This window comes from Chaetodon trifascialis, chromosome 6 (assembly GCF_039877785.1).
Source record: "Chaetodon trifascialis isolate fChaTrf1 chromosome 6, fChaTrf1.hap1, whole genome shotgun sequence".
NCBI classification, from domain to species: Eukaryota; Metazoa; Chordata; class Actinopteri; order Chaetodontiformes; family Chaetodontidae; genus Chaetodon; species Chaetodon trifascialis.
In genome coordinates, this window is record NC_092061.1 from 10,349,074 (window position 1) to 10,490,963 (window position 141,890).

The window sequence follows — 141,890 nt, forward strand, 5'->3', positions numbered from 1 at the left end:
GTATTTGAGAGAGAGAGAGAGCTCAGCCAAATCACTTTATAGGCACTTTTCTTATCAAGGAGAACTGGAGAGAACAATGAACAGAAGGTACCAGGCACTATTAACATGATGAAGTACATTTTCCAGCCATTGCGTGTTGTGCACAAATCAGCGTCAAACAGTGATGTAGCCTGTAAATTACCTCAAACTTTTCCTCTGGAGAAACACATTTTTAACTTTTCCCCCCAAGAATTATATTAAATTATTATACTGGAGTTACAGTGGAAGAAAAATCAAACCAGCAGCCAGAAACTAGGCTGATTTGTTAAGCCATTTTCATTTCCACTCTGCTGGTCATCTACTTAGAGTTCATTTCCTGAGCCAGACATATTCTACCATCATACAAAACGAGAATGTAAAATCAAGCCATCAATTTGCTCAGAATAATTTGAAAATCCTTTTATCTAATTCTGATCCAACATTTCTGCCCTGACCCGCAGCTACAGAGAGTAGAAATACAAAACAGATATTTAGGGTCTGTGTTCTAATAGTAAAAGGCTGCATTTATACAGTGCTTCACAATTAGCCTCTCTCTCTCTCTCTCTCTCTCTCTCTCTCTCTCTCTCTCTCTCTCTCTCTCTCTCTCTCTCTCTCTCTCTCTCTCTCTCTCTCTCTCTCTCTCTCTCTCTCTCTCTCTCTCTCTCTCTCACACTCTCACACACTCACACACTCACACACTCACACACACACACACACACACACACACACACACACACACCTCATTTACTCATTGTCTTTACCTGTTTTCTGGTGTTGTCCTGCTTCACGTTATGCAGCTAAAAAAAAATCACATCATGCCACTAACAATCAAAGACCTTCAGAACAAAAGCAACATTAAATCAATCTTATTAATTTCTTCATTTCTAGTCTGCTTGCCTCCATCTTCCTCCATGTGCCACTTATGTTAATGATATACTCTCTGGGTCACAGAGGCAAAATGTGATCTGATTATTCCAGTTTGTTCATCTGCTATTATCCAGCAATCAGAAAATATGACACAAATACCCAGAGCAGCACACCTCTGCAGAGGTCAGAGTGAAAGAGTGAGATATCATCTCATTCAAGAGACACTTGACATCCTCCGTGTGGACAAGAGGAAGCTGATTTTATGCAAAGGTAACCCTTCATTTTTCACACAGGCTTTGCAACACTTTCTGTTGTTGGTAATGAAATATTTCCAACAGGATGCAGACAATGTCAGTGTTCAGTGAGGTGGGAATAACAGAGATCAAATGTTTCATCTTACCCTGACTGTTTTGATCACTGATATGCAATATTTCTATGCTATTATCATGATGTTTATTATTGTTATTTTTTTTATTATTCAAACTTGTCCCAAGTTGGCAGATGGAGCTTCTGAGAGAAATCCAACAATAACATCTTCAATGGGATGTCATAGGGTCACATTATCATATGTTAAATCTAAATTGAGCTTCTAGTTCTCCTCTGCTCTGACAAAAGCGAAATTTTAGGTTGTAAAATTCCAAAAATATATAACAAAAAGAATAGATTGCAGCTACTGACAGTCAATATCAGCATCAACTTCAGCCTAAAAGAGACTGATAAACCAAAATGAGCTGTATGCCTCATACATACGTGAACAACATAACAGATGCTCATCTTTGGATCTCACTTTTAAAAACTCAGTCAGAGCAGCAGCGTGGACTGACCACACCCTGAGCAGCAAACTGAGAACTCTCAGAGAACTTGATAATCCAGCAGTCGAGGATGATTACGACCAAAGACTAACACTCAAAAGTTTAATGAGCAGAGTCTGAGATGATGGTCGCTGTGTTGCATGAAAGGGGAACTCACTGGTTCCATCTCCTGGACAAACGCAAACACACAGGACACGCTGAAGAGACTGAGGGGAAACAAAGAGAAACTGATGCACTAGCAGGTGCAGCTATAGTCCAACCAAAACCAAATCTTTTCACTTGACTGTCATACAAATTACCAACCTATTCTTATATAGGAACAATAACCTAATGTTATTGCTTCAGGGAACCAAGAGGGAAATGCAAAGTAGCTCTAAAACCATCCTCATCCATGTAAGGAAATTATTTCTCACTTTTCAGTTCAATCAAACACAAGCAAATAAAGCAGACTGGTGGTTTAGAAAATTGTTTCCTGGCATGAGCACTAAAAACAGCAGCCTGTAGTCAGAAGCATGTGGCATGATTTGTTGGTGGAGAACTAATTTGTTCTTTGTCACCACCCTGCAAATATCTTTAAAAACATCATCGCAGCAAATTGATTTTAGTCTTAATTTGCATCAGTTGTCCTTTCAAACCACAAAACTATTTTTTTAGCACTTTAACATGCTTACATCCTGAAGATATATTTAACAATGAATTACATTTTTTCTGATTACTTCATCCATCACAGGTCAAGCAAGATATTGTATTAAAACAAGAGATAAAGGAAGAAAGAACAGAGAAGGTGGCGTCATTGCCTCAGTCATGCTCTTTAATGCTAGAAACATGTAGCACAGATAACGTCAGTGGTAAACAGTGTCCACTAGTGGCAGCATTTAAGTCCTACATGCACATGTGCATGAGCAGCCAGCACATCTGGAGGCTCAATGTTTCCAGCCCAGTTTCTCATCTGCATTAGAAAATATTGAATATAATTTTCTCCACCTGTAATTCCTCACATGAAATCAGACGTTTTGGTTTGTCACAGCCACGCAGTTTGCAAAAATGTTACACCAATTACAAAACTGGAGACCAACAGGGAGTAAACGGTCTATTTGCTTAAACATCCTAACAGTTAGACACCATGTTAACATTTCTGAGCCAAGTCCCAGCGGTTCAGCTCAGCAGACGGCATCCACTCTCACAGCTCCTGTAGCCTGATCACCCTCACCCCGAGGCTCCAGCAGCACCACAGTACATATGGTGTGGATTATTTTCTAAGCGCCACTGCGGCTCCCAAAGGACGGGATTTTTACCAAGTATACAATGATCCGTCCAACACTCACATCTATGAATAGCAATAAAGTCATCAGCGAGGGAACTTCTTACTTTTGCACTCCAAACCATGTTAAGAGCAACATTAATGTATATTACATATTTGTGGAATAAGTGTTTGTCCTACTCCTACAAGTACTATTACAAAGGAAATCAAGGTTATAGACCAGATGATTGGGAAGACATCTTTGGTTATTTCTTTTCTTTAGGTAACTTCCCATTCTAAATGCTAACTTGATGCAGGTCCACATCCTGGATTAAATGAATCCAAAGTGAACTGTGCTTAAAGGTGCCTTCGAGGGCTTAAAGGCGATCAGTTCCCCTGCCCCTGAGCCATAGCCCTGGCAGTTGCTTGAGGCAATTCACATGCTGGCTGTTAGTGGAAATAAACTGGAAATAAAATGAGACTATAAGTCGTGCTCTGTGAGGCTACACTTGGGCACAGCAGTGCTTTGAGCTAAATACTAACATCATGCTAACATAGTAGCAATAGGTTTACCATCTTAGTTTAGTGTGTTGACAGGCTAACATTAGCAACAAATAGCATTACACAAAAAAAGCTGAGGCTGATGGAATGTCATTGTTTGAATGTAACCAAAGTGTTGGACACGTTTAGATTTAGATCTGATGACGGTGCTAAATGAAAAGTTAAAGCATCACCAAAGTTATTACAATTCATCCTGAGGGGGACATGAATGTGTGTCCCAAATTTCAATCCATGGCAATCTGTCCAATAGTTTTTGAGACATTTCATCCAAAAAGGCAAATGTCAAACATCATCAAAGTCATTAGGATTCATCCTGATGATGTCTGCACCAAATTTCATGGCGATTTATCCAGTAGACTTTCAGATATTTCAGTCTAGACCGAGGCGAGAGACCGACAGACACTGCCATCCCAAGAACCTTGAGTTCAGCTTATAACAAGTGCAGATTCTCCTCTCCTCTATGCATAAGATCAGAACACGTGTAAATGTAGAAAACAGGACTACACAACCCATTATCACTGATCTCCTCGCTCTCTCCTGCTTAGTGTGGAGAGTCAGGATATTCTTTTTTTCTGCTAATTACTACACCGGCAGCCGTGTCCCAAATCAGACGTCCATTCCAGCTGTCAGCGGCTCCCTCCCATCAGCCATTCTAGGGCTGCAGTTTCATGCTGGCCGATAATGACGGGTGAAATGACCTGTGCAATTAGCCCATTACATATGAGTCAAACTGAGCCCCAAAAATGGCTGACAGATTCAATTGCCGATCAGTCCCTGATTAACCCTCATGTCTTGCAAGAGGGGAAATGGACATCTGTTTGGTGTATTTGCCGTAATTGCTTGAGGATGATGTATTTCCATACAGTTAAGTGAGCAAGTCAGTGGGAAGGGAAGCCTCTTCTGAGTGATTAGTAGGCTAACTTCTAAAAACACAAGCGGAAGACAACTGGTTTTCTGTATGATATATATTTGGAGCAGATTTGGATGCTCAAGTGGATTTGCACAGTAAAATGATTACAATACAATATGGCTAACATGTGTGCGTGCACTGACACAAACATGATTCATCATGAAACACTACACTTCAAGGGTGCGTGGATGTTTATACGGATATATGTATTTCCACCTTGTAAAGACGGGGAATGAACTACCTTAGAGGAAGCAGCTTTATTCAGGAGAGCAAACAGCAACATTTTTCTCCTTCCTGGAAACATTTTTCTGGGGAAAAAAGTTTGCATGCACCAGAACCGTGGTACATTTTATCCACAATGATCACTGCAGGAGAACAGAGAAAATGAAGGATATGGCTGCTTCTTAAGAACAAATGGGTCTTCTTCTTGTTAAAAATAATGAACAGCACAAAGCAGAGAGATTCAGTGTGTGTCTTTGATGGACAAAACAAAACAAACAAAGAAAAACAAACAAACTTGAACTGTCCTTTTACAGCACTTCTTGATTTATAGAAGACTAAATCTGAGGAAGTGAATTTGCTCACTGAACCACTCAGATGCATAAACAACTGCAGTGACGGCAGTCTCTGCTTTGGTCATCTCCATATAACTGAACTGGACTTTGTTCCATCTGGACTCTGAATCATGTGGTATACGTTGGCATACATGTATACTATTTGTTCAGCTTACCCTGGACAAAGTCTCTTAAAACATTTCAGCGCGTCAGTTTGTTTTACTGTGGTGCACACAAAAGTGAAATAAACAACTTTTAATAACCACTTTTGGAAGGAAAGCACTTGACACGCAGGCACATAAACTCCTTAGATCACTTTCACTCATCTTTGTGCTGGTTTCAATCACTAAACATAATTTCTCCCACATCTCTGTCTTGTAATCCCCTATAATAAAAATTACCAGCAGGACAGAAATAAATAAGAACATATGATTATGTAAGAAGATGGAATTTACTTTACAGCATCATCGACAGTTGAGGTGAAGCAAGAAGAGAATCTGCACCTTAATTCACAGTTCAGTTCTCAGCTTCTTATTGACATTCGCTATGGCTGCTTTACAGCCGACACACATGCAGCCGTTGGTCCACATAGTTTGTTGTGTGTCTCAGCAAGATTGGAGCCTTTAATACAGTAACAGATGTTTTGCCACATCTCAAACATGCAATTACTCTGCAACAATCAGACCATCTTGACATGATGCTTTATACCTTTTGCAAAACTCAAAATAATTTTCTTCTGGCAGAACTTCTCAAGTTCATCATCCAGTTTCTGTAATGGATATCAGCTCTGATCCCCTTGATGTTAAAAGGCATCTGCTCATTAACTGCACAACTGCTTGATTTCAAGCACACTGTGGTCCAAAGCAGCAACACAATCTATTGGGTCTGTTTTGACTGGCTGATTAGAAACACGTTTCCCATCCAGTATCAACCAAACATGAAAAAACAGGGTGAGGAGTCTGGAGGATTGTTAGCGGAAAGTGTGAAACTTCTCCCTCCCTCTCGCCATCTGAGTACACAGACTGAGCCTCTTTCATAACAGAACTCCTCCACCCGCACCGACTCTGGACCTCGAGTTCAGTCGCGAAGTTGTCCTCCATCCCTGTGTGTAGTCTGCATGGGTGGAGACAGGAAGAAACAGAGGATGGTCCATCAGACGTCACCAGCAGACCTCTCCCTCTCCTCACGGCTCAGTCAAGATTGATGGTGAGTGGGGATGAGCAGGAGTCACTGCAGTGTGATCCAGGGTGAAGGACGAAAACTGGGACTAAATTTTGTCTTCCAAGCGTCGTTGGATCCGTTGGTGTCTAAGCAACTTCAGAGTGGAGTCTTGGCTTTGCATTTTGCGCGTCTGCGTTTGGTTTCGTGTCTCCTTGGATGTTGCGCTGCGCTGCTGCCAGCTGGCATGTGAGTGATAGCGTGCAGCTCACAGTCCGCAGGCATTAACACGTTGATCCGCAGCATTTTCAGCGACAGGAAACCGAGCTGATGAGCGCGCCGCACCTCTTCCTCTCCAACTATTAAACGTCCTCAGTATGCTCTTAATCGCGTTCGCCAGATGATACCTGTTGATTTTGCATCGCGCCATGTCCTTCTGTCGGTCTGAAGTGGACCATGAAGTTATGGGATAGCCTGACCACTTGTTTGATACTGCTGAGCGCCGTGCACGCCAGCCCGCTGCTCCGGAGCCCACGGGAGTCCACGTCCACCAAGAGACGAGGGCGCGCCGCCGAGAGTCCCCTGGAGCTCCCGCCGGTTCAGATCCGCCTGTCCGTCACTTCCCCGGGCATCTACCGCGCCGAGGCGGACACAGCGGAGTGGGAAGAGGCGCTCGCTGGAGCGGAAAAATGTAAGAGCCTGAGGTTCAGTGTAGAGCGTGAAAGTGCCAATAAAACATCCGAAGTAGTCATTTGCACTCAGCTGGCTTGCTGACTCATGAATTCTTTTTATTTCTTAAACAAATAATGGCATTGTAATGCGTCCAGTGGAAAGAAAAAAACTTCAAATTGAAAACACGTGGAACTGGCCACTCTATTGGAATATTTTCACTCCAGAAAAAAGACATTTAATACTAAACAATTTGTTCATATGGATATATTTTAGAGTGCATGATTAGGTTATTAAAACATTTGCATTGATGAGGCCTGCCTCATTCAGAGCTGGTGGCTTGTGGTGTTTTTACTTTCTTCATACCTTTCCCACAGTGTTCAACACCCACATGAAACGTGCTTATTAGTCTTTGACTGAATTAAATTATGGTATGTACATTGGCGGCGAACAATTATTTTAAATTTTGACTAATATGATGATAATTTACCTCATTATTTAGTTAGTGAAATGTATTGGAAACGTAAAAATACCAAATTTTCGTTAAGGCCAAGATGACGTGTTCACATTGCTAGTTTACTGTCACAAAGGACGAAAAAAGCAGGAAGGCCTCACAGCTAAGAAGCTATAACAAATCATTAATTAATCCACTAATGGATTAATTCATTTAGCCCTAGTGGTATATGGCAGGAGGCCACATACAAATAGTTGCTGCCGTGTCTTTAATGCAACCAGTCCACTCAGACATACAACTGCGTGGTACATAAATAAGACCGGGATCCATTTGTAACTGGGATGAATCAGTTCAGATGGAATTCTCTGCAGAAACAAAACAATGTGTACCGTTTCTGCGTCTGCATGTGTGGCTCTGATGACACAACGCTGCATCTGTCCAATAGCTGGAGTGATGAGTTCAAGTGAAACAATATGTGCTGCCCAGAATGATGCCTCCCTGTAAGAGTGCCATTTCTCTTAATGTGTTTCAGACACCATGGAGGAGCCCCCCCTAAAAGAGTTTGAAGACATGGTGGACTTCATCAAAGTGACCATCAGTAGAATACGGCGCTCCTCCTCGTCCACTGTGTCCTCATCTACCTCCTCCTCCACCACCTCCTCCCCATCCAAAGCAAACTTGAGCAGCAGGACTCGACAAAGGCCAGAGAGGAAGAAGGGGGCAAGCCAGCAGAGTGGTAAAGGAGGAAGAGGAGGAGCTAGAGGAGGGAAGACAGGGAGGAAGGTTAGGGGAGGAGGAGGTAATGGACGAGGACAGGGCTGCGTGCTCAAACAGATCCACCTCAATGTGTCGGACCTTGGCCTGGGCTACCGCTCCAGCGAGGAAATGATATTCAAGTACTGCTCCGGACCCTGCAGGAAGTCCGAGACCAACTACGACAAAATCCTTTACAACCTCGCTCACAACAGGAGGCTCCCTTCCAAAGACACACCTCCGCAGGCTTGCTGTCGGCCAACAGCGTTTGACGATGACCTCTCGTTTCTGGACGACAACCTTGTCTACCACACCGTGAGGAAGCACTCTGCGAGGAAATGTGGTTGTGTGTAGGGAGTGTGAGCTGCTGTCAGGGTTTGTGGAATATTACATTCACGCCCACTTAAAAATATGACGTTGAGTGTTTCATCTTCAGATTTTTCTCACTGTGAGGAAACTTTCTGGCATTGTGTGGCTGTGCATGACCTTAGTCCATCAGTAAATAAGGAGAGGAGGTGGCATCACTACATTTTTACATGATTCCCAACAATCCTCTTCCTTAGCTCAATCACAATATCCACAATTTCCTTAACACCTGAGATCGCTAATGTGTTCAGTGTGATTTTAAATGTTTCCATGGATACACAACCTAAAGGACTGATATCAACCACACACAGCGGATGATTCAGCAGACTCATTCTGTCTACTGTATGGCACATATGTTACATGTAAAAACACATATGAAATGTATTTAAGAAATCTTGAATTTATTAACTTATTGATATTTATTTTGTTTTTCATAATATTATTTATTACTGTCAGAGTGTGCCAAAGGTTTAAATCAAATAAGTTTATGATTTATTTCCATATGAAAGTAGTAAAAGACTGGGTTTACATTGCAAAATGATCTTTTACACATCAGGAACTTATGCTGATGGAGCTCTGTGGAGTTGCCTCATAAAGTTATGTGTGCATTCAGTGTTTCTCACCAAAACTTACTGTGTGTATTCTAATCCTGACAAAAGCGTTGAATGCATTTCCTTCGCTATGAAGCATTTGCAAAGCTTGACTTTTAAAAAAAATATATTTTAAATCTCCAGAAATATGTTTCTCAACATGCGCATGTGCATCCTCAAACAACATGGGGACCGACTTTTCAAAACGTGGCTCCATGGTCAAAAACTCCACAGGATAAGGAAATTCTTCCAAAGTTGCATTGAGTGTTTCTCACCAAACACACCGTGCGTTCTAACAAAGGAGTTGAACGCATTTTCTTCCTCATAAAACATCTGCAAAGCTGTTCCTTTTTTTCTTTTTTTTTTCGGATTTTGTTTGTTTTCATGCATGTTCTCTAGCTTGCAGTGTTCTTCTTTGCCTTTATTGTCACATTGCTACCCTTCATTGCTTGTTACCACCACACTATCAGAATATGTGGAACTGGAGGCAGGAAGGTGCATCGAGTCATCCGTGTGCCTGAGTCTGTGCACGATACAAACACAACCACTCTTCTAAACATTGCTCTATAGCGCTACTGGTGGTCAAAAACATACCAGGGCATCTTTAAAATTTTTCTTCAAAAGAAAACTTTTCTCACTATCTTAACGTTTTCAATGTCTTGCAACTTCAGTGTCATTTGACTGCATTGTTTCCTGTTTTTTTCACCGATGACATGAGAAAAGCTAAAACACTTTGTTCTCATGATTAGAAGAATTGTGACTATTTACTGCTAATTTCATGTCCTCCTCAGATGAATTGCTGTTAGTGAAACAAGATGTCCTCACCTTAAAAACATAACTACAGCTTTATTTTTATACAGTATTCACTTTTAAACTGTCTCATTTAATTGTTAATAAACGCATTCTACACAGTGCAGTGTATTCTGTAATTACTAACAAACAAGATTTTGTGTTTCCAACATTCATACAATCATGAAATAAACATGACAATGATCAAGAATGAGTTGAGGGGAAAACTGAACCTTGAAACTAAATGGCAGCAGAAATTAATCATTGTATTTGTCAGATTTCGTGTAAAAGAGGGAGAGGAACAATGGAGCAGGGGTGCATTAGGGAGGGGATTGTCCATTGAGTCCTGTGTACTATTTAAAAGGATGAATAGAACCTGATGTTATCAAATGACAGAAACAGGCATTAAACACAAAGAGAATGGAGTATCCATACCTACAGCACAATACCTATAAGCATAAAAGGAAGGCGAGTCGGACAGCAAAAGATAGATGAATGAAAGATGAGTTCTCCGCATAAAGACAACAACATGCAAGAATTGAGCCATGCAGTTAAGAGCTAATGTTGGAAGAGAGAGGGAGGACCACGAAAAGACAGTGTGATTAAACTGTGGCAAATATCCAGAGACGACAATGATGTAGGAGTTGGAGAACATGAGAAGAAAAGATGTGCCTTGCTTAACTAATGTGTGTGGTCGATATCTGATCCATCCCCTGCTCTCTCACATTTCACAGCCCTTCCTCTGCCTGTCTCCTGAGCCGTGAGTCACTGCGGCCTGGTTCAACAACTACAGGGCAAAACTGCGCTAGCCAAGTCTCTCTTATTTTCTTATGCATCTCATTATCTCTGTAAACAACATTGTTATACTCTGTGAGACGTTTTGCAAGCAGAGATGATACACCGGTCACGCTCAGAGTCGCTGATTAATCCAGTTTGACAGCTGGGGTTTCACTGTTAGGCATGTTTAGCTCTACAGTTCTGGGCACTACTAAGAAAGCATGAAGATGCTTAAACGTTGAACATATCACCATGGTAACCTTATGGTAGTGAAAAATCTGCAGCCAGTAACTTTAGTACAAAACTGATTTCTCAAAGTAGTAAAAATTTCATGAAACAAAAGGATCAAAATGAAAATGAGCGCTAAGTTCATTTCGACCTTCCTCCTTTTTTGTCAGTTTACACTGAGTCAACACTTTCCACAGCCATAACTACTACTTCTTCACATTAGTTTCCAAGCCACAGATGATGCAGTTGTACTAAAGAATTAGAGTCAAAAATATGCACGAGTTCATCAGCTCTGGCTGGAAACCATTAGAGCCCACTGACAGTCAGAGGATAGCATCATTAGTCAGATGAGTCTCCTACTCTTTTGTTCATGGTGTGAGAGGAGCTTGTAATGAAGGATTATGTTCCACCGGAGTGTAATACAACACAAGCGTTAGCAGTTAAGGGGATGGTGTTCCAAACAGGTGCTAAATACTGGCAGAACTGTACACGCTGACAGGTTAATGTTACATTAACTTCAGTTCAAGGGTTGGTTTGTAAAAAGTACAAAATAATCCTCTTATGTGTTGTGGTGTCTAGACATGCAGATACATTTGGATTTATTTGCCAAGGTTTCCAGATCTGAGATTCAATCTCAATACCGTGGAGGTGAATAGAATTTCACTTGTGGTGCGCAGTTCATGGAAAAACTGCAAGACACTCAACAGCAAAATACATTTCCAGAAGCAATGTAGTGGTCCTCTGGAAAATCCACAAACCTCAGTGTTTAGTTTTTAAAAAAAGGTAGCTTGAATAAAAACTGTTTTTTCGGTTATCCAGACTTGCCAGGGCACTAGTTTTACTAGGAGTCTCAAAGCTCTCTCTCAAAACCTGGGCCAATAAAACCATTTTAGAATTTGTAAAATCTGTTTCATAGTTTGTGTGAACTGACCCTTTAAAAGCAAAGCTTGAACCATCCCATCAACTCTGGGTTAAGCATTAAAAAAGCTAAACATGTGAATTAATGAACGTAACAAATAACAAGATGAAAGCTTTATATAGATATTTATTAGATGATATGAATATTTTGAGTAACTGCTGGAGCAGCTGAGCAGTCAAAGGCCTTTTTCTAATAGTTATTTAGGGTACGGAGGGCAAGTGAAGTTCAGTTCTCCCATGATTTTTAGAGCAATCTGATGACTCTGCTGTTAAAAACTCTTTCAGGATAAAAGCAAGCGTTCTTTTCGTGTTAGCCTCTGGGTTCACGATGGTTTCTCCATCAGTTCTCCATGGTAGCTCAAATTCTCATCATTCAATTCAAATCAGTGACCAGCTTGTTTACAAGAGGAAGCAATTGTGGGCAGAGCCTTGTCGACCACCATTGTACCAGCTGGCGTGAGAAAAGATACAAACGATAACCGAAATGTAATCACAGTTAGGCCCTATAAGAGACATGTCGTGGGTCTTCATGAGGTATCTGTCAAACCACAAGAAGCTCTTTGTGCCACTGCTCTGGAATCTGTCAGTATGACTCAGGCTATATGACGAGTCAATTCAACAACCACAGAAGGAGAAAGGGGACGCATTGCTGATGAAAACAAAGCAGACACCAATTCGAGACGTGTGACGACAGCACAATACTGACGCTGTCTCACCCTGTTTTCAAGATCAAAAGAAGCTCCGAGATGTGTTATCTTCTTATATTCACATTGATAAAAGTGGTTTGCTCTCCTGACTCTTTTAATCAGAAATTCTCAAAAACTTGAAAAGCCTGAAGGTCATGGAGGTAAACATAAAAGGAGGAGAGAGGTTTGATGCCAAAGTTTTGCTATTTTATTATAAACAGTACAAAAAAAAACAATGTAAAGCTACATTTTTGTGATTCATACAAGAAACGGGCCTCTGCTCTGAGCCGTACTTTAAGAAACACTGCTTTACTCTCATTGGACTGGCTGCAACACAGAGCAGAGGCAGAGGGATTAACATGAAGCTGTAACCGCACTCAACTGATCGTAGTCAACTGGACTATCGCCAAACCTCCAGTCTGGACCACCATCCTCAGGCTCCCCACTCATCACTATTACCACACACACACTGTACAGACACGTGTTATCAGTCATCACGACAGTAAACTGCAGACGGAATACACACTGATTTATCCAATGGCCAGCAAGACGGAAAGAGAGAACAATCAACACCATCGTAAAACACCACGACATCAGGGGTCTGATTTTCCAAATCCCTACTATTTTTAAAATGTCAGCTTCTCTGGTAAATGTTTTGAACTTTGCAGGGGTTTTATTTTTCATGTGGGCTTGCAAGAGACAGTGATAGGAGTGAAATATAACAAAAGGAGATCAAAAGAACAGGGGCACATCTTGAGATGTTTCTGCAGCTCGTAGGTATGATGCAATCATTTGATACATGTTTTAATATGTGACTTGGACTTCAATTAAGTCAGCATATTGTATTTCAGCAGACGCAATATTTTGACACGACTTTTAGTACCGCAAATGACAGGAGGTACAAATGTAATACTATCCCCTGCGTGTTGGTGGTGAGAGGCGTTACCTCGGATGATTAAATATTCAAGTGTAACCTGAGCTTCACACCTGTGCTGCTTGTGTACATCCACACAAGCAAGTGTAAATCTCAGTGTTGTGGCAGATAAGACGACCATTTACTTTAGCTTTAATATGTCTGAATTAGCTATTTTAACGCCATTTAAAAACAACATGTTGCATATGACGCTGCAGAATGCGCGTGTGTTGTTAGTGCCCTGAAGCCCAACTAATGTAAAAATAGAAGTTGTTTCAAATCCTTCACAACTTTTAACCTCTGCTGTTCTATTTTCCCTGAAGTGCTCGTGGGAGTTCATGTGCGTAAACCCTTTTCTGATTGAATGCCCTCGCACCGAACAGGAAAAGCTGAAGATGTGTAGACAGAGTGGAAGTCACGCTGGTTGATGACGTGATTTTCTGTCCACTTCTGTCTGTGTTGTCAGAGCGTAACGATAAGAAACAGCTCACAGACAGTCCGGACAGTCACCCCACTGGAGTGGAAACTGTCCGCTCCAATGTGACACACTACATCAAGCAAAGAGGGAACTGCTGAGATGATGTGACGGCCTGCGTGAAAGGGCCGTGATCCTCAATGACATCACCAAAGACGCACAAGAACACAGACTTTATATTTGACCAGCTAGGATTTACGTCAGTGAAACATATATGCAAACTCTCATTTCTTTCAATATCAAGGCTTAAATAAGAGGCGACATGCTTGTGCTTAGACTGACAGACAGCATGTACAGCTCAGGGACATTTCAGCTCATCAGATAAACTTTTAACTGTTGTGACGAGCTTCCAGTTGTTATCTATTTATATTCACATTCTCAATCAAAACAACTTTATTGTCCTCCACAATGTGGTGGCAAGTGTTTTTTGGCATAGGCGGTATCTCAGAGCAGATTGGCTATTAACTATAGCTTGAGCAAGGTACTAACCCAAACTGCTGTAGCCTATGTTAGTTAGCTAGCTGAACTGTTAGCTAACCCAAACCAAGCTGTTTAAACTGCTCAACTTTTACTGCTAAACTAAATTATTAGCCAGCATGAAAGAAATTGTTGAAGATGTTCAACTGAACTGTTAGCTAGCCTGAACCAAACTGTTTAAGCTGTTCAACTGAAGCGTTGGCTAACATTAAAGAAATAGTTTTAGCTGCTAACTAAGCTGTTGGCTAACCCAAACCAACCTGTTTAAGGTGGACAACTGAACTGTTAGCTAAACTATAAGCAAACCGTTTCATTGCTAAACTAAACTGTTTGCTAACCTGAAATTGTTTTAGCTGCTAACTGAACTGCTAACCGAACTGTTAGCTAACTAATCTGAAATAAAATAGAAAGTTGTAAGTATGAATAGGTTATTTTTGTCAATTGCTGTTTCCAAGGTCATTAATGAACACTTAATCTCAATGTAGCTGCGTTTTAGATGAGTGTTTCTCCTGAACATGAAGAAAAATGGGGCAAGAAAAACAAATGTCTGCACAAATGGTTTGTATATGTGCTGCTATGATTGGGTCAAAACCTGCAGTAAATCCCTAAAAGCGGAAATTACTATAAACATCAAACACAAACTTTAAACAGATGGAACATCCACTTCTTTTTAATAATTACAATTTCAGGTCTTTAATCATGTTATTTGCTCTCTCCCTAAAGGACCCTGGTCACTTAACATAAAAAATGAAACAGCATAAAACTGAATTTGGGAGTAACGTGACAGCAAATTACAGCTGCTCCCTCAGAGGTTATAATGTTATAAATATGGAGCCTACACTGTCAATACATCAGTGCACATTCCTCTCATCGTTTCCACACATGGCTCTGCTACTCTGAGGTACAGAGTGGAACTGCCGTAATCTCCTTTGTAAACACGTGTGTGTGTGTGTGTGTGTGTGTGTGTGTGTGTGTGTGTGTGTGTGTGTGTGTGTGTGTGTGTGTGTCTAAGACCCCAGGAGGCAAGCCAGACCACTAATTCACCATTCATTCTGCCCTCATGAGGAAACAGCAGACCTCCCTTTTCTTGCTCCTCACTATGCCTCCATCCTCTTTTTATCTGTCACTACCTTACATCTCCACATATCCTCCCACCTCTTCCCTCGTCCTCATGTCCCCCCTGCGTTTTGATGTCCCTTAGCTTCAACCGTTAATGTTTCCAGGCCTCCGTTCTTCCATTTTTTCTTCTCTGTTACCCCTTGTGAATACCGCAGGTCTTGGCTTGCTATCTGCAGCCTTCTGCGTTTGTGCGTGTACATCTGTGTGTAATGTCTGTGTCTGTATATTCCCTGGTGTTAAAGGGAGGAACCACTTACTTCCTCCATAAACACCTCAGCGGTATGCAATGGATCTGTAGCGAGGGTGTCTGACTCTTTCACCCTATGTAACTGCAGTTATGCCTCATAAATAAGATGCATCAAAAGTTTTTGAAATGTCTTAAATTGGTACTCTGGAAAAAAAACAAAACAAAACAAAACAAACAAAAAAAAAAGGGCCCAGCATGAAAAGAAAGAAATTAAAAGAAAAGATTTAATTCATTCAAAGATTAAAGAAAATTCTTTGGGCTTTAGTGGACTGGTCTACCTTGAGTGGGTGACAGAGCGAGTCACTGCTTAGACTGGTCAAGCTGGGCTCCACCCCTGGGAAAGCAAACATCCACCGTGCTGAATTGTCCTTAATCAATGTCCTATGAAGAATTCCATGTAAATTTCACAAGATTTTGAGATGTACTGGTTTCACTCAATACATGAGAGTTAAAAACAAATTTCCGTTAACCTTCAAACTGTGATGTTAACATAATGTAAATGATCTTCATGGTTCACCAAACAGCATGTGGTGCAACAGAAACAGAGCCAAAATTTGCCTTTTCCAAGTTTTTCAAAAACAACCCTGTAAAATGATGTCTTAATTAGGGGCACCATGTTTGTATTAAAACAGAACCTAAAAACCGTCAGTATGACCACCTTAGAGTGCTTCTTGAACGCGTCTAGAGTGCAGGTTTTTGCACTTTGTCTTCTGCTCTGTTCTCCGTTCATTCTGTGTATATATCGGACATCAAGATGTTGTTTTATGTAAATATGTATTATAAACTGTAATTGTGTCCTTGTCCTATGTTTTCATGGATTTAATTAAATATTGTAATTCATCAGCAACTAAGTAAAAGTTTCACTAAACCTCACTCTTTGTTCTTTATCTGAGAAGGAGATGCAGCACTGTGCATGTGTGTTTGCATGAAAATGTCATAAATATGATGAACATAGCTGATTACACAGGTTGCCTTTCGTATCTAACTGACAATATAACATAAACACAGACAAACACACAACTACAGTTAGAAAGTAATTTCTCTGTATGATAACACAAACCGTAAACATACTCTAAACTCGAGCCAAATGGAAACAACAACCAAAACAGACATACCACCTAACCATGTGTGTATACATAAATCTACCACTCATCAGGATGCTAGAATAATATGGGCCTCTGAACATGTATGCAACGTTTTCTCCATAATAGCTGTACCATTGCATGAGTGTTTCCACATCTCTGTTCTTTAAGGGAAAATTCACCGCATGAAAACAAAAAGATAGGGACTGTTTTAAGTTCGAATACAGATTTACACCTCAGTGAAATCTAAATATTTGAGCAAAGTTTCACTGGTTATGACATATATTGTTTTTGCTATCCTCGACAGTATGCAGAGGAGAGATGTTGCAGAGGAGGAGGGCTTCAAAGTGAGCATGAGCCTCGTTCAGACTCACGACATTGTGATTACACAGCCGGGAAAAATTGCCACCAAATATTTCAGTTATTAGCTCCTGACCAAATGCAAACATTAGTGTGTTAAGATCCCAAAAATACCTACACAAGTATTTAGAGGCCTGTGATCCTCTAACAGACATCTGTTTCCCCCCTGAGGTGAATGGACCCTGAAATGGATCCTACTAAGCCAGAAAATGACTCACAGAGCAAAAGCAGGGAGCAAACAGTTCAAACCTCTGACTCATAGCCCCTTTATAACCCCTCTATAACCTCTCATAGTCGAGAATGACCTTCTTATGACCCCATCGTAGTGCCTTAATAACCACCATCCAGGCCTGAGTGAGCACAGACAGAACTGATGGAAATTTGATATCTCATGCTGTTGCCCTGTAATTCACTCACACACATTGTTTCGCTCTGACAAAAATCCACTTGCAAGAGTAATATGTTTACAAGCATGCAGAAGCTTAACACGGACATATCATATACATATGAACACACACAGCGACTGTTGACTAATTGTTGTAGGCTGGAAGGCTACTTTTGACTGTGATCTAACAAAATGTGGAAAGAAGGCGGCAGATAATGACATGCCATGTTTATTTGCCCTTTGATTCATCTAAGTCATGCCATATGGTGGAAAGTGCCCTACAACACTGTGAAGTGGACACATTTTTAACAGAGATTACCAGAAAGGAAATAAAACATTGACCTCTGTAATGTTTCTGCCATGCTCTAACCTTTGAGGTACACAGAACAACAGCAACAGTCTGAAAAAACAAGTCCTCTCCACTCTGGAGGGAAAAACAAAATCCCTACCACAGGCTACTCTGGGTGCACGATGCACCCTTTTTTCATTCTCCTGCACTCTCCAAAAGACATCTAACCGCAGAGCACTTCATTTTTAAGACATGCAAGATTTCAGCAGTTACAAAAAAGTGTCTCAAATCCGAAACATGAATATCACATATTGTAAAGCAACAGTGGGAAATGTAGCAATTCACTCTCTTCCTGAGAGTTAGATGAGAAAATAGACGTGTGCACAGTAATTCTGAAGCTTCAGCCAGCAGCCAGTTAACCTCCCTTAGCAAAAAGACCAGAAATAGGGGAAAACAGTTAGCTGCCTTCTATCCAAAGGTAACAAAATCCACCAACCAGCTGCTCTAAACCTTTCTGACTCATTGTAGATCAACTGTCTAATCGATAATTTAATGTTGTTGGCACCAGGCATTCAGTGGAAAGTCTCACCATGCACATCATGCACTGAGTTGCATTATGGGAAGTGTAGGATCCAGCATTTTTGGAGCTTGACTCATACAAGGGACAGAAAGTCAGGATATCTCAAGTCTCAGCTTTGATTTTCAGTTCTATTTTAATCTGTCCACCAACTTTGTACAACTGTTCATACTGAAGCGCTGGACTACACCTTCAAAAAAACTGTAGCCTGTTTTGTGTTTTAAAGTCTTCCAAATGCCTGTTAGCCTGTTATGTTTTAACATTTTGCTAATATCCACTACATCAGTGCAAATATCCTTTGCAATATTACATACTTTGTACCATACTTACATTTTATTTCTACTTTTATAGTTTCTACATTGCAACAGTACAAAACACCATATTTTACTATGCATATCCTACTATGTGCAATTCAAACGTTTTCCATTGATAAACAGAGAAAGCAGGTTTCCACTCTTCAGTTTAAGGGTTGCTACAATGGACAACAATGAAAAGGAGAGTTGAATGTCTTTGTATATGTCCTACATATGTTTACCATATGTTTTATCATTTTATTATGTTTTATGCAGTGTTCAAGCATGTGTGCATTCATTCAAGTTTCACCTGACTGCGACATAAATTTTAATTTGAAGACAATAAAGTTGAAGTTGAATTTGTCTTTATATCAAAATGATCTTTTGAGCAATGATCCACATATTCTCTGATCCCAAGAAAATCATCATGTGTAAAGCTCAAGTAGGTTACCAGCTGTTTTTTCTTCATTTTTTGTGGAGCTCTACGTGACTGTGGTGTCACTGTGGGACACGCTTTCTCTGTTGTTTTCTGGCTGTGGTGGATCTTCCATCCTGTGGATAAATTGTGCTGACACAAAAGAATAACATTTGAGAAACTGTTATGTTTCATGCCTTTGCTGAATTATGAGTGAGCCGAAATGGAAAAACCTGCTGTGTGTAAGGCGGTCACTCATTGAATCTATTATTCAACAAAAGATACCCTGATTAGAGCACTTCACACTGAGGCTGAACACACAGGAAACTGTCAACATACGCTGAGGTCACACAGGAAGCCGCCATAATGTCAACACAACACACTGTCATCAAAGGAACCATAACAAGGAGGAACCACTGGCCTCATGCATCCATCGGGAGCAGTGGGAGACCATGTGGAAAAACAAGACACAAACACACACTCACGATGACGGAAATAGACACTTTGCACTACCACAGTTACACTTGGCTTTTCTAGGCTTTATTCAGGAGCTTTTTTGTGATACCAACACTGATGAGCTGAGGACTGTTAGACTATTAATTTTTTTTTAAAGATGTATTTCAGTGATTTAGTTCATAAAGTCGGTGCAAAATCAAAGCTGCAGCGACTGAAATGACCTGATTTTTAGTCCCTAGTATGGGTCAACCTCCAAAAATTCTGGATCCCACAGCGTAACCCGACTGACCGATCGATTCCAGCTTGATTCCACCAGGTACACAAATGTCGTCTTCCAGCCACCAGAGGTGATAGTGGCCATTCCACACAATGCTTGTGATTCTCTCCACTCTCTGCTGAAACTATGCACCTAGTTGGTTTTTGGCAGAAGCGGCAGATCAACAATAAACACAATTAAAACAGAGCCCATTTACTATGTAGCCTACTTTGATGGTAGACACATAGACCCTCAAGGAAAAATGGCCAAACCAACAAAATCAAGCAGGCAAAACACTCTGGGTGGGATATGAAGCCATGCAGAGGATGGAAGAAAAGCCAGAAAATGATGCAGCCGTGCCCAGTGGAATCACATTGTGAGGCCCTCTCTGCCTGGTAAGCACCCACATCTTTCAAACTCTGCACCCCACTTAGCAATTCAGGCTTTCTACTCAAGCCGAGATAACCCCAATGACATGGCTATGACATCACCAGGGTTATTTTCCCTTAATTCAATAAGGCTCCTCCACAGCAAGAAAGTACATGCAACTGATTTTGCGGGCTGAGTAATGATGAGTAAACCGATCTCCATGTGTAAAATCAGTGGCATCTGGCCCCTTTAATGGATGAATGAGCAGTTGTGATTGTAGTAAGAAGAGTACAGCAACCTTGGGGAGGCTCCACAGAGACTTTGTGGTATCACTACATGTGGTTTGTTGGTGAGAAAGTCCAGAATCCAGTTGCAAGTGGATGAGAACAGATGGTCTTGTAACTTGCTTAGTGGGCCTGATTGTGTTAAAAGCTGAGCAATAGTCCAACAAGAAGAGCATGTACATGGAAGTGAAAATGGGAAACACTGAGCCACATTGGTGTAACAAACCACAAAACAGTGACAGTAATGCAACTGCCTTAATGCACAATTTCAATTTCCAAAGGCGAGAAACAGAACGTGACGGACAGGAAACATACCTGTCCATCCAACCAACCGCAGCTCATGGCACAATAGCCACGTGATCAGTATAAGAAAGAAAAATGTTCCCTTAAATATGCAAACTCTCTGCTGTGACAAGACTTGAGGCGACATGATCTTGCATATCTTGTGTGTACAAACCTCGCTGACTTACAATATTTCTACATCTTTCTATATTCTCATCTTTAAAACATTTCAAATATCTGAAGACAAGCACATGCTGCCCATTCTCCAGCACACACAAAAAAACTATCCTTAACAAAGACCTCGCTGCTGTGAATCCTGCACAACATTCAATTCAACATCGGCAACCCAATTCACTTCAGCTCAAACAAGCAATTTACTTAGAACAAATGTTGCACCAGAAACTTGACAGCCACAAAAGGATTCATGATTATTTCTGAAATTGTTGTGTTATTGTTATTAATGACCGCGCTGAAGTCAAAACGTCAACAATTATCTCCCCTGGGCTACAAGATAGACAGCAAGGTTTCTCAAATCTGAATCTTATTACAGTAGTTGCGTCATTTCTGTGCTATAGCACAAGTTCATTTGTCTTCTAAATCTGGAGACAATTAGACGCTGGAGCAGAAATCAAAATGCCAGAGCTGGTCATAATGTAGGTCTAAGGAAGACAGATTTCAACTACACAATGGTGTTTTGACAGGGAGCTGAGAGAAAGAAAATAGTAGAGCATTGCACTGTAAGACAGAGCTCGCCTTCTCTCTTTATCTCCCCCGTCTCTCTGCCCCCTTTTCCCACATCTGTAGAACAGATTATTCTAGTGGCGGATGAGCGAGATTAACCCCTAATAAGACTCCACATTAACACCTCGCTGCTCTACTGTGTCTGCCTGTCTCTGGTATGACAGATTGGCTGCTGAAAGCCTTGTGGTACACGGTAAAGTAACAACACACATTCTGCAGGTCACGGAGCAGGGAGGAAGATAACCTCCGCTTTGTTTTTACATCTTGGGTTTTTCCTTGGCACCTGAGTCTGTGCACACCACACATCCACACCATCGCATACCCTCCCCTCCTTAGGCCCCCATGAGAGTTAGACACACACAATCCCTGGAAGAGTTCGGTTTTTGCCCTCGGCGAGGTCACGCTGACATCCCCTATGTGAGAGCAGGAACATACAGCGTATTAAGAATTCATGGTGCATGTCTTTGAATGCAGTGATCCATGAAAAAAAAAAAGGTCCACACAGGCTGAGGGGGTCACAAACAACAGGAGAACATGCACAAACACTTGCTTGAGAAAGAACCGCATAACATGTAAAGAAGCATGGAAACAGGCAAAAAACACAAACACAAACAGAGGTTTATGCAGAAACACGCACGCAAATTCCTGCACGAGGAGTCACACACATAGACATTTAGGCCACCATGTACATGCCTCTGGGGGTTCAACGATACACAAATCATGACATTCATTTTCTCACACATGCAAAGACACATACACACAGTCTGAAGTCTTGTAAAATGGCTTTTATGGATGCCACCTGTCCATATGGGATCTGATAAACACACCCAGGTCTGTTCTGTTTAGTTGAATTAAGTCTCTGTAGCTGTTAACACATGGTACGAGCTTTTCTCCTCCTTTAACTTCCTGCACAGCCCCTCCTCTGCTCTAAACCCACCACCCCATCCAACACACACAGGGGTTGCCTCTGCTAGTGGTGGAAGTTATCCATCACATTTTTCATTCCCTCTCTCCACAGAGCCCCTCACAATCACCTCATCTCTCCTCATCACATCTGCCAAAACATTTCTCTCACGCTTGCAGCACTGACGGTTTTCATACGTTCCCCTTGTAAAAACTTCTTTGACTTGACTGTATTGACACGATGTGAGTTTTAGGGTCGAGCCATTGCCCCAAATTCCAGGATGACACTTCAGCCTTGTTTGCAGCTCTTTCTAACAGAAACTACTCAATTGGTAGATAACATCTATGATGATGAATTCTTGTGAAAAAAGTATTGCAAGTAATGATTTTTTTGTTTATCGATTTATCTGTTTTTATCTTCGATCTACCTTTATCATTTTCTTAAATGATTAGTCAATGAAATGTCAAAATACATCAGACAGTCCAAAACCCAATGATATAAAACAAAGAAAAGAAATAAATTTTCATATTCAATAGGCTGGAACAAGTGAATGTTTGGCATTTTTGGTTGAAAAATGACAACTATGGATTATCTGATTAGTTATTTTCTTTCAACTGACAAATCAATTCATTGCCACTGTTTCGCTCTAAAGTGTTGTATCTTACAGTTCTGTTGTTTAAACTAGCCATTATTCTAATTTGGACAGAAACTTAAAACTATATTTCCCACAATGCTTTTCAACAAGTGGACAGAGCAACAATTTGCCAGGTAGAAATTATTAGAAACTATGTGCATGAAGAAAAACTACAGCTCTTAAGTGACAAATATAAGCAATGTAGTGCCACTCGCAGGTTCAAATCAAGAGTGTACTTGTAAGATCTGAATTATATATGTATTATATAATATTGCTGCAAAAACATATCTCCCCATATTGATGCATCAAGTCATGTCCACTGACATTTTTCATTAAGAACTAGAAAAATATTCAATAAAAAAAGAGGAACTTTAGGTACTTCGGTGAAAGTTACTGTACAACTTTAACAGTGTTAGGAGTTCAGGGCGGATTCTCTCGCTAAAGTGGAACAACACAAGTGAATTGGAAAAAGGTGCACCTCTGTGAAACCATAAATCAACACCACCATGTCCAACAAAAGCAGCTGCATCAGAAAACAGACATCTTCATTTGAAAAAGATCCTCTGGGTCTGTGAATCCTGAAGTTTCATAAGACAGTCTGAGAAACGCTGGCCTGCGGCCGATATCAGAGAACACAAAGATTTAAAGCTTCTCAGAAGATTTTTTTAAAACCTGAAGTCGACCATACTGGTTTGAATTGTATACAGATTGCCACAGGATATCTGGATGGAGCCTTTGGACTGAATATAAATGCAAAAAAATACTAAGACTGAAGGCCAAGCATGCAGAGTTCATTTGACACACGTACAGTGAGTGGTGGTGATCAAGAAATGGAGAAAAACCCTTGTCGAGTTGCCTCGGCCAAATGATTTGCAATAAATGCTCCGATCAGAGGTGCAGAAAACATTCACTCCTAAAATAAACGTTTCATTTTTAATGAGCCAGTCAGTTTTATGGGTTTTGGCTGATATGTGGAACTTAAATGCTCTAATGTGCTCGGTAAAAATAGAATAAATGAGACTGACAAATGGAAACTATGCCTGTCATTTCCTTGCTAACCAGTGTTTGCCTGAAACAATATCGAACTGAAGTCAAATGAATAAATTCACAGGAAGTTAGTTTTCTTACTCTTATGAAGAAAGTTGTTGCAAAGCTTTTGTTAATGTTTGAATACTTTATTGCAAAAAACATATTATGCAACAATAACAAAACATACAAACTGGTAGAAACAAACGAAAAACACAAATGACACATTCAGTTTCTTGAATTATCTCTTGGAAGATTTCAAAGTCCCAGAAAAACCGGAGGAATTCCGGTCAATTTCTATCTGATCATGGACCCTATTTTCCCATGTTTTTGTGTCCTGGTGATTAATGGAGACAACATTTCTTTAGGTTTTCCACTATTTAGCAAGAGTGCTGCAGCCATGAAATTGGCTGCAATGTAATCCCTTTGGCCATTTGCATAGTGTACGTCAATGTACGTACACTAAAAGTGTTTGTTTTTACTACTGACTGCCGTTGTTCTCAGTGTCTTACATTATAGAAAGGACTGTTTAACCAGAAACAGTCATTATATCGCTCTTGCCAAAGCCACCAGACTCCATTCACAGAAATAGTCATTTTATCATCGGAAAATACATTTCATTCACAACAGTAACAAAACAAACCTTGGTTCGTCTTTCACTGTTCCAACAATCATCACCAACTCTAGGTTTGTTGAAATAAACTCACAATAATTGAATGTGGAGAATGCGGGGAAAACAGCGTGCAGTCAACATATTTTCACATCTGACTTGGGAATTATTGTCACCAGACATTATGATAGGAAGGATTTTAACGTGCCGGACTTCAACAGTTTTGTCTTTCAAAATTTGAATATATATTTGAATTTAGAATATTTCTTGATGGCCCTAAACAGAACAAGTACATCGAATACCAAAATCTATCATCACACACACAAATAAGAACTATTTTCCAATGGCCTACAATGAGTTAACTTTTAAAGATAAAAGATGCATGTCTAAAGCTACAAATGACTGCACATGGAAATAACTAAACAATGTTATAACAATGAATATGTTTTCAGTGAAGTGTTGTTACCTCATGCAGCTCTTGATACACTGCTGCACATTGGATGTATCATGCAGGGGTCGGCCATCTTTGATCTGCTCAACCCTGACATGGAGATGTTGCAAGGCATGTTGGCTCCACTGGTCCTGCGGTCAAAAATATTAACATACACACAACATTCAGCAAAGTGTCAAAGTAGATGACTGACAAGGAAAAATACGTTTCTTTAATTTGCATCTAAATAACTGCACTGTGGGAAAAAATCTAAATACACACAATGCACACTGATTGGGCTTGCAATTTACAACAAATCTGACTTATTTTACATTGAGTAGGAAAATCAGCCCTTCTTTATTCACCCATCTCAGTGCCACATCTATTCTGCTAATTTGTTACAGTTTGTGACACTGGCTTAAATCGAGTCAGTAGCTTAAGGTTCAGTCAGAGGTTTTACTCTTCGGGGTCAAATTCACAGGATATTTATGTACAGAAGTATCTTTCTACACTGCGTTTTGGTTTGGTTTTCTTGATGTTTATACAGTGGCGGAAATAAATATTCAACAAATCAAAATGTTTGGCATTAAACATATTTCCAATGTAGCTAGTCACATGAAATTTACACCAGACATTGGTATTCTTATTTAACGCCACAGATAAAGAAACAGTAACATTCAGATCAATAAAAAAACAGTAACCTGCAAGAAAGTGGAGTGACAGAAAAAAAGGCATTGAACTTAGTAAGAAAAAGCAATAACAGCTTAATCAGCTGAGTCTGTCCTGAACACAATGAGAGATTAAAAAAAAAATTAGTTGGCATTTTTAATACTTTTTTTTTTTTCTTCCTGTCATTCCACTTGACTGCACGGTTTATGTCCTAGTTTGATATTACCCAAATAAGAAATTCCTTGAAACTAGATCAACATCGTACTCGGTCTACAGCGTAGTTCAAAGCTGGAAAATTGCTGTGTGGGTGTGGATAACATGAGGTTATAACTTAAAACAATGTCTGAATTTGTTAATTTATTTAACACCAACCTCTGGGGCGTTGTATACACCACCCTCATCCTGTTGCTTTCTTGGACTCACATAGGCAGCTCCGATTGTCCGCCTGCTGCTCGACTCGTAATACGATAATGTTGGCTACATTTTGATAACTGCCAGTAGATGTAGCTAACTAATGTAATTGTAAATTGTGGCAGACGCTTGGCTAACTTAGTTCACTAGTGCTGTAGCTAACGTTACTCATCCTGACATAATATAACTACACAGAACTCAACACGCTGAATTTGTCGTATTCTCAGTAAATCTAACATTTCTTGTTAGCTAGCAACGTTAACTTTGCAGTTGACGTAAAGTAGATTGATTAACAGTCGCTTTGCTAACTCATTAGCTCATTGCTAGCGTTAAGCCAAGAGTCTACATAAGTTTAAGTGTTTTTTCTGGTAAGTTTCAGAAGTACCGCGTCATGTTTCATTGTAGACCGCTGATGTTTACAGTATGGACTGAGAAGAAACATTTATCAGGTGAACCGAATGTTTATAATGCCCGCCAAAACTGGCTGTGACATCATCAGAGTACGGCGAGCCACTAGGTCCAAGAAGGTTTCGTAACGCTCTGTAAAAATAATACGGCTGTCCACGGCGTCTCTCTCTCTCACGCACACACACACACACACGCACACACACACACACACACACACACACACACACACACACACACACACACACACACGGTACAACAAATTTAGATTAAATCTTTTAACTCATATTTGTAAATTTGAATATAAACCAAAAAGCTAAGAGTGAAAATAGAGTAATAGCTTCACCCACTGAGTTCCACAAATATTGAAATGCTGCATAAGTCCTCTGGCAAAGTTTGGACTGTCACAGTCATTTCTTGGAAGCTCTTTTAATTTCCTATAGTTTTGCTAATGTCTATTTAAATAGTGTGGCAGCACCTAGTGGTAGTTTCTTGTGCTACAACAAGCACAACATCACCTGTCCTCAGTACAGGAAACTTCAAATGGGGGCAGAGGCAAAGCAGGTCATAGCCTGACTCATTGTATCAATATACCATTCAAACATCCATTTCCCCCTAGAAATACTACCTATGACTGTATAATAATAATCATCATCATTATCATCATCCTGAATGTGTCTGATTTGTCACAAATGATCTTTTTTTAAAGGCGGATTACAGTAAGTCTAAAAATATCAAATGAAACAACAGCACCAGTGGTGTCTAAACTTCTCACTGGAGTTTGGTTTTCCCACATAGATCCTAATGACACACTGACAATGCAGGCTGACATTTACCTAAACAGTCAAATCAACAAATTAATCATGGTTTAAAATCATGATTACTCTTCTTGGTTCAGTTGTGAAAAGTCAGTATGAACTGGAACTGGATCAGAACTGAAATGCACCAATGCATCATTTTGTCCCCTTGGTACAGACCAAATGAATCAAACTCCAGGAGGGAACGTGTGTGTTAGCAGTGACCAGGCCTTGTACTGGTCTTCATTTGCCAAATGAAAAAATCCGATTGATACTTTGAGCAGACAAGTGACAAAAAGATAAAAGCATATTTTTCTGCAAACATCAGCAAACAAGAGCTAAAGCCAAAAAGAATCACGGTGTTGTCTGATAGACTCCAAAAAACACTTTAATAAGAACATCAAAAAGACAAATTTACAAGATTCACTTCAGATTTTTTTTGTTTTTAAACATCTTTTGTTATCTTCAGAGACAGTGAAGGAGCTCCTACAACAATGTTAACATTTCCCTCCAGGTCTCTTTTCTGATAGCCTTCTTCAGAGATAATTTGGGTGAATTATTCCTTGAATGCCTTCTGAATTCTATTCACTGCACTTGTACACAAACAAAACATGAGCAGTCCCTCTAATATAATAAGCCTTACATTTTGTGTCATTTTCATTTTTGCAAGAATAACTCATGTAAAAGTATGTGGTGTCAAATATTCTTGCTCTCGTGTTTTCTTAGAGAAATGAGAAAGGAGAGGAGGGTATGAACTCTGAAGTTTGGCTGTTGTTGGAGTTCCAGTCTCTGACCCCCTCCAGACTGATCCTTTCTTCCATCTCTTTACAAACTGTTGGCCTTCGACACAAAGCTCTTGAAAGTTTCCCGCATCTTCTGCACAGCTGCCTTGTCCTCTTCTATGGTCTTAGAGCGGAGATGCTGCACTTTGCTGTGCAGATTCTCCAGGCACTTCTGTTGTAACAGAGCACATGGGTTATATCACACATATATTTTATATTAGAATAAAATTAATGCAGGTACAGATACAATATGAGTAATGCTGCTATCAGAGCAGGCATAGAGAATTGGCACGAACAATATGTTAACTATGCTTTGTTTAGTCAAACAGCCATTTTGCTCTGAATTCTTTTGCGTATTTCATACAATGAAATCTCTTCTTCATGGAAAGCCTGCAGACATTGAGTCAATGATGGTCACAGTCACATCTCAACCACAGTGAGACAAGTCAGATTATATGAATCATAAGCTTTGATGTTTGCAGTGGGGAAAAAAACTGCAGATGCCTACACCCTGCAATTCAAGTATATTTTCTTCTTGAATGCATGCCTGATAGAGATTTTTATCTGTATGAGGAACAGATGCAGAGTTGTGAGAAAGTTACCTCTGTAATTGACAAGTGGTTGGCAGCAGTGGTAAATACAGATGCAAGGTTGTTGGCTACTGTTCGTCTCTCCTCGTTGGTCTCCTGCAACACCAGGTGGTACCTGAGGAAGAGGTGAACATCATCCTTTACGCTGATAGAAACAGAAACCTTGAAGACGTTAAATCTCACATATCAAGCCCCATTTCATGAATATGCGAATAAATGAGGGAGAACTATCAAGCTGAAACCATTTCCTGTGCCATTTGATTTTGCCAGTTAACAATGATTTGTTTTGTAGTGACTGTGAGCTCCAGCAGGATGAAGTAATCCCTCAGATATAGATACTGTCGATGAATCAGTCACTCACTGTTGCTGCGCTGCCTTCAGTTGTTGCACAGCCTCGTCATAACCACAATTGACTTTCTTCTGAAGAAGCTTATGATGGTTCTCCACTGACTCCATCTCTTGTGCCCAGTTTTCCTCCTCTCGGGCCAGCTCCTACACAGACAAACACACAGAGAACTGTTGTTAGTACATGCATGATGTAACTGTGCATTCTCTTTATGTGGTCAACTGGTTTAACATTAACTCATTCGTTTTTCAGCTTAGAAGACCAATAGTTCAGTGCTGAACTGAAACTGCTTAAATAAAACAAATCTCCTCTAAATGTGGTTAGGTCTGCTCCATGTGCACCATTTGGTGGATGCCAACTGTTGCATGTAATAATCTGGTATTTCTACCAACATAAAGTAGACTGAACTATAAGGACTGTACCTGCATGTCACAATCCAACAGTTCATCCAGCTTGCGAATCTGCTCTCTCAGCTGCTTAATGTCATTGGACTTGTCCAAGAGGTTCGAATTCACCTTGAGAAGACACAGAAAAATCACTGGAATAAAAGATGATTTGAAAAAAGATGCACTTTGATGCAATATTGTGTATCAGTACAGAAAAAAGTTAAAAGTTCAAAATAATAACGATTCTGTTACCTGTTCACAAGACTCCTCCAAACTGAGTTTCATATCTGCTAATCGACTGTTCTCTTCCTCCACATCACTGATAAGCTTTCTGAGAAGCATCTGCAACACAAAACATGGATCAGAACAAGTACATAGAAGCCCAAAATCTATCATCACACAATAACAAAATCTAATTTCCAACAGCCTACAATGGAGTTCACATTAAATATAAAAAAGAAGCATATCCAAAGCTATAAATGACTGCATGTGGAAATAACTAAACACTGGGACAGTAAGCTAGTCTTGTTTATACTGAAATATACAGAATGTGGAAGTCTGTCCTTGTACCAATCCAAATGGTTGCATAAACAGGATTATTGGCTGGAAGTACCTGTATCTGTGTTTTATGCTGAATCATGCTGCCAGGTCCAAACTCAAACGGCCTGATCTCAAAATCGTGACCACAGGCGTTCTCTGCAGACAGTGGTATCAGCTTCAGTTTCCGTGCCAGTTTGTGATACTCTGCCAGCTTCAGCTCCGCCTGAGATTGAGGGAAATAACAGCACAGGACAGACACAGGAGGGAAAAGGAAACAAGTCAAAATGTGTGCCAGATGAAAACATCTGCTGTTATCAACTACTGACTACAACTGGGCAGCAAAAAAGCAGACAATATCACAATTTAATCCAAACCATTTAGAAGAAACTGATATCTTAATACACATATCAAGCTCAAATCATGTCATGATTTGTCTTATACACCATTATCAAATGGGACTCTGCAAACATACTAAATGCGCATACAGTACCTTCTCTTTCACTTTGGCCAGAGCAATCTCCTCGTTCCACTTGTGCTGTTCAGCATCTTCAAGAGACTTGCTGAGACTGGAGATGGTCTGCTGGAGTTCCCTCTTCTCTCTGTTGATCCTCTCTACATCAGCTGGAGTAAACTTCTGGTTCTGCAGCAGGTGTTGCAGCTCATCTCGTTCATGTTTTAGAGACTCCAGATGACTGGCTGCAGAAAGATGAAGGAAAAACATGACGAAAAGACAAAGAACTGACACGGTTACACTGAACATGTCATTGCTGGTATTTACCAATATTCTCCAGCTCATCGTTCAGTTCTGAAGCTTTGCTCTCCAGGCTCGCCTCAAACGACTCCAGGGTAGTTCGATAACTCTGGAGTTTGTTGAGGTTTGCCTGCAGCTTCACCCTTTCCATCTTCCTGGTCATTAGACGGTCCTGTCCAGGAGAAGAGAGAAAAAGAATGATCCCTCTGACTTTGCACCTCCAATTGTCATAAATACATTCATCTCCTTTCCTTTTGTTTATTTTCTTTTTCTTCAATGATATCAGATTTTCCCCCTATAAACTTGGAATTAATGGAGGACAACTGCCCTCACTGTAATGAGGGCAAGATTTTAAAATCATACTCTAATCTGTACACATGGGGAGTGTCAATATAAAAATCTTCTGACCGTCTGGCTCTCCTTCTCCAGTCGGTCAACCTCATCACTAAGTATCCTGTACTTCTCCTCCATCGTAGACAGCAGGGCCTCATCAATGTTGTAGAGCTTCTCTGTGAGAACAAACACACACCACATCAAAAATCTTGAGAGGACTCAATTTTTCATTAAAAACTGAAATCTAAATCTAAACAACTGAATTAACATTAAGCTTGAATATAAATAGAAAAACATTCATTATCAAAAAACTGATGTCATAAAGGGATGCTGTGCTTACTTAGTTTCATGAGGAATGCTTCATCCTCATCCTCAAATGTGTCTTGACCCTGCATGAACTTTGAGTATGTCTCAGCTGTGTAGTCCAAGAAGAGCTGCACAGGAACAGAGTGAAAGAGATGATTAAAAAAAAATTAAAACACAAGATTTAGACAGACAAAATAAGGGTAACCATGTCATGTATTTGAGGACATTGTCTTAAATACAGAGGGAGAACACCTGTGTGGCCTTTAAGCCTCATGATGCAGTTTTAAAAAAGTCAGAGTACCCTGTTATACTCAGCCCCTTCCTCGATATTGTCACCGTCTTCACAGAAGTCACTGAACAGCAGCTCCTGCTTACTCAAACTCCAGCTGATCTGACACACAGAATAAGCACAAACTCTGGTTTTAGCTCATTTAATTAAACAAAATTCACATTTATTTAGTTTTTGTCCGTTTTTTGTTGCATCCTATGCAAATGAATCTCATTTTAGCAAACACTTCATCGTAATTCATATTGAAAAGTGCTGTTTGCGTCTCACCTTGACATTATCAATTAGCCACATGAGAGCACCGAGGGCCTGAGGCCAGGTATGAGGAGCCCCAACAGAATACATTGAAGACTTGGAGAGAACAAACGGATACCTTAAACCAGAAACGACGAGACAAATAGAGACAGAGACAGTCAGCATCAGCACTTTCTAAAACTACGGAAGCAGATGATGGCTAACAACAAATGTACCTCAGGGCTTTAAGGATAGCTGGAACCTCCTCCTCAACTTTTGAGTTTGGCATCTCAAAGGTTGGGTCCAGCTGGCAGTAGATGAACTCAAATATCTTCACAAACTCCTTGGTTGAGGGAGACTGGAGGGTCTTGGCTGACAAAGTGCCTGGGTAACCCTGCTCAGTCAAGAACTAAAAAAATATAACAGACAATATCAGACTGGATAATACTATAGATTCCCACTCATACTGACCAACACCACATTTGTGGTCAACCTTCAATTAAATTCAACACTTAGTCAGATATCGGCAGCAATAAAAATATTTAATCAGTCACATTAAATGCATAAAACAATCCAACTTCAAATGCCATAAAGTTTATTTAATGTACTGAACATAAAGGGTGTAGCAATGTTAAAACAGACAAACACTTTGTGTGTATATAAACTGAAGATTCAGTGAAGTGTTGTTACCTCATGCAGCTGTCTGATACACTGCTGCACATAGGATTTATCATGAAGGGGTCGGCCATCTTTGATCTTCTCAGTTCCTCCAAACCCTGACATGGTGCTGTTGCGAGGCATGTTGGCTCCACTAGTCCTGCAGTCAAAAATATCAACATATCATCAATTAATCATTGTAGCTCTAATCAAATTTGCTAGCTGACAAGGAGAAATAACAGTTTAATTTCATTTGCATTTAAAGTAATTGCACTGTGGAAACGTAGTAACGGAAAAGCAAAATACACACTCATTAGGTTTGAAACTTCTAACAAATCTGAGGATAATCAATTCTGGTCTAATTTACTCATTTCAGCATCTTTTAAAGTACCAGTGTGTAAAATTGCTGCGTTTCTGTAACCTTAGATTGAGCTCTTTATATATACAGAGGAAGTGGATCCTTTTCCACAGAGTCTGGCATGTTTCTACAGGAGCCCAGAGCAGACAAACCAAACACTGGTTCAAGAGGGCGGCCTTTGTGTTTTTCACGTGTTACACTGCCACTGTAGGGTTTTCAACACACTTGGAAAGGGAGGAGTGAGGCAAGGGGTGTTCATTTCATTGCAATCTGCCACTTGATGCCACTAAATCCCTGTATGTACAGAAGTTTCCTTGTACACTACATAAGGTAAAGACTATATAATGTCATTTCTTACTTTATTTCATCTTACTACTACTGTAATAGTGCTGGTTCAATCTGTGTTTGGTTTTATTGATGTTTATACAGTGGGGGAAATAAACATTGAATATTCCAACATTGTTTTCATTAAACATATTTCCAATGCAGCTATTCACGTGAGATTTAGACCAGGTGTTGGTATCCTCAATTAACACTATAGATAAAGAAATAATAACATTCAAATCAATAAAAAAAAGTAACCTGCAATTAAGTGAAATGAACACAATAAGAAAAAACAAGTATCAAATACATTTCAGTTGGCACGTTCAATACGTTTTCCTGCGTCATTCCAATTTATTTGCACATTAAGTTTTTTTTTTTTTATTGATCGGAATATTGCTGTGTATTTATCTGTATAGCCTTAGTTTAACACCAATGCCTGGTCTAAATTTCTTGCAAACAGCTGCAATGGAAACGTATTTAATTGAAAAAAGAAAGTGTTGAATACAAACATTATTCACATACCGGGGACCAAAGAAGCTGGTCCGCCTTTCCGAGGTCACAGACTGCGGTTTGGGAATGTTGAGCTTTCCAAATGAAGGCTGTTTACTGTAAAGAAACAAAATATATATATATATATATATATATATATATATATATATATATATATATTCTTCATTGAGTAATCGCAAGTTCACAAACGTTTATACATGCACAAAATACATAGACGTCTAAACTACTGAGCTTCTGATTAAATGCTGCTCTGATGTTTGTGTCCCAGTTTATCACACAAATAGGAAACTGCCATACAATTATAACCAGTATCTTACTCTGTCTACAGTGTAAATCAAATTCAGACAGCTCGGTATAATGTTTTTGGACACAACCTTTTATCAGAGGCAGTTCATGGTATACGAAAGCAGTACCTTTACTGACTCACTACAATGTCTGAATTCATTAACTTCCTTTAATTTAACACCAACCTCTGGGGCGTTGTATACACCATGCTCATCCTGTTGCTGTCTTGGACTCGCATAGGCAGCTCCGATTGTCTGCCTGTTGCTCGACTCATCCTTCCACTGGACACAACGTATAACGAAATAAAAACAGATACCGTTTAAAAGTATTATTCGACTATTTCACAAGATCCCCCAAAATAAATAACACTGTATATTAATGCGGTAATGTTGGCTACCTTTTGAAATTAGCTAGTTTCAATAGATATGGCACTGCTAGCCAATGTTAATGTTACCGTAAAGTGTAACAAGCTTAGCCAAGTTAGCGGTGTAGTTAGTTGATCCAGTATCCTGATTTACAAAACTAGACAGAACTCAAGACACTGTATTGATTGTATTATAGCTAAAAGAGTTGTTAGTAAGAACAGCTGACGTAAAGTAGTGCGGTTGGTGACGTTTAAATTAAAAGTAGCTAGCGTTAGCTAACTGCGGCTAACGTTAAACCACAATACAGACGACTCTATGGCAGCGTCTCAGTGAAGTTAAAAGAAAGCACTGCATTTTGTCACTATATCATTTGCTGATTATTTTCAATGATACAAAATAAGTGGTTTTCTATCGAGTTTTAGACGTACCGCTCCATTTTTCGTAGGTACAAAGTTATCGCTTGCAAAGTAAAACGGACATCCAAACGAACGAAGTTGTGTACGCCCCGCCAAAACAATACAAAATAACGGATGGCTGTGACATCACGAGAGTACGGAAAGCTGTTTGGTCCAAAAAGGCTTCAAACGCTCGGTACAGCGCGACTTGTCAACGGCCGCACACAAACTTTACCCACTCAGTTCCACAAACAATATTTAAAATGCTGCATAAGTCCTTGCATTACCTGTGACTGTTAAAATCATCAGTATGTCTGACATATTTCGCAAAAGTGATCTTTTTTATGGACTTAATATAGCCGGTATAAACAATACCCAATGAAAAATCATAGTAATAAACAGTTACTGATGGTTGTTGGTGATTTAGCGGTGTAGCCTGATTCTCATTAAATTTGCTCAAAATAAATACATATACATGTACATACATACACTATTGAAACAAAACCACAAATTATGACCATTCTTCTGTTTTTTGTTTCTTTTAAAGTCTATGCCTAGAGATGCTAATAAAGCGGTCGTCTGGCATGATTTTGTAGGATCTCTCCCTAAATGATCAACCCTTCATCCTGTCATGTCTGTCTGTGCTTTAGCAGCATCCAGGTCCTGCACTGGTCTTCATTTGCAAAATGAAAAGATCAGATTAACACTTTGAGCAGACAAGTGACAAAGAGAAGTAGAAAATTTATTGCAGTATTTGTTCCACCGAAAGGGTATGAATCCCCTTTCCTCTTATTACTAGGGTGACCTAATACAACAAAATCTACATTTACAAAATATCCTCCTGCAATAGGCCACATATACTGCATGCGTAGTTCGAAATAGAATAAATTATATTCAGAGGACTCTGCCATTGTACAGCATGGACAAATAAAAGTGAACAAAAATAAAAATAATTCTTTTTTTCTTTTTTCTTCAAATATCTAAAAGCTAAAAGGAAAAACCATCAGGGTGCTAGTAGTATAATAAACTCCAAAAACACTTTAATAAGAACATCAAAAAGACTAATTTCCAACATTCACTTAAGGTTTTATTCTTTTTTTACAGCTTTTTTGTCTTCAGAGATATAAACATTTTAGTTTTTTGTTGTGTTAAACTATGATACAGTGGGAGTAGAAATGAGCGACTAGAATCTGCTGCACAACAGCGAAGGAGCTCCCACAACAATGTTGACAAACATTTCCCTCCAGGTCTCTTTTCTGATAGCCTTTTTAAGGGATAATTTGGGCGAATTATTCCTTTAATGCCTTCTGGATTCTATCCTCTGCACTTGTACACAAACAAAACATGAGCAGTCCCTCTAATATAATAAGTCTTATGTTTTGTGTCATTTTCATTTTTGCAAGAATAACTCATGTAAAAGTATGTAGTGTCAAATATTCTTGCTCTCTTGTGTTTTCTTACAAAAATGAGGAAGGAGAAGAGGAGGGTAGGAATCCAGTGAAGTTTGGCTGTGTTGTTGGAGGTGGCAGGTTGAGGAGGAGGAGCAGGAGCAGGAAAGAGGAGGATTTGATAAAGTAGAAATGGAGCAGGGGGATCAAAAAAAAAAGAAAAAGAAAAGAAACAAAAGAAAAAAAACACCATACGGGGGCCATTAGCTAGCCCCTCCTTCCCGCGCTGCATACAGTGAGCGTAAAGTCTGTACTACTTTGTTGCTCAGTTTGTGGTTGCTGGTCAAGGCAATCTTCTTGTAAATGATGTCCGACTCCTTAATAGTGTCCACCCAAGGCACCAGTTTGCGGCCATCGCGTTTCTTGGCCTCTGCCCAGGGCCCCGAGTAGGAGCCGGCCATCCAGTGGATGCTGTATCCATTGGAGCTCTTCTGGATGACACGAGCTATTTGCGGCCGGTCCTTGTATTTGGGGCAGCAGAGGGCAATCACATCCATAGCCTCCACTGTCTCACTCATACGGCCGGGGTCCGAGGAGTCACCTGCTCGCCTTGACCTTCGAGAGGACTGCAGAGAGGACAGAAGAAAAAAAGGTTGTCCTATCGTACCCACATTTTTATACTGCCGTTTATAAATAGTGCGGGCATCCATGTATCTCACCCCTGGGGTCCTTTCGTCGCCCTCACTATCATCGTCATCTGTCTCTGGTCCTGTCTGATTGCGCGGACTGGGTCCTGACAAGGGGCCGGAGCCTCCCAGTAGGGCGTTTATGGCTTTGTTTCTGATGTTAGCGCTGGCAGAAGCTTCTCCCTCCTCATCCTCCTCGTCTGGGTCAAGATGTTCCATCAGAACCTTGAACTGTGTGGAGTGAAAAACAAGAACTTTTGAGACACAACTTTCACTCTCCACATCGTTTAAACATCAACCCCTGAGAACCAAATGTGACCAAATAAAGAAAGAGGGAGAGAAAAGATTAACTGGCAATTGGTGATGTACATAAAACACTGACAATGAACAAAATTCTGATGCAGCTTCATTACTTACATCTAGGTACTGCCTGACTATCCGCCTCTTGACATCATTTGTCAGCGTGGCGTGAGCCATGTTGTTGGAGATGAAGTCGATGGTTTGTCGTGGGTGGAAGTGAATGTTGTTTTTTCTGTTCACTGCCTTATCGTAAACCTTGGCTGACTCTGTTGGAGAGTACTTCTGAATTTTACTGTTGGAAGACAAAAAATGTTTTGAGTTACACAGGTCATGGAATTGGTCACACTAATCCCCGCTGAAAAACATAGATTCATTTTGGTTATGTAGATCTTACCTGTCAGAGAATCCATATTGGTTCTTCAGATGCTGTTTGAGCACCAGCAGCAACAGGATGCCTTGAACAGCATTGGCAAAGTCCAAGAGACCTGTGGGATTGTCTGGGAGGAGCCTCATTACTTTGTCCACATCCTCCAAATCCAAATCATCCAGATCAGATTCCGACTCTGAGCTGTCTGCAACAGGTTTTCTGGCCTTTTTAGGCCGCCGTACCACATCATCATTCTCGTCATCACTGTTGCTGTGTCCTTCCTGATCACTCCTGGGAGAATCGCAGTTCATCTTTTCATCCTCATCCTCTCCATCTGATGTGTGCTTCCACTCCTTCTTCACCTTCTTCTCCTTACGCCTCGGCTCCTTGAGCAGAAGCTGGACGGGAGAAATTGATAAGAAAATTCATAAAAATCCATACAAAAGAATTCTGTGGTTTGCTTTTCAGGGTTTTTCCAACCCCAGAGAGGAGAAACACACCCCCACTGTACATGCAAGCTACTTTCAAAAACACTATCCTACCTCTTTGAAGGTTTGCAACAAGTTGCTGCCAGAGACAGACAGGGTGATGTCTATGTGGTGCATGATGAAGAGAGGCTCCTCCTGGCTCTGGTATGGGAAGCAGGCGAGGTTGTCTGCTATGAACAGCAGCATGTTTACTTCCGTCTTCTGCAGAGAGAAAGAAAAGAGGGGAAGAGCATGAGTGAGAGTCAGTGCCTGGTACGAACTCACACTGCAGTTTCAGCTTATTAGAATTTTAACTATTCATACGTGGTAAAAAAAAAAAAAAAAAAAAGAGCCTGCAAGTCAGTACAATAATGGGATTTATCATCTTTCAACTCCACAGCATTTGTCGTCTCTTTATTCTTGAGAAAAGGAGATTCTGCACACTGCGCTTCTCTGCTCGCTCGGCAATTCATTGATCCTATTAACTTTTCTTAAGACTGAAGTGATTCTTTCCAGTGTGCCTGTATTTGAAATTGTTGAATTTGCGAATGTCTCCTTTGAAAAAATTGTCCTCTTTATAAAAAGCATTGCTTGCTTGCAAAATCACAGGTCTTGTCTGTATCCCTTAGAGTCGTATAAAACACTTTTTATTACACTTGTCGCTGAGACTCATTGCTTGCAAATGTGAAAAAAAAACGAAGGAGATGTTCTCTTGGTGTGCGAATAATGAGGAGTGCCATGACGTGTTGAGATGAGTGCAGGTTTGCTCACAGCGCTGTCATCGAAGAGGTTCAGCAGTGAGATGAGGAAAGCTCGCCGGTGCTGTCGGTTCCCCCGGATCATAGTGAAGAGGTGCGAGCAGAGTGCAGAGTGGGTCTCGTCCTGTCTGAAACCTCTAATGATGGTCCCACGAGACAAATCGATGGCCTGCTGCAAATTGTACGACATCTTCATCCCGGCAACTGCCTTCATCTGTGAGAGAATATGTTGAAAGAGAAGTGTTACAAACTTAGCGTATCAGACAAATGTCGGCACAGCTGCTGCCATGGGAATGTGCCAATAAAATAATGAGACTCAAATTCAGTATTGCTGTATTTCTCCAGCACTCCATAAGGGTACATTCTGAAAAAGGCTGTGATGCACTGAATATGTGTAAGCCTGGTGTTGGTCTAATGGCCATCACTGGAGCAGTAAAGTCAAGTTAAATCCATTTGACTTCAATGGACAAATAAAATTCAACCACAAACCAGTGCATGCAGTAAAGCAGCTATGGAACATAAATGAAGTGATCTGAAACTGGTTTTTGCCTTCATTACATGATAGGATACTTAACTGTAATACATATTAAAATCACATCAATATAGGGGTCATCACGCACATTTGTTTTAATCACAGGTTTTAAAACCAAGAGGAAAGACTATGACGAACTGATAGATCCCCCTAAATCCTAAACATTCGACCTTAAAGATGTTGCTGGATGACTGAAGATAAACAAGTTGGAATTCCTTCTCCGGGTACAAATGGCCGAAATAGCTTAATTCATCGAGTAACAACACGAACAACAATTCTGAAACTTGACAACATCAACTCACATGGATGAATCCTGTGTACTTCTTGTCGATCTCCACCAGCTGCTGGTCAGCTTTGTTCCTCATGCTGGGCTCTGGGTCTGTTCCCATTGCAATGAGGTAGGGTACACACTGCACAGATGGATACAAATGATGTTACGTTTGTATGCATGTGTTTACATTTCTGTTTATCAAACAAATAGAAGTTTAAATACAAGTAAAGGAGGGTTTAACTTGACTGCTTATATGATGGCAAGAAAGAAAAATTCATTGTTTGATATTGAATTCGAATGCCTAAATTCTATGCCAGAGATGTGTAATTAAAATGGGACTATCATCTATCAGTTACTGGGGGTGGGGTGATTCTCCAACTTACCTGTACAGGATGAATGAGACCCTGGTTGAGTGTGAGAGCTATGACGTTGAGAGCAAAGTGCCGTACACTGGACTGGGTGTGGAAGAAAGCCTCCAACACCTGTTTTAGATAAAGCTGCATAATGGAGCTGCTCATCCCTGAAGAGATGTCTCCCATCTCCTTCAGATCCTCCTGTTTGGACAGTTTCTTCCCTGCAGGGACACAAAATATAACATGTTGATCATCCATTATATTACTGTCACTATCACTGTGCCTTCTTGAAGGTGCCGCCAACAAAATCTGTGTGCCATCAGAGGATGTAACACTGGAGTGCTGAACCCAAACGCTCTCTACCTAGAGCAACAACCACAGCTTTACTTACATTCTCTGTCTGCTTCCTGCATCCGCGTGTCCTCCTCCTGAAGGTATGTCTGGAGGTTCTTGAGGATCTGGATTTTGAGGTTGATGGAGGAGGTGTTGTCAGCCAGGATGCCGTTATACAAGGACTTAACTTCCGGCACAAACATCTGGCTGGGATGCATGATCACAAGGAAGCCTGAATAACAAAAGCAAAGACGTGTAAGAACAAGTAAACGTAAGTCTCCATCTACATCGTGTCCACCTGCTGGGGAAAGAAATCTGTTGGAGATCAGCTTCTCTGGCCTTACTACTGCTGTTCTGACACTGAAGGTCAGTGATTCAGCAACACAACATGACCAACGGTCACGTCTTTGGAAACACTCAGGCGAACATCACTTTCACATAATATATGTAGTGACCTTTATATTTGTCAAACATAATAATATTTAAAAATGCAGTTCTTGCCTAAGCCGATGATGGCTTTGGTCTTGACTTCCTCATCCTCATGTTTGGTGAAGTATAGCAGCAGCTCAAGAACTTTCTCCTTGATAACAACCTGTACACAACACACATACACACACAGTTTTAAGACTTTGGTTTCACATCCAAGCTCTAACTTTAAGTTATCTGAGCCTTAAAGTTGCAATCCACTGCTTTCCACAGCTTTCATTTAAAAATGTAAATATTACTACACATCAACTGCAATCCTACCTTGTTGGTACCCTTGAACTCCTCCAGATCAAAATCAAAATGTCGGGCCAGGGCACCCACTGTGAAGAGCGACCGCAGCAGGAAAGGCTTGTTTGCTACCAACGTCGTGCTGTTTGGATCTTCTTGATGCTGAATCTTCAGCTTGTTAAGTGCACCTGTAAAGAAAAGAGGAAGAATTTAAAGTTATTTTTAAGACCTCCATTACTGGTGGCTAAGTCAAACTATACAGCCACTCTTTGAAAGGAATATCGGGATTACACTAGATTTAAGGAGCCGTTTTGAAAGATGAAAAACAAGTTATCTTCCCTTGTCTTGGACTGTGATAAAGGTGACATTCAAAGCTCAACCCTGCAGACTTGTGTTATCCCTGTAAAAACAAGTTGCTAACTGGATATCTCACCATAGAATCTGTTGAAGCAAGCCCAGACAAACTTGTAGTTGTGCGTGACTTTGTTGACAACAGCTCCAAGACAGCTCACACAGTGCTGGACCACCTAGAGACAGGAAGGAGGACCACCATGTCATCTCTGCAACAACAATGAGTGCACTCTGCATTCCAGAGACATTCCTAAAAAGCCACTGCCACGCACCGTCATGCCGTATTTGATGATGAGCTTCATGAGGTCTTCTTCAATGGTGGCGAGGAAAGTTTCACTGGGGTGCTCCATCAGAGGTACCACAAGCTCCAAGATCTTTGCCACGTTACAGATGACCATGAAGTCATTGGCAGTCTGCAGGGCAAACAAAATGACAGTAATTACAGAGGAGGCGCTGATAGATCAGGTGCCAACAGCGATGACTGATGGTGCGTGAAATCCTCAAATGAGCCGTCTGTGTTCCAACTGCTCAAACTAATCTGTAGATTGGGCATTGAAATCTTTATTATGTTCATTTCTCCATGCTGGTGTGAAAGGAGCATTAATTACATAATAAGAATAATCATTTTCTTTATACTTACGCAATAACAAAAGGGACTTAATGAATGCAACTTACGTTACACTTTGTGGTCAGGTAGGGTTGCATGGTCATGGCGTGTTTGACCATGAGCTGGGCCCTGATCTTGCTGAACAAGTACAAGGTGGTGATACACGCCACTAGCCGTGTTGAGTTTACACCCTTGTTCTCTGCAGAGGAGAGAGAAAATCAAAGTTAAACCAAGTGCTGTTGATAAATACACATTTATATGTCTATTGTCTGTTTAAAATAAGGAGGACTGATTAACTCAACAAAAATTATAGACAGTGGTTTAAAAGAAAATCTAAAAAGTTGGTGTCAAATGATAAAGTACCTGCAAGAGACTCCTCGTATTTGAGGATATGCTCAACGAGATTGTCCACTAGCTGAACGCAGGCCTTTTTGGCTGGCTTATACGATGCATCCTCTTCAGACTTCAGAAGCTAGAACAAGAGGGGGAAAAGCTCGTTTTAAAAAGGTATTGAACACTGACATATTCTCTGCCATCTGAAGCCTCGAAACAAAATCAAACACTTACATTCTGAAGAAGCTGCTCAAACCAGTCATAGCCGGTGTCTCGACACGCTGCAACCTGGAGAAGAAATTAGGCAAAACAGTCAAAACACACAAAAATGATACAGGGTGAAGGTTAATGAGAGATTTTGTCGTTTGTAGAGGATATCACTCTCCAACAAAAAGGTAAGTAGGTTAAACTGACCACATCAGTGATGTTGAGGATCTTTCTGGTCATGGTCTCTTTGTCATGGGCTGGTGTTGGAGTAAACCACAACTTCTGGAATGTCTCATTCACCAATTTCTATTAAAAACACAAGATTGTGAGTTACTGGTTTCAATCTAAGCTTTGTCCAAATCTTTCAAACTCTTAGTTTTGTGATCAATATATTACAGTACAGAGATATTTGTGTCTCAAAGTGTAAAGAGACAAAGGTGCGGTTAATCCATACCTTGATACCTTCCTCATCATTGACCCTGCGGATCATCCTCACACACATCTCAGTAATCTTACTGAAGGTTGGCTGTTCCAGACAGATGTCTCTGAGGATCTTGATCACCCGTTTTCTTACGCTGATCCCAGTGTCCTGTATATCAAACCAATTCAATTCATAAAGGATCTGCAATGTTCTGCAAGCATTACATCAAAAACATGGTTTGTGTTCTCATTTACAAAAGAAACCGCTGTATGGGGTGCAATTACATTTATCTGCCAAAAGGGGGCAGTATAACACTGTAATCAAGAGTGAACTTCTCATGAACCCTCCTGAACATTTCCATGACAACAGGCACAACAATTTCAATGTGTCCAATTCTCAGACGTTGAGTACAACGGAGAAGTACAAAGCTTGCACGTTGGACTTCATTTAAACATCAATATTTTATATTAAAAAGGCCATCAAATCATCAGTTAATCCAGGACGGCATGCTGCTGTTAAACTGGCTCCTTAATTAATTATTTCAATCAAATAAATGCCAACTTGAAACATCACAGAAAATAACCATTTTGAGCACTTTTGTTCAAACTCAAACCCTGCAGTGCTTTTCCATGTGAACACAGTGATTAATACAAACAGCATTCCTGCCCCCAGAAAAGTGGCTCCTCTCATACTATTTGCATATGTGTTTAACAGGTGCATGCAGTAGCAGCTCCATTTCCACACTAGTTTTGAATGTGAACAGTTACAAAGAGGGCATTAAAGGGTTTTGAAGAGTAAACTCAATCATCAACTGCCAATCCACAGGATGATGGTTAAGATGACTACACAAGAGTGGACTGCAAAGACAATTTCAACGCAATATTCCAAATTATTGCTGGTTTGGAAAAAAAGCAAGGTATGTCTATCACAATGGCAGACTTCTGGCTTGGCTTAAATAGAGACAATGAACCCTACATGCATACAACTGGTTGGTGTGGGGATGCTCATGGACCATTGAAGTGATACATGTAGATTGTGTAGACACATAAGGCTCAATTGCATGCCAGTAATCAATAACCACATACATAATTATGTGTACAATTCATATGGGGATTGGAAGACGGCACCACACAATAATGTGTCAGCAATGCGATCGGCAGCTTACCAGTATCCTCTCGATGAGCATGTCATAGTACTGCTCAGTGAGTTGAGGTCTGCTGAGCACAAATCTGCCCAGCAGCTCGACAGCCGCCTCTCTCACACTGGTGGAGTTGTCCATCAAGCGACCATGGACGCCACGCTGCATGTCAGACTGCAGAGGTGGACAACAGAGTCAGTATAAAGCATGGGGGGGGGAAGACTACAAGAAAACTTGAATAAGCAACAGCACACATAATAAAACAACAGAGGACAGAAAAAGACATATTTTAAGACAGGCACAAACTGTCTTTGTAAACACTCGACATACCCTTGCCAGTATGCTGGGGTCCACCGCCACAACCTCAGACAGACATTTCATGGCTTTAGTCCTTACAGCGATGGCACTTTCCCCAAGAACTCGCAAGATCTATTAAAAAAAACACAAACACCAGCCTATGATTACACAAACGAGCCAGTGCACCCTGATATCACCTGTATTATATTGTGTGAACGATTTATAGAGAACTGTATTTATCTGGCGTGACTCAAAAGCAAAGATACTTATGGTAAGAATATTCAAATCCTACCTGTGTTAAATAAATATCAAAGCTCTGGGCGAACGGCCTCATGGAGGCCAAATAACGCACGATCAGACAGGAGTCATCATAGTCCACAGTGTCAGAGTTCATTCTGGAGGGAAGGGCAAAGAGGAAGAGGGTAATTGGGTGATACAGTCATACAACTGGCAGTGAGACTGTAACTGACAGGCAGCTGGACAACAAAAAAGACACAGAGACAAGAGACAATCACGAAAGGCAAGAATAATCCATTATGTTCATGTTTAGGACATCCTTACTTCAGTGTGGCGAAATGAGCCGGCATGGTCTTAATGATGTTGCGCAGGAACTTCTTGCGCTTCTCAGCACGTTGCATAATTTCACCGGTGGTCTCCATCTCCTTGGCATGTTGTGGTCCGTCCGATGAGTCCTCATCCTTCGGATTCTGGTTGCGCATGGACTTCTCAGCCTCTGTGGTGGCGTCCCGGAACCACTGGGCAATGTAGAACTTTCTAGCAAACTATGGGACAGAGAGGGACATTTAGTTGATTGAAAAAAATGCCATTTCTTTCAGATTTCAAGCCCAAAGGTCCCAGTGTTTAGTTAAATGCAAACCCACCACCAGTGAGGCATCCGTCTCAGCATTCACTTCCAAGTAGTCCAGTAGAGCCTTCTGCAGCTGCTGAGTCTCATCGTTCCCTGGAGACTATAGAATCAGAGACAAAGATCACAGAACATGTCACACACACAACATTCAGCATAAAAAGGTTGGGATGCAAATCTTCAAGCAAAAGAGGAGGTAAATTGTAACACACATCGAAGAGACAGTGATGTCATCAGAAAGTTGTTTCTCTACCTCTTGTAAAATACGATCGATAGATCTCTGGTCCATCTTGCTCGTGACCGCGTCCTTCCTCAGACGAGCAGCCACTGTGCCCAGGTAGTCTAGAGATGCTACTCTCAGAGCCATCTCTGTCTGCTTATTACTGAACTGGTGTACCTGATGGGAGCGGAGAGAGAGGTATGTCAGCAAGAAATCCAATGTTGTGACATTATGATCATATTACACTGTAAGCCAAGACTGGCTTTCGCTTGCATTAAAGGAAAAAAATGAACCCATCCCATCAGTGCATTTAAGATGAGTTATCTTCTACTGTAGTGCATCTGAGTGTTTCCCACACTTTTCTGGAGATCGTTTCCAGTGATGATCTTGCTGGTATGACAGACGGGGATCACACCACACACTAATGTGTCCGCCTCTGTGGAAGTCTGATTTAAAAAGTATATGGTCATAACTTTTAGACGTTATAATGTCACTACTTTCACTACCTACTCTTGGTGTTATTTATTAAGGCTATCCTTGTTAATACTTTTTACTCTTTTAGTATTCTGTCTTTGTATTTTAATTGGAAAGCCCTTTGTGCTCTATGCTTTGCAAGTACCACGTAAATCAAATCTATCTATTACCCTAACATACAGTTGGGCAGTTGTATCATGTGATATAACTTGGGTTCACAGCCTATTCAAAATGCTCTCATCTCCAAACCACTACTTGAACATTAATATGATCCTGAAAATAACTTGGCCCTTTCAGATGGCAGTGTATTCATTTTGAGAAGCTCTGATACAGAGCCTAGTAGTTTGTTCCCAGCTAAAGGAAAATAGGAGAACGTTGAATTAAGTTTCCATGACTTCACAAGATTTCCCAGGACATTTTACTTTTTCTCTCATTTTCTATGTCACGACTAGAAAACTGTTCAACTCTTTTCCAGGACACATGGGACCCTGTTTCATACTTCAATGAATGAGAATCAAAAAGCAGTTCTTTTGATGGCAGATATCTGAACAAGTACAAAACTAGCATAGAAATGTCTTAAGGAACTACAAAATCGATGCTTAAAATGCAAAGAGAGAGGATGTTTTTCCAAATAATGAGCTGCAACCTCTTCAGTCATGTGTTAGTGTTAAAATAGTTCCCTTTTGTCAGAGTATGGTAAAGCTGCCTCATGCTATTCATCTGGATTACCTATTCTTGGAAACCCTTCAACACACATAGTTGCATATCCAGTTTAAAGAGAGAGTCACACTAACCAACAGTCGACCAAGCAGACTGAGGAGAAGCTCTGCAGCAGGCCACTCTGGTTTGTTTACTGTCGAGAGCAGGTCCTGGACGAAGTTCTCAAACAGTGGCCGGTAATCTTCTTCTCCCTGCTTACTGCCACACCTGAGGGAGGGGAGAGATGCAGAGGAGGAAAAGTGGTAAAAATAGGGACAAAGGGAAAGCATAATGAGAAATAATTAATGGTAGCAATAACAATCAGGGAAAGAAAATTAAGAAAAAGGAAATCAAAAGACTTAACAAGTCAGCAGGCTAAATCCATCAAACCCAGGAAAGTGTCTGACTACTTGAGAGGCTTAAAGCAATGTTTTGATAAGTAGGTGCCTCAATCATCTATATCTCAAGCAGTACCAGCAAGCATATGAGGAAAACAAGCACACCATGACGATGGTGGTGGTTTGATACGGATTTCTGCTGACAACAGAGGTCATATTCAAAGGTGGCAGTAATACACATCACAGGTAGCTCTAAGAGAGTTTTCAGCCTTTTTCTTCAACCTTAGTCTGCACAGTACATGTTATTAAATACTTAACGTGACAGAGTACAACGCAACTGTGGAATCAAAAAGTACTTCATATTTCAAGGCAGTATAAAATATAACAATAATTACTTCTTGAGGAAGACTGAGAGGAAGTTTTGTGCTGTTCTCATGGCCGTCTCATACGAGTTGGTTATCAACACATCTTGATCCACCTAAAAAAAGAAAAAGAAGAAGAAAAAGGATTTGTGTGTTAAGTCAAGTCCGAGTCAGCATGGTGATTTTGTGTGTCAGCTCGGTCTCTTACTTTGTCGCACTCTTCGAAAGTGTCCTTGTCATTGGGGAGATGGACCACACACTGGATCAGCTGCAGCACTAGAGCTGTCACCATCTGGATGTACATCGGCTCTCCATCGTTGTCTGAGCTGTTCAGCCTGAGAACAAAAGAGGTCAGGTCACATGACAAGTGACAACCATGATTCCAAATAAGTTGGGACTGCGTAAAACATAAGAAAAACAGAACACACAGGACGCATTTTCAATGGGAAACAGGTCTGGGTAGACTTCTTAGCTTAAGATAACTCCTAATAGATTTTACAAGTTAAACAGACATTTGCAAAATATTGATGGCCAGCTAGTGTTACGTAACATATTGGTAGCTTATTAGCATATTGGTCAACTACATGATGTGTGGTGGCGTCAGTCACACACACACACACACACACACACACACACACACACACACACACACACACACACACACACACACACACACACACACACACACACACACACACACACACACACACACACACATTCATCCTTTAAAAAGCAATTTTCAACTGGCCATTCAATAAATAGGTTGTAAAAGTAAAATCTGCAGTCAAGTATCATTTGTTTACACCCTGAGAGCCTACCCCCGCTGCTGAAAAAAATCCTAGAGGAAACACTGCTGAATGTTGTTTGCATGTGGCCTTTTGCATGGTAGTCTTAAAACTTGCACTCGCTCCATCCTTGCTTGTGAACGACTGAGCCTTTCCAGGATGCCCCTCTCATACCCAATCATGATACTATCACCTGTTACCAATGAACCTGTTTACCTGTGGAATGTTCCACACAGGTGTTTTTAGATTTTGTTGCTCCTGACCCAACTTGTTTGAAATGTGCTGCTGCATCAAATTCAGAATAACTGAATATTTACAAAAACAATTATGTTTATCAGTTTGAACATTAAACATGTTGTTTTTGTACTGTACTTGACTGAATAGAAGTCAAAAAGGATTTGCAAATGACTGAATTCTGTTTCTGATGTTTTTCCGTTTTACACAGCGCCCCAGCAATTCTAGAATGACGGTTCTATACAATTATGGGTGTTACCCAGGGAAATAATGGACTTGGTTGAATAGGGACATTGCTACATTGATGGCTAGACAGTAATCAAGGCTCTCATTTGATGCCTCATCCCTGCAACTCAATTTGAATTCATAGAAAACAAATTACCTGAAATTCCTGAGGGAGCGTTTGCTGGTGGGTAGTCTGGCCAAAGACGTAAAGATCTCTTCCAAGATCAGCTGCCGATGCTTCTCATAACGTGAGAACACCTGGAGACAGTAAATAAGGCAGTTAGTCTCTACCTTCAGAGTTCTGCAGAACACTAAAAACACTGTGCAGTTGTACTGCAGTGTAGTATATTAGATAAAGTGAGAGAAAAAACAAATACTTACTGCTGTAACTAGTTTAATGGCACACAGCTGCAGCTCACTGACATTCTCCACAAAGAATGGGGTGATTCCCATTGAAGAAACCTGGGAAAAAAAAGAGTGGCATGAATCATCATCTGGTAGAAAACTTTGACGAGACAAACTCCTAACTGCAGTCTAACGTTGTTTTTAAGTAGTTTTGGTTTTTACCTGGAGGATGGTGGTGTCTGTAAGCAGCTGGATCTCCAGGAGCTCAGAGATGTTGCTGACAATGTCGCACACTTTGTTGTACAACATGATAATCACACGTTGCTTATGTGTGGAGCATTTTGCACGCTTTGCCTTGGAGCTCAACAGGCCACCTAAATGGACAAGATGTTTTTGATCATGAACCATGATTTTACATATATTCACTCTTTCAGTTTAAAAAAAAGGCACTTGAATTTAACTCCCCTTCAACTGCAGGGAGTTTGTGGTACATCATAACAAAGCTAACAGCTTTATGAACTCATTTGCAAATTGATGAATAAAAACGAGACTAAATGTGGTTTACAAAATAAAAACTCTGCTAAAATGTCTTCATTTTCGTTGACTAAAACGAAACGAGAGCAAATGGTCTAGCGTTATTTCATCTCGTTTGGTCGCACTGTTATTATTATTTTACAGTATTTCTGTTTCCCGTGTCTCACTTCAGGGGCTGCATCAGGTCGCACTGCGCAGTCGCAGCAACGTCACGGCAGTGACTGTTTGCCACGAGTTCCCACTCGCGGCAGACAGCTGACACAGAGAACGGGACCGATGGCCGGCCAGCCGGCTTTGGTTGGTAAAATAAATATGTTGTGAATTCAAATCAGAGTGTCTTCGTGTCTGGAATGGATGTGTTCTTGAGTCTATAAGGTAACAATATAATAATAATAAGACAACCTTGTTTGAATTGTGAAATGGGTTTGACTAAAAGAAAATTTTGGTTTCATCTAAACTACTACATACTATATTGACTGGGTTAAATAGAATTGCATTACTAAAAAGAAACTAAAATACAATTTTCATTGACTAAAACTAGACTAAAATGTCATCAGTTTTGGTCGACTAAAACAGTCAGGGATAATTCTGACTAAAATAAGACTAAAATGCTCAGACTTTTAGTCGACTGAAACTTGACTAGACTAAAAAGAGTATGAACGTGACTAAAACTAATAAAAACTAAAATGACAGCTTGACACAAAGACTAGACTAAGACTAAAATTAAAACAGGCCGCCAAAAACAACACTAGCTACAGCTCAAAGCTTTTGTGCCTTAGGCACACCCTTTCATGCAGGAAGAGTCTATGAAGTCAAACAAAAAAGAGAAAATTGTACTTTCCAGCAATAACCCAGTAATTTCAGACATTAGAGATCAATTGCTGACAAGTTTGTCCATGTATCAGTTTAGTTCTTGGAAAGTTTCATTGACACTCGTTTCACTCCAATCACAGCAGTCAAAGGCCCAAGCTCCTTTAAAAATCAAAGTATCACAATAAATAAAGCTTCTTTTTTTCATCCTCACCTCCATGTGGGTCCACCCTGTACACTGGGTCATACTGTGGGTACAGAGTGTTCTGAAGATGAAACTTGGTGTATTGTAGCACCCGCTCTATGACGTCTTCAATGTAGACAGCCTTTGGCATGTGCGTTGAGGTCATGATGTTAAGAGCGGTCAGACAGGCGTCTGCTGACTTTGTGACCCTCTCCATTATCAGGTCTCTCCAGAGTTTCTCCTCATCTTCAGCATCATGGTCCTGAGGTTAGAAAGGAAAGGTTGCAAAAAAGCATTTTACAGAAATGAACCACTATCTGCAGGCAAAAGGTTTTCATTCATTCTAACAATTAATAGTCTACTTTTGCAGCCAGTAACATTATCTGTTGATTTCTACACTTGGATACTGCATGGATCAGGTTAGTTAAATACCAATACAAACAAATATTTAACACAGAAATTGGGAGGAAGGGCGCTTACGTGGTTCATCAGGGTGGAGAGCTTGGCCCCATCCTGGATATTCTTTTCCAGTATGTTCAGCAGCTTCACCAGCTTGTCTGATGGGATCTATAACAAGAACACAGACCATTACTTAGATGTATATTCAAAGCACAATCACACATCCACAACAGTCCAATCCAGTCTTCATATCAATATACTATACAGTTACCCTGCTGGAGATGCCCATGGCCTTGATCTTGGCGGACTCGCTGCCCAGCTCACTCAACTGGTGTTTGCCAAGCAACAATTCCTGAGGTATCTCATCATCATCTGCTGTTGGAAAACACAAAACAAAAAATTACACAAAATCAGAATAAAATACCGCAAGGTTGCTGCATAGGTTTTCAAAACGGACCACAGGGGCAGTCTGAAAGCCAGTCAGCACTGATATTTACCCATGGTAGTGAAATCCACATCCTCCAGATTCTCCAGTATGTTGTCAATGCTTGCCAAGAATCTCTTGAATGTGGAAGAGTCCATCAGCTCCTCTTGGGTCAGCTTGGGTTCATATGCTTTCCGTTTCTTCTGCTTTTCCTTCATCTTCATTTTTCTGGCAACTGAGTGAGAGAAATGTCATCTTAATTCTTAATGTTCTGTTTGGTATCCGGCATACAGATTGAAAACAAAACAAACGCTGTTTTGGTTTCGCTTTGTCTTAATAATCTGGCAATGACAAGTAAAATAATGGATTGACTTCCTTTAATGCTTTCTAGTTTGTGATATCATGTCACTTATCTATTTATTTTTCTGTATATGTACATAACAACATTACTTCCAAATCTAATGTGGCAACACATTTACAACCCAACAAATGCTCCTGTCCCAACTTGTTTGAAACATGTTGCTGGCATCACATTAAGCAGAAGTATATATTTACAAAAATCAATGAAGCCGATGAGGTAAAACATTATAAATATACTGTCTACGCGCTACTTATGTCTTCCACTTTACTGGAGTTGGAATTGTAACTGTGAAGACAAAACAAAGACACTCTGCAGCTCTATCAAACTTTTCAAAAGAAAGACATATAGAATTTGAAATGACGGTAGAGCTCATTAGTTGCAGCCATAAATGCTGGGGCACATGACTTGCGTACGAACCTTCAACCATGCTGGGTGGTGGTGATTCGTCCTCGGAGGAGTCTCGGTAGCGGCTCCCTGAACCTCGCCGGCTGTCCCGGTTCCCGCTTTTCCGATGTTCCCCTGAGCCACGGCGCTCCCTTTCTTCATAGTCCCAGGCCCTGTCTTTGTCTCGACGATGGCGCTTCCTTGCAGCTGCAGAGATTAAACATGAAAAATTAGGCCATAAAGTCTAAAAAAAATGTTACGCTAGAATAACACAAATCTGTTACATCTGCAAACTGGTATTCAAAAACACAATTTAAATATACAAATCTTTCTGTGTAGGAACAGAATATTTCTCAAATCAAATGACCAAATCGTGTGCAAAGATTTGTAGCACGAACTGACAAGAATCCAAGAATTTGACTCACACTCTCCATTTGCATCAAAGTCTTCATCCGAGCTGACCTCAGCATATTTGGGCTTCTCATTTACAGTGCTTCGTTTCCTCTTGTTCATCTTTACCCTTTCACACAGGGGCATAGTTGACTCAATCTCTGCCAGCAGCTCTGGAGGCAGCTCCTTCAGAACTGCCGGGTCCATACCACCTGAAAATATGACAATAACATTTTCAAGGTATTAACAAAAAATGTAATTGCCTTTGTTCTGTCAGTACCTGGAAAACAGCAGAGAGAGAGTGGGAAAACTCTGTACTACTTGCACTTTCATTGCTTATTGTTCTTACTTTTGCCAGACTTTCCTGAAGAGAGCCTGTTCTTTCCAGACTTGCTGTGTCGGATGATCCTCTGAATCTGATCAACGGAGAGCTTTTTCAGAAGCACGACAGGCTTGGGCCTCTTCTCAAAGTCCTGCACCAATCCCAGCCTCTCCAGTTTAACCTTGGGTTGGCCCCACAGTTGACTCTCAGTTGGACCGCTGCCATCCTTATCACGTTTGATCTGTGGGAGGATAAAAAAAAATGTCAGCATATCCTTCTGAGACCAGCAAGTTAAGACTTTGAAACGCCAAAAAAACAGTTTAGAGCTTTGTTTACAGATAAGAAAAATTAATTGAGATAAAAATGTAAACAATGGATCAAACTGATTGACATGAGATTAGTGATTTTGATGTTAGTCTCCTGTAAAGTTCTGTAAACAAAGACTTAAAGGAATACTCCACCATTTTTCTAAGTTTTTAAAGTTACGGTCAATCCATGGTGCTTTGTCAACACTGCAGTGCCAGTACAAAGCAACTCCCCACAGCCACTGGGGTGACGGGTTGTACTGGACATTTCCACTCATTAACTAAAAGACTTCAACTGCTGCCAATATATTAGCAACGAACTAACTAACCAGCAAGGAAATGTTGGCGAAATAATTTTTTCTTCATAAATAAAGTGAGCCATTTCATTTACTGACTAGTCAATTAATCAAGTCATCACTTCAGTTCTAATCATAAACGTACTGCTCGAGAGTCTCAGTAGCTTTTCATTCATATGCTTAAAATCTTACATTTGTAGATAAAATTGAGCGCGACTCAATCCCATCCCATCGACTGCTCAGCTGCTGCTAGCGCAACATATGCTACCACGCTATAGTATTGGCTCAGCACACCTTACGGTAGTGTGTAAAGTGGCACCTCTGAACACTGTTGATAATAGATATTGTATTAAAGGATGAAACAAATAGAAGCGTGTTGGGTTTTTTTGGGCTTACAGCAGATATGTAGCTATGTGGAACATCTGAGAAACAGCAGTGGAGCATTTCTTTAAGGTATTTCCTTTTGATTACACACAGGACTGAAAACATAACAAACAAAACAATTTCTTCTACTCTTAACAGATGGTTAGGTGTGTGTTAATGTGTTAACAGAATTTTTAAGACAAATCCCAGGAATAAACAAAATGCTTACAAATGGGAAAACAAAAACGTAAACAAGAGTGAGCAGTGGTGTGATTTGGTTTTGTGAGATTGCAGGCAGTGACAGCTGAATGACTGGTACATATTTGGTTTGGGTCAGCCCAGATCACCTTAGGGATCTGGAAGTTCTTCAGTGCGCCACTATGGCCCCCCAGGAGATGAGCAGGGAAAGAATCTGGAAGTTTAGCACCAGAAGCAGATGACGCCGGTTTGGAACCATCTTGCCTATTGCTGCTCCGACCAGGCTCTCCAGTAGAAGAAGCCCGGTAGCCAGACCTATCTCGGTCGCTTCGGCAGCGAGATTCAGGGGAGCGTCGGTCTCGACCACCGGTCTCACTCCGATGCCTCCTATCTCTATCAGATTCTCGGTCCCTGTCTCGTCCGTGTTCCCCACGGTTTGATGATTTGGGCATGTCTCCCCGTCTGTCCGAGGACTTCTCATCATGTCGGTGCTTTGATGACTCCCGACCCTCTCGCCTGCTGTCATGTTTATCGACCCTGTTCTTGATCACTTCCGGTCGACCATCTGGTTTCAACCGCAATGCCGTGTCAGAACCCTCCACCGCAGCCGGCCCACTAACTGGTTCTTCAGGCCAGCGCTGGGCCTCAAGGGCTGGAATAGGGGCAGCCAGACACGGGTCGAGCTGGCCATCAGCTCGGCCTGTCTGCTGGAGGTCGATGCTCACCATGAGGGGAGGGCGGCTGGCACCGTTCCCAGCTGCAGTGGCCTCTTGTGGGGTCAGTTTGCCAGCATTGCCACCTCCGGTTGATCCGCTGCCTGGGGCACCCGTGGGGCCACCTGGTCCCCCTGCACCTGGCTCCAAAGGAAAGGAGTCCTGTTTTCTCTTCTTCAGAGGCTTGTCTGTTAAGAGAGAGACATGAAGATAAATCAAAGCACTCATAAAACCTATAAAGTTGTACATTTACAACTAATCTATGTCAGTTTTTATTCAAATCGTCATATATAGAGATATCTTACTCACCTTTATCTTGCACCTCCTTCGAGCACTTCTCACTAGCCGCTTCTCGTTCTATCCTTTCCATTTCGGCGAGGGGATCCAGCTCTGCCTCGTCATAAGGGGAACTGGGAGGCTGGAGACCACTGGCACCACCTGCTTGCTGGGAGAGTTGCTGCTGTTGCAGCCTGGCTCCTAGATTTTGCTGGAGAACAGGCACCTGCTGAAAGCCCAGTTCTGCCTCCATATTATCAGAGTTCTGGTCCATTCCAGGTACAACATCACCTGAAATATTAACAAGACACAGTTTTACAGGGTTGAATTTAAAAGGGCTGATGGTTTCCAATGCTTCAGCGGTTCTGACTGATTTATTTTTCATTCTTAAAACTTGAGGGCAGCACAACTCTGTAGTGAAGTAAAAGTGACTGTGTTTGAAACTGGAGGTGTAGGAAACAAAAACCAATGGGATCCAGTTAGGACAGATATAGGACCTTCACTTACCTGGGTTATCGGACTCATTTGGCTTGATCTTGAACAGCTTAAGGGTGAGTTTCGTAGAGTCCTTGTTTGGAGAGCTTACAATGTCGTACATATCCTTCTCTTCTTTCACCACTGGGGCTTTCTTCCTTTGCTGAAGCTGCTGTTTCTGGTCGGGTCCTCCTTCCCTTGGTGAGGGTGCATAGGGAGGTGGTGACTGCAGAATCAGCGGGGGACGAGAGCCCGCTGTGAGGAAGTGACACAGAACAGGAGAAATTTATCCTTCAAAGGCATGCAAAAAGAAAGTGCACCAAACCAGACACAGCTCAGGGATGACAGCTGACAATACGAGAGGTATTCCACTCTAATGAGGTACAACACCATTTGGGAAGACTAAGACTGAAAAGAAAATCACAGGTGGGGGAAAATACACTGTAATGGCTCCTTTTCTCTTCCAATGTCCTTACGTTTGGGCGTTCCTTCACTCCCTGCTGGGGAGCAGCCAGACTGTGGAGACCTCAGAGGGAAAGAAGGATTCCTCATGCTGGAGTCACCCTCCTGGACGACACAGACAGAACAGATGTAAGCTACCAGATATGAGCTTTACACTGGACTTTCAACCAACACTTTGCTGTAAAAGTTCAAACGAAGGCCAAAAAAGTCCCCCAAAAAATGGAGACACCTAATGGGGAGGACAATTTGACATACGTGCTTTGCCACAATTAAGATCCATAATGTGATTTAATTCTGTACCAAACACCACAGCAGAGCCTTGTGCAGCATGTCTTATGTGGTTAAACCAGCGTTTTCTTGAACAGCTTTCAATTTCTCCTGGGCATCCTTGCTCAATGAAAACAAAAATGAAAAATGAAAACTAGTGAGATTCCACCTCAAAACCAGTGTTAATTAAGAAAATTAGTTATCATTACATAACTACCCCTAAGAACTTAGGAATTACTTCTTCTCTTTAGCTGCAGGCAGTGTGTAAAATCTTGTCTTCTTCCTAATCTCGTTGTGCAGTCTATTGCACAACATATATTTCTCATTTTAACAGTGTTTTCACCATCTGAATGCTCACTAGCAGATACTGACTGTTTGGTGTCTGCGACGTGGGAAACTTTGAAGCACACTGAGGTCTACAGTGCTGCTTGGAGAAAACATCTCACATTCGAAATCTTCCAAACCTTATGCAAAGAAATTACACCTGTTTATATCATTCTAGACTTAGTCACTGTAGTCAGTCGTACCTCATTGCTCAGTCGGTGTACAATGTTCAGGTAGTCTTCAGTGCCGTGTCTGTCTGAGTGGTGGTTGGCAGCGTTGGCCATCTGCCCTGATACTTTGCCCTCGTGGATATTTCGTATGCCACCTGGAACCATGGGACTGGTCACTGACACTGCCAGACACACAATTAGAATTATTCATTAGCGAGGTAATTATAACACTGCTGATGACAGAAGAAAATAACATAATCTCTTATAACTGTAGATGTTCCCAGAAACTGTTTAAAAAAAAAAAAAGCGTTTAGTGAACCAAGGATTCTATTAGACATGCTTCAGGTTTAACTACTTAAATGTGGTTTCATGAGACCCAGCAAACAAGTAAGTGAATCACTAAAATTTCAACCACCACACATTCAAACTGCAAACTTATTTTGGCCATCAACTACGTATTCAAGAAGTGGATGCCTGAAATCACAACATGGTTACAATAAACTGGTTCCTCCTGTTGTTGGTCAGATATTTTACCACAGAAATTGGAGCATAATAATTATAATAAATCTAACGTACCACAGCAGGCACTCTAAAGCAAAACATCGACATTTCCACCAATTACATTTAATTGTACCAGCCATAATTGTCACAGTTGTTGTCAATTCCAGAGGGTATGAATTTTATTACATAAACCCATAAGATAGGATCCTTTCAAATTTGGATTATTTGAGATGACGGTAACCGTGAAGAGTGTACAGTGAAATTCACTGGAGTTCAAAAATCCATAATAAGCTGACATGAATATCGTTTTTAATATCTGCCATCGCATGCAGCAATAACAAGAAGCCAATGTCGACTAATACTATCAACCCTACTTAACACCTGTTTATTTAAAATTAAACAAGTGTATTTCATTGTACTATATTTTATCCATTTCTCACTTGAAGAGATTTTTTTTATGTTTTCAAGTATGAAACACAGGTTTTATGTTTGAATTCAGAAATAGGCCTTCCGCAAAAAACAAAAGAAAAGAAAATGAGTTACTGTCAACTGTGTTACTTTCATAAAACATTCAGGAAATCACTGGTTAAACATCTGAAACAAATAGGACAAAAAAAAGGCTAAAAAATCTACTGAAGCAATAAAGCAATGGGGCGACACAGGAGGGATATGACTGTGAATCAACTAAAGGAAGTGCTAAGATCGCATAACCGCAGCTTAACGAGGAGGGGACCGAATTTTGTCCACACACTTCTCCATAAAACCACAGCTGCTAATCGCATGCAACAAACTGTGCAACACCAGCAAGCAGAGCTCATTTAGAAGAGATAAGTCAAGAACACAGTTTTACAACATTGCCACCTGACAGGTTAAATGTTCTTTCCTTTACAATTAATGTATAGCTGATAAAATCTAGGTGTTGTTACATGAGAAAGCAAAACTTGAGCCCATCAGTTTCATACATGAGCACCTGAAATCATTTCAAAGCACAGACCTCTTCTGATAAAACCGTACGAAACTTCTAAGGCACACTTCATTCTAATTTTCTAATGCTATTCATGAGAGCAGGCATACATCACTTTCCTGTCATCAGAACCACCACCCCCCCCTTCTGGTTGAAAACAAGAGCTGTAAAAGTGCCTGTGACAAGTTGAAAGAAAAAAAAACAGTGGCAGCATTCCTAAAAGCTGCTGTGTCACATTTTGTACATCAAACAGTAATAAAAAACCTACTTTTCTTTACTTCCCAAAAGAGCAAAGGGCCATAAAAGAAGAGATCTGTGGCTTCAGGCCATCAGCAAAGAGGATCAAAGTGGCAAACTGTGGGACCACGCCAATCAATGTGTGTACGTCTGTGGCAAACTCTTCATCACAAGTTAATTAGTGATGTTACTCAATGAATGACATTGTGCTGATTGTGCCTGTTGATCGAAGCAAATCAAACAAGACTTTTAGTGATGGTGGAACTAAAGTTTTCACTGTGAAAAATATCCCAACCATAAAAATCTGCTTTTGGAATAGAGACTGGTTTAAAAGCATGTCCACCCAAAAGACCACCAGGAACAGAGGGTATTTTAACGTTAATAAATCACATAAATTGAGGTGTCCAACCTCCTAATAATGAACCTTGTAAACAGCATAAAGTAATGCAGGAAGTGAGGCTACAACCGACCTGTTTTTTTTACTTCTCTCGGCTCACAGTGAACGGTCACGTAATGAGCACAAATAGCTATCAGAATAGAGACAGAGGCTCTGCTTCACCACATCAATGTAATTAATTCACAGTAACACCACATTGGACAGACGACCAAAACAGCAAAACAAAGTGTCTAAACCAAAGAAAAAAATTACAGATGTTGGGATTACATTACCTGGAGATTCACTAAAGCAGCTGTATACTGTACGTCTTTTCGTCCATTTTGATGGAGGCAGAATGAAACAACACTCATAAACCCCTATTTTTATGATTTTTTTTTTTCTAAATAACAACGCTTATCATTGACCTGCAAAGACATAACTCTTTGCTTGACTGGCCACAGCATGAGGCTCCTAAGAGCTAAAAAGGAATACGGTATTCTTAAAGACCTCCAAATTTGCTTTTACTACTATTAGCAGGGCTGCTTTATCAAAAAAAAAAAAAAAAAAAAAAAGGTGGCATGACACAAGGCACAAAGTTACCCGTATGTGCTTCTCTCATCTATGCTGCTGGTTAACCTCACACGTAAGTCTGAACAATGTTGATGTCTTTCAATGAATCATATAGATCATGTACATCAGACACGTACACATACACACACCCCAGGAATGAAGCACCAATCAATATTTCAGCGCAGACTGTGTCCCGTCATGCAGGCACATGAACAAGCAGCACACACATACACCACTCTCACCTTGTTGTATCTGTTGGTGTTGGTTATAGTTGGGTGGCTGTTGGTGGGGATAGGGCTGTATGTAGCCAGTGGCAGGGCTCTGCGGAGTGTAAGGGCTAGGTACTGGACTGTTCTGCTGGCCCATATACCTACTACTGGAACCAGTCTGGGGCGACACAAACCGGCTGGACAAAGTGGAAGAAAGAGAAAGGAGAAAGAAAGTAAGTGAGCAAGCAAGGTGAAGGAAGTGCTATGATGCTATGATGAACAGTAAACTAAATGACACTTAACTTAAAGAGTTAGTTATTACCAAAGTTATTAACAAATATTGTGATGCAACTGTGACATACAAATAAATTGGACTCTGTTTTGCAGCCCAGCTCACCTTGGTGGATTGGGAGAAATTGCAGCCGGCTGGAAGTTTGCAGACTGGGCAGGACTATGCATGGAATTTTGGGTGATCTTGTACGGTGGTACCATTGGCTGCTGCATTACATCTGTTCAGAAATGAAAATACAGTATTGTTTAGAAATACTAACACATAGCTCATCTTTACGATTGCATGCTTTCACGACATATCGTGCAACAGGTATGCATCTCCATACTTTTCTCCCTGAAGATGCCAGGGTTCCTGGCCAACATGGTCTGCAGCAGCACCGGTGCATCTCCCTCTGGCTCATCGCTACCCAGGTTATCCTTCAGCTCTCTGAAAGCACACATAAAGAAGAAGTACAGTCACATTATAAAATGCTGAGATGAGGATAAGAGGGTAAAACGTAGAATTAGTCAATATTGAATCATGTTTAAAATCTAAGCGTGCATGAATGTAAACAAGCCTTGATTGCATTTATTTAAATATACCGAATATATGAGTAATTTCATAAATATGTAGCCTATAATGCATAGTTGGGAGATTTATCAGTTTTGCAAATGCATTTGTTGGTTGCACATTGTTTGGTTGGACTAGAATGTAAACAGGATTTTTGCATCAATGTATTGACTTACACTGATTTGTCAGGTATTTATTTAGAAGAGAAGAAGATTCCTTTATTGCCGTACAACATAGTAAAATCTTTTCTCAGTATTTTAGCCCAACCACTCTGCAGTATCCGGGGACCAACTCCTGCTCTAAGCCAGTGCTTTGGTCAAGGGCACTGACAGGAGAATTGACCTAAGATACATGTGATGGTGGGGGAAACTGGAGCCCCCTGGGGAAACCCACGCAAGCACTGGGGGAACATGCAAACTCTACACAGACAGGCTACTGTGGAGCAGTGGATTTATATAATAATAATAAACACGAGACCATAATATAAAATGATATAGAAGATAAAAATGTTCGTCTCAATGCACACCCCTACTACAAATACACCAAACTGGATTTTATCTAATTTTGTGATTAGATTATTTTTATCTTAGCTAATTTGCCCACCGGTAAAGCACTAACAATTATTCTCACATGTTCAGTCTTCTATGTCTTTGTCTCAAAATATTCTTTTTTAATTTCAACTGGTGGATAAAAAGAGGGGCAACAGTGGCATCCCTTATGTAATTAGTGTTTTTTACTGATTAATTTTTAGTTACTATTAGTGAGTTATATTGGAAACTACACTGACAGCCCAGCCATTTTCAGGCAAAGGTGTTGCCTGGTGACCCTTCTCTCTGTTATGAAGACACAATTCTTGCCATATAGACACGTTTACATATACACTCACATGTGCTCTGTGGAGACCTGGTTGAGGCCATGGGCTAGCTGGGAAGCCAGATTCTCATCCCGACAGCCCAGTAGGCAAGTAACTTCCTCTGCGATCCTCCCATTGTACAGGAGGCTCTTAGTGGTGGTGGCCGGGAGAGGGGAAGGGAGGGGCAGCTGGTTCAACACTGAGACGAAAGGGGGAGACGATGGAAAAGACAGGGGTGAGGAGGTTAAGAAATAAAGATGAGAAAGAGAGACAGACAGGGTGAGAAACAAGTGTGAGCAACACAGGACACATGGTAGAAAAGTAGCGGAAAGAAGATAAGGCAAGAGACAGAATATGCAATCACAATTACAAATTTACATCTGTTCAGACAGAATATTTCAGCTTGGCATTTTAGACTGGAAGAGGAGACAGAACTGTGACAATGTGTTTGGAACACGTCTGTGTGTCACTCACAGTCTGTTAGGCTAGCGATCCCAGCAAGAGTGGTGATGGGAACATGAGGCATATCCCCATTCATGCTGAAGGTGAGGGTGGGGGAGTGTGTTGATACACAGGTAGATCAGGGGGTCGTTGGACGACACCCGTCCTCACATCTCCTGACACCTAGGATAGAGGAAGGTTGGTCCGAGAGAGAGAGAGAGAGAGAGAGAGAGAGAGAGAGAGAGAGAGAGAGAGAGAGAGAGAGAGAGAGAGAGAGACAAAAAACTGCATGATTGATGGAAAGACAGAATGAGTATAACACAGCATAGATTTGAGTAAAAGAGGGGATAAAAACAAATGAACAACAATAAAAATAATACACTGATCAACATCTCAGGCATGTTGATTCAAATGCACAGTGAATTAATAAGCATTTGCTGTGTATACTACTATGTCTGCCCTAATGTTGTTTTGTGAAGGAGAAATGGTGCCCGCTGAATCATCTGTAAACCACAAATGAATGTGTCTTATTAGATCTTGTCAGTAAAGATAAACTGACAAGATCTTTATTGTATATTCAAACAGGATCTCACCCTTTTCTCTCGTATATATTATCTATATATGTTACTTATCCATAAGGATGCACCCTGCTTGGGATACAGGGACACAGCTTCAGGAATGTCACGTTCTTACTCAAGAAATGCTCAACAGATACAAATGCATGGAGGACTGAATCCAGGTCGTACGATTATAGAGAACAAGGTCACCAACTATTAGACTATCCTGCTGCTAAATCATGCTGTGTTATGATCCTGGTACATACTGCAAGTAGCAACGAATCAACAAGGAATTAGCTGAGTCCAATATATTCATGAATACAATCTTTAAATGCTTGTGATTTCTGACACACATCGAGTTCAGCCTCAGTATACTGACTGATGTATGTTATGAGTCATTTAAATGTCACGTCACATTACTTGATTTCCCTAACAGGAGATATGCAGTATACACATCTGGTGGCTGCAAATAAAGTGGAAACCAATGCAATCTCTGTGTAAGATATCTACCCAAAAACTGCTGTAAATATAATAACCCAGTATAAGCATTTCTGCATTTTAAAAGTTTAGCCTATAAGGTTAAAAGAAAGAAGGGGGCTTGCTGGCAAAATGTATGCCTGTACACATGCATCATACTGCCGCCAGTACGTACATATTTTGAATAATAAACAACCCCAGTGATAATGTACTCAAGCGGATAAGCCTGATTGGCCCTGGTAATACAGTAGATGTTATACCATGTGTGAGTATATACAAACATTCCTCTATTTTCTCTCAAATTCTTGTCTAACTTCATTTTACTTATTATACAAAGTTAACTGCTAGTACTACAAAACTGAATGAGTAGTCAACTGATGTAAATCTTTTTGTTACTACCATAGAAGTCTATTCCCTTTCATTCATTTCAAAGCACAGGGATCTGTGCTCGCAGCTTATTATGATAGATCTGCACAAATTAGGCCCCTATGTAGCACTCAATTTGCCTTAAATCCCTTTGCTTATTAGATGTCCTTGACCCCTCAAACTGCACAAGAGGTCAAAGAATAGCAGAGGGAAAAGTCAGCTGCAGTTTTCAGAATATTTAAATGCAACTCACACTTCATGGATAACCGTGATCGCTACAACAAGCCGAATGAAGGCCAGCACAGGGCTCTCTTATTTTCTTTACTCCCCATGACACATTATTAGGAATATGTTTATATACCCATCAAAATCAAAGAGATTACATGCACTAGCCTCAAATGCATTAACATGTTATTAACAGCTGCTTCAATTAAGAATAGACAATGTTATCATTAATAATGACAAGACAGCATAATGACAAATGACTGAAACCAGTATAATAATACCTTTTTGAAGAATTCTGTGCAGTCTCGGGTGGACTCACTGACATTTCAGATAAAAAGTCCTACTCCTTATATCTGTTGAAAGAGAACATGGCTCTGCATCACATCTGCGTTTATTCTTCTTCAGAAAATGAAAGAAGAAGTTGTGTCTGCAAGAGTTAAACTAAAAAAAAAAAAAAAACTAACCCAAAACAGTGCCAGATAGCATCACAACAGTCACTGTCACACATGCATTTCATGTTTGCAATGACCAAGTCATTACTGGTACACAGTCTTCAAACCAAGAATGCAAAAGTGCACTGCACTGTTGCCCTTATGTGAAATCGTTTTTAAATGACTTCTAAAGAAATGTAATATTTGTTCAGCAACTTCTGCCGGACATGCAAATCTGTAAACACAAGGTTGCAACCAGACCTCAGCGCAAGCCGATCACTGAGGTCAAATAATAAATACGTGAAACAGTTCTTCGCGACACAACTGTACGATACGACCAACAGATGGATATTGTAAACATTACATTAGGGAGCTGTAACGTTAACATGCTCGGTTTATGTGCTCTTCCTCAGTACGCACTGGGGCTTGGCTGACAGCTGTGAGACTGACAGGCAGGAGGCAGCACAAAGGAACAGATGCACTGTGATGGTGGCGGCAGTAGTGGGGGGCTGCATCCTCCAGTAGCCAACAGCCACCGTACGCTGTATGCAAACTGCAGAAAGCAACCAAACTGCATTTGTTGTGGTCAAGAAGCAGAAAATCTACTATTCCACTAACAACACCGACCTGTCCAGTAAACTCCTAGAGTAAAGTAACTACAGCCGAGGCAGCGTAGCTTGTGCTCAGGCAGTCGTCAGTCAAAACATTTCAAAACACGGCAGCAACCAACATTAGCCCTGCCAAAGGCTCCAGCAAACTAAAGCACAGCGTTAGGAGTCAAATTGCATAAAACAATTACAACCCAACATTTTGCTAACGTGCAGCTGATATTAGCATCAATTTAAATGTTTATCTCAGTTAGCTGAATTCCAGGCTGCAGCCCGCTGCCCGCTAACAAAACCAACAACGTTTCACTGCCAAGAAGTTGACTGCCTGGATCTTTCGAGCTAACCGCGAAGCTAGTCTTACCACTCACGATAGCAGCTAGGATTACTAACGCTATCTACCTCACATTCGCTAACAACAATAGTCGTGTTTTAATAGCTAGCTAGTTATGCTAACTAGCTCTAAGTGTTGTTAGTTAGCTTCTAACGCTGTCCCCCGTTCAAATAAAGGGACGGCAATTCAAATAATACAAGGAAGCGCAACTCGGGGTTAATTAATGTTAGTGAAATTCCCCTGAGCTCGAGGAAAATGCGATGGGTTAATGTGAGTAGATGTAAGGGCAACGACAGAGACTCCAATACCGTGGCAACGGCCCAATCCTCGGGCTCGCGAAATGACATCCAGTTGAGGCCGTGCGCCTTGGTGGAGCAAAAACACACCTAGCTAGCTTGGCTGGCTAGTTCGCTAGCTTCCGTTACCTCCCGGTCAACGATTAACGACGCCGTAGGTGGTCGTGCAGCAGAACATTTATTAATGTTATTGTTAATAATCGTGATTTAAAAAGTTTGGTTAATAAAGATAGATGGGTGATTATATTTACCTTCGGATGTTGCGTTCAAAGGGAGGGGAATGTTTTAGCTTGGTTTGTGTCCGTGTCCGTATCTCTAGCTCCCCCTTTCTTCTCTCTCGCAGCTCCTCCAGAAGGAACTCGATTGGCTTGCCAGCTAGCTGGTGAGCTAGCTTGCTAGCTATCAACAATAATCCGGGTCGGACTGATTCGTTCTTCTTCCGTCACTCAAGGGTGAATGTTTCAACGTACATTCATGGGGAAACATTCGTTCTTCGGAGTTTCAGTCGGTCTGCACCGACGTAAACAATGAGTGCAGCCAATTTCGACAATAAATGAGAAATATGACGATTGTTGCGATCATCAAGAGGCTCTCCTCTCGTAGAACAAAATGCCGACCGGAAGTTCTGCCGTCTGACTGACCAAAGATCTCAGGAGTGACTCCCTCCATCGGCGCCAAACAAAATGCCATGCAACATTTCGTGTTCGGGCCACAAGGCGGCGCTGTAAGACATGTTTACCTTCTCTGGTCCTTTGCTATAGCAGCCTACAACTGTACGGCTAAAGAAACACGTTATATGGCCACACATACAAACAAATCATCATTCTGGAGATTAATCAGGCCATGAAATTACCACAAATATCTATAAAAACACTACACGAAATACTAATGTTTTAATGATCAACACGCATTTTTAAAACAATTATGCAGTTCACATGCATATTACAGTATGTCTGTTATGTCAGGTCTATGTGAGCTGTGGTGGAAGAAGTAAAGCACTCATCCTGCTTTTTAAAAGATATTAATTTGCAAGTGAAAGTCCTGTTTCATGAGCAACATATATTTAAATCCTGAAAAGCACTCATGCAGAATGACCCCTTTCAGAGTGTGACTGTATTATTGGGTTATTATTGATGCATTAACATAACAAGCAGCATTTTGATGTATTGGCAGGTTATGTTGAAGGTAATTACTGCCATTTCAGTTTATGTAAATACATGCTAGGCTATTTCAAAAGCTCATCATATATTTTGTCCATAAAATCTAAATAAACTGCAGTCTTACTAGTAACTAGCAGTCATAGAAATCTTCATAAAAAGTATCATAAATAGAAATAAGTAAATGTAAAGAAAGTAGAAGTACCTCTAAACTGTACTTTTCTTGAGTAAAGGCGCTTACACACTTTCCACCACTGTGTGTATGTGTGTCTACATGGGCTCATGGTCTGCAGCATTAATACCTATGGTTTCTTTTTGTATGTCAGGACAATTTTGAGATCTTGTCTGGATGACTTATATATTTTAAGCTTAAAGTTTAAAATTAAATCAAAAGATTCAACGAGACAAGTAGCTGTCAGAACAAGCATGTAAGATGATACAATATCTCAAATTGTGTGATAAATCGTATGAAATATGACACATGTGCTTCATCTGCTCAGCATAAAAGACAGACCAGGATCATTGCATGTTAGGTGCATTTGCCTTTCAGATGGTGCAAAGCAAAATGTTTTGAAGGAGATGAAGTCAATGTTTGACCTCAAGGTGTCAGCATCGGCATTTGTTAAATAATGTGGCCAATCTGAGAGAAAATTGCTGTGTTTGATTGCGAGACAATAGCGTGAAGGAGGCTGGACTGAGGGGGCCCTGTTTTGAAGCACCAATTCCAGAAAGGAAAGTCAGGGTTAGTGGAGGAAAATGAGAACTGCTCTCCCCTCAAGCACCAACAACCACTAATGTTACCTTCAGCAAGATACTGCCTCCACCTACACTCACTAAGCTGCTCAGTATCTGTACACTTCATCCCTCAGGGCAGCCCTTTGGTATGAATATGGCTAATTCCCAGGCAGCTACTCCCTAATGCCCCTTCCTCCTTCTAAGGTCCTCCTCCTTATATCTTAATGGGCTAGGACCAAGCAACATTGCAAACTCCCTTGTTTAGTATTTGCCTTGAAGAACATTGTAACGATCTGCTGCTGGTTTATTGGAGGTTTCTAGCAACAGCCAAAAGAAAGTGGTTGGTGCTCTGGAACACATTACATAGAAATCAGGGAAGCCAGCTCACGAAATTTTTTGAAAAGAAAGCTAAAAATGTATCCTTTGACCAGCTATGACTTTGCCTCACACTTATGCAGTGTTGTATTTTCTTGAAGTTATGCATTTTTGTACTCTATTTTTTGTACTTCTTAGTACTACTATTCAGTGTTGTTTATTTTCTCTCTTATTTGATCTTATTTTGATCCTTATTTGTATTTTGTGTTTATTATGAAATGGGTTTTATTCTCCATTTTATTTTACATTAATGTTCAATCCCTGTTTTTAATGTTCATTCTCGCTCTTGTCTCTTGTAAGTTAATCAAACTGCCTGCAAACAAGTATGCGGAAACAGTTAAATGAGGATTTAAAACATTCAAAGACACTCATTAACACGTATCTGTCCTCGAGCCTTATTTTAGAATTCACAGATCACATATTTTGTCTCTCCGATGTGCACGATAAAATGATCAATACCCAAACAGTGATTTCATTTTTTATTAAAAAAACCCATGCAAGATAAAAGTACAACTATTGTTCAGTTCAGTTCAGTGTGTGTGTGTGTGTGTGTGTGTGTGTGTGTGTGTGTGTGTGTGTGTGTGTGTGTGTGTGTGTGTGTGTGTGCGTGCGCGCGCACACACACACTCACATGTGAATTCATTAGAGGAACATTAGAAGAACAGGCATATCAAGATAGACACCAGCAACTGTAAACAAAGGACAAAGGATCTATTCCATTTCCTCAAGGGTATAAAGGAAAACATTTGGTCCTTTCAATCAGCCAGTTTTGCATTTGCCAAAGCAGCTAGAGGGATTGTTAGTTTGGTCGCTAGATTTGATAAGAGTTACAGCATCTTTACACACAATATCCTCAAGTAACCCTTTACAATTAGATTCTACAATTAATGTACAGATTTATCTACATTTCTCTATACAGGAACAGTATATTCTGAAAAATCTTCTATACAAAGTAACTTCTATGTAAATGCTACATTTGTTATATATACTGAATTAGCTCCAACGCAAAACAAATACAGATTCAAGCTAGATAAAATGAAAGATGGTGAAATCCATGACTTTATAACGTGCATCCGTATTAAATCAAAGGACATTCATATTAGAATTTAACATCTGATGAAAGCTCAACTGAGAATTTACAAGACTTGAGTATCGTCAAGCGAAATTTGAAAATGAGACATCCCTGACTACCATTTTACTAAAACAAATATTTCATACTGATGCTTCAACATTTCAACCAAATAATGTTCAGTTGTATGCAAATGTTAGACAGCCTGTGTCAGGGATTGACCCACAATTACCTTTACAATTAATCAGAAATAAAGTCATGATCTTCCTTTTTGAAACAGTGCTGTATTATTGTCCAGATTGGCAATTCGCTTGGGCATGGGTAGGTATGGTTTAATTAAATTCTACAGTAATTTGAACATATTTTGGTCCTTTTTTGGTTGAAATATAATGGCTTGAAAATTTGGTTTGTCAGTTTTAATAATAATAATAGTTGCCGAGATGAGCTTTGTTTACATAACAATGGCACTTCCTGGTTTAGACATTTAGGGGACCAAAGTATGTGTGTCTCACGGTAAATGACATCATTCATCCGTTCAGTTGAATCTGTACATCAAATCATAGAAAATAAAGCCACTGATCTCTGTACAGAAGTCTGTAAATAGACAGCCCTTTTCCCCCAAAGTAGTTAGCCTGTATCCAACACTTTTTACATCAGTGTCTGGACAGATTTTTTACTACCATTTCACTTAGACTGTCCTTATACAACACCACCCAAACAAGACAAAAGCAACTATTTTAAAGCCAGAAAAGTCTGTACCAGTATGGACTGTAATAAGCTGCGGTGTTACGACTCACAGCAATACTGACCTCTAGTGGGTGAGATTAGTCACCACAGTTCTGAGAGAAGTTTGATATGGCATGCCGGCCCCGGACCACCAGGCTCTAGAGTAGTTCATTCTTAATAGTAAACAGCTGCCATCCTATGGCAGATAAATATAGTACTCTTAGGAAGAAAACAATGCAACAGTGAACCATTTCAAGTGAGCAGTGTGTCAAGAAAGTCCACACCTCACACTCATTAGAGGAAGTCATCTTGGCTGAAATATATTCTAGCTGTAGATAAATTTAATTTGATCCCTCCAATCTTGTGTGAGGAAGGCTTTCAAATTAAGAGGAGCTTAGTTGAGAATGTGGTTCAATGCAGCACAATGGTTTGACTAGGAATGTACACGAGGTCTCACAAAACTTTTGTCCCTACATCTTCGTCTCGCTGTCAGGAGGCCTCTCGTTCTCATACTCATTTTCCTGGCAGATGAGCTGGTACGGCTTCTTGTCTGCCTCCTCCACCACTGAGTTGCCGACCTCAGGGTCTTTTTTCTGCAACTCATGGCGAGACAGATGTTCTACTATACCTGCACCAATGGAGTCTCCAAGGACGTTGGTGGTGGTGCGCAGTCGGTCCCTGAGGAAAGACAGAGAACAGGTGAGGACAGGAGGGAAAAGAGAAGACAGGACACGACAAAAACAGACAAGATACAACAAGACAAGGCAAGAAGAAACAAGAAACAACAAATAAAAACCAAAAAAAGACAAGACAGAGGAGACAAAAAGACTAAAGAAACAAGAATATGAAATAATCAATGCCACTGATGAAACTGCTAATTCAATCCACCTGGAGTGTTTGTAAATGTGTGTACATAAAAGAATATTCATTAAGAAACTGAAGGCATGGTTTCAGTCTCTGCAGGCAGTCGTCAAACCACATGAAACACAGCCAGTAGATTGGAGGAAGTGGAGTGTTGTACTGGGATTGGCTGCCAACTGAATGAAAACCAGATGGATTGAGGGACGTGGAATGTGAGGGGAGTGTCTCTGGAAGCTGTCCAGTAATCCAGCCAGGGGAGTACGGCACACCGGCTCGATCATTTTTCAAGCCCATAAAATCCTCCTGGCTGGAACTTGACTGAATTTAAATTAAGCCTTCTTCACTCCTATTTGTTGATTTTAAAGGAATTGTTTTCTAAGATGTCACAGAGCCAATACTTACAGAAACCAATCAACTGCAATGATAAGACTGATGTCATCAGTGGGCAGGCCTACGGACGTTAGCACAATGACCATGGTGACCAGTCCAGCCTGAGGGATTCCAGCTGCTCCGATACTGGCTGCTGTGGCTGTGATACTGATGGGAAAAAACAGCAAACAGAGAGAGATTTGAATTGTCCAGAAATGCTTCCTTGAAGTGGAACAGTGACAGACACGTCCCAGTGTTGACCTCTCAATCGTTCTTTGGTAGTAGCATTGAGGAGGTCCACTTAAGTTCATTCCCTTGGCTGTACTATTCCCCATCTGTCCCTAGTCAAACAGTCAGCCTGTTGGTTGGAAAGTCATTAAAGCTGTCACTTGTGGTTTTGAGGTTTGGACATGCGTAGGTTAAGCATTTCTTGCCATAATGAAAGACAAATGTAATAGAAATATTCTCTTGTATCTCCAAAGACTGATTTGATTCTCAGAGAAGCCGAGGTTTACAGTACTGAATCCAATCCTTTTGGTTGCATTTAAAGTATACAAAAATGTATTGAATTAGATTTGCTATAATTTGAGGTACATGTACTTCACATGAGTACTTCCAGCAACTTTATACTTCTACCCCACCCCACTACAGCTCAGAGGCAAATATAGCACTTTTTACTCTTAGTTTTCAGATTACAATTTTCCATATCCATCTGTCCAGTGAAAACCACGTTTCTCCAAATGTGGTGATTTTGCGTTGCATTTTTTATGATAAACTTGAAGGATTAAATGATCTTTTATTGGCTGAGGAAATTCTCGTCCTTCTTAAGCAAAAAAAACTATTGGATAAACTGGGAAATGTATTGTCACCAAGCTGAAAACAGGGCTGAGCTGCTGAAAAGTGGACTTTTTAGAGATACGTGGTTCTCACGGGACAGCAATGCTATGAGCTATAGTAAGACATTACAGTAAAATACTGACAGGAATCATTTTTCTGCATAATGAGCATGTTTACTTTTTATACTTTAGGTACATTTTGCTGATTACTTTACTTAAAGTATCTATTACTTTAAGTAAGGTTGGGAATGTAGGACTTTTCACAGTATTGTTTTGGTATTAGTACTTTTACTTAACTAAATGATCTGAATACATCTTCAGTCACTGATGGCATCATTAATGGATCTGCAAAACGTGGAAAGGCAGGTGCACTGTACATGGCATACCTGATGGTGAGGATTTGTCCAAAGTTGAGGTCATAATCATTGACCTGAGCGATAAAGATGGCTGCCAGGGCTTCATATAAAGCAGTGCCGTCCATGTTTATGGTGGCGCCAACAGGGAGCACGAAGCGTGTCACGCGCTTGTCCACCTTGTTGTTTTCCTCCAGGCATTTAAAAGTGATGGGCAATGTGGCAGAACTGAGTGAGGATAGAAGGGGACAGGATGAGAAGGAGTGGGAAAACTGTACTTTATGTAATAAGCATGAACTGGAATCTTGCATTTGGGTTACTATTACTCCTGAATATATGAAACTGTATTTCATGGTCTTTTGTACATGTTTCTCTTCTAACTGTTTCCCAGGCAGTGAAGCAAAGCAATGTAATTCCCCTGCACACAAGTTACCTTGACCTTGAATTTTCTTGTCATTTTGTGAGGTTTTGAACCCAATTGCATACCTAGAGGATGTTCCCAGAGCAGTGATGAGTGCCTGCAGCAGCCCACCGATGAAAACAAAGGGGTTCTTCCTGGTGATTACGAAGTAGAGTGTTGGCAGGACAACGATGGCATGGACGAGCAGCCCACAAATTACCGTAACTGTGTACATTCCCAGCTGGCCACCCATGACTGAAATGTCCTCCATCTCCACAATCTTACCAGCAATTAGGAACAGGATACCAATCGGGGCATACCTGAGGATCAATGAGTGATATTGTGAATTTCCAATTGAAAGGTCCAACACTTCATCCATCCATCCATCTCTTCTGGTACTTACCACATGATTATGGCGACCAGCCTCATAATGGCTTCATTGAGACAGTCAAAGAAGTCCTTGAGGGGTTGTCCCTGCTCCCTCATGCTCCCGATGATCAGACCGAAGCATATGGAGAACACCACCAGGCCGAGAGCATTGATTCCATCAACCTTCCCCGGCACTGGGATCATCTCCTCGCGGGTTATCTCCTGGCTGTCATTGAGTGTGAATACCGTGTCGTTCACTGTCATCGTCACATGGACCACTCTCTTGCCGTACTGCGTCTTGAACTGGGTTTTAAAAAGAAAGAGGATGGGTTAAATAGTGATTGATCCCTGAGGCAATAAGATTTTATAAATACCTTTATTCCAGAAAAACATTAGAGATTCATGGCCATTAAAGATTCTATTACATGCTAAATGTCAGTACCTTAAAATAAAATGCACATTCAGAATTTCAGAATGCAGTTATTTATCTGTGCTTTCAAGTTCCTGCATTACCATCTGCCATGCAAAATGTCACAGTGCTGCCAGGGCACCTCCATCTGCCGAAAATGTGGCGGAATGAGGAAGTGAAAGTCACACTGAGAAAGGCCCTCAACGACTCAGCTGTGTCACATGTAAGCACAGACAGTCAATGATTGGATCATTCGATCCCTGTCTGAAATGATACCGTAAAACCTCTTATGGCAATATTAACATTGGATCTATAAGCAGAGATTGAGATGACTAGTTTATAGACATTAAATCTGATGTGTTTTCATATAGATGGCAAATTTAATTTTAATTGCTGGTAGTATAAAGTTCATTTCCAGTGTAACAGAGATCTCTAGTGAGCAGCCGAGAGTCCACATGAATGACAATGTCAATGTGAGCATATAAACAAAAACCCATGTAATAGAAACCCTGTCCTGGAAAGGCTTTAAACAATACTAAATGTGCACTCAAGCACTGATGATAATATGCAAAAATGAGATAATTAAGGAATAAAACATTTCATGTAACTACAGGATGAGGAAAGAGAGAGGATGTGGTTGGAGAGTTACCTGTTTGGTGCAAGCCTCCACAATGTTAGGAGGAAACATGTTTCTAGAGAACACAACAAAGCGGTATGTGTTAGCACATTGTTTAAAATTATAAATGCTTATTGCTTAAAAACTGACAAACTACATGCTGTGGTTGAAATATTTGCTCCTCTATCTGAATGTAAGGGCCAATAAAGGGAAGCAAACAGGGCAATAAATGAGGGATTATAAATTCAAATTTTTGTGGACAGAATCATTGTACTGGAGTGCCTGTGTGAGTGTATTTGGTTGTTCAAGGCGCTTAAATGTGCGTAGGTACCTGATAAGGTCCAGGAAGGCATCAGCAGGGCTGATCTGCTCTATCTTCTGTGGCTTCTGGAACTCATCCTTGGATCCTTTTCCAGGGTGGATAATGACCACCATGATGATACCGATGATCACAGCGATGACAGTGGTGGTGGTGTAGTAGACCACTGCCCTCATACCCATTTTACCAGAAGCACGGCCGTCCAGAGCAGCCATACCTGAAAAGGACATATGATGATCTGTTAATGCATATCGGCGTCACAGGGTTTATTCTCCAAAGAGTTTCTCAAATAACTATTGATCCCCTGGTGCCTGCAATCTTACTGTTACTGTTACTGATATGTTATCAGAAGCATGGATGGTCTTTCATGCTGTAGGCGTTGTGAACAGGGGCTCCCTGTGGAAGGTGCAGCAGTGCTGTAAGCATGTAGTGCAGCAGCTCCATGGCATCATGTAAATTAGCCCAATTACTGAGCAGTCACTGAGCAGTAAATGCAACACACAAAATGTTGCTCAGCACAGTAACAAAAAGTCAAATGGTGCAGACATATAGTCGCATCAAGATCAGGAGAGTGAGGGAAAATTAACATATAATGCAATCATGTCAGAATTGGGTCTATAAAGTCTTTGTTGTTGTTTCTGCAGGTGGAAAAAAAGCATCATCTTCAGTCATGCTGCTCCATGACTTTGCATAGATGTGTCATTAACCTTTGTCCCTTACAGTTAGCCTGGGAAAGTGTGCCGTAATTACAGGTGGAATACACCCAGCTGAATTATCTACCTAACTATCTGTGACAACAAAGAGCAGCGAGAAACATAATCTGACTCTGACCTTTACTCATGGAAAAACAACACCTGCTATACAGCACCCAGGGGCTCATCTGCTGTTCAAACGCTCTTCAGAAGTTGTATATTCATATAGAGATAAAATATTCTAAATTCTAGCTGCAGGGGCCAAAAGGTTTCACCCCAAAGCAGAGTTGGCATCATGCAAATCGCTGACTTTTATTTGATCACATAACAGTGCTGCATGTCCTCAAGTGTGACGTTGGTTTGTTGTGAACACAAAGAGCAGACAGACATGTCAGTTGCAGATTAACAGCCTGACCTCAACCGAATATTGGTCTAGAAATATAAGCAACAACGATGTATCTGTGCTCTGTGACAAAAGCTGTATGCGCTACGGGGCATGTAAAGCTCAGGCCGATGCACAGAAAGCAGCTGTGAAAACACAGGACAGCCTGACGTTATACAGAACAAATGTGATGCAGCATGATGCAGAACAGATAATGATCGAGTGACAAAGAAATACTTTGCTCCCTGCTATGTGGGGTGAAGTCTGAATTTCTACAAAGAGGGCTGGATACAATTTAATTATAATTAACTGCACTATGTGAGGAGTTTCATTTTGCATCGATTGCAGGTTGGAAGAGAAATAGTTTTAAGAATTGACAAACCCGTTGCTGAAGAAAAAAAACCCTGTTGCCCGAGAGCTAAACCATCCGCCACAGCTTTAATAGCATTAAACAGACTTTGCGGGGATAATGGTTGTAAAAAGAAATGCAGCCACTGGAAACAGACAGGCTGCCTCAAAAGGCATGACGGTGGCGCTGTATTTTCAAAGTGTCAGCTCCTATTATGGCCATTATCTTCATTCAGAGCTGGACAAGGCGAAGCAGGCTTTGTGTGATGGGAGATATGTGTGTTCCTTTCATAAGTGACACCCTGACACTGTGTATGCCAAAGTGCGTGTGCGTGCGTGTGTGTGTGCGTGTGTGTGTGTGTGTGTGTGTGTGTGTGTGTGTGTGTGTGTGTGTGTGTGCGTGTGCGTGTGCATGGGCGTACCTACTGCCCCTGCTTTGGCCCTCTCTGTCCCTCTTGTCTCAACATGCCCAGGACTTAGGCTTTTATCCAGTTCTTTTTGATCCTCTTCCTCCCCTCCTCATCCTTTCCTCCCTGATTCTCCTCTCCTGAATTCTTCACCTCCTTCTCTCTACCACCCCTCCTGGCCTCCCTCTTCTTTTTTCTTGCACGCTGATCTTATTGCTGCAATCCTCTTTCATTGCCACCCTTTCCCCCCCCAACCACCTCCCCCGCTTCTCCCGCTCTCCTCCTATTCCTTTTCTGACAGCCCTGGGAAAACTTGTTGACTTAGTCAGCCCCGCACGCACACAATGATCCCCAGCTTGTTGTCCAGGCAACAACGGACACAGCCTCACCAATTCCATCCTTTCAAAAGAACCAAGATTGAAGGAGAGCAGGAAGAATGACTTTCTTTCTCATGTGGGGAATGTTCGTCAAACACAAAAGCAGACGTACTTTGGGGGGCGCAGGATACAGCAACTGCAAGAGGTCTGTCCAGAGGGCAATTAACATCCACTGATGCTGGGCAAAGACTGACTCCACAGTTCTAAAAGACTTTACCTGAAGCTCTGCAGTCAGTTAATATCTCCACATGTCTGTCTGAATACATTTTACTTAAAATTAATATGATTACATGATGCCATCCTGAATATCTCTGGATTCTGGAGTGCCGGTGACCAAAGAAGACATCTGAACATCTGACTCTAGGATGCTCTAGGATGTTGTGACCTGCACTTCTTTTCACATTTTATCGACAAAAAAAATGAATGGATTAATCAAGAATTGGCAGAAATGAAAATAGTTACAGGATAGCGCACAGATTAACACTTTAGATTAGATCTTTTAGCACAGAAACTGCTAATTATTTTGTTTTGTTTTTGGACTTGCAGGTTCCCAGAACGAGTATTTCATGATTAGATGAGCATCATTAAAACTAGAAGTCAGTTGCAGTGCTGCTACACCTTTTTATACTTTTTCTCTCTTTTAGGGTTTGGATATTCTGCAGTCCCAGTGAAAACGTGCACTTTACTGGACCCATGAAGAGGATTTTTGTGCCATTCTTTGTGACTTTATATTTCTACTCCACTGCATCTCTGCCCTGGATGCAATGCTTTCTCTGTGAAGCTAGATGTGATTTTAGATCCTGACACATTTGAATAAGGTATTACATGCACATGTGGTAAGATCATAGTATATGATAGAACGAGCTCCACCTGGACCACGTCCAATAACATGTCACTACGTAGTGATTTAATGCTGCAAGGGCTGATTTTACTGAGGGCGGACGTTTACTTTACATTTTACTAACAGTGACTTACATATGTTTACATCTTATCTGTAAATTTAAAACCCTTGAGTTGACATTTATTGAACATTTATTTTATAATTTCTTCATATTTTATTTCTACCTTTATGTTGCTGCCTTCATTTAACTCACAAATAATCTTAACCTAATTATTTACTGTCAGTTTTCATCCTCCTTGACATTCTTTTTCTGTCTTTACTCCTTATACTGATCTTCCCCTCAACTCCCTCCCCCTCCTACATTCAAGTTCCCCTTCCAGCGACCTCCCCCGTAATCATCCTCCTTTTCCTCTTTTTACTGCCCACATCCCCTCTCCCTGTCCAGCGCTTCTCGGCTCTATAAATACTCCATGGTGGACTCTCAGCTCTCTTAATGAAATGCCTGAAGACAATGTGGGTTTTGCAGCAAACACACATTGAATGGGTAATCTGAAGTGTGTTTGCATGAGTGAGAGAAAAAATGTAATGTGGTTATGGATGAAGATCAATGAAGGGTTGCAGTTTTCCTCTTCTCCCTCTCTCTTTGTCAAACTCTCACTAAAACACATATTTCTTATAATCCTGGATCCTTGGTTTTCCTAGTTGTGCTTTCTTTCATTTCCTACCTTTCAGGGTCCCTCAGGACTCTGCTCAGACTTTATCCCCCATTTAACCTCACTTTTAGACAGCGTCAAATTTCAGAGGGAAGTCCCTTTCAACAGGGATAGCCCATTTCACATAAAAGCACAGTTCATCCTTGGGAGCATGACAGTTTGCTCAGGGGTCACGTGTTTACAGGAAAGAAGCCATAGGAGCTCTGATGCTCTCATCCTCTGAAATAGCTCAAAGCAGTGCTCCAAGTCATGTGTGTAAAGCAATCACTGCTGAAGAAATAGTGCTTACAGCAAGTACATTTAGGCCGCAGGACATCAGTTCTTATAGGAAAGGTGGTGAGTCCGGCCTGCAGTATGCTGTGGGAATAAAAACACAGATAAACATACAGCTAAAGTCTGTTAAAATGCTCTTCATGTTGTCCTCTAAAGTAAAATAAGGCCTCTTGAATCACTTTCCAACTGAGCTCATAGTTTCATCAGAAATCAGACAAACTGGAAACAGAAAGTGACTTCCAATAACATACAATACATACACAGTTTTCAAAATGTTGACGTCTACAGCTGTGTTGCAGATGTTCAGAATGTTGTTGTGTGACATACTGGCCAAAATGTTGGATTCAGTGAAGCGAATCTAATAATCTAATAAACTCTTGATTCTCCTGTTTGTTTTGAAAGTTAAAGTTCCTCAAAGACTCTGAGTTGTAGCATGGCAGCACGTGCAGGTGTGTGTATGTGCTTTGGTGAAACAGTTATGTTTCGCAGCCACTGTAATTACTGTGACCTCTACGCTTCTTAATCTCTGACAGACTGCTGATCACAGCTCCAAAGAAATTTTGTACATGTCCTTGTTGCAATAAGAGAAGATAAAATAATAATAACAATAATAATATAATTTTAATAATTTAAAGATTAATTTAATCAAATGTGCATCCTTTCTTGTCAGTAAGGAAGTCCAATCAACTTTGCTATGAGGAGAACAATGATGGGTGGGACCTCCTCACTTATGACATACTGTGACACACAGGTTTCACAGTAAAGAGGAGGCAGCAGTGGATGATCAACTGTTCATCAGAGGACAAACGAGTTTCAGTTCTACACAGACGATCTGATTTGATTTTGAAGCTGGTTATGGATCTGGAATGACAATATACTATTAGTATTATAAGAATCATTTGTGCCATTCAAAGCTTGAGTGAATGGATAGCCAGTAGCTGTGGGAGATTACAGTAATCACATACGTCTTCTCTGTATTTCAGAACTGAAATCTGCACCTTATATTTTACAATATTTTTGTCATCTGTCATTTTGGAGCTTTGCTAAATATGAAGTACATTTGGTACATTTACTGTGCTTGAATGTGTTTTCTTTCTGCTGCTATTGACTTTATTCTTGGCAGTGGCACGCTACCTTTGAGGCTGATGCAGATAAAGTTGGTTCAAACCAGCACTGCTGCACAAAAAAATACATAAATGCACAACAAAAGTATGTTATTATTGTGTCATAATGTAATGTTGTGTCCACATCAAGCTGCACAATCAAACTACTCAAACAGAAAATAATCATATCAAGATGGTACAAACAAGTGGCAGCAGTAGTAATATAGTAATTGACATGTTCTAGTCTAATGACACATATCATTATGTCTGATGACTTTGATAGGGGCACATACACACACACACACACACGAGAAAGGCGCTGTGTGACAGATGACTAGGCTGCAGAACAGCACTCTTTGTTGGTTTCCACATGTTGTAGCTGCGGTCATGTGACATGATGTCAGAGGATGCTGATGTTACGCCTCGCTGCAGCACAAAGCAGGTTATTATGGGACAACGTGTCCCTCTCATCTCATCAGGAGACTGGCTTCTTGCCCCGTCAATCACTGCTCAGACACTGGACGTTTGGTCTCAGCATGTCCCGCCTATGTTTCCCAGTCACCTCTGCTGACCAGTGTTTTTGGAAATTCACATTTTCCACTTTTCTATCTATACTTGCTCTACTCTATACGTCCATGACGAGCAGAGGCTCTGCTAAGTAACAGACAGGCCACAGGCCTTTGGGAGAAAACATCCCTGCGTGTCTGACTCGATTTCTGAACCATATCAACAGTGACGAATCAACTCACTACATCCCTGGACTTGAAGAGAAAACCTTGGTGTCATATGTTTGCGTTTTTCAGAAATTCAGATCCAAATAGATTTGAGCCACAGAAAGTACAAGATATTCTAACTGCAAACGAATCCAGTTCACAAATTCTGAATCGCTTTTTTAATTAAAACATTATAAAGCTGGGACTTCTTTGCTTGTGTTGTATCAACATCAAGACCATTACAACATGGGTCAAGCATGTGACTGAGAGCAGCACTGTAAGTCCAGAGCATATCTGTCTCTCTGTTGCTCATGAGATCATCCTAACCTCGTCTGCCACTAGGCCCAAAGCTAACAAACAGCGTCGGCTGAACAAACCGATGTCTCACTCTGCTGCTCATGATGTACGTGTTGATCCATGGAGTCACAAAACAACAACCAGCACCGTCACTGCTATGAACATTTTACAAAGAAATCACAAGCTACCTAGGAGAGAGCTCCTACTTTTTCCATAACTGATGCTGTGCACTACCTACTCCTCAGGCTGAATGACATACAGTTTTAAGGGGCATAGCAGTGGAAAGTGGATGGGTCGAGCTTAACATGGAGACAGCTGTGGAGGCATGTTGAGCACTCAGACATACAGACGTGCTGCAAATGAGCACGCAAGGAAAAATGTTTGGGTTTCTTGTGATATTAAGAGATGCAGTAGTGCTGTGTGTGGTGACTAAGTTGTTTGATATAAATTTAGAACAAGACAATGTCACACAGAGGGGAACTGTCAGTGTCAGCTGGCTGTGCTTATTTTAGATACTGAGGTACATTTGAACTAAAAATAACTGATGACAACTGAACAGTTAATTTACGGTGGCTTACAACCATGTGGGAGTGCTGTGTGTAAACATTAGGTGTGTACCGCTCACACCTATTTGTTCAGATTATTAATGCAATAAGTAAATCATTTCCAAAAAGAAAAGAACTTTTGTGAAAAAAAATGGAAGCTAAGAATACCATCGTGTCAAAATCTGTATCTGAGTAAGAGGTGAATTAACTGAGTTATTGCATCTGCAGCCTTTTGTGTCCTGATGGCCTGATGTTCATACCTGTGATGAGACTGGAAACCAGCAGGGGAAGCACGAGCATCTGAAGCATTCTCATCAGCAGTTCTCCGGGGAAAGAGAAGAACTTCACGTCACGGTAAGACATGTTATAAGGCCGCAGGGAAAATCCCAGGATTATGCCTGCAGTGAGGAGCAGATGTGGAAGATAGGGTTAACATGACGACACCTTGAGAGAGTCCCAGATTTGACACCTGTAGGCAGATATAATCATAGCTCTGCAAAATGTGGTACATTTAAGAATGGATATCACCATACTGATACTGGCAAGTTTCAGGGTCCCAAAATAACACCTGAAAGCTGAAACATCTTTTTATCACTTCACTGCTTTGCGGCCTCCTGAGAAAACGAGCCTTGAGTTCACAAATAAAACACGGAGGACTCATACTTAGCTGGGAATGATGCATAAGAGGTGGAGCTTTACAGTTAAAGGTTAAAGCATGTGAATACATGATCATTGCCGGGAATGCTCGTATTGATGATGAAAGAAGCAAACATTTGCATTTCCTGCTGCTTTGACAGGAGGTCAGGGGAACAGCTTCACTTTGTGCAAAGACTGTCACTCCTGCTGAAAATTTTGTGCAGAAATGTTTCTTTTTTCAGCGTCAGTGAATCTATTCTCTTGGCGAGCTGTTTGTCCACCGTAGCACTAATCCCGGAAAAGACCCAGGTGGCTGACCCAGCAGCTTGAAGAACAGGCCGAATTTAACAACCAGTCAAATGTTTGTCATGGCATGGTGTAATTCTAGCGGCGCTGCAGATGTTCAGGAGGTGGGTGGGCCTGGCTCACTTCCAGCCGGGTCGGATTCAGAGGTTAATGGCCACGAGTCAAGGGTCAGTTACAGGGTCAGATAAAGGCCAGCCTGCTAGGTTCATCTGAGTTCCCTCTATTCTCTGCTCCAGTGACTTTGTTTCAATTCTTTTCCTGCTTCCGTCCAGCTACAGGGGTCTTAGTCACACCAGATTGATGGATTGTTGGGGTGATGCAGAAAATCTGGTGCCCTCTTCTTTACAAGTTTGAATAGAGGGGTGGAAAGCGGTGATAGATGGAGAGGAGAGGAACAAACGAAGCCCCTTCTTGTGATCTCCAGTTTTAAATCAACTAAATGACCAATAGAGTTCAGTGTGTTTTCTCACTTACCAATAATGACAGCAGCGACGGTAAAGAGCACAAAGGCATTTCTTATGAAGAATCCTTTCACGTCATCCTTCGTGATGTTCTCCACTCTCTTCTTGGCCAGCAGCGATCGGGACTGGATCCCGGCTCGGATCTGGTGCAGACCGCTCCGGGTCCTCTGTGGGTTCTCCCTGTTGCTCTGAGTCATAGCTGATGCTGGAATCTTCAGTTCTTCCGTTATAAACGTGCAGAAACTTGAACTCCTCTCAACAGTGGCGGGAAGATCATAAAGGTGCTGCTGATTCACTTGTTACCTGTTGCTCCTCTTCCTCTGTGTCACACCTTTCCTTTGGTTACAAGTGTCCTAGTTGACAGCGAAGGACATATTGTAATAGCATTAGATATTTGAGCAAAAACAAATGACAGGCTCTTGGTTCTGTCAGATAATAAAGCTTCATAACTTTACCATTGCTGTACGATATATAGCACATACAAAGTGGCTTTATTATTGTCTTACTCTAACTTCTTTGACAGATACTGACCCTCATGTAGAAAGTGTACTGTAGTCACAGACATGCAACCCCCCAAAAGTGCATTAAAAAAACCGAAGTACTTCTGTCAATGCTGTCGAATGTTTCACTCAATGAGTGAAAAAGCACGCGTGTTGCAACCAGAACTGTGAAGGCATGCACACTTCCTCCTACGTACACTCCAGTAACTACAACACACGTGTACAGTTAGAGTCTAATAGTTAAACTGATACTGATTCACAGATATCACGCTCACACACATGTAGATGCACAGTCGCAGACATATTAAATGGTAAAGTACTACAATAGAAGTTGTTTCTGTACCTTCAGACTTGAGCAATAACTTCCTTTGGAGTAATGTCTCAGTTTTTCGGGGGAAAAGTCTGGTTTAAAGCTCGGCCAGTGTGAGAGGGACAGAGGAGCTCTTTGGCTGTGAGCTGGTTGGTGTGAGCAACCAGCAAAAAGAGGAGAGGAAAGAGGAGAGGGGAGGAGAAAGGAAAGGAGGGAGCCGCGGCGGTGGCGGGGATGAGGGAATAAAAGAGCCAGTGAGAGAATGGAGGCGGTGCTATGGTAGAAAAAAAGCTTGGGTTAGTCACTCACACAGTGTGGGCTTGTGGGGAGGTGAGGCGGGAACTAAGAAAGTGAAGTAATTTAGAGGAAGGGGGTGCATTTCAGACAGAGGGGAGCTTGAGGAATAATGAGCTCTGCAAGCAGGAGAAAGAGAAAGAACCTTCTTGTTTTCTTCTGTCCCTCTCAGCCCCCCTTTCAAATGGTTTTTCACGCTTGATAAGTTCAGCCTGATTGGAGATTCCTGTGGTGAGCGAGTCAACAGAGAAATAAAAGTCCTGCATCCATCAAAAAAAAAAAAAAAAAAAATATGGAAGTGGATTTGCCTTTCATATATTTATTTTGGCTCACGTCCAACAGATACACTCATCCATCTCAGTTTGCCTTACTCTGCTGCCATGAGCGTATAGCACATTTATACCATTCAAAGTCCACTATCTTTCTTTCATGAAAAACTCAGTCTTTAGTTTGTTAAGCTAAACAGAGAGGATAAACATTTACCAAGTGGCAGCGGTGCAGCTGGTGCTCTGCAACTTTTGGCTGGGAAAGAAACAATCTCTGTAAACAGTCTGGAGTTTTTTGGAGAATAGGCCGACGACTGTGCTACTGGGGCAGCTGTGTGTCATATAAACCTCATGAAAGTAAGGCAGTTCCAGGGGGGATGATGCAAACACGGGCCGGCCGATGGCTGATGAGTTTGGCAGCAACATTCAGGAATTCACAGTTTGACGTGCGCAACGTGTTTAACGCTGAGGGTGTGTACGGAAATGTGTGTGTGTGTGTGTGTGTGTGTGTGAATGTGGGTGAATGCGTCCGAAAAATAAAAGCAGGAGAGACAGCAAGTGAGAGAGACAGAGCTGAAGGCATCCTTTCTGATTCATACCAAGAGAATCCATGTTTGGCAGAAATGTTGTGAAATGTTTCAGCCATCTATCTATCCACACACACACAGGCATACACACACACACACGCACGCACACACACACACACACACACACACATTGTACCTTATGCTTCATATGACCTCAGTAACATTATATAACCTCTGTCTCTGGCGTGGTTGCTGTATAGAAAGCAGAAGAATAACACTGCCAACAGATTACACAGAGTTTTGAATGTATTAAAACTGGCTGCACTTGAATCATGAATGTAAGGGAGAGTTCACTCTAAAAGGCAATGAAATGTTTCCCTCTTATCCAGAATGTGAGGTATCCATACCGATAGTTTGGATTTGCTGAGCTGTGGAGATAAGCTCTGCAGGTCACTCCAACACAGTGGAACTCTGGCATTTGGTTTGAGTAACTCAAAGCACCAGAAATTTCAGTTCAACAGTTACATGTTTTATATAATGACACAGTTACTCACATCCACAGACCTTGTTATGAAAAGTTTCTTCCCTTTGTGTAGAGATAAGTAGTTCCTAACAAAAGGTCTGTGGATCGATGTTGGTAAAAGGCTGCATGGAAACAGAATCTGCTGTTGAGCATTGAAAATGCATTTTTTCCTACTTCAATCACACAGACCAAACATCAAGGTGAAATGAAGAGATAAATGCTGACAGACAAAGGCAACAAATCTGTGAATCCACAGGTTAACAAGGTTATGGCAGATTAAAGGTATGGGCAGGTAAGCAGGTTCGGGTAGTGTTGTTAGTAGCGGCACTGGGCAGCTGAGGCTCAGTGGCACCAACACAAATGTACCTCATGAAAATGGCGAGGACGGACCCAATGAAAGATGGCTGCTGGACATCAGAATGGCTCTTGGTTCCTTTAAATCACGGAACTGACATCACTGGCCTCATGGAGGTCTCACACAGGTGTCTGCAGAAGTTAGTTTACAGCTGGGGTACTCTCAAAGATGAGACACTGCATTTCATTTCAAATTCACATCTGTTTTTTTTTTCTTTTTTCATGAACAACACTGTTATTTCAAGCTGTCCGGCAAGAGGACAATCGTGAGCACAGATCGAAATGTTTGCAATCAGAGACCAAATACTTGTAGCTGTTGCTTTCAGACTCTAATTATTATTCATAATATAATGAAGCAACGGGAAAGCAGTGAGTTGTTGGTGAAATCATTGCTCCTGTGAGACTCTTTGATAACCATCATTAGCTTTGAACAAACAGGCAATTACTGTCTGAGCTGCAAGGAGAGAGAACATGTCCTGTGTTACAATCTCCCTCCGTCATCCCCTGGGTCTCAGAAACATTGAATAGCTTCTCTCAACACTTCAGTCTGAGGAGTTTAGACTGAGTCACCGGCTCATTAGTTCAGGGACTGGCTATTATTGTCAGTGGCTGTCTTGTCAGGCTGCAAATTCCACTACATCACTGCTAAAATGCTATTCATTTAGATGGAGAGAAGCTGATGAAAAGTTGTTATCATACTTAAATGGAAACTCACAACTCACTCACTATATGTGATGACATCCTTATCATAGAGAATATAGGAGATGTAATGATCTCATTCAATGATCAACATACAATAATATTACCACTTATTGTGTCACAAACATAAGAGGGAGCATTTACATGCATACTATGACATCCTGCTTTGACAGCAAAGTGTTAACATGTTAACTTTTCTTATCATGACGGCATGTGAATCACATTTTTATGGAGGAGTATGAACCTTTTTAGCTTGTAGGTCAGGTCATGCATTACTTGCATGGTGGTTCATTCCCCAGCTCAAGGCCACATGTCTAAGTATATGCACGTTACAGTAGCTCGGTCATCGTGTGTGTGTGTGTGTGTGTGTGTGTGTGTGTGTGTGTGTGTGTGTGTGTGTGTGTGTGTGTGTGTGTGTGTGTGTGTGTGTGTGTGGGTGTGTGTGCGTGTGTGCATGGGTAAATGATCAGAACATTATGAAATATCTCTCCTACGGCTGAAAAGGACTATTTAAAGTCAAGTCTGTTTCCAAGAATCCATTTTAATTTCCTGTTCTTCTTTCATTCTGATAAGTTTCATTCTGATTGTGGCATTGAGGAACAGTGTTGCCTCACAGCTAGAAGGTCCTGGGTTCGATTTCCGCCCGGGGCGCTGTGGGCGCTGAGGGTGTGTCCTCCAACATGCCTTCGGTGCCTGCCTGCTGCCCCTTATCTCGAGGAAAGGGGCCTTTCTGTGTGGAGTTTGCATGTTCTCCCCGTGTTCACCTGGGGTATCCTCCATTAAAAAAAAATAAAAATGAAACTCCCTCTAAAAACATGCATGAAGATCACCACCTGACCAATGGTGACGAAGAAGGAACTGGGTCCCCAGGCGCTGGTCGGCTGGCAGCCCACCGCTCCTGAGGTCACTGTAAATGGTGGTGTTGCACTGGACTCAGTTATATTAAGATTAATATCTAATATTCTCAACTCCCTTGTGTCTGTAAATGGGATTAGCAAAACACTGGAAACTCCACTCAATATGTTGCTGTCCAGTTCAAGCCAAGTCAGGTAAAGTCAGCATTTACACAGGTAAGAGGAAAAACAAAAACTGTGAGAGAAAGAGAGAGAGATATATGACTACGTGCAAACTAGACAGAGGGAGAGGCTGAATCCACCGGCGAAGTTGACGATGAGGCACAAACAGCCAGAAGAGAGAGAGAGAGGTGCCCGGACAACTGATGGTCCAACACAGAAAAGCCTGTTTGGAAGAAGAGGAGAAGGACAAAGGAAGAAGAGAAAGGAAAGAGGAGAGAGTGACACACATAGCTCGGTGGCTTGTGGGAAACAAAATCAAAACAACGGAAGGCCGGAGACATGCAGTGGTCATCCGAATGTTTCCCGTTTGCTTGTTTTCTTTTTCTGTTTCTCATCAGCAGGACAAATGTCAGCCATAAGGAGTGAAGATAATCGATGTGTTGAGACTGAGATGAACCCGCTGCAAGGATGGTACAAGGAGTGGGCTGATTGCAATGCCTCTACAGAGTCAGATATGTCTGTGAAGACTCTCATTCATCCAGGTCAGGGTGCTTCTCCATGCTTTGCAAAGATAGCTGGAGTCGCTTGAGCTTCTAGAGGATGTTTCCCCTCTCACCCAAGAGGCTTCTTCAGTTTATGAACTGAGACATTGATAAGAAGCCAGTGAATTGAAGTTAAGTGCTGTGGTCAGATTTTGGTCAGAGTTGAGCTGCAGCGTTCTGAAGACTTTTTGTACAAGCAGACAGTAAAACATTACAGAAATCAAGGTATGAAATCTCAGAAATCTGGATGACACAAAGGCATGAATTAGGGTGTCTGCATCAGCCATGAACAGAAAAGACCTAAAGGCCTAATGTTAGCCATGGTGCACGAGTGGAAAAAGGCGACCCTGGTGATTTATTCAATATGCTGACCAAACTTACTGATATTTTGACCAAACTCTTTTTCCAAAGATTAACTGGAAGGTGTCAAGGACAGAGGTACCCAATTTCAAAGCTAAAACTGGTTTTTCAAAGCTAAAACCAATTAATCTATATACTCTTTTTATTATCTATTATTTATTTTTGTTTGTTTTGTGTATACTTACAGCAGTTTCCTGGTATATGTATTCAGGTTTTATAATTTGTTTTTGTCTTATATATATATATATAAGACAAAATCAAATCTTTTATATATATATATATTTATTTATTTTTTCTTTTGCCTTCTAATTTTATTCCATTTTTATTCTTGTAAGGAGCACCTGCAACAAAAACAATTTCCCCCTGGGGATCAATAAAGGAATTCTGATTCTGATCTGATTCTGAAGACAGTGTCTCCAGACAGTGTCTCAAAATATGTTGGAGAATAGCTGGCACTCAATATTGTACAACTGATTCTGCACAGGTAGCTGGAGATGAGGAAGTCATTTTTGTCTAATAACGTCTAATTTACAGCAGAAAAAAAACAAAGTAATCTTGACAGGCAGCTGTTTTGGACTCAGCTTAGCTACAGTGTCAAAAAACAAATCATGGATTTCATTAATAGTTATTGGGTAAGCGAGTTTGCAGCTGACAGAGCATGTCTGTTGCGCAAGGTGAAAAACTCCCAGTTCTGATTTATACCATTTCCATTCCAGTCTCCCACAGACCTGTTTAAGAGCACATGATTCATCTGGAAACCAGGCGTAGACTACCTTGATCATCTAATTTAGAAAGTGAAAGAGAAAGAGGCACGGTAGAGTCTCCAAATTCTTGGAAAAACAGACATAAAGATGAGGACAGCACATCCATCCTATTTACCGGCCTAAGTAGCCCGGTGAAGAAGCTTCAGTTAATGTCAAGACAATATTTGGTTTTAGCCACATTTCACATAAACCTTCTCATATCCAGATTATCTTCAAGAACGAAGTCATTCGTCAGTGAGGCTTTGGTTTGTAGATGATGATTTGATATCATCAACAACATTTGAGGGTCTTGTTGTGCCTCTATTTTTCTATACCGGACAAATCAGCAGGGCTACTAGTAAATAATGACTAAATTGAAGCAAAATACCTTTTAGTATGAGTGTGATGTTTTGGTGGCTGGCGCAAACTACAACCTCAATAACAAGCATGTAGTTCAATGAACACCTCTCTGATAGAGTCAATCAAAACTGAACATTATTACCTATGTAGAGGTAGAATTTATGGCTGAGCTGTTTATGTTGGCAGGTGGCCTCTGAGTGTGTTATTTGGTTGATGTTTTGGATTTAGCTCATTTACTTCTCTATCCATAATCTGATTTGTTCAGTGGACACTGGTCTCTGTAGATGCCTAAAACAACTGATGTGAAAATGTCAATGCTTCACCACAGATTCAGACCAACGATTCTTTCTTTTCATCATCCTTATTTCCAACAAAATCCAGCCCATTTCCCTTAAAACATTGCAAAATCACTTCTGAATATTGCATATGTGATGCCAGTACTGACAGGCCAAACCTCTGCCTTTCCAATCATTAGAGCTCGGCTCATCTGGAAAGCTTTAAGTCAGGACCTCACAGTTGCACACCCTCACCGCAGCGACCCACATGGCATCCGTAACACAGCTATCCCAACAAGCAACAACTGACAACAGCCTCCTTTGTCTTCAGCGAGCAAAGCGAGGGATCGGCTGATGGGGTCAGCTGAAGAGACAATCTTGTAAACTGAAGAAGGGAGAAGAGAATCTGGGATCCTGCCGTAAAACACACAGAAACAACAGAGAAGCAGGTGAATGTGATGCATTGCCATGGATGCTGGCTCGAAAATGTGCCTCCTTTGGACTCTGTGCATGTACTTGTGTTAATCACATTGTGAGGACAGAAACATGTTCATCAATAGGACTGACTTCCCATTTGTGGACAAAAAGCTGCCGGTCCCCACGAGGTTGAAGTCCCCCTGCTCTCACTAATGTGTTTTTCTTATTGTGTGACTCGAGAGGAAATGCTTTTCACATTCTTCTGCTTAAGGTAACTTTCTCTGTGCTCACCTTAAACCATCAGTTTGACATTTTCTGAAACAAATACGTTTTCTTTCCAAGAGTCAGCTGAGAGGATAGATCTCATGTTTGTATGGCTGCTGGCGAACACAGCTTGGCATAAACACAGCAAACAGCTAGCCTGGCTCTGTCTGTCCAAAGGTTAAAATGTCTGTCTACACCACATCTAAAGTTCAGTCATTGACAGATTAGGTTTTGTTTAATCTGTAGATGTACTTTCAATAATTTTTAACAAGGTCATTGAACTTAATATTCAAAGCAGAGTATTTTTCCATTCTTAAAATGTCTCCGGCATAATGTGTAAACAGTATAATCGTGACACCAAATGTATTATTTGGATTTGAAGTAGTTTCGGCCCCAAAGGAAGAATGATTAAATGATCAAAACTTGCATTTAGCTGATGTTCCCACACGATTGCATGACAGCACAGAATTCTGTTGCTGTTTTGCCCTCAAATACCCTTTGCTCAGAATTTGTTTTCCAGTCCAGAAAAGCAAGTGAGCCTGGATCATTACTGAACCACAACATTGCAGTTGGGCCCTAAATATGTTTGGAACCCATTTTTCTTTGGGGCCCCTTTTGTCTACTCAGTGGTTAGATTGAAGGTTTTCACTGTGATTTGTCAGGCCAAAGTGAGTTCAGTTCATATTCGGTGATCCAGTACATTTAAAATTATCTTCTCAAGTGTCTTAGTCAGCATAATGCTGGTAACACTGGTGCAAGTAACAGAAGGTGAACATCATCCAACTGCATACAAGATCTCAAACTTTGTTGATAAATAATCCACCAACTTCACTAACTTGTTTCAGTTTTTCAAAGCAGTTTACATCATTTTCCTGACATACTTCAGACTGCAGGGTAATATTTGAACCATGAAGCTCTTTAAGTTAATGAATAAATTGTCCACCCCCAATCATGATGACCTTTACTCTAGTTCCATGTGGTTGTTTCCTTCGTGTCCAGATCTGAGCAGAGATGATGTACACGGGCTTACACAGACACACGCACGAAGACACATATAACACACACACCCCCCTCAAACTCAACATCTTCGTGGCTCCCTCCCCCCTCCTTTCCTTGTCGCAATGTAGCACGGAGGGTTGCTGCGAGGCGCTGTAATGTGGCTGCGTGCATGCCCCCTCAGTGTCTGTGCTGCGACACCTACCCCCCCCCCCAAGACCCTCACCTGCTCCCACATGTGCAAGTCTTGAGTTTTGTTGTAATGTCTTACTATGTTGCTTGTGTACTGAGGTGTTTTTTTTCCTAATCCCACACTGTGTCTAGTTTGGGATTTGCTTTTTTGCCTCTTCCTCCCTCTTGTTCTCCTTTTTTCTCATCTAAGTAAACGGGGCGCTGATCGCTTGATTGTGCAGACACACAGTTCTCCTGCTCCTGTACTCCCCAGGTTATGTGTCATTGTTCTTTTCATGTTTCTTGGACGAGATGTAACTGAAATGAAATTTCCCCTCTGGGAGACTAATAAAGGCTTTCTGATTCTGATTCTGATTACTCCCGTCCACAGTCACCCACCTACCTGCCTATTCTCCACCGCCTGTCTTGTCTCCCCTCTCCCCGCCAGCCAACCACTGGATCATTCTCATCGTCCTTCCCCAACAACTGCTCTCTGCCGAGCCAACCTTTCCTGCCACTAGGTCCCAGTACTCCCTGTGCCTTCTTCATCATTTGAATCTGACATTTGCATTAAACCTTTCAAAGCTTCTGTGTGCTGCATTTCGGTCCATTCGTTTCTGGACATTACATTTTATTCTTCAGTTGTTCAGCTTTTGAGAAGTCTTCATTTATACAGATGTTTGTGTCCTTTAATTTCTTGGTAGATAAATGCATATTCTGTCTGTCTTTAGAGGACAAAAAAATCTATGTTTCTGGGGCTTTTCCCTTTCCTGGTGCTGGCTGGTTCTCTTTGCACACTTAATACCAGTATTTGTGCCATCTGGACGCAGGTTGCTCCATTTCTCTCCTTTCTCGTCTGCAGTTCCACTGATTAAAAAGTTTGTACTGTACTGACTTTCAGTGTAGTCCAGCTTGGTAAACAAACATCCAGTTCCTGCTATGAATTCATCATGCTTTTTTCAAATGACTTTATATTAGTCTCAGCCTCCTCGTATCCCATCCTCATCTCTCCAAACTGATCTTCAGTGATTTCAGAGCTGTTCATCTCTAGTTAAACATGTCAAGTTTTTTGTTAGTTTTGTTAATCTGTGAGTTTTGGAGACCACAGCGTCTCGAATTCTTCTGCTAGTCTGGTCTCAATTCTGTTAAATAGATTAGTGGAGGAATGTGGAACAAAATGGGCTTCTGTTTTTCCATCCTGATGCGATGATCTGTTCACTCAACGTTGACTGAAGGAGCCATGTGCCTTTAATGGTATCACATGTTCTGCTGTGATTGACTGTAACAGGATCAAAGTGGAGAATCAGATCATGACAAACATGTTGGCAAAATCATCAAAGTACGCTTGTTGATTTTTGTTTTAGTCTCCCAAGGAGAAGTAGTAATACTTGCCTGTTGCAGTCATCCTACAACAAATTACATAAGGATTTGCTGAGAGATGTTTAAGCAGCTTTCTTTTGCTATAAAATGAAGAAAATGAGGCAATTTCATCACTTCAACAACTGCTTTTGTACTTGTGCAGTAAATGATGTCACCGGCGACCTATAGGAGAACCACAAAAGACTCGGTGTCACAAACACACCAACTTTCCCTCTCCCATACACACACATGCACATTTATACTCAAGAAACACACAGGCCATACCCTCAATCTCAGCACCACCGAGTGTGTGTAACTCTAGCTGGCCCAGGCTGCTCCACCGGGCCAGTCGTTTCAAATGGGAGTGGTCGTCTCCCTGGGGACTGATGTATCCAGGACAGGTTATAAGATCTGCAGTCTACAGTGGCCCTCTGGGGACACACAGAACTGGGGCCACATTGTTCAGCAGTGTCATTGTGCACGAGGGTTTCCCATGGATCAAATGTTACAGACTTCAAACCCAGGGGTCTCAGCGCACTCGTAGCTGTTGTTCAATGAGCACGATGGGAGACGAGGCTGTTCACACACTGTTTCTCACTGATCTGAATAAGGCCACGCTGGACGTGCTCCCAGCAGCTCGCCGTCTGGATATGCAGAGGGAGGGCAGTGATGGTGGTGGGGAGTGAAGGGGTAGAATAGGAGACGCTAGACACATGGATAAGAGCGACTGAAGACTTGGGCTGAACTCTGAGGAGGAAGAGAGTGAGTAAAGGCAGCGGAAGAGACAGAGGAAGTCCAGTAACAGTAGCAGACTGGGCTTAGAAGCAAAGTTTACCACACAGGAAAACAAACATCCCCTGCTCACCAACAAGGAATCCCCTCTGTTACACACCATCGACATGACAAAGACATGCTGACCTAAAATACTGTTTATATAGTTTTAACCATCTGAAGGGTTGAACCACACGATGAGTTTTCATGGGTGAGAACATTTCATAGACTGTGCACACATTTTATGGTGTGCTAGTCTCCAGTGCTGAAGAGGCACATTTGTATTCATTTTGGAGGCAGATATTGTACTGTTCACTTGAATGCATTTATCTGACAGCTATAGGGACTTCTTACTTTGCAGATTCAGGTCATTAATACAAAACATAATCAACTAATAAGTCATCATGTAATGTTAGAGATTTAGCTCCCAAGCAAAGTAAATACAGCTAGCCCCACTTTTATCAGCTGCACTGTTAAAGTGACGCTAACAAATTCAATGCATCAATAGTTTCCATCTAATAATATAATTTTTTTTCTTATTTGTTTGTTTTTTACGTGAGCAGCTGATGCAGTTTATTTTATATGGCACATAAACATTTTGAAGGACTGCATTACACTCCCCAACTCAGTCTCCAGATCTCCTAAAAAAATAATAAAGAAACGAATGAACACATACCTGGACACGTGGAGTGTTACAGGGGCCACAGACAAGACACAATTGTAACCATCCCTGGATATTCATTACATATACACAAATGTGCAAATGCCCAAAATCCAAAGTCCAGAGTGTCTGCACATACTGTGCATAACAGAACAGTACAATGCAAATTATTCACAACACATCTGAAACCTGATGACTACTGAAGACAAACAATGTTATCAAAAAGACATTAAAAAACATAATCAAACAGGTTAATGGCATTATTACTGCAGTGATTGCAACATTACATCAGTCCAATGTCCAAATAACCCTGTTTCCATGCATACATGCATACCTACTGTCCATATGTATGAATGCATGTGTGCAAACACAACAGAAAGCCCCTGTGTAAACATACACCTGCAGTATCTGCATAGACAATACAAAACAATGTATTACACATGATTTCTGACAGATCAGACATAGTATATGTACACAAGAAGACCCTGGAAGATCAGACTACTGAAAAGAGAAGAAAAGAAGAAATAAATAAGTAAATGACTACCTATACAATAAAGAAAAGAGCAAAAGAAAAATATATAGACGATGATAATATTTATATATTTAAATAAATTGGCAATATATACAACTTCCATAATAGAGTAAATACAGTAAATAATACAACTTTTTGTATTTTGAACATATTTTGAAACAAATACGTTTACTTGTACAGAGTATTTTTACACAGTGGTATTGCTACTTTTACATGTGAGTACCTCTCAGTTTCTACCTTCTTCCCTGTTGGGGTGCTTGATGCTGATTGGTTGTATTATCTATATCTGAGTCTTGCAATGTGTAGTGTTAATTACCTGAATCAGGGTATCTTTGCTAGTTACTGTAAGGGAGTTTGTCATCTTCTGTGAATTAAGTGATTTCTCACCATTGAGCTCTTATTAACACTGAAGCTTAGCATAGCACAAGGCTTTGGTACGAGGGCTGAGTTTCCCAACTAATCACTGCCCTGTGGTGCCAAGGGGAAAGACGAGAAACCTGACCGAGTCTTTGTTGTGTTTGAGACTCGCAAAGATTAAAATATGACACCCTTCTTCTCTGTGTGATAAACAACTGGCCCAAGAAGCCCATCTCTCTGTAACCAAAAGATTAAAGTGATTAATGACAAAAGAATAAAAAAAGAGAAGACAATAGTGTGGAGGAGGGACGGCTAATATCTCACCTGATCTCACCTGAGTTTAGTCTCAAGGGTCTGAACTCTTCTTGAGATGAATCGCTGGCATGTTTTATTTTGTTCAAGTATCAATATTGATTTCCTGTAATGAGTGGCACGCATTGATAGAAGCACGACTGCATAAACTCCTATTTAGATTCTGAGTGTAATAATCAGAAAAATTTCTGACTCCATAATTCACCATAATTCATCGTCATCTGCTGTAAACTGGGATTATGTGCCACTGTGTCAGTATACGTCATACTGTTTGTGCAATTTGCTGTTAGTTATTTAATGTTTGCGGTCCTGAAAGAAATAATCTAAAATTTTATTGATATTTATAAGTAAATTTGGAAGGTAGATGATGATTAAGTTGCATCCACACCTCCTTAAAACTGCTTGAACAAAAACGGAATATTATAAACATAATGGCAGTAGGATTTATTACCAGACTGCTGCATTCATATTCATGAGATGTAACAAATAATCTGTCTGCTTCATCTTTTCACAAACTCCCCCATGGTTTCATTTACCTGCTGACCTGCCATCACAAAACAAACTCATTACCTCCATCTAGTGGTGTGTACTGTTAAATAAGAAGCCTACTTAACAGGCAGGTGAATACATTTTAGAGCCACTGTTTAATTTTTGCTGAACTTTGATAATAATTTGAACAGAACAGAATGTCTCCCTCAGCTTCACTCAGACACAGTTTGTTTTTGTTTTTTTCACGTTTCTTTTCACGAGCCACAGATATTCAGATACACTGAGACCTATATTTTCCATTATGCGTGAATACGGGTGCACCTGTCTCTCTGCCCGTCTGTGTGTTAGCTGTGAAAAGTGTGAGTTTGTGTTCAGAACTGGAGCAGAGTAATGATGTAAAAATCTGAATCAGTATACGCATGTTCCAGATTAAATGAGTGAGTAATGGGGGACTCAATGAGAATACTGATACAGCTCGAGCACTGCAGGGTCTTAATGGTTGTGTGGCTTATTACACTAATCCGAGAGAGTGAAGGGGTTAATGTGAGAATGTAGGCTGACAGATGGCCTCGCTAAGCACCTGCCAATGCTGCCAGCTTTTATCTATACTGTAACTGTTTGGATCGGCGCAATTAGCCAAGCGCCGCAGAAACAAAGCGACAGAGACAGAGAGGAGTAATGTGACAGAGACCCAGCACCGACCCTGGGACTGCTCTGCACTGAGCTTCATCATATAGACTGTGGATGGACAAGATTTATTTGCTGAACAGATTTAATAACCAGATGGAGCTGATGGACAATCTTCTGGAGGACTGGCCGGAGTCTCTGGACATTTTTGGGTCAGTTTGGATGGATGCACTGGGGGTCTCCAGAGTGGCTGACAACTGGTCTGTTTGTCTGTCTCTTGTAGAACATCTATGTCTGGATCTGCTGAGCCAGATGGACTTTTTACTGGAACACCGAGCCGTGTGCTTCAACATACTGGGCCCTGTGTACGCTGACGACCCATATGTGTGGATGTCCCTCCACAGCTGAAATGGATTGAAGATGTTTTCTTTTTGCCTTTTCTTGGGTTTTATGCTGTAACACACAATGGACAAGGTGACTGCACTGACATCAGGAAACTGTCCTTTTTTTAAAAAAAAAAAAAAAATTATTTTAGGGACAAAGTAAGCTAAAACAGCCCTAACTGACACATTATACACGAATTCAGTGGATGTTTCATACTGAATGGGTGAATTGCTGTGATTTGTGCTTAAAGCTAATGGAAACTATTGTACTCCTGTCATGTTGCATTGATACTGAACTGTCCCAACAGTTCCAGTGAATGTACTGTTTCGGCCTGCAATCACAGACTGAATATTGTATGTTTAAGTGTGGAACCGAATGAGAAACGTGCTGAAAAAACTGTGCACAAGATCTGTCAGTCGATAAAAAGTATGATTTTCTTTTTCATTTCACGTAGCTGAATGTGCAACTAACTGCTGGTCAATTCATCAAGACAGTGAAACAATCAACATTCATGCATTTACACTGCTGAAGACAACAGAAGTCAACTCATCTTTTTATCTGAACTAAAGGCCAGTTTGGAGGGCATCACAGGATGTAATGTACAGTATGTAGCCCATGTTTAAGTGTGTGAATCGGCTCTGGAGTCATGAAACATCATAATGCTGAAAAACTAATAACAAATAATTGTTGTGTCCTGATTCAGTGTGTGAGAATCTGAATCATGTGACATACTGAGACGATATTGTGTACCATTACAATAAAATGTCACAATGAGATTAAAAAAAAATGTCCCAGAAACATGTTATTCTTAAAGTAATCAGTTAGATCATCATCTCACAGCTGTTGATGATAACTTTATCACCATGACTTCATCTTTACCTTAATTTTTCTTAGAAACAGCAGATTTTCTTAAATACTATACAAATAATGATGTACACTGACACTTTCTTCCATGTACCATAATATTTATGTCTGTAAACACATTAGCACCCTGCAGAAAGAAAGGTGAACTTTAGTAATGGGAACAAATGCCATCTAGTCAGTTTCATATATTTAGCCCCAAATCACAGATTTGTCTCAGAGGGTTTTGTGTGGCGCATCTGTCCCCTGATTAAACCCTTGATTCAAATGAACTTTGAAATTAGTGTCTGCTGTGTAAAAACGCAGTATAAAGTATATTTTTCAATGTTTTGCAGTTCAAGGTGAGTCTATTATAGGTTATACCTACTATCCCCACAGGATATGGAGTATCTTTTTATCTACACATATATTTTCTATATTATTCTCCATATCTATGAGAATCAAATGTGATACACTGTGTATATGTTTTGCCATGTATATAAATGTAGGTTACACTTATAATATTTTGCAATATCAGTGGTTGAAAGTAAGTAAGTAATACATTTATTCAAGTGCTGTACCTAAGTATAATGTTCAAGTACTTGTACCTTGTAGTTTCATTTTCTGCTACTTTATACTTCCATTCCACAAAAATCCAATTAAACGTTTTTCTTCACGAGTTATTTTCCTGATTCAGATTAATAATAAAAAATATAACCAACGAAATTAATTATTATATCATTATATGAACAAGAATTGTCTGATTCCCATATATATTCATTTTAAAGAGTTGGGCAGATTCATGCATCAATAATATGGGTAACGTTACTCTGAAAAGGGCTGTTCTGTGAAATTTGTACTTATGTGTATTTTGATGTAAATGCTTATGTGCTTTTGTGGTTTTCTTTACTCAAACGTCATAAAAAGATCTGAGTAGTGCAATATATGCCAGTATTTATTTGCCTCGTGGAGCAGCCGGTACTCCAGTGAGTGTCCCGGTGTCTGGTTTCCTGTTCAGCCTACAATACCCAGAATTCCGTGCTGCGCCGCCGAGCGAGCACGCTGTGTGGCTGTTACGTAGTGTAGTTTCAAAGGTTGTGTACGTTTGTCGGGACTCCACATTTCGGGAACACAGTGTGACCGTAAATTCACACAATTTTCCAGGCTCGCCAGCTCCAACCTGAGAGCTCGAACAGCGAAGGTAAGAGTCACCTCCATTCTTCTTTCTGTAGCAACAAGCTGTTTGTTCACCGACCCGCTGGATCAACAATGACTTAGACTGTTCCTTTATTGATCCCGATTTGGGAAATTATTTCGTCGCAGCAGCAGTTTAAACATACAGACAAACACAAAATATACACAACAAAGAAGAAGAAGGATGAGAGCAATTCTTAAAATATAACTAAGTATATAAACATAGAATAATAGCAATGATTAAAACATATAGCAAAATATATAAATAAGTATAACTAAATATCTAGTTATATAATATGTATTAGAATATATAATACATAATAGATAATATTATAATAATATAATGAAAATACAACATAACATAGTATATAAACAAATATTTACAGCAGCTGAGCTAATATATTTGAAAAAAATATATCTGCAAGTTGCAGATGATAAATAAATGTAAACCATAAACAGTAAGTGCAATATTGCAGTAGTGCAGATAATATGTAACACTGGAATATTGGGGTTTGTGAGGTTGGTGGATTAACTGTCTAAGTTACTATTGTACAGTGTGATGGCTCGAGGCAGGAATGATTTCCTGAAGCAGTCCTTGTGAAAGCGGAGTTGGAGCAGTCTAATGGAGAAGAAGCTCCGCTGAAGAGGATGTTCAGGGTTATCCATGATGGATAACAGTCTGTCCAGTGTCCTCCTCTCCACCACCACCTCAAAAGTGTCTAATTTGCAGCCAATAATGGATCAGTTTGTTCAGTCTGTTGGTGTCGCTGCCGATGCTGCTCCCCCAGCACACTGCAGCAAAGAAGAGTGCACTGGCAACAACAAACTGGTAGAAGATCTCCAACATCTTGCTGCACACGTTGAATGATCTGAGCCTCCTCAGGAAACAGAGTCTGCTCATCCCCTTCTTGCCTTGATGTTAGTTTTCCAGCTCAGGCTGTTGTCGCGATGGAACGATGAACAACAACAATCACACAGAGCAGGATACAAACTCCCTGCTTAAAAGTAATCAGTGGTCCCCACAGTCCAACCACTGGACGTTAAATAATAATAATAATCTTGACTAATCCCAAATGAAAATCAATGATACTGTTGGTTGAGATGTGTAATTGATCATAGTAAACAAGTCTGCATGAAGTGTCGCCACAGTTACGTCATTGTTGTTTCGCACTGCATTTGAAAGATTTCCCAACCTTCATAATGATGATGTAGCTAAATAACATAAATGCATATTTGATGTTTAATATGATGGATTACACACATGAGGCAACTCACAAGAGTCTGCTAACAGATTTTCATATATTACAGAAGTTATTGAAAGTAACATGAAACCACTGGTTTGGACCTTTTAACACTATCTCACTTCATCTTTTATTTTTTCCTCTCTTCACCTCCTTTCATGCCCCTCCTGCTCTCTCCCTCCTCGCTTCATTGCTGTATCATAAATGTGTTTTTCCCTGCATGTTCAGGTCAGATTGTTTCTCCCTGTTATCCAGCAGATAACAGCTGATATCCAATCAGTTTGCAGTTTGTCCAGTCAGCTCCTCTTTCCTCCCTCCTTCTCTCTCTCGCCTCGCCAGTCTGTCATCATGACCTCTTGACGTCTGCTTGTTCCTTCATCGCCATGAGTGGTGCTGTGCTGGGCGTCGTGGTCGTGGTGGTTTTCCTCTTGGCCCTCTTCCTCCTCCAGCGCTATGGAGACTTGCAGAAGCAGCAGCGGATGGTCCTGTTGGGGACGCTGCTGTCCTGGTACCTCTGCTTCCTCATTGTCTTCATCCTGCCGCTCGATGTCAGCACGGTATGAAGCCATTGCACCGCTTCTCTTTCGCTTGTGTGTGTTTGTCTGAGTGAGGCTGTTTTTATGCTACTCTCACCTGCACCATTGTAATGTACTGAATAGGCTTCATCATGTGGTTCATGGAGACTGACTGTGTCGACTCCTCTTTTAGACCATCTACAAGCAGTGTGTTCTGGACCATACCAACCTCACGACTCCTGTAACACCACCAAGAGGCTCCAATCAGATAGAAGGCAACTTCTCTGTTCATCTAGCTGTCAGGTAAATTACTTATTACTTATCAGCGTTGGTGGTTTTCTTTTACACTGAGTGCTTTATATGAAAGGTGATTATGTGTCCTTATTTACTCCATTGTTTTCTAACAGCGCAGTTGTGGTTCACTCTTTGGAAATCACAGCCATCAATAGCAGTGATGTGAGATTTACAGATCACAGGTGTGTGAGTTACAAATGAGATTCTTAGAGTCAGCTTGTTTTATGAATTGAACCTAAATGTAAGTATAAATGTAGTATTTAAACAATGTAGAGAAAAGGAACATTTTTTCTACTCACCCATCTCCTCTGGTGTGTAACCGTGCAGATGGTGTTGTGTCATTTGCCAAAGTGACAAAGAGATTTCTGCCTCCTCCTCAATGCAATGAGGTAGAATTAAATTCCCTTTATGATGCTTGCAGCATTGAAAAGTAGTGCTGAATATCAGCACCAACCTGTCTTTCCATAAAGAGTTTTATACTGAAGAAGAGGTGAGTTTATTATTATTATTATTATTATTATTATTATTATTCGGCTAAAAAGTGTAGGATTTTAATTTTTCTGACTTTGGCGACACCAAGCGTGAGTCTCTGTGACACTCTGGTAAACAGCTGTGGGCATAAGTGCAGTTCAAAGTGTGTTTAATGACACTGTGTGCATACATGTATGGTCATATTCTTTGTGTGTTGCAGTAAACCAAAGGCTTGTGAAGAGCCATGGAGTTACATCCCAGATGGTATCCTACCAGTGTTCTGGAGAGTAGTGTACTGGGCTTCCCAGTTTCTTACCTGGTGAGATCCTACCACACACACACACACACACACACACACACACACACACACACACACACACACACACACACACACACACAGTCATGAGCTTATTCAAACCTCAGCTATAACTGCTGTACTGTATGTTCAGTCTTTTCTTATAAACCCAACTGTGTTTTACTATCCTGACCCTCTCACTCTCACTTTTATGTGTGTGTGTTTTCTGTGTATACAGGCTGCTGCTGCCCTTCATGCAGTCTTATGCACAGTCAGGAGCGTTCTCCAGAGTTGGAAAGATTAAAACGGCTCTCATTGAAAATGCAATCTATTATGGCACCTACCTCCTTATCTTCATCTCTCTGCTCATCTATGTGGCAGCTCACCCACAGTGGCAGCTCTCATGGTGAGTCAAACCTCAGATCAGGAAACATCAGATGACTGATGGGAAAGAAATAAACTCTTCTGTGCAGCGACACTTGTGGCCTAAAGCTGTGTTTTATAAGGTGTATTCTGTCAGTCAGCTGGTTTATCCGTGTTTGTAAAACTTGCAGGAGAGAGCTCCAGACCATCGGCATCACGGCCGCCAACACTTGGGGTCTGTTCCTTCTGGTGCTGTTGTTAGGCTACGGTCTGGTGGAGATCCCGCGTTCTTATTGGCTCTCATCCTCCCCTGATTACCTGCTGAACAAGACCTACTTCAAGGTGGCAAAAGTGGCGAGTGAGAAAGCAGAGGCTGAGGAGAACCTGGCAGATGTTATGGAGGTGAGGTTTTATAAACACTTCTGTGCTGTAACATGATGGATTCCAGCTGGTGCTGAATCTGAAAGTGTTATCCTGTAAAGATAAAAAAAATTCTTATTATCAGGATGTGGCAGGTGTCCATGGATCTGTCAGGTACAACCACTGCCTCAGGAAGTGTGTGGACACCATTTTGACAAAGGTGAGAAACACATGAGGAAATTTGTTCAGTAGATCAAATTCACCAGGTAATAAAATAAAAGTTTTGTTTTCTTTCTTTTTTTATCAAAACATCAGAACTGTTGCATTTACAGTCTTTACAGTTCGGCTCTGTGTCTTCATTTGAGCGCCATCTCGTTTCAGTGTCCCCCTGTGTACCGAGAAGAGATGGAGAGAAATATGGAAAACTCTGCCGTTGAACAGAACGTCCTTCCCACCAAAAGAAGCCTCGTTAATCTTCATAAAAAAGTAACCACCATTTCTGACAGTGTGATTTTAAAGGAACCAGTGCAAACGTGACCGCATTGCCTGCATGTGTGCTTGTGTTTCAGGTCATCTCCGCAGTGCAGAGGCACGGTCAGACTCAGGTTCTGTGGCATATCTTGGTAAACGAGGCCTTTCATCTGGAAGATGTGGCTAAAAGCCAGAGCAGCTCGGTGCGACAGTTCATGCACAGCTTCCCCTCAGCGCACCACCACAGCTGGATCCACAGGCTCATTTACTCTCCTACTGTAGGTGAGTTCAGAGTCAAAATCTCACATTTACAGATGGAAAGTAAGCACAGTAAGTCAACACAAATGTGGACTTGTGTGTGTCACTAAGATGTCAGTTTAATTGTTTGGCCAACATTTGTACTCACGCAGAGGTGTGTTTTTGTGTGTGTGTTTCCTTCTCAGAGTGGTACTGGGAGTGTGTGTTCAGGCAGAGGTTGTACAGGCTGCTGGCAGTCCTCCTGTGTCTCCTCTCAGCAGCAGTCGTCTGGTCTGAGAGCACCTTCTCCAGCACGAGCCCCGTCCTGTCCCTCTTTGCTGTGTTCGTTAACATGGCCGAAAAACAGCACAACTACATCTGCATTGAGGTAGGCACGTATTCAGTGAGGCACACGCAAAGGCACAACAAACCAAAGCTTTGTCAAGCAAGAACACACTGAACGAAAAGCGAATACACACAGCGCCCATAGCCTGCAAAAAATCCATAGTTTTGACTTGTTACTGGGGAACATTACCTCATCCATCTAACACTGAACAAGCTAACCTGCATCCTCTCTCTGTTTTGTTTCTCTCCACCAGATTGTGTGCTTTGTCAGCATCCTCTTCCTGTGTGTCTGCGTCTACTCCACAGTGTTCAGGATAAGAGTTTTCAACTACTATTACCTGGTGCCACATCACCAGACTGATGCGTACAGCCTGCAGTTCAGCGGCATGTATGTTCCTTACAAAGTCCCCATGCAAGTGTTCACGTGAGCGGGAGGTTTTACAGTAAACTGTCGTAGTGTTTCAGAGGACGCAGAGCTCAGTCTGGTTTTCTCACGTTGCGTAGGGATATTGAGTTGCCTCTCTTTGTTTTTTTCCTCACAGGTTGTTTTGTCGTCTGACCCCTCCTTTGTGCCTCAACTTTCTGGGCCTGATTCACATGGACTCTGCCATCTCACACCAGGACAGAATACAGACGTCCTACACCGCTGTGAGTCCCTGACAAACGCGCACAAAGCAGTACACACACAGCCATTCATGCTATCAAACTCATAATAGAAATCTCTTTTGACACAAAACCAGCCATCACTGACACCGTACTCACCCCATCTGGAGGATGACCCCGCTCACCTCCTCTTCCGGCTGATGCCCTGTAAAACAGATCGTCCCATTTTAAAAACTTTTTTTTCTGCTGCAATAAGACAAATGTTCCTGCACTTGAAACTCTTGTGGTAATCTGTGAATGTTGTTTGTGTGTAATGTGACTTTGGTGTGTGTCTGTCTGTTACTGATGCTGATGAACTGAGCTTACCTACCACCGTGTACCGAAAGCACATTCCACCGACCTCTGTCGTGAGGTCATCAGTGAATCAATTCCATTAATTAGATTCATTCAATTCAGACCAAATGAAGCAATGTTCCTGTTTCTTTCCCTCTGTCAGATCATGGGCTCTATGCATTTGCTGTCCTTCATATCTGATGGCTTCTACATGTACTATCCCATGCTGGTCTTGCTGCTCTGCTTTGCCACTTTTTACAGGTAAGCCATCAATCGCTAACAAGTAAACCTGCTGCCATCAAAACATTCATTCATACACCTTTTGGTCATCTGCTTGCTAGAGCTCGACTGATAAATTAGGGCAGATATCAGCTTGTTGCAGGTACATCTGTATCGGTGAATATGTAAGCCAGTAACTAACAAGTGTTTGCGGGACAGAAATACCAAACTCTCCATGGTGTCACTTTATTCAGCCTCATGTATGTATTAAGTGAATTACAATGTACATGTGTGACACTATTTCTTAAAACATTGTATTTTCCTTTCTTTTTTACTTTATATGCATTAAGTAGGAACACAAAGGGCAAGGATTGCACTCATGCACCATTTTTCCTGTAGTGGTCATGTAATCCCCTTCTTTTGTTTAATACTGTAGGGAAGGAATCTGCCCTGATAACATTTTTTTACTTTATTAGTTGAATCTTCTTGTTTATGAAGCACATAAAGAATACACATTTAAAAGCATGTTCATGTGTTCAGCCTTGGCTCTCGCTGTTTGAGCCTCCTGGGCTTTCAGCAGTACATTACTGACGATGAACTGACCTCTGACCTGGTGGATGAAGGCAGGAAGCTCATCAGAAGAGGTATTTTCAATCACTCACTATTTCTGATGTTTCTGTTCAAAGGTGAGCTGTTTGTTTGGCTCTTTTACATAAAAATTATACTAATTATACTACTTACGTCTTTTCAAGCAGGGTCTGGGTGGATGGCTTGATTTTATTGCATATTATGCATGTTTGTGTTACTTTAATGAGTTTGCTTAGAGATGTTTGACTGCCCCATGCAGGAAACTAAACATCTGCCGTTTCTGCCATAAAGCACCCTGCCCACTCCAAGTAGATAGACACTTTACACTCAGGTTAGTTTGCTTTGTAATATGCACCACCCATTGACTCCTGACTTATTCTTAGTTTGCTTCAGTGTAAGGCCCTGAAATTATGGCAAGTTCTCTGACATGCACGGTCAAACATCTTTCTGTGTTTCTGCTGTAGAATCTGCAAGCTAATAATAAAAAGAACCCATGTGCTATTTCTATCACCTCACACCTACACACCTTTCTCCATTGTTCATTCTGATTCATATTAACCTTTCGTGGTTGAGAACCACTTATAAGCATCAAGAGGTCTGCATGCTTACAGTTTACTGAGTAAACCTCATTCTGGGTCTTTCTCAGCTATCACACTGACCAGAAGAGAGGGAGAGATGGAGGAGCAGCAGAGAGGCTTACTCCATGACACTTCCAGGAGGTAGGTTTGCATTAATTTAACTGGAGCTAAATAACAATATGGATCACAGAACTTACATCAAACAGGTTTCCTTAATTTCTTACTGTCTCTCTGTGTTCATCACCGTAGATCCTCAGGAGGACATTACCAGTCTCTGTCACCTTCACAGATGGGCATATTTGACAATGTTTGACAGACAGAGGACAAAGAGGGAATGCAAAAATCGGAATACAAAGGATCATACAATATCTCAGGAAATAAAGAGGAAGATGACGCACCTGTGATACATGGATATACAACCAGAAAATAAATGTAAATGAAATAAAAACCCATAGTGGAGGGTTTTACAGTGTATCTCACCTGATTTCTGTGACTGGATTATACACTGAAGGAGATCGCTAACTGTGAAGGGATGTTTCTCGTCCAAAGCCTCAATCTCTCTGTGCACAGCCAAACCTTTTGGAATACATTTTTGATATTATAGTGTATAGCAATACTGTTTTACATGCGTGGATTGTTGGATGAAAGAAATGACGGACCTTCAGTGACTGAGGATAATCACACATTTTATGTGTGAAAGTGTATTGTTTTCTGAGTCTTTGACTCTGGATATTTTTATTTTTTGTTTAAATAGCTCACTGTATCTGAAACAATGAAAAGCGAATCAGGTATTCAAAGTGAAAATATCATCAGTCTAACTGATTTCTTGCTGGACATTTTGTGTTTGGCATGACATGACTTGTTTGTGTGTAATCTAGTCTACAGACAGTTATTTTCTGTAGGGGTGTGTGTTTTGTAATTCTGTCTGTACCACAGTTGGCCTGTGTTAAACGGTCGGCCGTGCTGCCTTCCCGTGCTCTTCGTAAACTATAAAATTCCGTAATCAGTTGTTGACACAGCGAAAAATAAAAAGCTTCGAGTTTCAAATGATAATATCGACTATAGCAGAAATGCTTTACTGTTATTTTGCTTTTAAAATCAATCTTACAAAATCACTTTGTATATTTGATATATGGGATAAATGTATACTTGAGTTATTTTACCACTAAACGATATTTACCCTGAAAACTCCTTTTTTCCATACAACCTCAGAGGCAGCATTTGACTGTCCCGGGCACTGCACAACACCGAAGAGCTCTACTGTTTGGCAATAATGAATACGAGCTAACTCCATAGGGGCATAGTGCGCAGTTAATTTCCAGAGGAACGTGACCAGATTGTAAAATACATCACCAAGTATCACTCCGTATACTGGGTCAAACATTTATTTCCTGGTTTGTCAGTTTGGAGTCTATCTGGTAAGTCGATGGGTGGCTGCTAGCATTAGCTAACTGCTAACCTGAAGCTAACGGACGTAGGAGACAAGCCATTCAGTCGGGGAGAAGCTAACGTTACGTGGCTAACGACGCTAATGTTAGCTGGTAACGTAGAGTGGCAACGCTGTTTGCTTTTCGCATTGGCTCAAATGACAAAATTCGACAAGTTATGCTGAATTAGAGAATTGACATTTTTGTTGGATTGGCTGTTATTATTATATTTTGTTTTTTGAGAAATTACATTGTAATATAACGTTATATCATCTACAAACTAGTAAGTCTGCGTGGTGACTCTTAACACCGGTACAAGCTCATTCTTGACCCGAATCCAGCTGATCGATTATACGACTGACCTCTTTGGCTAACTGTTTATTGTCAACAGTTTGCTAGTTCACAAAGAAGAGACTCAGTCCGGACTGCTTGACACGTCTAAGATATACCCTGCTGCTATTAGGCCTGTGCTGTGATTTTGGTTGCAGACGCCAAGATTTTCTCATCGTATTCAAGTGCTTGTTTGTCATCTTGGGCTCAGGTTGGCTCCCTTCGGCCACCCTGGTTGACTGGGAATCATCGACATTAATATCAGCATCATTAATTAGCTAAAGCTAGGTTAACACGACACGCCTCTTTCTCCTCGGGTAAATCACAACTGATTATTGATAATATTACATTTAACGTTATCTCTGTGTGGTGTTTGATTTGTAGCCACTGTTTTGTGATTCTGCCTCAGCGTCTGCTTTGACTTTAGCCTTTGAGAAATCTGCATTAAGTAATTTACGAGGTTACTTTCTACCATTTTAAACAGTTCTTTGCATCTGGGTCTTGTCTGGATCATTTGCATGATTGGAAGGAACTGTTACATGGACAGTATGCATTGCAACAACCAGACGACATGATACTGTAGCAGTTTGGATCTTGGTCTGTTTTTGTCTGTTTGTTGTGTTTAGCACAGGTGAATCTCTGGAAATGTTCTTTCACATCAACAATCCACAGACATTTTTATTGAGTCAGCATTGTAAAGGTCAAGCTGCTGTTTCATAGTGTTGAGTAAGAGGCAATACAACTTCTGTGAGCGAGCTTCTTACACTTCAAAAAGCAAAACCCAAATACTTGTAGGCTTCGTTAATGACCGCAGCCATGATATCAGCCATAATTAGCATCATGTCTGCTGACTAGTTTCAAATAGTAGATGTGATTCAGGGCTCACAGACAGAAGATGCTTATTTAAAACATGTCATTGTAGAGTTATTGGAAAATGGGCAGACCCTGACTGTGGTTTGTGTGTGTCCAGTTTGTAGACAGCTATGGGTGGGCTGGGAAACGGGCGTCGTGGAGGAAGATCACCGCCTCTTATGATCGGTGCTTTAATCGCCTGTATCCTGGTTCTGGGCTTTAACTACTGGGTGTCCAGCTCCCGCAACCTGGAGCTACAGGTAGGTTAATATTCTCTCTCTCTTTCCATATGTGTATGTTTCTGTGGGTGGTTATACGTGTGTGTGTGTGTGTGTGTGTGTGTGTGTGTGTGTGTGTGTGTGTGTGTGTGTGTGTGTGTGTGTGTGTGTGTGTGTGTGTGTGTGTGTGTGTATTTCTGTGGTTTTCTAGTCATAGTGGACAGTGTACTAGATCTGCAATGTCAGCTTCTGGTTGACAGCACTTTCCTAAACTTGATGTGTTTACAGTTCACATGCCGTGTAATGATGAGTTAGATGGGTTAGATCTGTAACACCAATGCAAGATTCCCTTCTGCAGAAGTGAGATATATTTCTTCAGTTCCTCATTTGGTTATCAGTTTTTTTCCAGGTTTTGGTTGTGGGAAAGTCTTTAAGTACATTGTGCATTGGGCTGCAACTAACAATTATTTTCTTAATTTAGTAATCTGTCCATTATTGTCTTTAATCCAACCAACAGTCCAAAACCCAAAGACTCTTCAAACCTGTTTACACCTGGCATTATCATGCATCTTGGGTGATCCGATCACAGCCGAGACACATCGCTGTTCACGCCTGTGTCTCTCATGTGTCTCCAAGTTGTCTTGCAAACTATTTGTGTTCAGATTTCATTACTGCCTACGTCACTTCCGCGAGAAGGTCAAAGGGTCCACAGTTATGTGTTGCAAGATTTGTTTTACACGGGCTAACGGCTGCCTAAGAGCACAGAACATTTTCAAGAACAAATACGGGCTATCCACTTGTTGTGAGTGGCAGGACAAAGTCATTTGCAACTTGCAAATGAGCGCAGGTCAAGATGAAAATGGACTTTGTACTCCAACCATGTCCATCAGTCCACCCCATTTTTTCAAGTGTCAAGATAAGACTTTATTTATCCCACCCTGGGTAAATTCACCTGTTACAGCAGCAGAATAACAATGGAGAGGACAGAACAAGTAGAACAAATAGACACCAAAACATCCACCACGCCCTTGTCAAGTGGTTTGACTGATCGGAGCACAATTTGTCCTGGTGGTTGTTTACATTTTTATTGAACTCTGTCTGTTTAATGTCATGTTAATGTCTCCTTCTGTCTAACTATTACGAGGTGCACATGAATGAGCTGAAAAAAGTGACGGATAACCTGAACTAGCCTCAACCTTCTTTGTTTGTGTGATACAGACTAAGCTGTATGAGTTGGAAGGCCAGGTGCGACGTGGAGCAGCGGAGCGAGGAGTAGCAGAGTTGAAGAAGAATCAGTTCCAGGAGGAGATCCAGAGGCAGAAGGAGCAGATAAGCCACATAGAAAGCCTCTACAAGAGACAGCTGGAAGGAGCCCAGAACACCTGCAGCCAAGAGAAGGTGCACACATACACCAGAGTTTAGAATTAAGTGGGGACAAACCGCACACTGGACAGCTGTGTGTAAACTATGACCACAGAGGAATTGGGGGCCAGCGAAAACACTTGACTTCCTCACTGTTGTGGTTCACATTTAAAGGGACAGTTCACCCCAAAATCAAAAATATATATTTTTCCTCTTCACGGTAGTACTCTTTATCCAGTGTTACAGCTCAGCTGAGGATGACGGCGTCAATGTTTGCATGCTTCCCTCTGCACAGTGATACAGTTGTTGGGTGTAGTTTAGTAGAGAGAAAATATTTCCTCATGAAACTGCGCAAGCTTTGAGCAACACAAGCCAAGTGCCATCTAGTTCCATTATATTTGAGAGAAGGCGGACATGTCTACAGCCGACATCTGCAGGACTCGGCAGCACATACCAAAACAATCTAGATACACTACAGAGGGAAGAGGGAAAAAATCGAATTTGGATTTTAGGGTGAACTGTCACTTAAACAAACATGAAACATTGGCACTGTAAAGCAGCGGCTCATATTGAGAAGTGCTGTGTTTTTGCTTCTAGGGCACACTGCAGCAGAACATTTCCTCCAGTACCAAAACCATACAGGAACTCAAAGGTGACAAACTGTTAGCATTTCACTTTTTATGCTCAAATATTGCACTGTCAACAGCCCACAGAGCTCCACAGAAAAGTAATGCTCCAGTTATTCTGTGGCCCTTGATGTTTTGTGTGTGTATGTACTGTAGGTCAGCTGAATCAGCTAAATGATGACCTGGGAAAGCTTCAGAAGGAGCTGCAGAGTTGCCAAAGCAACATCAAAACCCTCAACAACAAACTCACTTTTGACATGTAAGGAAGGATGGGAGTAAGCTTCAGATATATCACATACACACAAACTTCCATTGCCATCATGAATTGCCTCAGTCCAGAGAATATATTTCCATTATTTCTGGTTCACGTGTATGTGTGTGTTTGTACACATGTGTAGGACCCACTGTCAGTCCCAGGTCCTGTCCCAGAAGGAGTTGTGTGATGAGAGAGTAGCTGCTGCTAAACTTGAAGTTCAGAAGAAAATGGAGAAGCTCGCTCCAGGTGTCTCCTCACCGGTAAGATGTCTTTCCTGTTTGACAATGAACCACATGAAACAATGTCAACTATTAGTCTTTTTCACAGGGTCGAGATCAGGGCGGAGGACCTCGTCTGATCATGCAATTTTGTAAATTGATGTGTATGTTAAAGCCTAATCCTCTTCTGGTCCTTTGGTCATTGAAACCCATTGCACTTCAAGATCTATTCAGGATTATTCTGTGTAGTCTGGAGTTGATGTTGCACCTGTTAATTTAGCAAAATCAACATGGAAGGATGGCTCACATAGTCAGATTTTCTGCTCACCAAGTGTTTATAATCAAGAGATCTAAAAGCATTGGCTGGCTTTGACATTTCCTACTTCAACAGTTATTGTCCACCTAGCCTTTTATGGCATAAAGTCATGTGGTATACTGTATGATGATGTTTACTTCTCAGCAGGAAAATGCAGTTAATGGAGCTGTAAAAGAGGATGGAGCGGTCATTACTGTGGCTAATGCAGTTAAGACATCAACTGTTGGAAGCCACACACCAAGCCTCCCTCAGCCCAAAGGCGATGAACCATCTGAACTCTTGACCAATGAGATCATCGTGGACAGAGGTAAAATATGTTGATGTTCTGGTGGCTTAGGCTTCTTTAGTGGCATTTAGCATATAAAAGCATGCAATGACCCTAATATTCATGTATGTACATTTTTTGTGTATTTATCTGTTTCTCTGCATGCTCACATTGCCCTTGCTGTCTTCCTGGTTTTTTCCAAGGATCCGATGCCCAGGCGGACATGAAGCCAGCGAAAGATCTCTCCGAAGTAGAGTCCCGGTCTGTCCCCTCAGCTGCTGCAGTTAAGCAGGACACTTTGCTTCCACCAGAGGGCACAGTCCTGACAGAGGAGAAGGCAGAGAAGAGCAAACTTTTGACCAATAATCTGACTGAGGATAAAGACATGGAATTGATGGATGCTCATGAAGAGGACACTCACACAGAAGGTAAAGAACTCACCTTTTAGTAGTTGAAGCGACTTGCGGTGTAGCTCTTCATTCAGTGATAACCTGAGCCACAGTGAGGCAGCTTGACAGGTACTAGCACCATGTCCCCTGATGTCCAGCTAACACACTGGCTTCCACTGGTCTTCCATGTCGAAAGCAGTGAACAAGTGACTTATTCTTGTCCAGGCATCCTCAGCGAAGAGGTTGTGAATTTTTTTAGAAACTGAAACAAAAAATTGGTCATGTCTCTGTGACAGACCCGGGGATGGAAGGCATGCTGATTGGAGGGGGGAAGGCAGATGAGACTCAGAAAACCGAGGAGCCAGACGAGTATGACGCAGACGAGCGAGTGATGGTCAATGTGGAGAAACAACAGCAGAGTAAACGGCCTGAAAATATAGGTATTTGTCTGCATTTGTCTGAGTACGTTTTTTTCTCCACTTCTGAATGAGGGATAGTTATTGATAAATGCACAGCGGAAAAAAGGGATTTGTGTGTGTTCCATGTTAATAACCACACTGCTTTCTGACAGACTTGGAGCAGGAGCTGGCTGACTATAATGGCGATGATGAGAATGAAGGCGAGTTTGAAGCTGACAAACAGGCCGAACTGGCTCAAATCTAAGGTATGCACTGATAACACACCCTGATGTCTTCTCCACTGATGGTCACTGGCTTCAAGTTATTATAGTAAAACAACGCTGACTCAACATGCCATGCATTGTAATGGCTAAAAACGAAGTAGCTCAGACATTTGTTAAGTTTCAACCTGATCTCTGAGATGGGTCACTGTTTATTTCATGAAGCATGATAAAGTGTGTGTTTTGCAATTTATTGTCAAGTGACATTTTTTTTGTAATAAAAATAGATTTTTTTCCAGTCTGTACAGGAATTAAAGTATGTCAAAATCATATGGCACTTGTCCATTCAACAACTTTTACTGACATTCATCATGTTTTTGTTCTTGACTCGACTTTATTTTGTCTTAATGAAAGGTTATTCAGCTTTTTAGATCTTCTTCCTTGTGCTATAGGCCCCCTGCGGCTATATTAATAGAAAATATAAACACAGATATGCTTGTGTTTTTTAATCAGGATATTACTATTGATTTTTTTTCTTGCAGGGCTGGAGTTGGAGAAGGAGCGTGCACACCACATTAGGAAGCAGGACCCCTATACGCCTGAACAGGTTCATGCAGCCCTCCAAACACAGTGAACACAAAACAAACCCAGACGGAAAGACAGACTTGTGACATTAGGTTGGACATTAGGTTGAGCATTTGCTTCCTGGAATGTCTCTTATTTGTCATCTTAATTGCATTTGTATATTACATTTGATTACATGTACTCATAGTTTATCAGCTGGGTCATCAGGTTTTCTGTATGAGTGTAAGAATATTTACAGCTGTATCAAATGCACAATATTTTGGAAGAGCCACAAAAAATGGCTGAAATATGCAACCGTCAGCTGAGTGTGTGTGCTCATATTTCCATTCTCATGCGTTTCACTGTGTACATGAAGCTCTGAGGTGCTTTTTTTTTAGTGATTGTACTCACTTTCTTTTCAGTATGTTCAGATGACATGAAAGTACTTCTAAGTACTTTCGTATCACCTGCTTAGCTTTTACCTCTGTGCACTCTTCATCTCTACATGCCAACAGCTGACAGGCGTTGGCTGAAAAAAGCATCATCTCAACATGCCTGGAAATCAGTAGATTTTGTTTATGTGATTAGATGTGTGTTTTGTGTCCGTTCTGTAATGGGAGGAACTTGAATGCAATATAAGTGATGATAATGTGCAGACCCTCACAGGGTTGTGAGGTGTGAATATGATCTACTGTAAGTGATCCCAATGACAGAACACGTCCACCAGAGGGATCTGCAGCACAGGTCTCTTCTCTCTCACACATTCTACAGCATCTCAAACAATGCCTTAAGCTGCCCGTGCACATGCACAGAGCCTCTCATAGGAAGGATGCTGACTTTGGGCCAGCGGACAGGACGTTTTGCTCTCTGAAAGGTCTGGCGGTGAATGCAAATGAGGCTTTCTGTAGGCTAACCGCAGCAAACGAAGGAAATGTGCTGAGGGTCTTGTTAGGCTGCTGAGTCTAATTATGCTAAACCCAGTCATGTGGGAAAATAAACACAGCAGCTCCTCTTGATTCCCATGTAGCCAAAAATGCTGTTAGAAGTAAGGTTGGCTGAACAGACATGGCACACAACAAGCAAGCATATTCATCAAAGGATCACACAGTTGGATGTGTGCTGTGCTCAATGTTTGTGAGCAGTAAGACGTAAAAACAGTTATAGATTATCACGATAGTTTGGAACACCAGGTTAATATTTGCAGATCAAGCATCTTCTTTTATTTTGACGCATGCCTTATTGATTGTGTGTACACTAGTTTCCCCTTGCAGTCAGTTAGTTGCTTCACAGTTTGCTCACATGTTTGCTCACATGTTTGCTGGACCTGCTCCAAGTTTTGTGAAGTCACTTTGTGGATCCTGCCTCTGGCCTGCTGAATTAAATGGGCTGTATGTTTTGTGGAGAATGTGCAGAGAGAGGTTTTTGAGAATAGCTGTAACATTATGAAGGACTTTACTTGAACCTGGAATGGCGTGTTGTGTCCAGTAGATGTGAACTGTTCAGCCGCTGTGCTAAAATGTCCATTCAACTTAAAGCTGCACTTGACTGGAAATTGTGTGCGCGAGCGTAAATGTGAACTAATGTTAGGCATCAGAAATAGGAAAAAGTTAGTCTAATTTTGTGGCGGGATCTTTTATTGCCTTGTGTTTTATACAGGAAAGATGATTTATGTTATTTTCCAGGTATTCTGCTTTGTTTAAAAGTGGAGACTTTGACTAAAGTCAGTGTGTTGTAGTCGTAATTGCCATAATTTCCATAATGCTTTGACTAGTCATCCAAGAATTCATAGTCACGTAGTGGAACGATAACCTCCATTACTTGCTGATCTGAAGCTGTGTCATTACAGGAGGTGGTAAAATGTGATATCTGTATATACAGCTCAGCTCTTGTGCACCTGTCAGGTACAAAGACAGGTGTGCAGGAGAGAACTGAAGCTTGATCACTGGAAGGTCTCCTGTACATTTTATTTCCAATGTTTTCCACCACACTGATGCAGGCTGAGGCTGAAGCTGCTTCGCTGCTCCTGTTCCTGAGGTTTCCCAACAGCGTCTCTACAGTGATAAGATGCTCAAGATCTATAGTTTCACTTTTGATGTAAAGATTCAGCCACAGGGGAAAAAAATGGTTTTGACTCAATAACCCCACACATCAGTTTGAAAGAAAATGCATTTACAGAATATCATTATTAACATCATAGTTACAAAAACATGCTTATTTTGAGTGAACAAAGTTCCTCTTTTTACAGCTTTAGTTTCCCACCAAAAGGTAAAATAAGCTGGCATAGTACACTTTTATACAGGTTGCCATGTTGTATGTTGTTTGATGTCTTGGAAACTTTGACGACTTGGATGGGAATTTATATTTAAGTTTGTGGGTTTACAAAATGCTTGATCATGTATGTTTTTTATATCGGACCCCTGTAACGTCTCGCAAACGGCATTTCAGTGCAAAATCCTCCATCAGGTACCTCCTCTTTTGAGCAACACAAATTTCCAGTGAGAGTTCATATTATCAGCTCAAATTGAAGGTAATTTCTCATCCTAAGCATGACCCGTTTTGTTGATTTAAGGAGTAAGGAGTGCTGATGGCAGATTAATTGCTTCCCTTATTATGAATCTTTAGGAGAAATCCCGTTTCCCGTTTTGTTCTTGTGTCATTTTATTTTCAGAGTTGCTGTCATTTGTGGCTGGTTTTGTCGTTTGACGCCACAAAGTTTGGACAACCTCGGCTTTGTCTTGTCAGAAATCTTTGCCTATTGCTGTAAAAAACAAAAACAAACAAAAGTCCCATTTTCTGAACCAGAAGTCTGTGTACCTGGAGAGAAAATGTTAATGAAGATGAGATGATTTTTTATAAATTTCGTTCACTTTTTCGTTGATCTCATGTATTTAAATTTGTGTTTTATTTTGAACTGCTGAACAAATTTGTGAAAGGTTTAAATAATCCTAGACTTTAATGATGATAGAGAATAAAACTTGTTTTTATTACCACTATCAAGACATGGTGTCATGTGGGCTTTATTGTTTGGTGAAACCATTATTTCTCATGGAGTGCAAAAACGTGCTGCAAAGCAGGTATACAGCTCAAATAGACTGCACTGCACTGCACCATCGTATTTGGCTAAGCATTTGCATAGATAACTCCACATGTGACCGTTGAAATAAATCATATCAGAAGATTCAGAAGTCTATGTGATACAGATGCATTTTACATGCACAGTTCACGTCGATTGCCGCTCTATTGTTCCATGGGTTAAAGAAAAAGGACGGATCTTCCAAAACTGATCTCACACACACTGTAAAACAGATGTTTAACTACCCGAGCGCGACACTGAGGATCTACATGACTGCTGCGTCACTTTCATCAACACCTGAACATATTGCTTTAAGGCTAAATCAGACAGTACCTCATGCTGCATCTAAGGTCTATAAGTGATGGAGAGAAAAGCAAACATACATAGTAGCTGTGCAAAAGAGGGCAGCACAAAATATATAAATAAGGATGGGGAAAAAACTTCCTAACAAAAGAGAAGAAGTATTAATGACAATCCATCCATTTTCTATACCTGACTACCCCTTTCGGGGTTGCGGGGGGGCTGGAGCCTATCCCGGCTGTCAACAGGCGAGAGGCTGGGTACACCTTGGACCGGTTGCCAGTTGATCACAGGGCAACATAGAGACATACAAACATTCACGCTCACACTCACACCTAAGGGCAATCTTAGAGTCACCAATTAACCTAATGAGCATGTTTTTGGTCTGTGGGAGGAAGCCGGAGTGCCCGGAGAGAACCCACACATGCACGGGAAGAACATGCAAACTTGGCACAGAAAGGCCCCACCCGACCCCGGGATTGAACCGACGACCTTCTTGCTGTGAGGCACGCGCGCTACCTGCTGCCCCACCGTGCCGCTTATTAATGAAAATGTACAACCTTGGAGAGTCTAATAAAATCCGTACTGTATGATACTATCACCTGTTACCAATCAACCTGTTGACCTGTGGAATGTTCCAAACAGGTGTTTTTGGAGCATTGCACAACTTTCCCAGTCTTTAGTGGCTCCTGTCCCAACTTGTTTGAAATGTGTATCACATTCAGAATAAGCAGATATTTACAAAAATCAATAATGTTAATCAGTTATAATTTCAGTTATATTCAAATGAATTGAAGTCAAAAAGGTTTATGTTGTCTTCGCACTGTTTTCAAGTGAGTATAAGTCAAAAAGGATTAACAAATTATCTATGTTCAAAAGGAAGGATATATATATGTGTGTGTGGGCAGCAAATACTTGGTCACAGTCGTTGACTGATTCATACTGAAGCAATTTCTTGTCTTTAGTACACTGCAACAAGGACTCTTTGTTGATACAGAGTACAGATATGTAGTGAATATGGAAGCTGACATGCTGGTCTTAACTGAAGTAAAGGTTAAGCACAGATATCCTGAAAAAATGTTGTCTTGACAAACAAATTTCAACAAAGGTGCTGCGACGTGTCTCAGTCCTCTGGGGTTTCACCCCTACACGTCATCCAATTTTCATATTAGGTTTAGCTTTGTAACACATTAACTTGGCCCATGGCAGCAGCCAATAAAAAGATCTGATTCTCACCATAAAACAGACGAAGCATCACACAGTCAGTCACCTGAAGTGAGCCGCACTGGACGCGACCATGAAGGCGTTCTGCTTTGTTCTTCTTTTGGTGCTCGCTGGTAAGTTTTGTTTTTTTTTCATTAAGAAAACTTAAGTAAAAGTTCAAAAGAAAAAGTAAAGTCAGTGCAGCTCTAAAAGGAAACTACGGCTCCTGTTGAACCCATTTATGAGCCTGAACTTGACGTGGTCATTTCCATTTTTTCAGGTGCTGCATCAGGGACCATTGAGAAGAGGACTGTCGGGGGTCAGACCTGTGGCAAGGCCCGGCAGTACCATGTGGAGATTGAGGCTAAAACGGGGGGGAAGACCTGTGGAGGCTCTCTGCTCAACACCCGCTGGGTCATCACTGCTTCTCACTGTGCAGAACAGTAAGGAACATCCACATGATGCAGCACTGATGTGTTCTCACCTGAGTTATCAATACTGTAACATAATGACAACATAATGACTGCATTTACATGTTACTTTGCATTATTTTCTTTTTTTGCAGGATCGTGACTGTGAAGGTCGGCATAAATGTAGACAAGTCATTGAAGTCAAAAGTTAAGTCTTTCTTCAAAGGTGAGCCCAAAGAAAACAAGCAAGTCATTGAGGTTGCCAAACAGTTTACCTTCAAAGGAGAGGAAGAGCAGGCCCATGACATCATGCTCATAAGACTCAACCAGGACGTGTCTCCTAAACTTCCCCAAATCAATCTTCCTTCTTCTGAGTGCACCAGACCACAGCCGAATCAGCAGGTGCAGATCGGGGGCTGGGGAGCCAAGAAAAGTGAGCAACACCGAGACACTGGATTTAGGTTTTGAAAACAGAAATCACACTCCTGATGCCTTGTTTTATTTCCTCAGAGGCCAAAAAGCCAAAAAACATGATGTGTGCCAGCGTAGAAATGATTGAATGCAATGAGAACGACAAGCCTGACAGCAAGTACCACAGTGACGAAAACGCCGTCATGTGCGCCTTTAAGCCTGGCGTGGAGACCTGCTTTGTGAGCAAATGGTTTTATATAATATTTTTTATGATGTGACTCTGTGTCACGGCGTATGTGAAATGATGACACCTCTGTTTTTCTCTCCTGCAGGGAGACGGAGGTTCAGCTGTGGAGTACAACAATGTCTTACACGGGATCGTTGTCAACAAACCTGTTGACGATTGTGAAGGCAGGATTGTAATGCTGGATATCTGTCGCTACAAGGACTGGATCACTAAAACCATGCAAGACAACTGATGAGTAGACCTCACGGGTTGATGCAGGAATCACAAATGTGCTTAAAATATCTTGTGTCTTCATTGTTAAGACAGAATCACCTGCCATGCTAACTTAATTTTGTGTTAAAGTAGAAGAAAATAAAACTGAAAATGCAAGGACCATTGTGTTATTTAGATCTCTTTAAAAATTTGATTGTGGGCTCTATTTAAATTAAAACAAACAAATAAAAAGATGTGATCTACCGGACTTCTTCATGTGTAATCTGTTACCCTTTTACAGTATATTTGAATGTCTGATTCCCAAAAGAGTTTGATGACTTTAAAATGTACACGGATGTAATTATATAAGAGAGACAGAGCACTGCAGCTTACTTCATGCACTCTACTGCAGATGTACTTTGGTATGTTCCCAGAAATCCTAAATTTCCCTCCTGAGTCACTGTTGAGACTTCTGCGTTAAATTTCGAAAGTGTTTGTGCAAAGCAATAAAGCCTCCTCGTCTGTGTCAATCATATTACAAAAAGAGAAATTTGAAATCCTTTCCAGCAAATGATAGAATATTAACACCACAGTAAAGGCTTGTTTTATTGTGTTATTTGAGATGTGCGACGGCTTGAGCTTTCCAGTCCTCTGGAGTTGCTGGTGTTGGTTCAAGGAAGCGGTGCAGGTGGTTCTCTGGCCTGCTGTTAGCTGAGAGTTTGTGATCTTTAAAATCAAATTAAACAGGCCTTAAGTGGAAACCCTGGTGCTGTAAAAGGTATGACAAGATACTGTCATCTTTTCAGGCTCAACATTTTCATTCAGAGAAGCACATTAATATGAATGATGAGATGCGACATTGATTTTTGTGAATTTCTGCTTATTCTGAATTCGATGCAGCAAAACGTTTCAAACAAGTTGTAACAGGAGCAACTAAAGACTGGAAAAGATGTGGAACGCTCCAAAAACAGTCCACAGGTAAACGGGCTCATTGGTGACAGGTGATAGTATCACGATTGGGTATGAAAGGGGCATCCTGGAAAGGTCGTTCACAAGTGAGGATGGAGCGAGGTTCACCACTTTGTCAATAATTATCAATAAACACAGATCATTTGTAAATGATTGCATTTTCTTTTTATTTCCGTTTCACACAGCATCCCAACTTTTTTGGAATGGGGCTGTACAAGACCGTTCTTGAAGCAGCTTATAAAAATTTCCATTTGCCAGTTCTTTGCACAAAAGCACCTCCACTTGTGTTTGACTCTCACGCACACACACACACACACACACACACAAACACACACACACACAAACAAACACTCAAACAAGCATACACAGATGTGGATACTGTCACGCATTTAGGTCCAGCTGTGAGTTCTCTGGTCTGGTTTCTTGTGTCACGTCTTTCGTTCAGGTGAAAAAAAAGAATCGGGTGTATCAAACACTCCTTTACAGTTAGGTGCATCACACACATTGTTCAGGCATGGACTGGACCAGGGCCATTGCACACTTATTCAGGTGAGGGTACGGTCTTTACGGCGGATGGTCTCCACGACAACGCTCGTGTCAAACCGCGCTGCAGAGCAGAGTCACATAATCTTGACCACAGGAAAGTACTTGTGAGCTGAGAAGTCAAATTCTGGGAGCACCTGGGGATTAACAGAGCGGACATTAATGAACTGATCCATACACACATTCCCCACTTTTAAAGCACTCATTTCAAGTTGAGTTTATTTTTTTCACTTTTACTACATGAAATTCTCATTTGTACCAACTGTAACAACAGAACCAAATGATAATCCGGGTTATGTTTCATTGTATTACCTTAGTCTCCTTCTTGTGCCCTCCAGCCAGGAGCTTCATGACTACAATATTGGGCTTGGCCACCTTCAGTATACGGTTCACCTGTTGTCAATCATTTACTGGTTAGTGATAGTTGAGAACACTGGAAAAGGTAAAAACTAGAGTACATACATAAAACACAAAATATAGCATTTATTTTACAACAGTTCAATTTCCTGACCTCAGGGTCTGGGCTGGGCACATTTTCTAGGATGAGCTTGGCCTGCTGGAAGTGTTTGCTGGCCGCCAGGTAAAGGTCAGCGGAGCCTGGCGGAGGATTGTACTTCTTAAGATCGGACATCTCCTGGAGAGGGCAAGAGGGGCAAAGTCAGAGAGAGCAGAAAAAATGGAGTGCAGGTCAGACAAAAGAGAGGAATATGATGAGGAAAAAGGGGGTGAAAAGTGGAGGAGGAAGGACGAGAATAATGAGGAGAGCCTGCTGCAGTACCTTGAACTGGATGTAGTGCACAGGTGGGGGCGTGACCACACTGTTGAAGGGAGCGAAGCGATGCTCATAGCGAACCTGCTCACTGTCCAGCTCAAACTGAGGCTTACGCACCTTCCCGTCCATATCCAAAGCTACCATAGTCTGAGGACAGAGACGGAGAGGATGGACAATACTGCAGTGTGCGTGTCAAATAGGGGAGGGGTCAAAACTGTACTGACGTCCTACCTTGTACATGCCAGCACACATGTTCTGGTATGCTTGACTCATGGTAATCTCCTTGCTGAGAGGACGAACTGCAGAGGAAACCCAAACATATTATTGAGACAAGCACAGAGAGAGAGGTCACACTTCCACATTTAATGACATATTTTGTCAGCCAGGGACGATACACTGTACCTTTTTTCTTCTTCTTGGTCTTCTTGCTGCTGCGTCCTTTCAGCTGCTCCTCCAGAATCCGCTCCTCTGCCATCTGAGAGGAGTCGGCTCTGCTCAGAGTGGACATCAGCCATGCGTACAGGAACTCTGACAGGTACCTGCAGTCGAGACGAAAAAACAAAACACATATTCATTCTCAGAAAAATGCACCAGCAGAAAGATCTGATTGTGTGCGCCTGACATGGGGACTTTGTGCCGACCAGTTAGAGGCAGCGACAAACAAACGTGTGTACTCTCACCAGTAGATGTAGTAGTACTCGTGCATGCTGTACAGCTCCAGTTCAAAGCCACTCAGCAGGTACTGGATCATGATCCTTAGGTTGTGGTAGAGGATCCAGGTGCCGAGGCAGGCTAGATGCTGCCGCTGAGGCTCAAGCTTCATCAGCAAGCTATGCAGGGCTGCATCCACCTTCTCTGCCTGCAGAATGCAGAAGAAGAATTCAGTCGTTGGTTTAGAAATGATGAAATGACAACCGCCCTCAGAGTTGGTGGAAGAAAACCACAACAAAGAGATGAAGTGCAACACTTTCATTAATGTGTACCTCGAACTTTCCTATCTGCATCTCTGCCTCTAACTTGTGCAGTGTAAAATAACAGTAATGTTGTGTTTATTGAAGCATAGAGAAAAAGGAGGAATACAACAGAGGAGCAGCTCACCTCATCCTGCAGCGTGGCAAACTCTTCAAGAATGTGACCCAGTTTGTCTCGCTGTCGAGCTCGGTTGTGTCCGTGGATCTGGATCAGACTGCAGAAGGGCTGTGGTACATGAGACACAAATAAACACGCGGCTTCACCACCTACTGATTCATGTCACTGACGGAAGATTAGCGCAAACGTTCAGTGTTGAAATATAAATAAATCCAATAGTAGCGGACCTGAAAATGCCCTGCGTTATCTGCACATCTCACTCGATGCCACGCCTCTCATCAAAACTCTCTTTTGAGGCAGCAATTTTTCATCTCTCCTCCTAAACAAATCACTTTTAACTCAACTACTGAAATAGCTGAAGTGATATGAGTCCATAACGTCTACTGGGCATCTGAAGTATGAGAAGAATTCTGAGTAAAGGGAACTGACCCTGGAGCAGTGCGTGACAAAGGAGTCAATGTAGTCCTTGGCCTGGTGGTTGTTAAACAGACAACACCTGCAGAGAGACAGGCGCACGAGCACGCAGTCACATATGCAAAATAAGCTCACTCAAGAGAGTTTGCATATTACACACACAGTCAAAGACAAAAGTCCAAATCAACCATTAAATGATTCACATGTTGACGGTTTAGTCATTAAACCAGAGACAGACTTACTTGTAAGAGAGGACAGGTGGGCTGACAAAGTATCTCAGGGCATCTTTAATCATGTCCTGCATCAGGTGGGTCCCAAACACTTTCTTATTATCTATCAGGAACGTTGTCTGGATTTTGGAAAACAATGTGTTTAGCTGTTGTCTGAAAGATTTATTAACTGTTACAGGTCTATAAACTTCCGAAAACTGCATGCAAATTTCTAGGAATCTCTCTGCTGGCGTCAGAGAAAAAGTGGTGACTCTTCAGAATCAAAATGGCAATTATTAGCTCACCTGAAGAAGAGATCTGGAGAGCACGCAGGGGGACTGCTCACTGAACTCACAGAAGAAGTCCTGGTCAAAGCACACACACAATATTCATACTCCTTTAGAATTAACAATGTCCTTTCTAGAAAGCATGTGCATGTGCAGGGCCACTTTACTTAAAACTGGAGCATGAATTCCACATTATGTACCATTTACTTGTCTGTGTGACAATCTGATTGGCTATTATGATATTTTTCACTGGGCAAAAGCAAAAACTGCTTCTTTGCACCTACTGGTTCAGAATGTAGAGGTTCTGGAGATGTGTGTTTACCAGTATGCCATGCAGGTTGGTGGTGTTGATCACATCGCAGACGGTCTTGATGCGCTCTATGAGTTTGCCGAAGTAGGCCACCATGTCCTCCCTTTTAATGATCTTGGCGTAGCGAGGAAAGGTTGGTGGCAGCAGTCTCTGGTTTACTAAGGGCTCAAAGCCCATCATAATGGGGTGGTCTGCAGAACACACAGAAATAAGATGTGTGTGTTCGTTTGCAAACTCATGCAAAGCCAAACTCTGTGCTTTACTAATTGAAATGTGTGTGTGTGTTACCTCCTTTCGTGGTGTCATTCTGTGACTGTATGCCGTGCTGAATACTGGAATGAATGGCTGATAAGAGGTCAGCTGCCTGGGCCACAAGCTTCTGGGCCTCGCCCACCGAGCTGGTCTGATAAAAACACAGGATCATAAACAAAAACATACCTAAAAATGAAGAAAATGAACAATTTAACATACAAGTGTCTTTTAAGAACCAGTGTGTAGGATCCAGTGACATCTAGTGGTGACGCTGCAGATTGTAACCAACTGAATACCCTCACCTCACCTTTCCTTTCTAAGCATGTAGGAAAAATCTAAAAAACATGAAATGATGGAGTCTGTGGAAGAGGACCCACTGCCTCTGCAGATATAAAGAGCTCTTTCTAAAGTAACGAACACACTATTTCTATATTCAGGTGATGATACACGAAACATAATAATGAATACTAAATTCCATTTCTGCCAAAAGAGCTTTCTAAATCCTACACACTGGATCTTTGAGAACACAAGATACTTCTTTACAGCTGGGCAGAAGTACATTTTAAAATGTCTCTTTCTATGTGTTACCTCTTTCTTGGTAAAGGTGATCAGTGCAGTCAGCAGGAGGCGTGTGAACTTGATTCTATTGAAAAGTGCCAAACACTGCTGATGCTGGAAAAATAAAGTATGAGAACATTAAACAGGCTCATGGGGACATGCAAAGCTATTAATACCAGTATTTCCAAATTTGTCTTCGAAGGTCCACAAGGCACCAGACATTGCAAAGGCTGAAATGTAATTTTTTTTTATTTTTGACCACCCAGACAAAGTCCATTTTTGGGTCTGACGTTGTCTTCCTTCATTTATTATTATTACTGTAACAAAACAGCTGGAAATTCCAGAGTAGAGTCTAAAAAGGTCATATGAGTCCCACACTCTGATAGAAAGATGGAAAACAAATGATAACAGGCAGAGACTAAGACGGAGGGTTCAAGGTTGTTTTGTGGCTGAAATAATGGGATATTATCCTTAATCGATAAGGAGCAGCGACACAGCCTCATTAGCAGTTGTTGAGACTGCGACCATATAAGTCATAAAACAACTTGTGTTTAGCTTTCAGTTGGTCCTCAGTACATGCTATTCCAAAAACGGTCCTTTAACAAACATAAATAAAAAAATCTGCAGCAAAAACTCCACAGACATGGAGGAACGACCTGACCTACCTCCAGCTCAACCTCCGGGTTTCGCTGCTCACCCTGTCGACTGCGCGTGCTCTGAGGCAGCAGGAGACAAACAAATAAACACTGTCATACTCAGCATTTGTATCAGCTGTGTTTCATTGATATTTCAAACATTTGGGCTTAAACTTGCCAAGAACAAATACCTTAACTTTCCTCTGCAACTCATCCTCCACATCTTTCAGCATACCTGGTAAAAACAAATGAGAGAGAGAGAGAGAGAGAGAGAGAGAGAGAGAGAGAGAGAGAGAGAGAGAGACAACATCAGCTATCCTTGTTCTTCTGAACCAACAGTATTTATCTTTAACGGCCTCACTTATTCATAGTAAATATGAAACTGTGGACTTGTTGAGCTGACAATTGACAATACAGTGCTTGTACCTGTCACCCGCAGGTCTGTGACATTATTGGCCATCTTGAAGCCATAGGTCATGGCCTGGAAATCCTCCTAGAGACACATATGGGGGTTAAGACATGTGAATATGACACAGATTTACAAATGACTAATTACTAATTGTTTCAACACTTTTGAAACAGATGCAGCTCAACTTTTGCCACACACATTTGCACATAAAATAATGGCTTTGATCAATTGAATTGCAGTATCACAGATGTGCCCGCACACACACACACAAGCTCACATACACACACAGAGACAGACGGACAGAAGAAAGTTGTTTACCTCCTCGAACACAGCAGCCTTGTTGACTTTCTCTCGTGCGATGTCACACACCTTCAGGATGCCCAGGGCAAAGGCTTTGAGGGCTGGCTCCTCAATCAGGTCGGGGTTATGGACATACAGACAGGTGAACACCGTCTGCGCCAGGGAGTGGCCCTCCAGCCATGTGATCTAGGAACATACACAAACATGCACACATGAGCACTGGCTTTCACTACACATTGGCTTGCCGTGGTGATAATTCTATAAAATATACAAAACATTTATAAAGTATCCAAGCATGGATAAAAAAAAATGTACAGTGCTATTTTTATATTTTCGTGGGACAAACATCTTAAATTTCCTGTGGCTGGGTGGGTTTTCTATCTGCAGGACATCTCTTCAAAGTCAACAACATTATAGGCAACCTTTGATCAGTGTGAATTAGTTGACCAGTAATCAGTAGCTGACTGACTCTGTACCCACTATTTTGATATTCCTGTGGAGGGGAGCTACACAAAAGAGTCAAATGCAAACCTCTAGATTTATACACAAAACCTACAATGTGTACAGTATGAGGAAGTGAAACTCACCAAACAGCAGAAACATGTGTCTATGATCCCGATGAGTTCAGGCAGACTGAGGTCTTTCACCTTGATGGCACCTTCCTACAATGACCACAGAACAGTAATACACATGGCTTGAAACTGGGTGGTTCATTCTGATGTTTCTATTAGAAAACAAATAAAAACTGCACAACGCAATCAAGAAAATTAGGTTTCCTGTCTTAATTCCTGACAATTCACTGTTGTCACTGTGCAGCAGTGTCCGTGATCCTGTACCTTGATAGCTTGTTCAAAGTTGAGCACCTTCCTGTTGACTTGGTTCCCAATCATTCCTGCGTCCATCTTCGGATCCATCATCTCTATGGCTGACATGGCCTCAAACAGGCCAAACCTGCCCCCACAGAAGAAAGTTTAGTGTCTGTTTTACATGTGTGTTTACAAAGATTCATCAAATCTTGGATTTTGAAGACTAATACCAATGATGATAATTGTGCAGTGATCCAATGGTGCAGATATCGTGACTCTTGAAAGAAATAATAATTTTTTTGGCTGGTAGGTTAACTCTAACTCATACCACCTCGCAGTTAGTGGAGAATGTTTTTTTTGTTGTTGTTTTTTTCGTGATTTGAGCGAACTGACCCTTTAAAGTGTGAGTCTGCAAAATGCTTTTTGTCTTACTCACAGTTTATCATGAAGCAACTCTCCAAGGTTCAACTCTGCATAAATAAAGCATGAGGACAAGGAAAGAGAAAAGGAGGAAGACGTCAGATGATTCATAATGGAACACACGTGACTCTCTCACACAATCGCCGGCAGAGCCTGTACCTTTGCATGCGCCCTTGAATTCAAGTGTAATGTCAACCCAGTTGGCATTGTTCTTCATCTTTTCTGGGATGCCCAGCCCCCAGCCAGCATCATCATCCTCAACTGCTGACTTCATCACCATTGTAGCTACTAAAGAGAAACACAAAGAGGACCAAGTGTTCAGAATATTATAAAATATCACAAATATTTCTTAACCAGCAGTAAATGTCAAAATAATAAATGGCAGTGTGGGTCTGGGTCTGACTGCAAAACAGATCATCCATCCATCCATTATCTATACCGCCTATCCCTTTCGGGGTCGCGGGGGGCTGGAGCCTATCCCAGCTACATGGGCGAGAGGCGGGGTACACCCTGAACCGGTCGCCAGCCGATTGCAGGGCCACATGCAAAGACAGACAAACATTCACACTCACACTCATACCTACGGACAATTTAGAGTCATCAATCAACCTAACGAGCATGTTTTTGGTCTGTGGGAGGAAGCCGGAGTACCCGGAGAGAGCCCACGCATGCACGGGAAGAACATGCAAACTTCACACAGAAAGGCCCCGCCTGACCCGGGGATCGAACCGGCAACCTTCTTGCTGTGAGGCACCCGCACTACCTGCTGCGCCACCGTGCAGCCCCAAAACAGATCATATCAACTTAATTTAATAGTCCATGATATAAGTGAAAATCCAGCATTACATGATTGACTAAAGTAATAGGTCACAATAACTTGTGCGACTGAAGAGCTCCTGGTCTCGCAGCATTACAAGTGTTAAGCAGTTGGCTGTCTTTACATACGTATCAATCATGATCTGAAAAACACACATCTATATTCACAGTTACTACATTCCTTCACCTTCTCCACTGGACATAGCTGGCAAAGACTGCTGGCTGATCAAGCTTTAAACATGCAATGCAATCAGCACAGTCAAGTGTAGGCTCTGTATGTACACTGAGCAGCTGTCGATGTTGTAATAGTCCAGAGTAATAATGTTTTTGAGGCTCAGTCATAAATATGGCTCCTCTCTTCCCAGCATTAAACTCTTACATTCCCCCTTTTCCATGACATCTAAACACCATGCAAAAAACATTACTTCCACACACCAACTTTCATACTTGGCCTCTACTCTTGGAAAGCTGAACAGGTGGTACACTATGATCTATGGAAACATTAGGATTAACATCATGCTCCGTGAACTGACACGAGAATCTTAAGTTTGAGCCTAAAAAGGTATAAATTGCACCCCTGAGAGCACTGGAAAGTCTCAGCCTTTTACACCAAGAACATGTCAGTACTGTGACAGCTAAGGGGGACTTCTGTATGACTGATGTATTCATCTTTAATCTATTGACGGAGATACATTTACAGAATAAGGTTTATAGCACATCTATGAGATATCCGTCAATACATTTCAATAGAGATTAATAACTGAGCTAAGAGGCAACAACTACGGCCAGTCACGTGTGTGTCATCTGAATTATGGGCTTAAATCGATTGTAACTACTCACATGCAAATAACTGCAGGTCAAATTAGATATTGATGAATTTCCTTTAGTCTGGCACTGCGAGGCATTTCACTGACAGAAACTTCGCTAACAGTTACATGTAAAAAAAAAAAAAAATACACTACAGTAATTCATTTGAATTAACCTACTTTAGTTATGTTTAGCAAAACGTACAAGAACACTATGAGCAGTACAGGTTACTGCATGGTACTAAAATTTATGAGATACATAGGACATGTTAGCTAGCTATCACCAACGATAAAGTAGCTTGTAATAGCGTGTGCTAACAAGCTAATGTTGCTTACAGTGGATGTTCCCTATGAATAAAGCTGGAATATCGTCAGATTAACTGGTTTTTGAATTTCGCAAGGTACACAAAACACAAACGATGTTATCAGACCGCCACATTCTCGTTGGAAATTAGCACATACCTTATTATTTTGTATTAACCATGTAGCTACTAAATACCCCTTCAAAGACTGTAAAGAATGGCGCATAAATTGTACGTCATACACTACCATAGGCTACTGTCAACCTGGGAAATGTAGTCCTTATGTGTCATAACGGAGATTAAACCTATTATCTACAGTCTATGCAGTGTATGTATACATCTGTATTAATAATATATTTTGACGAAGGTTATGAAGCATATTCGAGAGCATTTCGTCCTCGTCCTAACTTCACGGCAGTACCCTCTCCCTAAAACCACACTCAGAAACGTACTCTCGCGTTGACCACCGACAGCCCCTTTGACAGTTGGGGCTCGTCTCATCACAACATCATCAGGGCGTTTCAGGCAACGCTCAGATATTCAGCTGCACTCCCTCTTATCGTGGAATTGGCCCTCCCTGAATGGGATAACAGTTCCGTTTCATACAGGTTCGTAAAATCTTCGTTCTCGTTATTATTATGCGGGCGCATTGCTTTAGCTAACACCGTTTGTGTTGTCTTCACAGCATGATTGTTAGCACATTCCTCTGTTAGCTAGCCTGCTGTCGCAGGCAGGCGGCCGTTAATGAGTGACTAGTCCAGCAGGTGCAGCGGACATCAGCCCCGCGGTGTTATCTGACTTAGCATCTTGTAACATAGCGTTGCTTAACATTAGCTGTTCACCTTACCTTTACAGTAGCGTAATGACAATGACTAACCCAAATTTCCTTGCAGGCTGGAGTTATGACAGTATCATATCGTGTTTTCTAAATGGATAAATTTTGGATTCTGGTTTGTGGAAGAAGGCAGCCTTATGGGGTTATTGAGGCCAGGCCAGCCCACCATCTGTCCCACGCATGATCTGACCAATAGCTAAACTTATGCTCCCCCTCAGCCCACACAAATGCATGACCTGAGATCCTCAGGTGCGTTCAACTAGTTTTACCTGTCCAGTAAGAAAACGTGGTTTTACACTGTGACTCTGCAATATTTAGAAGAACTTGGCTGAGGAGTTAAGGTCAGCCAGCTTCTTTAAAATCTTCTTTTTAATCGAAAAATACTTTCAGCATCTTATTGTTGTGTGTAGCTTGTAACCGCATGATGTTTTATTTATTTATTTATTAAATATGTCATTGTCATTTTAAGCAGAAGTCTCCCTGCAAAAAAAACAAAAAAAAAACAAAACTGTTTGACACTAGTGACTGCTCACTTTAAATGTTACCCCAGCAGCGTTTATGACTCATCTTATCTCAACCCATAAACGCTCCTGTATTCACTCTGACCTCATCCAAAGTCTTGGGAGACCTGTGAAAATGTAATACACTGAACTGTTGCTGTAGTCACCTTGCATTCAAAGTGCCTTATCTTGAGGTCTTTTGTCTCAAGACATTTGAGATCTGCAGCATGTAGGGGAGCCCCATTTGTTTTCAAACTGCTCAGGAGTGTCAGTGTGTCTGATACTGTAGTAGCTCTGCTCTTGTACAGTCAATATGAGCCATCTGTCTGCCGCTGCAGGTTGTCCCTCACTTCTTGGCAGGTGCACCCTGGAAAAGGTCACCAGTTTGTTACATGGCTAAAACATACAGACGTATCACACAGTGACAGCCACGGGCAGTTTAGATTCCTTCTCATCTGGTTTTTGGCATGGTTGCAGGGCTTGCTAGAGACTGAGATGACCACAAAGGGAATTCAGTTGGATCCCTTTTGGCACACGGGGCAAAGTTTGATTATGCTCATTTCTAAAATTGTACAGAATGTTTATGCTTGTCCTTTTTTGTCAGTGAGCTCCTTGTTTTCTTTCTCTTGCAGGCGACATGAAATGTTGATTTGGTAAAAATGAACAAACCCAAAATGGCCACGGAGAAAGGGTGAGTTGCTTTGCTGTTTGAAGACAAACAAATGCAGTTTCATGTGCATGCATGAACGTATGTGCAGGCTGTGGTATGTGTGTGTATGTGTTTCTGTATGAAAGCTGCTCTGTCACAACCATCTGTTCACAGATACTCTCTCTTTCTCACTGAGTGCTTACCTTTACCCTCTCTGAAGTGATCCTGCTCATGTACTATTCAGCCTTTTAACTGCCTTTGCACCAGAGTTTGTCCCTGCTGTTTGTCTTCTTGTTGCACCGCCTGTGGGTGAACAAGAGTGTGTTTGTGCAACACAGCAGATAATTAGTTTGCCTTTCTTGAACCCTTCCATATGCATTCGTCATTATGACTAAAAATAACAACAGTCATCATTAATGCAGCAGAAACTGGCTTGGAAAAAAATCTTTCAGTGTATTTCTCCTTATCGCGTTTGCATATTTCTAATTTGCTCATTTTCTAGTTGATCTGTGTCAATCTCTCCGATTTATGCAGAATGTTTATTTAGGCTTTACTTGCTGCAGTGTTTTCCTTTGTCTGTGCTTGCATAACTTTTTTTTCATCATTCTTTCCATTTTTCCAGTTTTTCTTTCTCTGTCTTAGCACTCAGGCTCTCTGTCTCTCTGTCTCCGTCTGTCTTTATAAGGACATATGAGAGACTCAACTCCACTGGGTGCAATCATGGAGTTTTGATTCTCTCCTGTGTTTGCCGTTGCTGTACCAACAACTGACCTCTAGCCTTGTGTTTCCAGTTGAGCGCCGCTGTGCTAAGGTTATAAATGGGGGATGGGTCACCATCCCAGAAATAGTGAAGCACCAGGGGACCGCCTCAGTATTTTAAACATGGATTGCAAATTTGTATTTTTTTTTTAGAACTGCACTATGATACAGAAAATGCTGCTTGTGTTGGTTATTAAATTGCTTTTGGCTAAGACTCATTTGACTCACTGCGGGCATAGAAGGGCGTCACGCATATGAGGGGCTGCTTTTTGTTTGTTTGTCAGTGTGACCCAGTGCAAGTTACTCTGACTCACTTGTGTGCTAAAACTGATCCATCCTTCTCTTAATCCATCTTGAAATGGAGCGCTGGATTAACATTGACATGGATTACTGTGGTTCTAAATGCAGCTGCATGACACATTATGCTGTGTGTGATACTGATCTCTGCCCTTTGCAGATGGATTTGAATATGCGATATATTAGTCCGTCTTTATTTATCCTTTCTTCAGTGCACGTACAGGAATGCATGTATACATTAAGCTATCCTGTTGCATGCAGCCTTCCTAAAGGTAAAAGTGTGTGTGTGTGTGTGTGTGTGTGTGTGTGTGTGTGTGTGTGTGTGTGTGTGTGTGTGTGTGTGTGTGTGTGTGTGTGTGTGTGTGTGTTTTCCAGTGTTCCCAGTAACTCCAGGGTACTGATGCTCCTGGGCCAACTGGAGAGGATGAATGGAGAGGCTATGGTGAGGGATGTTGAAATGGCACGACAGGTCACTGCAAAGATACTTCATCTCATACAGACACAAGGTGAGAACAAACACGCACGCAATCACAAAATAGCATGCAATCTTCTGTACTGGAACTGAAACAACAGAAAAGATGCAATCTAGGATTTTGTAAGTGTTTATGAATTTGTACAGAGACCAAGAGATGATGTATGTATAGTGGTGTGGCTCTTGCCTTAAATTGCCTTGTTGGCAGCTTGTCGTACTTGTGTAATATTCATGCATTGCTGTATGTTATTATAAAAGTATTTGCTCCACACGAACCTCTGCTCCACACACAGTCACCACGTCAATTTGCAGAGAGCAGATCACGCCAGGCAGGAAGTCAGACACAAGAAAGGCAAAGAGAAACCATTGCATTTTCAAAATAAAACACCCTGTGCAGAATCTGCATCGTATATCAACAATAAACACAATTCAAACAGACAAAAAAACCAAAACCATTTAACTATGTAGTTTATTTCAAAATGGTAGAAGCACAAGTCTCAATTATAAAAGGCCAAATCAGCAAAATTTTAGCAAGTCAATGAAAAAAGTTAGACAAAACGGTTCTGAAATGCTCCCGGTGGGGTTTGAAACCGCGTGGAGGATGTAACTAAACTGTGTCGCAACTGGAACATGATGCTACTGTGTTTTATTTTCTGAATCCTGTAATGTAAACATATTTTACATCAGCAAGAGTATCTAATCATGTGGTGGATGATTCAGATTTCAACAATTCAATAACAAAATATTCAAAATTCAGTGAACATCAATGAATTTGATGGAACACAACATTGCAGTTTTTTTTATCACACACATCTTCTGCAGGACAGCCTCCATATGCAGCTCGAACACACAGGTTAGTGGGTCTGATGGAGGCTTCTCTCGCATTGGGGCAGTGCTCCTCCTCGTTTAAAATGATTTGAGTCGGATGTAGCGTTTGATTTTTTTTTCTGCACACATACAGCCACAAAGGGGCCCTACAATAGGCACAGATACTGAGCAGGTTCATTTAAAGGACAGCACTCAACCTATTTATTATTGTACCCCTAAAACATTTTTTGACGGTTGAAAATGACACAGAGATATCGTCCTTTTTATTTGTCAAAACCTGACGTTGAAATTACCCACAATGCAACTTCAACGACAAGAGCTCAGTCAGAGATGTGTTGGGTGTGTCCTGCTACTAGTAGTTAATGTAGCCTCGAGATGCTAGCCTCAAGCAGAGATGAGGAGTGGGCTGCAGAGGTCTAAGCTCTCTTCTATGTAATTCCACACCCCCACATTCATTTTGTCAAACTTGTCATCTTCAGCTCCATCCGACACTGACTGAAGTCACATCACTTGAGGACATTTATTCGACTTTGCTCAGCTGCTTCACAAAAGGCTCCATACAGCTTTTCAAATATGCAGTGGTGCTCCCAAACACCTATAAACAGACTCCAATGTGTAAAATCTGTGGATTTCCTCCTTAAAATGTCGTGATGCAAAGCTTCAGCTCTTCAGGTCGAGTTGATTAATTCATTAACAGTGTGTTCAGAGTAGTTGGTGTGCAAATAGAGATGGCTTACTGCACCGGTAGTCAGAGTGTGGATGGATTGGTACAGTGTCTCCCAATCTGCTTCTCTGATTACTCTTTGGAAAGGAGAGTGGAGAAGAAGATCTGACAGGTGCAGCAGAAGGCATTGTGCCGTGTCTCTGTGTAGACCAGACTGAAACATGAGCGTGTCTGCAAGCAGGGTGCCTCTCTGCCTCGCCCAGGAGCTGGATGAATGGAAATCTCTGATGCAAGCATCATTGCTCTGTGGCTTAATTAGTTCATTAATGGATTTGTTAAACGGCCAAAAAAGTACAGCAGTTTTGATACTTATGCCATTCATCAAGCCTTCTCAAATATGAGGATTTGCTGCTTTCCTCAGTTTTACATCATTGTAAATTGAACATCTTTGTCAGCCATACAAAGCAAGCAATATTTAGAAATTGTGATGTGCATTTTTGCTACTTTGGGACTTTTTAAAGACTAATAAAGAGTAACAATCATTTAATTGAAAAAGAAAAATCAAATATTGCCATAATAATCAATAATGAAAATAGTTAATACCTAATCAATATTCAATCTGTGGCTTTTCTTTCTGACTGAAAGGAAGAGTGAGTGGATGGTGTCATTGCAGGCCTCTGTTGCAGCCAGCTCCATTACTGGAGATTTGACCCGTTTCCCCATGTGGATGCTAACCCATAAAACTCTATATTTGTTTGCAGCTCTCACATTAACTTTGCCCTGAAGCTAGCAGATTTCAGTCAGTGGCATTTTCAGTGTGGATTTTTTGCACGTGGATAAACAGTTGCACGGGTCGAGCCTCCGTGGAGTCTTTGTGTGAAGGTACAGTGTGCGATGAAGGATTGTGCTGAATCATTTCGTAGTATTTTGAGCCCGCTGGCATGTTTTGAACTCGCTTTGAACTTCTTCCCTCTCACTTTTCTTGAATTTTATCTTTCCTCTGGCCATGATTTATTGCTTCCTCCAACTTCAAAGTAAACTCATAGTTAATCCATCATGACTGATGGGCACAGTGGAAAGGCTTCTGTCTGTGACCCCGTCAATCATCATATATCAGCTGTTCCACTCTCATCTACTGTTTGGCCGTCTTTCACATGCCGCCTGCAGCCTCAACTTGAAATGTGTAGAGTGTGTTGTGTTGAGTGTGACGTTGGTTAGGGGGACGTAGGGGGTCTGTGACCCTGTTCACAGTAACTATACACCCCCTGGACAGACTTTGCTGTACTCTTGTCTCATGTTCAGAGTCTTAGGAGCTTAAGGCAGTCAAAAGATACCCAGAGAAAAAACAAGGATGATCAGGAGAGTGGAGAGCCAGCAGTTGTGGAGTGGAGTAACCAGAAACTCATACATGTGATGAAAAGATAAATAAAAATGATATAAAAAGCGGTCCACAGAGACGACGTTTGGCTTGGTTTAGTGCAGACTGAATTCAGTCTTGGAGGCAGCAGTTGTCTTTTTTTGTCTCTCACTTGCTGTCAGAAACTCAGTGGCTGTTTTAATTTAATGGTACGGCAGCTCTCCTTTTCCTCACAGTGCTGAGTCGGAGAAAAGAGGGAGGCAGGAGAAAGAGGAGAGGACGTGTAAAGAGAGGTGTCCTATACAGTTGTCAGTTTTCTATAGTCGGTGGTTTATTTGCTGGTAGCATGCAAGGGGAGGTGCTGATTGCAAGGTTTATAGAGTCCTGCCCCTCAGCTTAGTGTGCTGGTGCACAGTTGGAGGACCAGTTGAGCAGTTTACTTCCAGCCTTGGAGGGATAGAGAAAGTGCCTTTATGCTTCATCTATCAGACTGTTAAGCGTTCAGATTCACAGCAGACCTGCAGTGTAAACTTTTAGGAGTCCAGAGACAGAGAACCTGGGACATCTTTTCACCCAAATTTTTGGTGAACGTTGAGGTCTTTGTTATGAAATGGAGTACCACTACTCCAGGAGATACTGTCAATCTGCGGTCTCCTCAGACCCACCAGGTAGGGTCCTGAATGATGCAAATGTGCGAGAAAAATATTTTATGTATTTTAACTGGTTGAGGTTAGCTTTATGTTACCTGTCAGACACTTAAAAATCCTCCAATGTATAGATTTTGACAATATTATTATCTATGATGGCAAGTCAAGGGGCACAAATATTTAAAATATTTCACTTTGCTCTGGTGAGGACAGGAAATGAGATTTGGATTCTCTGACTTCTGAAACCTCCGCAGCTCATGTTCAGTACTTTTAGCAGTCAGCCTTAGCTGACAAATAACTGCAGTCACTAGAAAAGACATCAGTGATGGGTGTTGAGTTAAAGGGCAACATCTGCAGGTCATTGTGCAGATCACAATTAGCTGGCTGTCTACTTATCCCTTGAGCGCCATCATAGTTAATTCTTATTAGAAGACACATTTTTACAAGCAAAATAAAAGAATAAAACATTCAGCAAATTGCATATTATTACTGTTGCTGCTATGTGTTTACCTTGTGAGGCAGCTGGATTCGCGAGATCACATGAGATCACGCAACGCAAGAATCCATCTTGCCAGGCTTCAAGTTTTACACTTGTGGCTGCGCAACAATCGTTCGGCATCCCGTGAGGAACTACTGGCAGCTACGGTCAGATGTGGTTTAGACGTGACGACGGCATGACTGTTTGTTCAGAAACAACAATGGTGGTCCTAGGTTAGTGTAGATGCTACCACAGCATCAGATTTATCAGAACTGGAGAGTATCTCTTCTGAAAAAAGAGCAAAAACTGGCACTGGAGATGTTTTCGCCCGTCTCCAGACTGGCTTCAACACGAGTCATGCTACAACATATGGTTCGTTGATCTGATTGGTTAAAGTTAGCCCGTGATTGACTGATGGTTCATCCAATCACCTGCCAAGTGGCTTTTTAAAATGCCTGCCCTTTTCCAACGTTTCCATGGACGGCTTCCCAGATGGTTCTGTCTAACAAACCCTCCAGCGTGTCAGGTTACCTATGTGTAACCCCTCATGGATTTGCTTTTGAGGATTAGTGTCGAAATGCCATTTTGTTTTGAAGAGCTTTAAAAAGGCTGGCATGACAGAAATGTTTTAAAAGGACACCACTCTCCAGGCACTAAAGTGCATGTGTGTGTGCGCCTGTGTGTGCATGCATGTACATGTGTCTGTGCGTTCACATGCTGAGATATGCACACAGCTGTGCACGAGTGGAAAGTGAGTCTGGGGACAGTGCGCGAGTACACACGAGTTATATTTCTGGTCCATAATTTATCTTTCACATGCCTTTTGGTGAGAGATCATCAGTCATAAAAGCCGCATGTTTGACACCTTTCATTTCCATAATCGCTTGCTATTATGATGCGTCCTTAATCAGTCACAGACACATGAACTCCTCTTGTGTAAGACTGTCACCAAGTGATATAGCACTCCAGATGCATATGGATGTTTGTGTTATGAGCATTTCTGATGCAGCATGCTTCTGTACAAGAAATCTGACAGCATTGCTTTGATGGTAGTGAAATCTTTTATGATATTTTATGTATTCATTGGTTTTGATTATCCTATTTATGTGTACTCTTCTGTAAACTTAAATGTTCTTTCAGTAGGTCATTTTCAAAGGTTGAAGGAGTTCATTATTTATTACCTACCCTGGGTCCTGTGTTTGTGTTTGGAGAGTTTGCATTTGTTACAGGACAGAACAGGACAGGACATCTCATGGAAGCCTCTTCAAAGAGGTCTGGAATCTGTCAGCTCCTAAATTACAAGGCAAGCATAGGGATTAAAGAGGAAGGGAGGTGGAGAAACAGACAATTAGCAAAACCACTTGTCTGGTTTTGCAGGACAGTTTCTAACAGGTCAAACTCACATGTGCATTATTTGTCATATACAGAACATTTACAGTGAAGCTGCCGTTGGCATGAAATCCTAGATCTCATGCTCCCTCCAACGACACTCATACATAATGTACAAAAGAAAATCGCACAAGTAAAATGAGAAGTGAAAAGAGGATCTAAGCCAGTAATATTTGTCACGCTATGAAATAAGCTTCAAAGATTAAGCATCTGTTTATAATGAAATGCAGCTGAATCTCTCTAACTACAAACAATCCGGGACAGTTGTCTTCACACGTTCCAAGACAATCCTCTGTGACATGCTGACTTGTTTTCGACCGAGCATACACAGGACAACCTGCCGTACTTGGAATAACAGCCTGCGCTGTGCACTCGTGAAGCCCCTCGGCTCTTTTGCATAAAATATTGCAGTATAGTTTATCTTCAGATTTCTGATTGTTATTTTGCTGTGTGTTACAGAGAAGAGCGGAAAAGAGGTGATGTCCAAAGGCTCCAGTGGCATGGAGGTCATCCTGGCTTCACTGGAGGTCAGCCCACTCATCAGCACAGCAGGATATTAACTTTAAGCGTCAGAACTGAGCTTATTCTGTATTTTTTACTCATGTTTGCACAGAGCAGTTTCCTATGAATCTGACTATCAAAGACTTACTGGACCTTGTGTTAAGCCAAGCTAACTGGCTGCTGGCAGTAGCTTCATATTTACCACGTGACAGTGGTATCGGTCTTCTCATCTAACTCTAACTCTAAGAAAGCAAATAATTGTATTTTCTGTGAGAAAGCCTGGTGCAGATGTCACATTGACACGTGTGATTTGAGATTGACCTGCACACAGAGAACAGAGGACATCAAGTAAAAGAGTATCTGTCCCTTAGAGAGACAGATCTCTATCATTCACTACATATTCCTGTATATTGTTAAATAGTGCCGTGTGTGTCTTCGACAGAACCACCGGGATGTCCAGACCACTCTGAACATTTTGTACATTCTCAGTGAGCTGCTCACTGTGGGTGAGTACTGTTTATTTCTGTATTTTTACATTGATGAGCAGGTCATGCCCTGATTTTGAGAGCTGGTAACATCATTTAGTTTCCTGCTGGACTCTGTGGACAGTTTAACTGACAGGTCTGATTTAGAAAATAATTATTTGGGGAAACATCCAAAATGTTTTTCATGACTGAGAAGTACTTAATATATTCTAAAAGCATAAACACGTCATCATGCTGCTTTCATGAAATTGTAAAGTAGTAGTAATTTGTACATTTAACTGGCACTGATAGGATAGTCATGTTTTCAGGTTTGTGTTTTCCAAGGTTTCAGTTGTCTACTCATTCTTACCTACAGTACCTGCTCTGATCCCATCATGAATTCTATTTTATTACATCCAATGCTGTTTCATTGGTCGTGTCTGTCTCAGGCAGAGGTCGCAGGGTCGGAGTATTTGTGTCTAAAGGAGGAACAGGGATATTATTCCAGATTCTGATCGCTGCCAGTAAAGAGCTGCCTCCCAGTGAGGAACTCATGTTGCAGCTTCACTCACTGCTGGCCAAGGTGGGGCCAAAAGGTAGGTTAGACTCACAGATCAACACAAACACACAGTACAACATTATCATTAGCAAGACATTTAGACCCTTTTGCCCAAGACCCAAGTCTGGCCTGTGTTATTAAAGGTGTCCTGATGAGTTTCCTTGTAAACAGAAAACACTGAAAATCTGATTCTTCTCTGCATAATGACCGACCGTTCAATCTCTGTGTGTTCAGACAGAAAGTTTGGAGTGAGGGCGCGTTTGAGTGGAGCTCTGAACGTCACAGTCAACTTAATGAAACAAAACCTACAGAACAGCAAACTGCTTCTGCCCTGCCTGCAGGTCCTCAGGGTTTACTCTAGTAACTGTAAGTCATGTCAAACTTTTATATCCACTTCTCAAAATGTTGCCGTTCTCTCATGGAGTCTAAGTGGATCAGTACCAAGAAATGTCCTGGCACTCTTCGCTATCCAGTGGCTTTTGATGTCTCTTTCTGCTTTTGCTTGATATGTCCTCATTTATGTGTCTGTTTTTGTGAAGTGGTGAATGCTATTTCTTTGGGCAAGAACGGAGTGGTGGAACTGATGTTCAAAGTCGTCTCGCCATACAGCAAAAAGAACACCAGCCTGCTCAAGTAAGAGGTTGATTGTGTTAATGAGCCAGCAAGAATGTGCATGTCCGTGCATGTAAGTTATTCGTTGTAAAGCACTTTGAGCTGTGTTTCTTTATGAAAGGTGCTATACAAATAAAGTTTATTATTATTAGGTGTTTTTTTTTTTTCCATCTTTGTTCAGTCGATCATGTAACCCATTTGCTTTGTTTCTGCACCCACAGAGTCGCCCTGGACGCACTGGGAGCACTGCTTAAATCCAGTGAGCAATTTACTTTGTAACTTTTACTTTTGACTCTTTCTCCACTAAACCTTTACCTGTCTTTGATTCTCTGAAGCAAACAGTAAATGATCATTCCTCTTCTTCCTCTTCCCTGTGCAGAAACAAACGCCCGCCGTGCAGTCGATGGTGGACATGTGTCCGTCTTGCTGGCTCTGTACCTGGACTGGCATCGCAATGACACTCGGCATCGCCACATGCTGATTCGCAAAGGGCTGCTGGTCTGCCTCAGGAACATCACCAACATCAAGCTCGGCAGGAAAGCCTTCATAGAGGCTGATGGCATGAGGATCCTCTACAACTCATCCACTGTGAGTGAGAAAGTGACACACAATTCGAGCATGCAACACATATGTACCGCACACACACGGTTTCACCTACTGCCAACTTTCTGTGTGTTTTAGGAGTGTCTCCCGGTGCGGACCCTGGATCCTCTGATCAACACTTCCAGTCTCATCATGAGGAAGTGTTTTCCTAAGAACCGCCTGCCTCTGCCCACCATCAAATCGGCCTTCCACTACCAGCTGCCACATGTTCCTCCTGCAGGGCCTGTGGCACAGCTGTACAACCAGCCACCGGGGGGTGAGGACACAGGACACACTCACAAACACACACACACACACACACACACACTTCACTAGAATGGGCCCCAGCTTGTCACAGTGTATGCACGCTGTTTATCGAGAATTATGCCGACAGATAGACACAAATTCAAACCTACATACCACACAGACACACACATGTGCGCGCGCACACACACACACACACACACACACAAATAATGATTATATCCCTGGAACAACGAAATGATTACTGGCAACACTCTTGACACTGCTGCACACAATGTGCCTTACAGGAAGAAAGATTCCTCAGCTCTGCAGCAAGCCCTTAAAGAAGGGTAAGACGTACGTAAGACGCGACTCCATCCTCAGAATGCTTCCTTATTCACCTCACGTCACATTTCACTAAACTATCACATGACATGTGTTAGTAATAAAGATGAAATAAACATGCTAAGTGCACATTGCTTAGTGCTTGCTTGCTCACTAGTAGACTTACATACTTGCACTGTACTCAACTAATTTGCTTCCATGCGTCCACAGGCTGTCAGGTGAACTATTCGAGCTCCTTTGCTCTTCCCTTAATCTGATCTAAAATGAAACATGTCCGCTAAAAAAGGTTATTTTTCATGTTGCACAATGATTAGCTGAATCCGCTTGATGATGCACATGTTGACACATCTGAGTTTATTTCCTCCTTTTATGCTTTGCAGAGTAAAAAAAGCAAACAGGAACTAAATAAAAAACAGTGACATTCGCCACAATCTTGACAGCTCTAAGTGGCAACAGGAACCCAGTCATTGCCTCAAAGTCATGTTGACTCATCTATAAACATGTCAGTGATGTCAGTAACCCCACCAGGAGAACAGTGTAGCATAACAAGCTCTGAGATCACCAGCTCAATGAGTTTGAATACATTTCTCAAACTCAGTATTTCCTCTTTCCTCTAAAGTCTCCCACTCATCTCTGGATCATGGCTGCTCACATCTTTTTTTTTAACATTTCCTCTCTTCCTCTCATTGCAATAAGACTCAACCACCAAAGTCAGTTGAGTTCAACCACTACACTGGTTGTGTACCATCCTTACACACACTTTGGGAAATGGTAAACTCCCACTTCGAGCGAAAACAATTATGAGGTATGTCTGTTGTAAGGACAGTAATAACATCTGTGTGTGTGTTTGTGTGCGCACCCAGTGGATGACGTGGTGGACGAAAGCGACGACAACGAGGAGATGGACGCAGACACAGAGAACGATACTGAGAACGAAGAGGATGAGAAGGATGAGTTCTGTGTGGTAATTCTGAGCCATGTTTCACACGACAACATTATGATCGGCACTCACTGTGGAAAATGTTTCTCTGATTGACAGTGGTGTTATAGAGACAGACATCTTAAACATTTTTATTTCCTGACTGGACTTCACTAAGCCTCATGGTGTATAATGTAATTAATTGGCCAAAGGTGTATTCAGAAATAGACCATGTGCTTAAAAAACTCAGCAGTTGTTTGAGCTCCTGAACATATGCTTTCACAATTGCAGTACATGAATCATCATATTAGCATACCGTTATTGATATTTGAGGAGAGAGGTTTATGTGCAGCTGCTGTTGTTGCAGTCCAGTTGCACTCCTCTACATTTCCAGCAGAGGGCAGTCATATCTCACCAGAGTATGCCAAACACTCTCCTCCCACTATGTCAAACATGTCAACCATGTCTGATATGCAATTACGAGTACCGATTTAATCCAAACTATGTTCTTCCCTTACAGAGTGTACATAAGCAATCTAGAGAGGCACTCAAAATTTCCAAGCACCATAAATCCCCTTAAACTCTCACTTTGCTTATCATCTCACTAGGTGTATGGTTTTTTCCATCCCGTAATCCATAGATTATAACAGACTTGAGCAACTGCTTCATATACAGCTACATTGCACACAGTCTGTTTAACTTTAGATGTATGTTTGTTTGTTTGTTTTGTGTCTGCTAATCAGAATGACGACATAGAGACAGACCTAAACAAGCTACATCCCAAAAAAAGCCCTGGACGTCCTTTTGAGGAGTTGAGGGTCTATGAGAGGTTCTTCTTGGAGCTTTCTGAAGACTTCCAGGTCAGTATTTTCTCGATGAGGTTTCATGGTGGAAAAAAACACCCATTTTAGCCTACGTAAATTGCAGCTGAATTGGCCCATTAATGTCATTATATAACCTCTGATTCCAAAAAGGTTGGGTCGCTGTGTAAAATAATGTGAAAAAAAACAAAACTGAAACTGAAATAAAACAGAATGTCATCATTTGCTTCATTGATTCCCAAAACACCTGTTTGGAACATTCCACAGGTAAACAGGTTTATTGGCGATAGCATCATGATTGGGTATGAAAGGGGCATCATGGAAAGGCTCAGTCATT

The 141,890-nt window shown here is 41.3% G+C and overlaps 9 protein-coding genes across 17 annotated transcripts in view; 5 read left to right on the forward strand and 4 right to left on the reverse strand.

Moving 5' to 3' along the window:
* Positions 1-6,576: 6,576 nt before the first annotated feature.
* gdnfb (glial cell derived neurotrophic factor b) lies at positions 6,577-8,350 on the forward strand. Its single transcript, XM_070965145.1, has 2 exons — positions 6,577-6,811; positions 7,776-8,350. The coding sequence occupies exons 1-2, from the start codon at positions 6,577-6,579 to the stop codon at positions 8,348-8,350; spliced, it is 810 nt and encodes a 269-aa protein (XP_070821246.1).
* Positions 8,351-27,622: 19,272 nt separating this feature from the next.
* Positions 27,623-34,828, reverse strand: ndc80 (NDC80 kinetochore complex component). The gene is made up of 17 exons (XM_070964837.1): positions 34,738-34,828; positions 34,130-34,225; positions 33,672-33,755; positions 32,501-32,627; positions 32,047-32,219; positions 31,847-31,949; positions 31,592-31,681; positions 31,325-31,418; positions 31,060-31,160; positions 30,679-30,823; positions 30,391-30,596; positions 29,974-30,123; positions 29,613-29,702; positions 29,397-29,489; positions 28,990-29,120; positions 28,641-28,743; positions 27,623-28,210 (listed from the first exon to the last, which is right to left on the reverse strand). Exons 1-17 carry the CDS (start codon positions 34,743-34,745, stop codon positions 28,082-28,084), a joined length of 1,923 nt encoding a protein of 640 aa, XP_070820938.1. The 5' UTR covers positions 34,746-34,828; the 3' UTR covers positions 27,623-28,081.
* A 597-nt stretch (positions 34,829-35,425) lies between these two features.
* nipbla (NIPBL cohesin loading factor a) lies at positions 35,426-65,351 on the reverse strand. The gene is made up of 49 exons (XM_070963874.1): positions 64,965-65,351; positions 63,329-63,400; positions 61,456-61,605; positions 61,015-61,180; positions 59,905-60,005; positions 59,685-59,796; positions 59,321-59,484; positions 56,464-56,612; positions 55,684-55,774; positions 55,241-55,462; positions 54,767-55,024; positions 53,894-54,645; positions 52,610-52,823; positions 52,296-52,472; positions 51,904-52,077; positions 51,199-51,360; positions 50,973-51,076; positions 50,783-50,869; positions 50,333-50,564; positions 48,997-49,148; positions 48,811-48,891; positions 48,587-48,687; positions 47,394-47,520; positions 47,219-47,301; positions 46,581-46,713; positions 45,346-45,489; positions 45,109-45,195; positions 44,789-45,009; positions 44,520-44,622; positions 44,261-44,359; positions 43,958-44,104; positions 42,826-42,960; positions 42,579-42,677; positions 42,399-42,452; positions 42,195-42,303; positions 41,900-42,030; positions 41,497-41,637; positions 41,307-41,400; positions 40,907-41,061; positions 40,661-40,751; positions 40,218-40,391; positions 39,857-40,047; positions 39,505-39,612; positions 38,684-38,884; positions 37,988-38,134; positions 37,473-37,843; positions 37,196-37,370; positions 36,812-37,009; positions 35,426-36,718 (listed from the first exon to the last, which is right to left on the reverse strand). The coding sequence occupies exons 3-49, from the start codon at positions 61,517-61,519 to the stop codon at positions 36,356-36,358; spliced, it is 7,644 nt and encodes a 2,547-aa protein (XP_070819975.1). The 5' UTR covers positions 61,520-61,605; positions 63,329-63,400; positions 64,965-65,351; the 3' UTR covers positions 35,426-36,355.
* Positions 65,352-67,445: 2,094 nt separating this feature from the next.
* On the reverse strand, positions 67,446-82,386 carry slc1a3a (solute carrier family 1 member 3a). Its single transcript, XM_070965465.1, has 10 exons — positions 82,245-82,386; positions 81,415-81,754; positions 80,259-80,396; positions 73,320-73,524; positions 73,022-73,064; positions 71,998-72,266; positions 71,681-71,914; positions 71,228-71,422; positions 70,039-70,173; positions 67,446-69,453 (listed from the first exon to the last, which is right to left on the reverse strand). The coding sequence occupies exons 2-10, from the start codon at positions 81,596-81,598 to the stop codon at positions 69,246-69,248; spliced, it is 1,611 nt and encodes a 536-aa protein (XP_070821566.1). The 5' UTR covers positions 81,599-81,754; positions 82,245-82,386; the 3' UTR covers positions 67,446-69,245.
* Positions 82,387-97,440: 15,054 nt separating this feature from the next.
* LOC139332574 (G-protein coupled receptor-associated protein LMBRD2B-like) lies at positions 97,441-105,508 on the forward strand. 3 transcript variants are annotated; one of them, XM_070964608.1, is made up of 16 exons: positions 97,441-97,551; positions 99,125-99,342; positions 99,494-99,603; positions 100,286-100,384; positions 100,599-100,766; positions 100,915-101,125; positions 101,229-101,303; positions 101,465-101,569; positions 101,653-101,836; positions 101,998-102,179; positions 102,391-102,524; positions 102,679-102,784; positions 103,236-103,333; positions 103,832-103,935; positions 104,526-104,598; positions 104,707-105,508. In XM_070964608.1, exons 2-16 carry the CDS (start codon positions 99,169-99,171, stop codon positions 104,768-104,770), a joined length of 1,887 nt encoding a protein of 628 aa, XP_070820709.1. In that variant the 5' UTR covers positions 97,441-97,551; positions 99,125-99,168; the 3' UTR covers positions 104,771-105,508. The 3 variants fall into 3 exon arrangements, with proteins under 3 accessions (XP_070820709.1, XP_070820710.1, XP_070820711.1); XM_070964609.1 differs by having other exon boundaries at positions 97,453-97,551; positions 99,014-99,342; positions 104,707-105,506; XM_070964610.1 differs by lacking the exons at positions 104,526-104,598; positions 104,707-105,508 and adding an exon at positions 104,344-104,399 and having other exon boundaries at positions 97,453-97,551.
* A 159-nt stretch (positions 105,509-105,667) lies between these two features.
* On the forward strand, positions 105,668-114,892 carry golm1 (golgi membrane protein 1). 2 transcript variants are annotated; one of them, XM_070965466.1, is made up of 11 exons: positions 105,668-105,875; positions 107,185-107,326; positions 108,503-108,682; positions 109,244-109,298; positions 109,429-109,531; positions 109,671-109,788; positions 110,207-110,369; positions 110,531-110,755; positions 111,013-111,156; positions 111,288-111,380; positions 111,878-114,892. In XM_070965466.1, the coding sequence occupies exons 2-10, from the start codon at positions 107,198-107,200 to the stop codon at positions 111,377-111,379; spliced, it is 1,209 nt and encodes a 402-aa protein (XP_070821567.1). In that variant the 5' UTR covers positions 105,668-105,875; positions 107,185-107,197; the 3' UTR covers position 111,380; positions 111,878-114,892. The 2 variants fall into 2 exon arrangements, with proteins under 2 accessions (XP_070821567.1, XP_070821568.1); XM_070965467.1 differs by having other exon boundaries at positions 105,735-105,875; positions 110,210-110,369.
* Positions 114,893-116,569: 1,677 nt separating this feature from the next.
* Positions 116,570-117,866, forward strand: LOC139332092 (kallikrein-8-like). Its single transcript, XM_070963804.1, has 5 exons — positions 116,570-116,609; positions 116,756-116,918; positions 117,041-117,318; positions 117,396-117,535; positions 117,629-117,866. Exons 1-5 carry the CDS (start codon positions 116,570-116,572, stop codon positions 117,773-117,775), a joined length of 768 nt encoding a protein of 255 aa, XP_070819905.1. The 3' UTR covers positions 117,776-117,866.
* A 977-nt stretch (positions 117,867-118,843) lies between these two features.
* Positions 118,844-127,868, reverse strand: naa35 (N-alpha-acetyltransferase 35, NatC auxiliary subunit). Its single transcript, XM_070965062.1, has 23 exons — positions 127,793-127,868; positions 125,868-125,996; positions 125,725-125,758; positions 125,319-125,433; positions 125,070-125,144; positions 124,501-124,668; positions 124,200-124,266; positions 123,965-124,008; positions 123,804-123,854; positions 123,169-123,252; positions 122,617-122,731; positions 122,341-122,519; positions 122,037-122,096; positions 121,765-121,871; positions 121,538-121,604; positions 121,118-121,216; positions 120,700-120,878; positions 120,422-120,558; positions 120,251-120,318; positions 120,026-120,166; positions 119,759-119,881; positions 119,560-119,640; positions 118,844-119,384 (listed from the first exon to the last, which is right to left on the reverse strand). Exons 2-23 carry the CDS (start codon positions 125,986-125,988, stop codon positions 119,325-119,327), a joined length of 2,175 nt encoding a protein of 724 aa, XP_070821163.1. The 5' UTR covers positions 125,989-125,996; positions 127,793-127,868; the 3' UTR covers positions 118,844-119,324.
* A 244-nt stretch (positions 127,869-128,112) lies between these two features.
* agtpbp1 (ATP/GTP binding carboxypeptidase 1) overlaps positions 128,113-141,890 on the forward strand; it is a 28,316-nt gene continuing 14,538 nt past the window's right edge. For 2 of the 6 annotated variants that reach the window (XM_070964380.1, XM_070964381.1), the window contains exons 1-14: positions 128,113-128,240; positions 129,600-129,658; positions 131,048-131,178; positions 136,967-137,034; positions 137,451-137,514; positions 137,922-138,068; positions 138,266-138,397; positions 138,571-138,664; positions 138,865-138,902; positions 139,023-139,231; positions 139,325-139,502; positions 139,777-139,818; positions 140,677-140,777; positions 141,476-141,592. In XM_070964380.1, the coding sequence (XP_070820481.1) occupies positions 129,627-129,658; positions 131,048-131,178; positions 136,967-137,034; positions 137,451-137,514; positions 137,922-138,068; positions 138,266-138,397; positions 138,571-138,664; positions 138,865-138,902; positions 139,023-139,231; positions 139,325-139,502; positions 139,777-139,818; positions 140,677-140,777; positions 141,476-141,592 (1,353 nt within the window). In that variant the 5' untranslated portion in view covers positions 128,113-128,240; positions 129,600-129,626. Of the gene's footprint in view, positions 128,241-129,599; positions 129,659-131,047; positions 131,179-134,459; positions 134,662-136,966; positions 137,035-137,450; positions 137,515-137,921; positions 138,069-138,265; positions 138,398-138,570; positions 138,665-138,864; positions 138,903-139,022; positions 139,232-139,324; positions 139,503-139,776; positions 139,819-140,676; positions 140,778-141,475; positions 141,593-141,890 lie in introns of those variants that run through there. The other 4 variants (XM_070964383.1, XM_070964384.1, XM_070964385.1 and 1 more) reach the window with 3 other exon arrangements.

What these genes read in the sequence shown, in the direction of transcription:
- gdnfb (XM_070965145.1), top strand. Translation starts at nt 6,577, where the DNA reads ATGAAGTTATGGGATAGCCTGACCACTTGTTTGATACTGCTGAGCGCC. An exon ending in GCTCGCTGGAGCGGAAAAAT is followed by an intron (nt 6,812 to 7,775) that starts GTAAGAGCCTGA and finishes AATGTGTTTCAG; the next exon opens with ACACCATGGAGGAGCCCCCC.
- ndc80 (XM_070964837.1), bottom strand. An exon ending in GCTATCCTTAAAGCCCTGAG is followed by an intron (nt 31,950 to 32,046) that starts GTACATTTGTTG and finishes TTCTGGTTTAAG; the next exon opens with GTATCCGTTTGTTCTCTCCA. An exon ending in AGCATAAAACACAGATACAG is followed by an intron (nt 29,703 to 29,973) that starts GTACTTCCAGCC and finishes TTTGTGTTGCAG; the next exon opens with ATGCTTCTCAGAAAGCTTAT.
- nipbla (XM_070963874.1), bottom strand. Translation starts at nt 61,519, where the DNA reads ATGAATGGGGATATGCCTCATGTTCCCATCACCACTCTTGCTGGGATC. An exon ending in ATTTCTCCCAATCCACCAAG is followed by an intron (nt 59,485 to 59,684) that starts GTGAGCTGGGCT and finishes CACTTTGTCCAG; the next exon opens with CCGGTTTGTGTCGCCCCAGA. An exon ending in GAGTGAAGGAACGCCCAAAC is followed by an intron (nt 55,463 to 55,683) that starts GTAAGGACATTG and finishes ACTTCCTCACAG; the next exon opens with CGGGCTCTCGTCCCCCGCTG.
- slc1a3a (XM_070965465.1), bottom strand. Translation starts at nt 81,598, where the DNA reads ATGACTCAGAGCAACAGGGAGAACCCACAGAGGACCCGGAGCGGTCTG. An exon ending in CTGGTCGCCATAATCATGTG is followed by an intron (nt 71,915 to 71,997) that starts GTAAGTACCAGA and finishes ATTGATCCTCAG; the next exon opens with GTATGCCCCGATTGGTATCC. An exon ending in GGACAAATCCTCACCATCAG is followed by an intron (nt 70,174 to 71,227) that starts GTATGCCATGTA and finishes TTTTCCCATCAG; the next exon opens with TATCACAGCCACAGCAGCCA.
- LOC139332574 (XM_070964608.1), top strand. Translation starts at nt 99,169, where the DNA reads ATGAGTGGTGCTGTGCTGGGCGTCGTGGTCGTGGTGGTTTTCCTCTTG. An exon ending in TGCCGCTCGATGTCAGCACG is followed by an intron (nt 99,343 to 99,493) that starts GTATGAAGCCAT and finishes CTCCTCTTTTAG; the next exon opens with ACCATCTACAAGCAGTGTGT. An exon ending in TGGACACCATTTTGACAAAG is followed by an intron (nt 101,304 to 101,464) that starts GTGAGAAACACA and finishes ATCTCGTTTCAG; the next exon opens with TGTCCCCCTGTGTACCGAGA.
- golm1 (XM_070965466.1), top strand. Translation starts at nt 107,198, where the DNA reads ATGGGTGGGCTGGGAAACGGGCGTCGTGGAGGAAGATCACCGCCTCTT. An exon ending in CTCCAGGTGTCTCCTCACCG is followed by an intron (nt 109,789 to 110,206) that starts GTAAGATGTCTT and finishes TTTACTTCTCAG; the next exon opens with CAGGAAAATGCAGTTAATGG. An exon ending in AGAGGACACTCACACAGAAG is followed by an intron (nt 110,756 to 111,012) that starts GTAAAGAACTCA and finishes TCTCTGTGACAG; the next exon opens with ACCCGGGGATGGAAGGCATG.
- LOC139332092 (XM_070963804.1), top strand. Translation starts at nt 116,570, where the DNA reads ATGAAGGCGTTCTGCTTTGTTCTTCTTTTGGTGCTCGCTG. An exon ending in TCTTCTTTTGGTGCTCGCTG is followed by an intron (nt 116,610 to 116,755) that starts GTAAGTTTTGTT and finishes CCATTTTTTCAG; the next exon opens with GTGCTGCATCAGGGACCATT. An exon ending in GGGCTGGGGAGCCAAGAAAA is followed by an intron (nt 117,319 to 117,395) that starts GTGAGCAACACC and finishes TTATTTCCTCAG; the next exon opens with AGGCCAAAAAGCCAAAAAAC.
- naa35 (XM_070965062.1), bottom strand. Translation starts at nt 125,988, where the DNA reads ATGGTGATGAAGTCAGCAGTTGAGGATGATGATGCTGGCTGGGGGCTG. An exon ending in TTGTCACGCACTGCTCCAGG is followed by an intron (nt 121,217 to 121,537) that starts GTCAGTTCCCTT and finishes CATGTACCACAG; the next exon opens with CCCTTCTGCAGTCTGATCCA. An exon ending in TGCCCAGCCCAGACCCTGAG is followed by an intron (nt 119,641 to 119,758) that starts GTCAGGAAATTG and finishes GATTGACAACAG; the next exon opens with GTGAACCGTATACTGAAGGT.